A 144,179-nucleotide genomic window follows, 5' to 3' on the forward strand; every position below is an offset into this window, starting at 1 on the left:
TCTTCTCGTCAGATATTCTGCTCTACCCCTTGTATAACTAGAATAGCTTGCATTGATACGAAAAGGTCTACTCCTACTCCTTGATACAATATTTCTTGGCAACATCTCCATCATTGGATCTTCATTTTTATAAGGACTTTCATCATTAAGAGGAACGTTATCCACACTATGATCTGCTCTGATTTTTAAATTTTGACTGAGAGGATACCCTTCATCTTCCCCTTCTTCAGTGCTACTATCATAGTCCTTAGAATTCAGACTAAATGGAAAATCTGACTCGATGTTTAATGGATATTCTTCCTCATGTACATTATCAGTCCTGCTCTCATAGTCCATAGAATTGGGACTATGTTGAAAATGTGGCTGTTTACTTATTGAAGATGCTACATCCTGTCCTTTGTCACTACTACCTTTATACTGATTAGAATTAGGACAAACTGCATCATCCTGTTCTTCATCACTGTTGCTCTCATAGTCCTTAGAATCAGGACTAAGAGGACATTGTGATACTCCAATGTTTTGAGAATCATCATCCTGCGCTTCATCACCGCTGCTCTCATAGTCCTTAGAATCAGGACTAAGAGGACATTGTGATACTCCAATCTTTTGAAAATCATCATCCCGTGCTTCATCACCGCTGCTCTCATAGTCCTTAGAATTAGGACTAAGAGGACATTGTGATAATCCAATCTTTTGAAAATCATCATCCCGTGCTTCATCACCGCTGCTCTCATAGTCCTTAGAATTAGGACTAAGAGGACATTGTGATACTCCAATCTTTTGAAAATCATCATCCCGCGCTTCATCACCACTGCTCTCATAGTCCTTAGAATTAGGAGTAAGAGGACATTGTGATACTCCAATCTTTTGAAAATCATCATCACCGCTGCTCTCATAGTCCATAGAATTAGGACTAAGAGGACATTGTGATACTCCAATCTTTTGAAAATTATCATCCCGTGCTTCATCACCGCTGCTCTCATAGTCCTTAGAATTAGGAGTAAGAGGACATTGTGATACTCCAATCTTTTGAAAATCATCATCCCGCGCTTCATCACCGCTGCTCTCATAGTCCATAGAATTAGGACTAAGAGGACATTGTGATACTCCAATCTTTTGAAAATTATCATCCCGCGCTTCATCACCGCTGCTCTCATAGTCCTTAGAATCAGGACTAACTGGACACTGTGACAATCCATACTTTTGAAATTCATCATCATGCTCATCATCACTGTTGCTCTCATAGTCCTTAGAATTAGGACTAAGTGGACACTTTGACACTCCATTATTTTGAAAATTTCCATCATGCACCTCAAAACTGCTACTCTCATAGTCTTCAGAATTAGGACTAAGTGGACATCGTGACCCTCCATTCTTTTGAACTTCACCATCACATTCTTCAAAACTGCTACTCTCATAGTCCTCAGAATTAGGACTAAGTGGACATTGTGACACCCCATTCTTTTGAACTTCACCATCATGCTCCTCATCACCGCTGCTTTCATAGTCCTTAGAATTTGGACTAAGTGGAATCTGTGACTCTTTAAATTCTCCATCCCCTCTTTCATCAGTGTTGCTCTCGTAGTCCTTAGAATCAGGACTAAGTGGAAGAATTGACTTTCTATTCATAGTGGAAGGATTCCCACTATATTCATCAATATGAATAGAGTTGTTACGCGATGAAGATGTTGATGGTGTATAAACCGAAACTTCACCATCATAGAAATCCATCACTTTCAAATAGAAAATGTTGAATGACACAAATGGAGTCTCCTGAGCGTATTATATAGCTTAAAGAATGAAATATTCCCTCCAAAAATTTTCGCGAAAATATTTCCCTCCAAAAATTTTCGCGAAAATATTTCCCTCCAAAAGTTTGTTAGATTTATTTACCTCTATTATTTTATTCTACAATTGATTGAAAAACATAAACTAATTTATTTTTATGAAATAAATCACTAAAATTCAAATTGTAAATCACAACTTGTACATTAATTATTCTAATAGTTAAAGTATATCATATTTACTTAACAATTTCTTTTTTTTCTAATTTTTATAATATATTCCCAAACATATTAATCCCACATTCAATCTGTTGTAAAACAACTCTACAATATTCTCTCTATACTAATGTAAAACAAATTATCCCACATTAATCGTATGGAAAAACATCTTCGTAATTTCACTTATATAATAAATTTCGCTATCACTATTACTCGCCTCACATCTAGGTTTTCTGAAATTCCTTGAAAGACTCGTGAATTTGTGGAGCAGCGATATTGCTATCAACAATATATACAACGAAGAATTGTCGCAATTGAAAGGCAAGTACAATTATTTTTTCGAAATTTTCATATTAAATTACGCTAATGAAAAATATATTTTTTTTTAAATTAAAAAATTTTCCAAGCCAAATTTTTTTTTTATACCACATGGTGAATCGGTAACTGTGAATCGGGCTGGGTGGGGCGGGCGGGCCGGGTGGGCTAGGTGGGCCGGGCGGGCGGGCCGGGTGGGCTGGGTTGGGCGGGGCGGGCGGGCGGGCCGGGTGGGCTGGGCGAGGCGGGCGGGCGGGCCGGGTGGGCGGGGCGGGCGGGCGGGCCGGGTGGGCTGGGCGGGGCGGGCCGGGTGGGCTGGGTGGGATGGGCGGGGCTGGGCGGGCGGACGGGTGGGCTGGACGGGGCGGGCGGGTGGGATGGGCGGGGCGGGCGGGGTGGGCGGGTCGGCGGGGCGGGGTGGGCGGGCCGGCGGGGCGGGGCGGGCGGGTGGGATGGGCGGGGTGGGCGGGTGGGCTGGGCGGGGCGGGCGGGGTGGTCACCACCCCGCCCGCCCCGCCCAGCCCACCCGCCGACCCCGCCCATCCCACCCGCCCGCCCCGCCCAGCCCACCCGCCCACCCCGCCCATCCCACCCGCCCGCCCCGCCCCGCCCACCCGCCCGCCACCCCGCCCACCCCGCCCAGCCCACCCGCCCACCCCGCCCATCCCACCCGCCCGCCCCGCCCCGCCCACCCGCCCACCCCCGTCCACCCCGCCCATCCCCCCCGCCCGCCCACCCGGCCCATCCCCCCCGCCCATTCCCCCCGCCCGCCCACCCGCCCGCCCCCCCAGCCCATCCCGCCCGCCCATCCCACCCGGCCCGCCCACCCCGCCCATCCCACCCGGCCCGCCCGCCCACCCCACCCGCCCGCCCACCCCGCCCGCCCACCCGCCCATCCCACCCGGCCCGCTCGCCCACCCCGGCCCGCCTGCCCACCCCGCCCATCCCACCCGCCCGCCCGCCCACCCCGCCCACCCCGCCCGCCCGCCCATCCCGCCCGCCCCACCCGGCCCGCCCACCCCGCCCGCCCCACCCGGCCCGCCCGCCCCGCCCGCCCCGCCCGCCCCACCCGGCCCGCCCACCCCGCCCGCCCCACCCGGCCCGCCCGCCCCGCCCGCCCCACCCGGCCCGCCCACCCCGCCCACCCCGCCCGCCCCACCCGGCCCGCCCCCCCAGCTCACCCCACCGGGCCCGCCCGACCCGCCCACCCTCCCCGCCTAGCCCAGCCCGCCCGCCCGCCCCGCCCGCCCATCGCACCCGCCCCACCCGGCCCGCCCGCCCGCCCCACCCGGCCCGCCCACCCGCCCCGCCCAGCCCACCCGGCCCGCCCGCCCCGCCCAGCCCACCCGGCCCGCCCGCCCCGCCCAGCCCACCCGGCCCACCCCGCCCGCCCGCCTCGCCCAGCCCACCTGGCCCGCCCCGCCCAGCCCACCCGGCCCGCCCGCCCCACCCGGCCCACCCCGCCCAGCCAACTCGCCTAGCCACCTCGCCCGCCCGGCCCGCCCCGCCCAGCCCACCCCGCCCGCCCGCCCACCCCGCCCCGCCCAGCCCACCCCGCCCAGCCCCGCCTAGCAATTTTTTTTTTTACTAATTTATTTGTTTTTTTTTTAGGAAAATGGCATCAAGAAAAATTTCTGTGAATCTTTCTGGAGCAAGGAGTCTTAAAGGTGTATCTTCAAAAAGCGTTGGTGAACGAACTCCACCTGAGCTCATACCTACAAAAAACGTTGGTGAACGAACTCCACCTGAGCTCATACCTACAAATATGTCAACTGTTTTAAGTGATAAGAAGCTAATCTCAGATTGGAAAAGTTCAAAAGAGGTGAAATTTCCATCAAGAGCCTGGTATGTGAAAGAAAGAGAGAGCACAACTGTGAATATATATCTATACATTGATACACGCAATAATACTGAAAATTTGGAGGTGATGGGAAAAGTCATAGGTATGTGTTCGGTACCAAACACTGAAGTTGTTTACGTACTTACAAAAACTGCCAAGTCACATGAAAGGATTAAATACCGACTATCATATTCATTATATGATAGGAGAGAGGTATCTACAAAGTTGTGTAAACAAATCGTAAATGATATGACACAAAACACGGTAAGTATTGTTATTTGTATTTTTATTTTGCGTTTTGAAAATGTCTCGCTATATTTTTTAACTTTGATTATATTAACATATGATATTTTGTTTGGCAGAATTTTGTTGAAAGCTGTTCAATTATGGTGGGAGGCATTCATTTCATAGAGAATGATATCATGAACGTTGTCAGCCATTTTTACTCAGTGTCAGAGGAAGATATGCAAAACATGGAAAATGTAGTAATTGATGATGCTACAAAACTACATCCAAAGAATCAGAAAAAAAGGCCTCTGGTGGATAAATCTAGCAAGGGTAAACAAGTTACTTTTGAAGACGATGAAGTTGACAATGAAGCATATGTTGCCATTACTGAAGATGACATTGAAATTGTGGAAGGTCGTAAAAGACCAAAAGTAACAATGGCCAAGAATAGATCTCTTCAGAATGTTAAGACGAAAAAAAGTAGAGTTGAAGATCTTGAAGTAGTCATTACCAGCAGTCAAGAACCTAGTGAAACTTCAAAAGAAAGCAGAGAAATCATTACACCAGGAGCTGATTTAGGTGATGGCATTATCAAAACAAAACAAAATGCCATTCGACAGAATTTGACAAAGAGAAACCTAGTTGATGGTGGTCGTACATTTCAGTTAAATGTGACACAAACCTATAAGGCAAGTGAAGGACAATGCCAATATCAAGTCAGAAAGCCGCACCATCTGCATGTTCACAACTTGAAGACATTGATGAGGTACAATCCATATGCTCATGTGGTTAGTTATGTGCTTCTTGTTGATCCACTTCAAGTTCCCAACAAAGAAGCATTTGATAAGTCAAAATGTTTTGAATACAATTATTATGTGCTTGGGGGGAACCATTCTGTTGAAGCTCAAAGACAATTGATGGAGGAATATCCTAATAACCCACGTTTTGAAACGATGAAATGTATCATTTATGCTGGTTTAAATGAAACAGAAGCAAAGCTAGTGGCATGGGATCATAATTCAGATAATGAATATAGGATGTCTATGACTTTGGTCCAAAAGGTTAGATTTATTCATAGTGAATTCCTAGAAAAATGTGGTGGGGATAAGATCAATATTACTACAGATTTCCGAAAGGAATGTTGTATGGAAATAGGCTATCAAATTGAAGATAAAGGCAATTCAAAAAATGGAAAAGACAACAGATCAATCGATTTATTCAGAGGTGTTGATAACATTTTCCAATTGGCATTTAGAACTGGAGATATTTGGAATTTGATTGATGACATTTTTAGCATGTGGGAAGACATTGGCATTAAGAACCAGAAGGTCAGAAAGTCTAAGCCATTGATATGTAGCAACAATAAATCAGCGCTTGAACTGAAGCAACTTCCAGACGATATGACCATCACGCCTTGGAGGGCGATGCAAGGAGTGAAAGATGAAAAAATTGTCAAAACAATATTATCTCGTGTGAAGTCGGGGGAATTATCATTGGAAGAAATGTCTGAAGAATTTCAAAAGTAAGTTTGCTGAATTATTTTTACTTATTTCCAGGATTATAGTTATCTTTTAACTAAAACATGTTGTTATTGGTAGTATTTGTTATACATATCAGTATATTAACTTTTTCTTACTTTATCTATGCAGTCACAAAGTTTACATGAAAATTCAGGAACAAATGGTTAAATTGTTGAATGAAGATAGTTGGGATGATGTTGTACGCAACTATCCAGATTCAAGTTCTACATCAACATTGAAAGCTTTTTATCTTGCATTTAAAAAGGTAACTTGATTTATACATTCAGTTTTAATCATCTGTGTACTATTTTTAATTTAAATTAAAACTTACACATACATTTGTTTGTTTGGTAAAAGATGAAGAAAGAAGATAATGGAGCACCAGACAGTTTCAAGACTTTTATTGAAAAAATAAAGATTGAAAGACTGAGAAAGCAACGTATTAAGAATGTTGAACTTGATCCAACTCTTAATCATTTCATTTGGAATGGGCTAGACACTATTCAATATCAAGTAATACAAGGCGACTGTGAAGACATTGCGAAACTCATACCAAAAAGGGATTATGCCCTCGTTATTGCAGATATTCCCCATGGTTTCAATATTCCAAACATTTGCTATGATAATGACCCTTATACTTATCAAGCTTTTAATAAAGTGGTGGCGGGATTTAAGGAAGTGACGTCATCACCATTATGGAGATTTGTGACATTTCATTCAGACACACAGTTGGCAATGTTATTGTCAAGCTTCAAGGGGAAAACAAATTCAAGGATGCAGCTTACATGGTAAGATGTTTAAAGGTATATTTGATTAATGTTGAAAAATTAATTTATGTACAAGTTAATTGAAATTTTACTATTTTATGTTACAGGCAAAAGTCAAATCTTCTTGACAATGAAGATCAACAATTTATAAATGACTGTGAGTTCATTCATATTGATAGTTGGGCAAAAGATGATAGCCATATGTCTATGATTTTTAATCGGGTGGACAAAAAGAGTCATAGCCAAATACTGTCTTATGATGCTGTTGTGAGAAAACTAACATATGAAGACAAAGAAATGAAAGGAGAGATAGTTAACATTTATCAGAAACCACAATTATTGATTAACTATCTTATAGACATATGTTCAAATGAAGGAGATTGGGTTCTGGATTTATTTTCTGGCTCAGGTACGTTTTGCCACATGGAATTGAATTTCAATATGTTCTTTTTTTTAATTAATATGTCATTGTACTAATTTACTTCATTATTTTTTTGTGTTTGATAATTAGGTACAACACTAGCATGCTGCCTTCAAAAAGGAAGAAATTGCATTGCAATTGAGAAAGATCCATTACAATGCAATTTCATTCAGCAAAGAATTAATGCTCTCCAATTTCTTCCAGATGCAATGCAAGAAATTGGGTTGAAGAAAGGGGACTTTAGTGAATCACGTGTGGCAAAAAAGGCAAAGGAACCCCAACCACCATTACATGGAATGTATGGAAAGACACATATTGGGGGATTTGCAGACATGAAAGACCCATTAGAAGAGGAAAATGAGCAAAATGAGCAAAATGAAACATAAAATATTGTGGAAGAGGACAATGATGAACCTCTAGAGGACGAAGAGTTTGGATTACGTGACATTCTTGATTAAATTTAAGTTATGCTTGTAACTCAAGCTTTGCAATGTTTTGACTTTGACATTTTATGAGAAGAATAAACACTCAATTAGGGTTGTTATACGTTCAATATTGGTAATATGTGATTTTTGCATTGATTTTTAGGTTAATCATTTTTTTTTGAAAAAAAAGTAGTTATTATTATCCTTTTGACATGAAATTCATAAAAAAAACTATTATTTGACCATTTTTAGTTAATATTTTTGTATAAAATTTGTGATTTTGACATGTTAATTCTAGCAAAAAATTATCAAAACGTTTAGTTTTTTTGTTATATTTATGTTAAAAATGGTTATTTTTTATGTCCATTGTTAAAAAATGTTGTTTTTTAGAAACAATTATTTCATGTCGATTGAAAAATTAATTAAGGGGGTTGAAAAGATGTCTAAATATGTAGATTATCTAAAATTCAAACTATCGACTTTATAATTTAAAAACGCAAAACAATAACAAGCCCACTAAAAAAAAAAAAAATTAAGATAGAGAACAAGAAAATATGAATACAATGACGACTTCAAAAACTATCAAATTTAGAAAATAATTTTTTACATTTCACACACTAGAAAATTTAAAGTCAAAAAATAGGTCTTTTAAAAAAAGGGTGTGATGCAGAATACACATTTTTTAAAATCAGGATGAAAATCACTACCATTCACCGAGCCTCACCCACTTAATGCACATGAAAAAAATTAAAGTTCCAAAAAGCATGTTCTTAAAAAAACATGTGTATTCTGCATCAACACTTTTGAAAATCGGGTCATTTTTTTGCCACCTCTACAAAACGGGTAACAGTATCAGTTCCCGTTTCAAAGTTTACATTGTTGAACAGGGAAGCTTCATAAATGATTTATAAATCCTCTTGTAGTCTTCAAACCTCACTTCCATCATTTCTAGACCTGTATCACATCCCAGGTATCATTCTTCTTCCTGCCGAAGAAAAAGCACAGGAAAAACAGTTTTTAGAAAAAGAAAAAAAAAACAAAAAAATAAGAAAGGGAACAACACCATTCACCTCACCTAAAGCCTACCCTTTACCTCTCCATCTCTATCTGCATTTTTGGCATCATCCTCACAGCTCCAAGCACAGAAAAAGCTAAAATTTCAAAGGGAGAAGCAGCTATAGGAGCTCCTGTAGGAATTCCTGTAGCAGCTGATCCCATTAAAATCTAGCATCAACAGCATGAGGGTGCAAATCTGAAGGTTGAAGCAGACACTTGAAGATCAGATCCAGCCAAAAAGGAACCTGCACATAGTATAGCCATATCTTAGGAAGCAGACAAGCATGCATCAAAAGAAATAATGGCATGCAGTAGAAGGAAAGGCCATAGCACCTCACAACAAACGTGTTCGGATCTCAGGTAAGTAACTAACCTGCTCCTCTACTTGCATTGGTATAATTAGAGAGCATGCAATAGAAACTAGGTGGTTAAGGCTGGTTGGGGTTAAGGTAACTAGTTAACGTGGCCACCTTCATCCAGTTGACTTCACTCATCTGAAGATGTCACCACACGTGCGCTTAGTCAAACTCAAGACATATGTCATGGAAAGCTAGTGGAGGCGGTGGGAACTATGATGCAATCATGAGGGATGAATACGAGGAAAGGGAAATTATGACAAGGTAGGTGGGGACCAATGGTCCGAATGGGGCCAACATACACTTGGCCAGCTCACCCTCCATCACCGAAAATATCCATAAGAAGCCATAAGTACTCCTCGCCGAAGCACTCTCACCAGCTTTCTCCTTCATTCTCTCCTCGAAACTCCACTCTTGATACCTTCTCATGCCCCCACAAGCCTCGTACCCATTTTTCTCCACTCATCTCTTCTGTATCCCTACTCTTGGCATTCTACAGGAGCACTTACATGTTCTACAGGAGAACCTACAGGAATCCTACAACAGGGCTGGCAGTGTTCTACAGGAGGGCCAATACGTTGTTTTGGTGAGGGAAAACATGGGTTTTAGCACAATTCCCAGGATGAAGAGGTAGTTTCTTGGCATACCTCCATTGAATATCAAAATGTGCAAGCAGTGGTTTAATTTTGAGGAGAAAATATAACTTTTTGGTGGAGGAAATTGATAAAAAGAATTGCTGCTTATTTCTTAAAAAAAAACACAGTCTCTCTGTTTTCTTCAAAAAATTCTTCTCTCCATTTCCATAGTTGGTTTTCTAAGGAAGCATACGCAAAATCACAGGAGGTTTTATGAGGAAGGAGCCCACCAACTCCTCCAGGCTCCATGCACACCCCCAAGTAGTGGCCATATTCACAAGAGCAAATTGGAGGAGGTTTTTTGAGAAATTCCGAGGGTTTGATGAGGAAATTGCTGAAGAATTTGCCCACTATTTGGTCCGTCACTCCATAACACATGCCACTATCACTTTTAGAGTCCTTTCCATGGAGATAACCCCTGAATTTATCAGCAGGGTCACTACCCTTCCTCTTGGGTTGCCTTGGAGTAAGAATGAAAAACCAATTGGCTAGGTGCGAAGAGAAACTTATTTCAAAACAATGAAACCCCTGTAGAAGATAAGAATGGCATAAGAAGGGCTAGGATACCATACTATTTCGATGAGGTTAGCTATAAAATAATCAAGTATATTTCCTGTGAGGGGAGGTATAGCATTGTCTATGGTTACCACTTTAGAATCATGCATGAATTAAGATATGGCATGGACACTCCATCCCCTCAGAAGCTCAGCATCCCTTACTTCCTCCTGTAGTCCCTCATTGACTCCAGTACTAAAGTAAAAGTAGGAAATCCAAACCAGCTAGCTCACGATGGGTTAATCAAAATTTTAGTGGAAGAATCCCTCCATACATTTACAATCCCCATAGCATGAGAAATTTTTCGAAACATGACTGCTGAAGATGACATAAAGTCCCTGACCTATGATACTAGCCCTATTGGTAGTGAGGAGGAAGAGTACCAAGGGGGAGAAGGTGAAGAAACTAGTGATTTAGAGGGACATGAAGGGAAGAAGGAAGAAGCCAAAAGAGAGGAGGAAAAAGTTGAAGAAATAGAGCAGGGAGAAACAGAGCAAACAGAGACAGAGAAAAAGACAGAAGGATGAGAAAATGGGGAAGAAAAGATAGAAGTGTCCCCTGAGACCCTAGAAAGAGAGGCAACAACTGCTTTCACTACCCTCAGCACACCCATTAAACCAAAATAAAAGAGGAAAACGAAGACCTCAATGTATTTCAGGTCTAGGAAGAGCACAAGGATCAAAACAGGGAAACCCCAACCTTCTTCTAAAGTACCAATTATTTTTGAATATTCACCCTCTACCCAAGGAAAATAATCCCCTTCCAAGGCACCTATCACTTATGAAAGGGGGAATCCCAGGTCTCCCACATGGAAAGAGAAAGTAGAACTATAGGACTCAAAAATAGTTCTATAGGAGGCACAAACTGTTCTACAGGAGACCTTGTCAAAACTACAGGAGATCGGGAAACTTGAAAAAAGGGTAGATGTATAGCCACCGGGAAATGAGGAAGCAACATAGGCACTGGAACCTGACCCCCAGCCTAGTCTTGTCTCCTAATACAATCTTCTTGAGGGGGGGAGAATAATTCCACAAAAAATTGCAATTCCATTATTCTTTGAATTGGAGAGAGAAAGAATAAGTACCCATAGGTGGATGTAAATAGCAAAATCCAAGGGAGTTAAGGATATTGGCCATATGGAGAACAAAATCAGAGAAATAGGCAGAGATTTAAGTGTTGCCAGACATAGAGAAGCAATCACAAGAAGTCACCTGGAAACTAAAAATGAATTGCTAGGAAGACAGTTGCAAGAGAAAGAGACCCAACTAGCATGCATGGCTAGCTAGTCCATGGAGGCATTACAATGTAGGAAACCGGCAAAATCCTATGGCCTGTATCTCAATTACCAATTGATGAAATTTCAGATCAAGTCTTTGGGACAAAGATGCACAATGCCTTTCGAAGATTACGGACAGTTTATGGACCTTTGTGACTAGAGCACATCAGAAGATAAGTCAAAGATGGCAGAATTCTATCTGCATAACATGGCCCTCATAGACATGAATGTACGACACCCCTATTCTAGGCTAGGGGATCTACAACTAATGGCCATGGCCTCATGGATGAACCATGAAGAGTTAAGGGTAGCATAAATAAGAAATTTGATGATAAAGGAGCATAATGAGCCCTTAATTATTAGAGCCAAGCCATTAGACCCCATGGCAGTCATCAACACACATAACCTGCTTGCACATAATCCTTAGATTTCCCCTAGATACATCAGTGATCGGGTACAAGCCATTGCACATTTTGAGGATATGGAAGGATTACTCGGGGATGACTGTTTGCATGCTTGTATGAGGAGATGGAAAACCTTACCACATAGTCTACAGATTAGGGAGTATGATTCCCCAATGAGGATGAAAGAGACATTAAATAGAGTTCCAATGTACAAGCGCTCCATACAGATGCTGAAGGTCAATTAGATTGGCCTCCAATTGAGTCCCCCACTACTGCTAGGAATGCTAGAAGGCAGAAAAGAAGAAGAAGGACAACAAAAGTGGGAAGAGGTGGACATAAAGGCAAGATTCTATGACAAGGAAGAGGAGACCACATTAGCATCATGGATGCTAGGGAGGCTACCAGGGCCTTAAAAGATGAGGAGATGGACTAAGTTTCTCAATGGATGAGCAACAATTTCAGTAGGGGTGATGATGAGCCTCATAAATGGGTAATTATATGGGCTCATTTTACCTCCTAACCTAGTCAAATCAACCATTCACTTAGCTTATTGTATGATTTTTTGATTATATTTATGCTTATAGAGTGAGTTGAGTTAGTTATGATGCCATGTGGTCTAATATGTGTTTAATGCAAATTATTGATGATTTTTGTGGTCAAATTCAAGGATACAGTGGAAAAGTGACAAAAGTAAGTTGAAGTGGACAAAGGAAAGGACTTATAGGAGGGAATCCCCCTCATTTATTACTCCTCACTTGGAATTCCCCTTCATTCATCTCAGAGTACAAGCAGCCGAGTCATGCATTAGTAGGCAGCCGAGCATGTGGAGGATAACTGATGTTTATCTCGCGTTTTGGGAGCCAAGCCTCCTTGATTTTGAGGAAGTTGTTGGTAGCTTCATTTCTACAAGTAGAGAGGCCAAGGGCCTCACTAGGGTCATATTTTGTGGAATTTTTTGTCAAATTTTTGTTGGATTTTTGCTGCAATATTTCTTATGTAAACTCTGCTCAACTTCGAGCTTATTATCTTGACAGTTCATGTAATATTGTTATTGTTTTGAGAATAAATATGGAATCCTTTTTGAGTTAACATTGAGTTACCTCAGACGGCTAAAGCTCTTGGGTTAGGACCCAATCCAAGCAGCCAGGTTCCTATTTACTTGTATTTGTATGTTTCATTTCAGTTTGTAGAATAGGTTGTTGTTCGATGCATTTCTTTTATGGTTAAGAATAGGTTGCTTTTGATGATTCAGTAGGTTTCTTCCATTTGTGTTTTCTATAACAAGTTAAGCAGTGATAAAGAAAAGATCCAAAAGGCTAGAAATAGTGCCTTGGCCTCTCTTCCTCCCTTTGGGACAATGATTTGAGGGAAAGGCTCTCTTGCTACCCCAAAAACACAAATTTTCCTCATTTATAGGACTTCTAGTGTTTGCAGCTTTCTAGTTGGTTCATAATCTAGTTTTCTTTGTTTCAGAACTCCTTCATCATGCTCATTTCCTTATTTATAGTAGTCTTCTATCATGCTTTTCTTTCATGCAATGGTTATCAGCATTTCTTTTCATAGATCATAGTTTATTTTGATGCAAAAAATCTGTTTTTTAGATGCACTTATTTCCTTGCTTGCTTAATCTCATTGGTTGAATGTCAGTTTTTTATGCAGAAAATATCTTCTAGTAGTAGGCCATCCTATCAGCCATTCCACCCTCCAACTAATCCATGCCCTACAGGTCACCCAAGTCTCCCCTCAATTCTGCCATAGTTTCCTACATTTTCCATAGACTTTCCTCCCTCTCCTTGAGCAAATCCAATCATCTTTCTCTCTCCTAATGATTCTTGGTAGACCCTAGGTGCCCTCACACTTCATCCCAACCTTCATCTACCTTCTCCACCTACTCTCCCACCTTCAAAACAGTGAAAACTTCTCTTGGCCTCCTCCTGTAGGCCTCTTGTAGAACACTATTTTTCCTCCTGTAGATTTCCTATGTCCTCCTATATATTTTATTGTAGGTTTTCTTTTGAAGGCCTAATATGAGAAAATCCTCCAAACTTTCACCTGTGACCTACTAGGACCCATCCACACCATCATACATCCTCTCAAGTCCTAAAACTTCCCTCCATTGCTACCTATTCACTGCCACATTCACAAACAAATAAATTCATGACAAATTCACATAATAATACATAAAAACCCAAAAACATGTTTTTTTCTCATTTACTTCCAGAAATAGCTTAGGTAGATTTTTTACTTCCTTGAGTAGGTAATGGCAATTTTTTCATGATTTTCATAGTGCTTTATGCAAAATTATGATTAGTGGTTAACTAGGATCTCCTTGGTTTGCTTTACATTTCAGTCTTCCTCTCTACAAGTAGAATAGCATCAGTAGAGTAATCTCTCTTTTCCCTTTCATCACATGTAGAGCTTCTTCTGGAATCCATAGAAGTTGGATTGAGTTCCTAGTGATCTTGCGATGGCTGACCAAGTGACAACCTGTAGTAAGAACTAGTACTTTCGCATACAGCACCGTCGCTTCCAAGTCTGTTACGAACTACTAGGTTGATAAAATTAAAGTAGGAAGCGCAGGAGTTGCAGCATTATTGTTGCAATAATGGAGCTCACCACAAAGGCAAAATGGTTGTGAAGATTCCATGAACCCACCCATAGACATGGCTCAACCAAATCTCTCTTCAGCTAGCCACCCCTATGCCATATTCCAAGAATGAGTGGGAGATCTTATAAAACACATCAATCGAAACTGTTTAGGGCTTCGAGGTGCCAAACTACCTCAACCCATCAAAGAATGATTCCACCTCACGTTCGGACATCAAAAACTATCACCAGATTGGTCTCTCCCAAGCCTTCCGGCTTGAAAGTGTTTGTTCCAATCAAGGCTTTGAAGACTAGTAATGCAACCCATAGATGTTGTTGGTCTTCTAGATCATTTGTCCAAGCATTACTTCCAAGTATAGTAAATCAACCCACCAAGGGACTCTAGAGAATTTTTCCAACCAAGGCTTCTAGGACTAGTAACTCAACCCATGTTGTTACGGGGCATCTAGGAACTATTAACTGAACCCAAGCTAAAGGAAACATGAGCACCAAATAGAAAAACAAATAAATGAACCCAAAACACCATGGCTATCTAGGAAATGACAAGTCTAGGCAATTCCATTGTTAATCCAGACAATCTTTCATGCCAATGATAAATAGAGAGAGAGCTCCAAAACTTAACCGACAAAAGTCTCTGTAATGATCCTCATAAGCCTTTTTTTTAATGAGCCCTCTATTTTCTTCATTTTCATTATTTCCCTTCATTTTCCTCCTCGCATGCAACATGTGACCTTTCACCTCCCTTTTCTCATAATTTCCATTATTTTCATAAATAAATGTGCCAAAATTACATTTTACCTTTCCAAATCCTTTGCCATTGCCTTTGCCAATTTCTTTAGCCATTAATTAACCACAAGTGATCCACAACACTATTATTTTCCAACATTCAACTTGGAATAAGTGTCCCATTAACCATATTTTTTATTTTTTATTTATTAACTATTTTTACATGGCGTTTTAACCAGACCTATTAAATTTTTGACATGATTCTTGATGCTTTATAGATATGCTTTGGTCTATAGACTGATTGAACTCATTGTAATAAAAAATTTAGGGTTTTGACTTCATAACTATAGATTTTCCTTGATAAAAATACTATATGGGCATAGTAACTTTCAGTGATTAATGTTGGCATTTATTTTGTATTGGCTTCATTGGCATTATCACATTGGTTGAAGTTTAAGTAATTGTGATTCATTATGCAGTAATCTTACAATGAATGGATGGAACTTATATGAATTTTCTCTGAAGTATGCTTTCATTTTTAGCGATATAAATACTTCATGTTATGATCATAAGGATGGATTGACAAAGTTTGAATTGATAGTGCTTGGTAAATAAAATGTTGTTGTAAATTAGTATTTGGATGTGAACACTACCTAAAACTTGACCCGAACACTTTTTCATAGGGATATTGGTAGAAAATTTGATGATTCTGATATTATTTTTTGATATGGCATCTATAGCTTAATAAGATGACTTGGTGATTTGATTGCACAATAATGATTTTTGTAAAGGCTAAGTATATTGGCTTTGTCAAGTGTTATGTTTTCATAAATTATTATATGAATAAATCTCCTCGAGACAGTTATCTGGTGAGGTTAGGAATATGTGTCGACCCAATCCTCTACGTCGAAAGTGGTCCAAGGTATAACTTTGATTTTGGTTTTATATACTAATGGTATATTCTCAATAGGTAATGAGCCTATGATTATCAAAGTAGGAGGGATATGGAATCATGCATAATGGCCTCTAAAGTTCAAAATGAAGAATCATGGCATGATAAATAACATTTGGAAGTTGGGAAAATATATATATATATCGTGAAGCTATGAAAATACTTGGACACTCTAATTAATTTCAACAAGTTATGAAGAGGTATTGTTGAACTAGACTTGGAAACTGATATTTGATTGAAGCATTGATGTTTTGTGTGAACACATGTACGTATATATATATGTTTTGTTTAAAACTGGATTGAGTCACTTCACACACATTGAGTTACCACCAAGCACCCTTCAAGATATTTGCATGTGATTTTTTGTCTTGAGATATTCTTCCTATGATATATGACTACATGGATGTACTAATGTTGTTTGGGATTGTTATTAATGATATGAGCACATTTGGGTGCCATCTTAGTATGAGACCTACCATGACATTTTTGGATGAGAAGTTTATAGCTTTAAGCATGATCGAGGTTTAGTATGATGTTGTTGGCATGACTAGCTATGAGGTAGTTTGAAGATCTATTTGAGCAGGTTCTAGATATGATGGGGATACATTGCGATAATACTTAGTGGGACTCGATTGAAAGAGAATATCATATATAGGTGGGATGAAGGTATCCTTAGTTGGTGTTGCTTTACAGGGCAAGCTTAGGCTTTCTTTTGCTTCCTTCGTGAGAGGGAGGATGAATAAGATATCCTTTTGTGATATATATATATATATATATATATATATATATATATATATATATATATATATATATATATATATATATATATATATATATATATATATATATATATTCGCCCACGGGGTTTTGGATTGACGGTGAATGGGTGCATTGTTAAGGCACTCCTTGCGATAGGTCACCGGTTCAAATCCCCCGTGGGTACTTAGGTTAGTCTTAACTTAGAAAAAAAAAAAAAAAAAAAAAAAAAAATATATATATATATATATATATATTATAATATAATATTTTGATTTTATGTTCTATATGAAGGGGAGACTGCTGCTATTGGGACATGACGCTTGAACTCTTCAGTTATTTGTTCAAGCTGATACCAAATATGAGCATGATCATATGTTTCTTATCTAGAGAGAGCAAGAATGATTGAGAACATTGAGCTATCTAATCCCCTCCATCTATGATCCCATGGTAAAAAATTGATATTGAAGGCTCCTAGGGTTAAGGGATCTCTGGACAATAGGGTCATAGATGTTTCTCCCCTATTTGTCACATATAGGGTGTATGTGATCCTTGTCCTTTTCTAGAAGTCGAGTATGACCCCTATATTGGCATATGCATATTCTACCCCACTTGGAATCATACCCACAAGTTGGTCTTCTTGGGAAGACTACTCCCTGTCTAGCCAATGGGTTTAGAGACTACTTCGGAGTGTCATCCTTACCTTTGGTAACTCAGGTTTCTCACCCAAGTTGACTATGGTGCAAGTGTTTTATCACATGACTATTGAGTTTGATTTTTGACAAGATGAGTGGGAAATAGTGATATAGGGATTAATGTATGGATGGTTGTGGATGAAATACCCTCTCAAGGATTCTCAAGACCCAAGCCAGTCTGTTTAAGACTAGGTGTAATTTTCACAAAAAAACACACATATATTCATATTAATCCATGATTGACAAAGAAAAATGAGAGAGATTACCTTGGCCTTTGGTTTAGTCCTTCTCAAGAACTTAGTGTAGCATAGTGGAAGACCTCCTTGCCAGGTCTTAGGTCAGAACCTGCACATAAATGAGACAAAGCATAATATCTACAACATATAAACCTTTATAATCAAAACATCAATATATAAAAGAATATAAGATAACATGCATCTAAGCTACTTATTAATCACGTAATCGATCCAACATGTAAATGAATACCATATTGACACCCTCAAGTAAACAATATAGAAATAGATCTATATTATTAGATAGAAGATGAATGATTACAACCATCTTGGCTGGATCAAGCCTCCTCTATTCCTTCAGCTCCATTCTCTCTCTCTCTCTCTGAATTTCTTGGAATCATAACAATACTTAAGCTCTTGAAAACTTTAAAAAACCATTCAACCTTTGTTAGAATGACCAAGAATCCAATTTAAATATGGAGAGAGGCTCATCCTTGCAAATTATTTCATGAGTTCCAATGAGGAAAAATCTTGGGTGTTGCCTCACTTTATTTCTCTTTTCCTTATTGTGAGACTATGTTAGGAATAAAAATGTCCTTAATATGGACTAAGACATATGTTTTTTAGTTTTATAACTAAGATTTGAGTGAAGAGTGTAGTGCCAGTCAGTAAACTCATGCTTTGACCTCCAAAATCTCATAAATATCTAGTAACACAACCCTTTAGGCAAAACAAAGTGTTAACCAAGGGATCAATTTTTGCTAGGATATGGAAAGAAATATAACTCTCCATCTTTATTTCTTGGGTGTGTTACCCTAGAAAATAGGCTTGTGACATAGGTATTTTATCCAACCAATGTTTCTTTCTCCTCTGATCTGATGAGGAGGCCATTTGGTTGTATAAAAGATGCCCTCGAAAGTGTGAGGTTAGAGATGAATACGATGGCCAAAATAATTTATAATTATTGTAGTAGAAAAGAGAGTGGATTGGAGCTTTGGGCTTGCGGGAGACTTGAAACAAGCCACATATGTCAAAAACAGAAGATCATGTCCTAAGTCAGGCATTCCCATGCTTAGTAGCTATGTCAGAGTGATTTCTCAAAAAAAGGTATGACTATCATGTCCATTGATAGACATAATGTGGAAGTTGTGTCATGATATGATCAATCTGACGAGTTGTATCCAAAAACAATATATGCAGCTTGGGAGAGGAAACAAGGATGAGTGATGTAAGCCTCTACCCAAGGTCTTGGTCACCGCATATTTGAACAACATATTTTTGTACATGTGAATAAATGAGTTGAATTTGAACATGTGAGAAATAGTCTCATTACCTGTTAATGATGAAGATTGTTAAAAAATGCAAGGATGACCACCAATAAGGATGATGGTCTCTAAGATGTGCACAAAACATAGTGAGTGTGAGAAGGATTTTGTCGTCAAACACTCATAGAGTCACTTAACTGGGAGCCAATGATGAAATCCCCCAATCAAATGCAAGGTAACCTACCACTGAGGACTACAAGTTCCAAGGTACTAATCTGCTTCTGGATCTTCTTCCTAGATAGAGTGTTAAAGTCGATTGGAAGATATAGGTCAAAAGGCACGCAATAAGGTGTCCTACATGAGCTAATAGGAAACATGACAAAAAATACTATTTTGGAGGTAAATTTGGAGCAATGGATCAAACAGATGGAGTGACATTTCAAGGTATATGATGGATGGTCAATATAGGAATTAGAGGGTAAATAAATCTCTTGAACAATAGAAGGCATGAACCCAAGGCTACCAGGAAGATTAAACTCATCAACACCAAAGAGTGTTAGGATACAGGGATTCAGAAGCATCATAATGTGAACGCTAAACTCTTAGGATGGTAAGGTTTAGTGAGACATTAAGAAAAAAGGTTTTTTGAGGGAGTTCCATGTTCAAGGGATAGAATGCTACCAAAATATCCTTTAGAATATAGATATTGAGTCACTATGTTATCTAATTTTCCATTGGAAACTAGGGACAAACTTCATGTGGGTCATCTTATTCATGGCTGATAATATTTTTATTAGATTCCTATCGTCGAGAGGTGTAGGATTAATCTAAATATCATCTGATTCCGATAAGTATTTATGGAAATATGAATTTATTTTGATTATGGAATTATTATCAAGCTGACCTACAACTCATGTAGGCTCAGAAGCCCAACAGTCGCATCTATTCAAACATCAACAGTTGTGTATAAATATAGGAGAACTTTTCCTCATTTTCACTTACTCATCTCATCACATCTCTCTCTCTCTCTCTCTACTGCATAGAAAAGAGACTCTCTCTCACACATGTGGAAGGAAGATGCTGAACCTGAAGCTGGAACAGCAGATCAAAACTTTGACCAGCGTTGACCATCAAACCTCCTCTTCTAAACTGTGGTGTAGGTCCATCTAGACCTCTTCTAAAGGACACATTTTTTGGTGGTGGACTCAAACTGATTCGACGGTCGATTTGCGAGATATCGACTGCCCTAGTTTTGATGATGAAGCCAGTAAAAAGATGTTCCTAATCTAGGGTTTGCTACTGCTGATATAAATTAGATTTATTGTACTATTTCTCTCTGCTAAATTATTGTCAGATAAAAGAAGATTTGATCAAAGGGTTTCCCCACACATTGTGGGGTTTGTCCCTGGCTAGCCGCCACATCTTGTGTCTCTTGTCTTGGCTTGTTTTTTGTTGAACGTTTAATGTTCTATCTGCACTTTACTTATGCACATATGATTGCTAATCTATGAATAATAATAAGGAAGAAAAGTAAATTTCTCTAAGCATAGAACATACCATAATTCAACATGGTATCAGAGCTAAGGTGAAGACAAAGCCCAAGCAAGAGCAAGAGAAATCACCAAAAAGAATATTGGCAAGGCTATCCTAAAAGAAATATGGGGTCCTCATCGCTCTTTCCTACCAAGGACAAGCTCCATGAGAAATCTAACTATCACGGATGGAAGATGTCTATCGATCTAACCCTAGAAGGTCAAGGAGTGTTGGACCATGTGAGAGGCAATATTGTTGAGCCTTCATCAAGTGCATCCCCTGCTGCTAGGAACAAATGGAAAACAGGTGAACTCAAAGCAAAGAAGATCATCCCAGACTCGATTCACAAGCACTTGGTGGCCTACATTTCTGACCTGAAAACCTCCAAGGAAATCTGTGATAGACTGGTGAGTTAATTTAAAGTTAATGATTCAAATCAAGTTTTGTTTCTTAGAAATAAGATGAAGGAAATTAAGAAGGGTAAAGATGAGAGTATGCAAGCATACTTCCTAAGAATCACCAAGATTAGGAATGATCTCCTATCTATTGGGGAGACTATTACTGATAGGGAAATGGCACTCATGACTCTTGGAGGATTAGCATCTGAATGGTACATGTTTAGGACTAATCTTCTGAACAATACTGTAATTCATGGTTTCGAGGAATTAATGGCTAGATGCATCCAAGAAGAGACAAGGGTAGAAGATAAAGAAATGCCCATGCCTAAAGGTCCTCCTGCTTCCTTCTATTCTCATGCTAAGAAAGAAACACCTCCGGGACTAAATGAAAAGGAAAGGCTGCACCTAAGGGTGGAAGAAAAGGACGATGTTACATTTGCGATAAAGCAAGTTGTTATCACTTAGAAATTTCTCAAGGCTGAAGAAAGAAATCACCGAGGTAACTAAAAACCTACTTTAGAAGCTGGGATCTAGCCCTTCCAGCTTCAGAGAGGGCTCTCTCTTTCATATTTAACTCTGTTTGGAAACTTTTTAGGCTAGCTATGTGGGACTGATTGGTTTTAATTGATTTTGGTTTGGTGGGGAGATTACTGCTTCAGATGGACAGATGCAGATCTATTTACCATTGGGATATGGAGTAAAAAGTGAAGCAACAGAGCAGAATCATGTTTTTAAAGGAAATGTTACAGGGCAAATAACTGAGCCATTTCCGATCTTTAGTTTAAATGATGAAAAATCGGAATCAAGGAGAAATTAGGAATTCCTCAATCTAGGTCATGGAAGAAATGGAAGGGAGATCAATCAGGATCAGAGGGCAATTAAGAATCCTCTAAAAAGGATTACAGATGAATCAATCAAAACTAGGTAGCATTTAAGAAATCCCTAATCTGGAAATCAGAGGAAAACATAAAAATGGAAAACAATTTAAGACAGAGTGCTTTTAGACATGTTCTAAAATATGATTCTTGTTATACCATTAAGATTTAGAAAACATATGATAGTTGTCATCCGGAAAACTAGTGTCTATGTAGAGCTACTAGTCCCACTAAGGCTGGTAACTACCTTAGAAACAAACAAACTAAAAACTACTTTCGTTTTCCTTTATGAGAAACAGATGAGAGAAGAATAAGGAGACCAACCTTTGTCTTGCACTTGGTTCCTTGCTTGTTTCCTCTCCCTTGTGCTAGGTCTTTGCCACTCACTTCCTTGTCTACCCAGCTTCAAAGAGTACCTGTAGAATCAAAGCAGCATAACACTATCCAAGAACATAGATATATTATCATAAACAATATAGGACCAGATGTACATTGACCACACAAATGCATAAATCATCAATCATACGAGAATGTGGAGGAAAACTTGAATAGCTTTATTGATAATCAAGAAAGAGCAAAGAGGCTTACAACCAATTATTCTGACCTAGCTTCATCCTCTCAGCAAGAAAGCCCTTCTTCACCTCATGAAAAGCTTAGATCACCCAACACTATGATATTGCACCAAGAAACCAACATCACTTCCTTACAAGATACAAAATTCCAGCCTCTGGATCTTTGGGATGAGGGATCGATATATAGATTTCTGCAAGGGAGGTGAGTCAGCTTTTGAGATTTGATTAGTGTCTTCTCTCTGATAGTTCTTGATTCCACTTAGAGATTGATGATCTCTTACCCATCCCTGGTCGAATGCAGAGAGGCAAGTGTCACAGGAGAAGTTTCTAGAAGATTCCATGCACCTCCACCTTGCTACTTGACCCTTCCATTTGTCCACTCTCGCCCATCATACCCCATAGAAGGGCTTTTCAACATGCATCGCACCTATTGTGTGTATTCAGGTGGGATGCAACGCACTTTGATTATGGAGCAGGTGAAATGGTCCAGTTTTGACCAGTTCTAAGTAATTTTTCATGGAGAACTTCTAGGAGATGTTGTAATAAGTTGACCTTTTTCTTTTAGGGGTTGGAACAACACCTTTAGGGACTTAGGAGCCCTTGGTTTATGGAAATTTATGCTTGGGGTTGCAGTGGTCAAAAATGTCTATAACAGTTTCCCCCTAAAGCATGAGGTCGTTAATATTTTGATGTCGGGTGAAATGCTTTATCATGAGGATCCGAAGTATTTTTGAGCTGGAAGGCGACCTGTAATAAGATACAATACAATACATTATCTTCATAATATTTTCGTGATCTAGCTGAGGTGGGCATTCCCATGCTCAACTTTATAATTTTCATGTACATAGGACAGACAATCGTCTGAGTGTAGACTGATGATTCTGGTAGAGCCATCACCCCTTAGATTGGATGATTATCTATGAAGCAATGATGTACATTTGATGTCTTCAGTTTCCTGAATATATATCGCAGCCCAGATGGATGAAACTAGATCCAGGGTCTTCAATCTCTTTCGATCTTCACTCAAAGTACAAGTCGATCCATGTGAGAAATGTTCTGGAGTCGAACATGGAAATACATCGCCTGATTACCAGCGAATGATGTAAGTTGTTAACAGTCGTGAGAGGAATCACCGATAATGATGATGACCCTCAAGATACTGCAGTACAATTCACGTGGTGTGAATAAGGGACTTGGCTTCGAACACCACGAAAAATCTTTCGGTCGAAGGCCATTGACGTAAACCTGTCTCCGGAAGTGAGAAACTTGCCATTGAGGCATGCAAGCTTCAAAGAACTGAAAGGGTTGTTCCTAGATCCACTTCTTGGATGATGAGATGATGTCGATAAGAAGTGATCCGTCATAGGAGGGCCTTAGTGAATCCCACATCAATGACACGGAATGGAGCAAATGATTTTAATGGTGGTGAAAACAATCTGGTGATATAAGGTTCAAGGTGGCGGTCATGAAAGAATGGAGCGAAAATGTATTATAGTGGGTGAGACACAGGTGAATTCCCTGAGCGACTTCTCTTGAACATATCGGCGACACTGACATGATGGATTAGTAGCATTAACCCCAAATGGGGATGGTGTAATAGAACCATGGTGATGTGACCAATGAATGGAACAACCCAACCCGACTCGGATGCGGAGTGAAAGTGTCATGTTCAAGAGCGACTTGCTACCAACAAAGTTTCTTCAAGTTTTCTTCCCAATTTTTCCCCAGTCATTGCTGACCAGTACCTCTTTATTTTTGTCAAGCTTGAGGAGGATAACATATGCTTGTTCTATAATTTTTGCTTTGGGCAAACCCATCGCTATGTTTTAACGAGCCTAGCGATAACGAAACTAGTTCTTCTCTATTATGGACATGTTTGTCGCTATTAGGTTTTAACGAGTTTAATGACAAAGATAACTTGATCCTTTTCAATTTTAGAGAGTTTGAAAAGGGACGTAAAGGAAACTCTAAAAATCCTTTTTTGCCATCTAATCCCTTAAGTCCAAAAAGGTATAAAATAATACAAAAGGGATGAATTTTCGATAATTTTAACGAGCCGAACAAAACAAGAACTCGATCTTTTTGTGTAATAATCCCTCAGGTCCAAAAAGATTAAAATCTCAAGGAGGGATAGCACTTCCGATCACTTTAATGAGCTGGAGAGGCCAATGGCTCGACAATCTTTTCATATTTTACGAGTCAGATGAAAAGATCTTAAAGGAGACTGATTTTTGGGGAACGAGTGATAGATTCGGGTAGCAGCTGATTCCAGGTAAGGTTTGGAATTTTCCAATCACGGCAATGTCACAAGGATGGCTAACAAGATCACTCTTCGCAGCTGTTCCTCAAAAGGGGTAAAAAATCAAGTGTAGGTGAATGATCGGCCAATACAGAGTGGAGGTGATGATGAGAACACGACAAAGGCTTCAAAGGCTGAAGTAATACATTCACGATAGTTATTAACCAGAAATTGGTTCATTTTTAAAGAGCTTAAATGCTGGGGGAAACACTTGCTTATTGCTTATGTTTATTTTTTAACGAGCTTGAATTCCGCGTTAAAATTGCTCGATAATCCAGTCGTATAATAAGGATGTCTCATATATAAAAACGACATTATTTGAAAGCTTTTCCATACATCCTTTCTTTATTCAAGTTAGGAAACGACCAATCCTCGTGTTTAAAGGGTTAGAGGACCTATAAATTTTAAAAAATAAATGGTCGCTCTTCTCTTGCATGCCAAAAGGTTTGCATGCCCCCAGGTATAGCGAAGTAGAGTTTCCAGGTTACCCCTCAATTTGCAGAGAAAAAATTTGTTTTATCGGGAAAAGCCTACCTTTTCAGGTTACCCCTCAATTTGCAAACAAAACGTTTGTTCTATCGGGAAAGGCCTACCTTAACAGAGGTATCTTATTCCGGTCTAATCCCATTTTCCAAAATGGACGGGTGTGTTAGGCTAGTCATACACTCTCCACTGAAACCTACCCTATACCCAAGGTTTTCCTGTCGAAACAGGCCAGGGTGCATGCCCCATAGGTTTTAGTCATATCCTCCGAAACACTCGCGCTCATCAGGAGGATGGACTAGGGATTGATGAGACATTTCTTGCGTGAAAAGACCATTTAGGGTTGGTATATGACTATTTGCTATGTGTGAACTGGGAAATGAAAGCTGGTCTACGAGCTTGAAAACTCTTCGTGCAGAAAACACATTACTCTAAAGAGTGAGGAGACGACGGCTCCCATGCAATAAATATAGCCTCGTCCAAGGAGTAGATTATAATCCATGGGTCCTTGGACTACCATTACGTTCATGTGAACGGTTTTCCTTCTCAATCTTATCGGCACATCGGGAAGGATCCCTAATGGTCGACTGGTTCCTTTGTCAAAGCCTATTATATTTCTCATCTCACGCAAAAGCGATGGTGAACCAAGCGATTTCCAAGAAGTTGAGGAAAGGATACTCATAGAAGCCCCTTCATCTATGATGGTACTGGCCATGACCATTCTATATATTTGAGCAATTATTCAAAATGGTACACTGGCTGGTAGACAGGGTCTACCTAGTAGATTCCAATCGAAGGAAACAACCAGGTTGCTTTGAGGTGCGACCGAATAGACGGCCGGATACGACTCTGACGAACTTCCTTCCCGCGGAAAAGGAATGGGTAGATTGCCCCCATGTTCATCGGAGTCTGTGATTACGAAGAGAACTTGAACGGTGTTGTTCTTGTTCTCTTCGGTGACTGTATCATCTAAAGATGGAACTTCTGAAGGCAATATCGGGTCAACTTCTACCTTGACCTTTTGACTTTCGTTTGGTATGGATTCAGATCGTTTATCTTCAATGATAGATGCTTCGGCCGACCACAAGGGCGTGTTAGCCGGATTTTCAACTAGTGACAGACTCGGAAAGAGTTTTTTGTATCCAGGAGGAAGCCATAACGGTGAAACCGGATGGTCATCCAAAACTCTTTTAGCTTCATCTAAGAAGGGACAACGGTGGACGGCATGATTGCCTTCACACAATTTACAAGGAAACTTATATTTTCCTTTTTGTCCAGGGGCTTCACTTTCACTAGTTGACAGTGTATGCTCAACATGATCGTCAGAGGTTGATGACACTGGATTGTGCAAACGAGGATACCAGTCCCTTAAGATCTGACGGATGCAAGGACAATCTTGATGATAGTGGTCTCCTTTGCAAATGACACATGGCGATTTAGGCAGTGTGTGGATTTTCACTAGACGATGCTTGGTTGCCCTTTTTCGCCTTTGGCTCCTTCTTCTTCTTCTCTTTCTTCTTCTTTTCCTTCTTCTTCTCAGTTACTTGATTTTGGGCTTTACCAACTTCATCAAGCAAAGATGAAGGAGGAGAGGAAGAATTGGATGAAGTGGAGGGTTGGGAGGTAACTTTGGTATCGTTTAGTTGCTGACTTGACTATTCAGAAATCACTGTGTTCTGAATGACAGAAGTTGAGAAGAGCCATACGGGCAAGCCGATTGTCAATCCTAGAAGAGACAATGTGGCCATATGGGGTGCACCAACATCTCCCGAAGAGGAGAAGGGACTAGGATTTCCTCCAAGGGGAACTCCTTGGTTGGTGGACTCCATTTTTCTCAACTTAAGATCAACATAGGGAAGGTGATGATTATTCCATTTAAAATAAATTTTATATGCTTTGACACAACTTGTTTTTCAATTTTTAAGAGTCAAGAAAAAACAAAATATGACTTTACTCACCTTCGATTTTTAATGAGCCTTAAGTGACAAGTGCTCAGATGGACCTTTTCCGTTAAGGAGTATGAAAAGGAACGAAAGGGACTGCTCTAGAAATCTAGACAGAGGGATTACCAAACCAATCACAAAACTGCAGAATACTTTTTATGGTATGGCAGTCAATCTTCCCGAATGCTGTGTTTAGTGCATTGCGATCGATAGGGCGGCAGACACGGCTTCCTATGGATAAAGGATTAAGCCTATTGTTGTCTCCAAAAATATACTCGACAGTACGTGGGAGCACAAATCCGTACTGGCACTTATCGTCTCAAAGTGGAGGAATCACCCAACCAACAGTGAAAATAACAATTACCAGGCTTTACGATGCCATAATACGTCTCTAGCCTAGACTTCTAGATGTTGTGCATTAGGTTCCAAAGCATTTTTAGATTCAATAAATTTATTTTATAGTTGATCTTGCTTAATAAATTTTCCTTTCAGGTTCACCGCATGATGTAGATGTACAATTCCTAAAATGCAATCTTAGATGATAAACAGTCATTTAATCTTCTTTTTGCAAGGAAAATCCTAGCTACTAAGGAAAGATAGATGGCGTTCTTTCAACAAAGAGCAGAGAGCACACACTATATGCACTGTCCCAAATCAAACCAACAAACAGTCTAAATGCAAATACACATGCATGTATTTGTTTTCATCCTTCTTAATGTGTGAATGAAAAAAAGAAAGCTAAGCGCAAACCTAAGTTATTTTTCAAAGTGACAATTACTAACAAGCTTCTTTTCAAAACAAAACAAGGACAATGACGACACTTTGTTATTTTGAATTGAAAACTTGCTTTTGACACTTGAAAAAATACTAATTCAAATCAAATACAAGAGTAACAATGTAATCAACTATCAAGAATAATCAGATTCTCTTCTATGATAGAAAATGACACTTGCGACACTTTCAAATCAAGAAACGACAATATAATTACACTACTTTGTAAAGGAGAACTAAAAATGACTCAAAAATACATAAAAATTTTTTTACAGTTTTTTTCATAATGGAGGCGGAATAACAACAAGAAAAGGGGTTTCAATAGAGGTGTTCTGACTACAGGCAGCAAAACTCTTGAATAGAGTTGAAAAGAGTGAACATAGAAACCAAAATTTAGGAACAAGGCCTTGTCTGATCAGCGCACCTGTAACAAAGTGAATTGAAATGCAATGAACCTACTACACTCGGGAAGTGCGATGCATTTGAATTTCACAGAATAGACAGTGTACTGGACCAGGGACGAGACTTTGATTGGATTCTGGGTCACAGTTTGCAGTTCAGTTTAGGGATTTAGGCTGAGCAAGTGGTAATCAGTAAATCAATCACAGGGGTAGATCTAAGGCAGTTACTAGAGCCACCACGAGGGAAATTAGAGAGCTTGCAAATCAATCATTTAATTCATAAACAAAACCCAGAGATAGACTGAAGCAACATTGATCTACTTTTCACTTGCATAGCAAATGCAGTTCGAAGGCTAGTTGGCTTGACTTCAGCCTCCGTCTATAAGTTTATAATGTAAACAAATGTAGATGAAAAAACAATCTATTCGCTCCCCACCGGAGTCGCCATTTTTTTATCGAGAAAACTAGTGTCTATGTAGAGCTGCTAGTCCCACTAAGGCTGGTAGCTACCTTAGAAACAAATAAACTAAAAAATACTTTCATTTTCCTTTATGAGAAATAAATGAGAGAATAATAAGGAGACCAACCTTTGTCTTGCACTTGGTTCCTTGCTCGTTTCCTCTCTCTTCTAATAGGTCTTTGCCACTTGCTTCCTTGTCTACCCAGCTTCAAAGAGTACCTGCAGAATCAAAGCAACATAACACTATCCAAGAACATAGATCTATTATCGTAAACAATATAGGACCAGATGTACATTGACCACACAAGTGCATAAATCATCAATCACACAAGAATGTGGAGGAAAACTTGAATAGCTTTTTTTTTATAATCAAGAAAGAAAAAAGAGGATTACAACAAATTTTTCTCACCCAACATCATCCTCTCAGCAAAAAATCCCTTCTTCACCTCATGAAAAGCTTAGATCACCCAACACTATGATATTGCACCAAGAAACCAACAACACTTCCTTACAAGATACAAAATTCCAGCCTCTAGATCTCTGGGATGAGGGATCCATATATAGATGTCTGCAAGGGAGGTGAGTCAGCTTTTGAGATTTAATTAGTGTCTTCTCTCTGATAGTTCTTGATTCCACTTGGAGATTGATGATCTCTTACTCATCCCTGGTCGAATGTAGAGAGGCAGGTGTCACAGGAGAAGTTTCTAGAAGATTCCATGCTCCTCCACCTTGCTACTTGACCCTGCCATTTGTCCACTCTCTCCCATTGCACCCCATAGAAGGGGTTTTCAACATGCATCGTACCTATTGTGTGTATTCAGGTGGGATGCAATGCACTTTGACTATGGAGCAGGTGAAATGGTCCAATTTTGACCAGTTCTGAGTAGTTTTTCATGGATAAATTCTGGGAGATGCTGTAATCAGTTGACCTTGTTATTTTAGGGGTTGTAACAACACCTTTAGGGACTTAGGTGCCCTTGGTTTATGGACATTTATGTTTGGGGTTGCAGTGCCCAAAAATGTCTATAACAATAGTGAAAACTTTAGAAAATAACTGGACATTGGAAATACTTTACTGGAGTAGCTCAACACAGGAATCCTATAATATGATGCTTTATTGCTCAATCAAATCTGTTAGCTTGAAATTGGTACAATCACCCTCAGGTTCTAGAAAATTACAAATATCAAACTATTTAGAAAATCATCCCCCTGAATACTTCCAAATGTGAAGCATTTATATAAAACAATATAAACTATTTACATAAATGTTGTCTATAGACAAGACATTTTTAGACTATAGCTAAACTAAAAACTCTAATTGCTGCAAAATTATAGACTTGGTGAAGTGCTGTGCAAATGTTGTTGCTGTAGAAGTAGGAAAATTTAGGATGTGGACCCAAATTTCTGGCTGTGCTATCAAATAAATTAACAGATGCAGATGTATCTCTCTTTTTCTAATAACGGTCTCCAAATTGATTGTTGATCCTCTGGCTAAAACTATGAGATTTTCCCCACTGATGGCTGGCTGATCTTGTGACTGCGCTTCGTATGTTTTATGTCCATTAGAGTCACAAAATATTTTGGAGAATATATATATATATATATATATATATATATATATATATATATATATATATATATATATATATGCTATCTCTGAAATATTTTAAATGAAATCCATAACTTAATTAACAAAAAACCATGTGTTGTTTACAAAATCAAGGCTTGTTTGTTCTTTACCTTCCCTTGTAAATTCCTTTTTACATGCACCTGTAAATTCTTTTTACCTGCACCTATAAATTCCTTCTTTCCTTGTAAAATACATGGATGGTTTTACAAAACCATGTGTTGTTTGTTCTTTACCTTCCTTTGTAAATTTCTTTTTAACCGCACCTGTAGATTCTTTTTCCCTTGTAAAATACCTGAAACATGATTTTATACGTGCCTGTAACTGTAAAAACATTTTACAGCTGAATTCCATTTCACAAACTTAGCCTTATATCCTTGTATTATTTTCTCTCAAGTATGGTTTTTCCTATAGCAATGTAATTTCACTTAATTAACCCTAATTCCCGTAACATACATTTGCTAATTTTTCCGTCCACCATACCTTAGGATATAAAATATATAATGGAGAAACTTTAGGACAGGTCAAAATCGCAAGGAAATTTAGGGTGAGTGAACTCTAGTGGTAAGTGTTTTATCGGGTTGGGTGGTTAGGTGGTTTCCCAATCCATCCATCGCACAACTTTTGGGTAGGAGGTGGTATTGGGAGAGGTATGCCTGATGCCATTTATCAAGTGACACATAGCAGCAGGGTGAACATTAAAACCACTCACATCGGGCGTGTAAATGTTGGGCATAGAGTGAACCCGATATGGAATTTTAACTGTTCATTTATATTTACGAATCTGAGAGAAATAAAAATATGGAGGGGGTTTAATTCTTAGTGCGGGGTGGGCCATTGGTTGACTTTGCAGGGGGAAGAGAAATTAATATAAAGTTCAAAACTTTATACTAATAAGTTTTTTGTGAAGGGGTAAAAAGAGAGAATATATATATATATATATATATATATATATATATATATATATAGATAGATAGATAGATAGATAGATAGATAGATAGATATTTGTCTCAGATTAACAAGGGAGTGTTCTTCATTAATCGCAAGGATACCCACTAGTGCTTGGTGTTAGGTGTGCTATGTTTGGGTATTGTGCATGGAGATGGAGAGAGAGCTAAGCTTTCACGCTTATATTTTATGAAAATTTCAATAAAATCCAAGGCTTTAAAACCAGAAGCTCTACAATATATCACTTCTTTTTTTTTGTCACACAAACCTATTCTTAATGATTTGTAAGCAAGTATTCGGCTTGTGTTGGGGTAATATTCAGATGAATTAACAAGGAAAGAAAGGTGATAAAGTAGGAAGCTAAGTAAAGGATGATGCAAAATGTAGAGGAAGCGGGGCGAGTCAGCAAGCTAAAAGCTTCATCATGAGAGCAACAAATAATATCTGAATCATCATATTTCCTATAATTATAGGACCCTAACATCGGCTCCAACTTGGGGATGGCCGTCTCCTTGGAGGTGCCAAGAACCACAGGTCTCTGAGTTTATAGATCAGTGCCTTCTCCATTGGGTTGTTCCCAATCTACAACCTGTTTTACCAACTCTCAAACTGAAATCAATTCCATTCTGCAAACTAAAATATAAAACACAATAAACTGATACTCGTATTGCTAACCAAACCAAAACTAAAAATATGCTCAAAATCCTAAACTTCTTTGCACACTGCTACCTACCCTATACTACTGAAAGTCTTGCTGAATTAGGTAATACAATAGTGCCAATGAAGCCAATCGAATAGTTGTAGAAAGAAATAGTCTGCTTGACTTCTTGTCAATAAACTCAAAAGTATAATTTGATCATGTGTCCACACAATCAAAGCTATCATATGTAATGCAAAATGTTGATATATTTGGTCCTTATAAAAAATACATGGCTGAGCTCTTGAGCTAACAAAATTTTCCATGTAATTAGCTACAAGATCAATAAAAGTATGATGTATGATATATTTGTCTAGGCCTTCAATGCCTAATTGATTAATTGCATCTTAAAAATTAAAACTTGCATCCACATCTTCAGTCTTATACTCAAAAACATTACCATTCTCAATCTGCAATCAGCAGGTAGTACAATTTCCTCTTGCTTTAGAGAAGGAATATTTTCCAAAAATTTTTTAGGATCTTGGAAACTATATGACTGAATCTGAATATCCAAAAGTTCAATATCCTTCCCAAATCTTTCAAAAACTAACTCAAGAAAACAAATTTTACTTTCAGAAGGATATTTTCTCGATTTCAAACAATGAAACAAGAGCATTAAAAAATCTTCATCAATTTGAAATTCTGCTAACTCATTCCTGATTCCTTTTAAAACTTCACAAGGTAGAAGATTTTCCACATACCCTGTCATCTTGTTTAGAGATAAATCTTATCAACGTGTAGTGGAGTTTCCATGAATGCTCTAAAATCTGGATTCTTTGACAATGGAGTCACCCTGAAAACTTTGAAGCTCTGGATACTTCAAACATGGAGTCGCTAGGTGAATAATTCATCCTTCTTGTATCTGATCATTGTTCACCATCAGCAATCATATTTGGAACTTGATGCACTTTTCAGAGGAAGATAAAATGTTCGTCGTCAGTTTAGTTGCCACTATGTTATCACTCAGAAATTTCTCAAGGCTGAAGAAAGAAATCACCGAGGTAACTAAAAACCTACTTTGGAAGCTGAGATCTAGCCCTTCCAGATTCAGAGAGAGCTCTATCTTTCAGATTTAACATTGTTTGGAAAAGTTTTAGGCTAGCTATGTGGGACTGATTGGTTTTGATTGATTTTGGTTTGGTGGGGAGATTACTGTTTCAGATGGACAGATCCAGATCTGTTTACCATTTCGATATGGAGTCAAAAGTGAAGCAATAGAGAAGAATCAAGCTTCTAAGGGAAATGCTTATAGGGCAAATAACTAAGCCATTTCAGATCTTTAGTTTGAATGATGAAAAATCAGGATCAAGGAGCAATTAGAATCCTCTAAACCAAATTACAGATGAATCAATCGAAACTAGGGAGCAACTAAGAATTCCCTAATCTGGAAATTAGAGGAAAACATAAAAATGGAAAACAGTTGAAGACAGAGTGCTTTTAGACATGTTCTCAAATATGATTCTTGTCATACCATTAAGATTTAGAAAACATATGATAGTGAAAACTTGAGAAAATAAATGGACATTGGAAATAACTTACTGGAGTAGCTCAACACAGGAATCCTGTAATATGATGCTTTATTTTTCAATCAAATATGCTAGCTTGAAACTGGTACAATCACCCTTAGGTTCCATAAAATTAAAAATATCAAACTATTTAGAAAATCATCCCATTTGAAGTATTTATATAAAACAATATAAATTGTTTACATAAATGTTGTCTCTAATAGAAAGGACATTTTTAGACTATAGCTAAACTAAAAACTCTATATGCTCCAAAATTATAGACTTCATGAAGTGCTGTGCAAATGTTGTTGTTGTAGAAGTGGGAACATTTAGGATGTGGACCGAAATTTGTGTTTGTGCTATCAAATAAATTAATAGATGCAGATGTATCTCTCTTTTTCTAATCACTGACTCGAAATTGTTTGTTGATCCAACTCTGAGATTTCCCCCACTGTTGGCTGGCTGATCCTGTGACTCGAAATTGTTTGTTGATCCTCTAGCTAAAACTCTGAGATTTCCCCCACTGCTGGCTGGCTGATCCTGTGCCTGCGCTTCCTCTGTTTCATGTCCATTAGTGTCACAAAAAATTTTGGAAAATATATAATATATATGTTTAAATGCTATCTATAAAATATTTTAAAATGAAATCCATAATTTAATTAACAAAAAACCATGTGTTGTTTACAAAACCATGGCTTGTTTGTTCTTTACCTTCCCCTGTAAATTCATTTTAACTACACCTGTAATTTTTTTTTACTTGCACCTATAAATTCCTTTTTACCTGCACTTGTAAATTCCTTTTTACCTGCACCTGTAAAAACCATGTGTTGTTTGTTCTTTACCTTCCTCTGAAATTCCTTTTCCCTTGTAATGAAACATGATTTTATACGTGCCTGTAAATGTTAAAAAAATTTACATTTGAATTCCATTTCACAAACTTAGCCTTATATCCCTATATTATTTTCTCTCACATATGGTTTTTCGTGTAGAAATGTAATTTCACTTAATTAACCCTAATTCCCGTAACATACATTTGATAACTTTCCTATCCACCATGCCTTAGGATATAAAATATATAATGGAGAACATTTAGGATAGATGAAAATTGCAAGGAAATTTAGGGTGGGTGAACTGGAGTGGTAAGTGGTTTATCGGATTGGGCGGGGAGGTGGTTTCCCAATCCATCGCACTAATTTTGGGGAGGATGTGATATTAGGAGAGGTATGCCCGATGCCATTTATTGAGTGACACATAGCAGCGAGGTGAACAGTAAAACCGCTGACGTCAGGTGGTAAAGGTTGGGCATAGGGTGAACACGATATGGAGTGAACAGTAAAACTGCTCACATCAGGTGGTAAAGGTTGGGCATATAGTGAACACGATATGGAATTTTAATCGTTCATTTATGTTTACAAATCTCCAGAGAAATAAAAATGGAGTGGGTTTTAATTCTTAGTGCGGGGTGGGCCATTGCTTGACTTTGCAAGGGAAAGGGAAATTAATATAAAGTCCAAAACTTTATATTTTTTTGTGAAGTAAGGGGTAATAAGAGGGATTATGTATATATATATATATATATATATATATATATATATATATATATATAGATATTTGTCTGGGATTAACAAGGGAAAATTCTTCATGATGCTTTATATAAGCCCATAGTTACAAAAATAATCCGAAGGCTACCCACTTGGGCTTGGTGTTAGGTGTGTTAGGTTTAGGTATTGTGAATGTAGGTCGCATGGAGATGGAGAGGGATCTAAGCTTTCAGGCTTATTTTTTATGAAATTTCAATAAAATCCAAGGCTTTAAAAGTAGAAGCTCTGCAATATATAACCTTTTTTTTGTCACACAAACCTATTCTTAATTATTTGAAAGGAAGTATTCGGCTTGTGCTAGGGTAATATTCAAATGAATTAACAAAGAAATGAGGTGATAAAGTAGGAATTAGAGTAAAGGATGATAAAAAATGGAGAGGAAGCGGGGTGAGTCAGCAAGCCAAAAGCTTCATCATGAGAGAAACAAATAATATCTAAATCATCATATTTCCTATAATTATAGGACCCTAACACAGGTCACTATGCAAGGGAGTGCCCTGATAGAAAGGACTCACACTGGGACGATGATCAAGATCCCTCTCATGACTATCAATGGAATGAAAAATCTAATACCAGAGGTAAAAGGAGTGCTGGAAGTCAAGGAAGACGACAATCATTCAAGAAGGCTAGAAATTCTAGGTATGAATCTAACATTGTTGAAAATAAGCAAGATGAATATTATCTACTAGCTGCTCTATCTACCTCTGTTCCTTCAGACTCAATGGGAATTTGGCTCATTAATAGTGATGCCTCAAGGCACTTCGCTGGTTACAAAGAAGTTCTCCATAACCTGATAGAGAAAGAAAATAACCTGGAAATTGTCCTTGGAGATAATATGAAATATCCCGCGAAAGGTGTAGGAAATGTCCCTCTTAAATTGAATCAAGGTAATACGATCCACTTACAGGATTTATTATATGTACCTAACCTCAAAAAGAACCTGGTGTCCATTTCAGCAATGGAAGACAAAGCCTTCAAGGTGGCTTTCATCAATGGCAAGTTACATGCATGGAAAAATAATATTAAATATGCATTCTCTCTTAGGTTTCAAGTTGATTCATTATATTAGGTCGGAGGAAGTCCGTTAGGTGTCATGTCTAGCGACACATCTCTAGCCTTGATCGAGAGTCAAACCGAAAAGAAGATCAAGATCTTACGGACTGATAATGGAATTGAATATGAATCTAATGAGTTTCATGACTTACAAGTTTCCATTAAGTGGGAGACTAGTACACCATATACTCCTGAACATAATGATGTGGCGGAAAGGAAGAAACATACGATTGTCGAAGTTGTCTGTGCTATGCTCCATGATCAAAGACATTCGAAGTTTCTATGGTATGAACCTACAAACACTGTTGTATATGTACAAAACCGATGCCCTCATCAATCATTTGGTTCCAAGACTCCTCAAGAAATGTTCACCGTAAGGAGCTCTCTAGAAGCTAACACCAGGGAATCGAAAGAAAAAGAGTATCATGAAATATTTGGGGCTTCACAAGGATGGAAACTACATCAGATGGATGTTAAGACCATTTTCTTGCATGTTTCCATCAAAGAAGAGGTCTACGTGGAGCAACCCCAAGGATTTGAGATTTATGATCGAAAATCTCATGTTTGCGGGTTGAAGAAAGCTCTCTGTGGGTTGAAGCAAGCACCCTGAGCATCATATGAGAGGATCGATAGCTACTTGATGAAGGTGGGATTCACTAGGAGTGAAGCCGATCTTAACCTTTACTTTAAGGTTGAAGATGAAAAACCTCTCATACTGGTGTTGTATGTGGATGACCACTTTCTAACAAGTGCAAACCCTCTCATTCACAAATGTAGGAGGGAGTTGGCCTCTAAATTTGAAGAGAAGGACCTAGGATTGATGCACTATTTCCTAGGACTTGAAGTGTGGCAGAAGCGAGGGAAATTTTCCTATCTCAAGGAAAATATGTGGTGAATATATTGGAAAGATTTGGTATGGTGAATTGAAAGCCTGTGACTACCCCGATGGAGCTTTACTTCAAGAAGTTAAGCGATAGTGCTGCTGGACCTGTTTCATGAAATGCCACCGAGTATCGAAAACTCATCAGAGCATCAATGTTCTTAGTGAACTCCCGTCCAGATATATGCTTCGCAGTCAACACATTGAGTCAACATATGGTTGAACCTAACCACATGCATTGGATTGGTGCCAAGAATATGTTGAGATATCTTCATGCCACAATTTCGTATGGGTTAATATACACTGCCAGAGATGTGAGACTACTTGGATACACTGATGCTGATTGGGCAGGAAATGTGGAGGACCGTAAGAGCACTTTCAGGTGCTGTTTCTCCTTGGGATATGTTTTGATATCCTGGATGAGAAGGAAGAAAAATTTGGTGGCTTTGAGCATTGCCAAAGCAGAGTATATTGTTGCTCGCATGGCCCCTTGTGAGGTATTTTGGTTGCGGAAGCTATTCAATGAGCTTTTTGGATTTACATTAGATACAATCGTGATCCTATGTGAAAAATAGAGCGGGGTTCATCTGTCAGAGAATCCTGTATTTCATGATCGCTCCAAGAATATTGATATCAGGTACCACTATATTCGAGATATGGTGCAGTACAGATCTATCAGGCTCCAACATATTGGTACAGATGAAGAGGTCGTCGACGTTCTGATAAAGCCCCTAGGGAAAGTAAAATTCCTTACTTTCCCAGAATAACTTGGTGTTGTTCAAAGACCCTCTAATGAGGGTCTTGTATGATGCATTGAGCTCTGGGAGCTCAGGGCGGGAGTGGGGTACTTCTTGGAGTGACATATGACCACAGGATGATTCACCATCCCCTGGTCATATGCATGTACACCATGTGGCGACCATGTAGCAGGATGATTTGTTCTCCTGTGAGGTTTGGATGGTGTGTTCGCCATGACGAATATGTAGCACGATGATTGGTTCTCCTGTGAGGTTTGGATGATGTATTCTCCATGACGACTATGTAACAGGATGATTGGTTCTCTTGTGAGGTCTAGATGATGTGTTCTCCATGATGATTATGTAGCAGGATGATTAGTTTTACTGTGAGGCTTGGATGATGTGTTCTCCATGGCAATTGTGTAGCAGGATGATTAGTTCTCCTATGAGGACGAGATTGATTAAGTTCTCCTATCAAGGCATCCTACCCATGTAGTCAAGGACTCATGGGAGGTACCTCTCCTTTGATCAATGAGCAGGGAAATGATGTTAGGGACCATAGTAGTACCGATGGACGGATCATTGTATCTACCATACTCCTTATGCTAGGATAACCTTCATTAATATGGGATCAACGATACTAGTCTGGGACTAGTGGTAGGAGTTGTACCCACTATGACATTGACTTCAGGTCGGTTGAGACTGGTCTAGGACCAGTGGTATATACTCTGAGGCTGGCCTCGGGTTAGTGCAGTACTAGCCTGGGACCAATGAGAGTGGTACATACTGTGACGCTCACTTCTGGTTGGTTGAGACTAGTCTAGGACCAGTGGTACACTCTCTAAGACTGTAATACTAGTCTGGGACTAGTGGTAGGAGTGGTACCTACTATGACACTAACTTCAGGTCGGTTGAGACTGGTCTGGGACCAGTGGTACACACTCTGAGAGTGACTTTGAGTCAATGGAGGATGATACTAGTCTGGGACTAGTGGTAGGAGTTGTACTCACTATGACGCTAACTTCGGGTTGGTTGAGACTGGTCTGGGAACAGTGGTACATACCCTGAGACTGAATTTGATTCAATATGATACATCCTCGACCACTTCTTCTTCTTCATAATTCGGACAAAAGCAGAGCAAAACAGAACAAAGCATAGTAGAGCAGAACAGAGCAGAGAAGTACAAATTAGTATAGGGCAGAAGAAGACAAAGAAGAACAGGAAGAATAAAGTAGAGCAGGGTAAGGGCTAGGCTATATAGGGTAGTGCATTTGATGGATGAATAGTAGCGACCGACAGACAGATTGCGACTGACAGAGAGATTGCAGATGAGGTTCTCCCTAGTTGAGAGGGAGTGTTAAAATTGGAAACTAGGACCAAAATTCATCTGGGTCATATTATTTATGGCTGATAATATTTTTATTATATTCCTCTCGTTGAGATCTATATGATTGATCTAAAGATCATCCAATTCCGATAAGTATTTATGGAGATATGAATTTATTTTGATTATGGAATTATTATCAAGCCGACCTACAACTCATGTAGGCTCAAAAGCGCAACAGTCGCATCTATTGAAACATCAACACTTGTCTATAAATATAGGAGGATTTTTCCTCATTTTCACTCACTCATCTCATCACATCTCTCTCTCTCCCCTGCGCAGAAAGGAGGCTCTTCTCTACTACACATAAAAGAGACTTTCTCTCACACATGTGGAAGGAAGCTACTGAGCCTGAAGCTACAACTACAGATCAAAACATTTACCATCAAACCTCCTCTTCTGAACTGCATTGTAGGTCCATCTAGACCTCCTCTGAAGGCCACAATTTTTGCTGGTGGAATCAAGCCGATCTGACGGTCAGTTTGCGAGATATTGATTGCCCTAGTTTTGATGATGAAGCCGCTAATGCTGATATAAATCAGATTTATTGTACTATTTCTCTCTAATGAATTATTGAAGATAAAAGAAGATTTGATCAAAGGGTTTCCCCACACATTGTGGGGTTTGTCCCTAGCTAGCTGCCACATCTTGTGTCTTTTGTCTTGGCTTGTTTTCTATTTATCGTTTAATGTTCTATCTGCACTTTACTTATGAACATGTGAATGCTAATATATGAATAATAATAAGAAATAAAAGTAAATTTCTCTAGGCATAGGACATATCATAATTCAAAAAGATTGTTAACAGGCACGAGGATGGACACCAATAAGGATGATGGTCTCCAAGATGTGCATAAAATATAGCTAGTGTGAGAAGGTTTTTGTTGTCAAACACTCATAGAGTCACTTAATTGGGAGCCAATGATGAAAACCTCCAATCCAATGCAAGCTAACCTACCACTGAGGACTACAAGTTCCAAGGTACTAATATGCTTCTGGATCTTATTCTGAGATAGAGTGTTGAAGTGGATTAGAAGATATAGGTCAAAAGGAACGTAGTGAGGTGTCCTACATTACCTGACAGGAAACAAAACAAAAATATATTGTTTTGGAGATAAATTTTGAGCAATGGGCCAAACAGATGGAGGGACATTTTAAGGTATATGATGGATGGTCAATATAGGATTAGAGGGTAAATAAATCCCTTCAACAATAGAAGGCATGAACCCAAGGCTATCAATAAGATTAAACTCATGAACACCAAAGAGTGTTAGGATACAATGATGCATAAGCATTAGAATGTGAACGCTAAACTCTTTAATGGTAAGGTTCAGTGAAACGTTGCGAAAAGCGGTTTGCTAAGGGAGTGCCATGTTAAAGGCATAGACTGCTACCAAAATATCCTTTAGAATATAAATATTGAGTCACTGTGTTCTCCAATTTTCCCCATTTGATTAACTTTAATGAGTCCAGATAGGTGAACTTAGTGGTGTTTTCATATTTAGAGAGTCTAAAAATATCATAAAGAATAAATCCAAGGGGGTACCTTTGTCATGGTTGATGATCAGGTGCGACAAGGTTTTAATAGTATATCTCATAGAGTTCCTTTTTCGTAATTTAGTCCATTGATTCTGGATAAAGTGATAAACCTATGCTCAATAGACATCTCCCTCATTTTATTATGAGTACGAGGAGACAAAGTGAACTCGATATCACTCATGAAATCATAACGAGTTAGATGAAGAAAAACTCGATAGATCTTCGTAAAATTTTAACGAGTCAGATAAATAAAAATCAATATATCTTTTATCAGTTTGAATAACTATGGTGAAAAATTCCTTGAGTTATAAATCATCCAATTCTCATCCTCATTCCAATTGGAGATCTCAACCAATGTAATTTCCTTTGAACACAAAAATATTCTTGCAGGGGAAGGAATTCAACAAATTTCTCAGGAGGCCTTTGGTGCATAGTTTTAGCAATCAATATGTTAATATTGTTATCATTTGGTGCATTGCAATACAACCCTAAGAAGATTACTGGGGATTATGCAACAAATAATTTCAAGATAGAGAATAATATTTTCATTATTTGGATGGATTCTGCGCATCAAGGTCTTTCTCCTTGAACACATTTTTCCTTCAATATTTGTTTACACCATACCTCGTCTTGTGGGAAACTTATCCAAACTTGTTTTTCTCCCACTATCTTATTCGTTAGAAGTAGATATCCATTCCCAAACTACCAAGATTTTTAGGGGTCATCACTAAAGCCCATTTGAGAAATTGAAAAATCGTGGAGCTTTCCCTACCACATTCTTGTAAGAATTTATGATCATATTATCTTATGCCATCAAACTCACTTCAAGGAAAATTTCCTTATAAATTTTACTAATACGCCTTTGCATGCATGAGACAAATTTGATTTTAGGTAGATTGGAATTCCAATATGTTTGAATCCCTTCCATGACTAAACTCTTTGAAAACACAAAATTTTTCCAATTTATATTTTCTTTGGAGGAAATATTGATCACTCATTTTTTATCTTCTATACCAAGAGTACTAAGGGTCTTTCTTTCTTCATCATATATTTATCTTCCTCCATCCATTTTGGTGACCGAAATCCTCTACAATTCCAAGAGGTAACCCTCATTACCTACCTGTTGTATGAGTAGTCCCTTATTGAGGGGTTCAATTGCCTCCTTTTTTTGTTTTTTTATATCCTTTTAGTTTTGGATATAATATTGCATGGGATTCAAGGGATCTCCCTGGAATAAAGTCCCAACTAGACCTCACACCATTTGGTGTAGGATTCACATCTGGTATGATGGCTTAGTTTCCATTCTCAAAGGGATTTGCCTTAGCTCTTATAGTTCAGCACATTAGAGTTTTATTCGTGTAACTTCAAGAAAGCGAGTCAAGTGTGCCTAGTGAGTGCGTAATGTAACTTTTTGTCGAGGTTCTCTTATTTTCAAAGAGGTAGGGGGGAGGGGGTGGTGGTGGTAAAGTGACCCTCTTGATGAGAGGGAATATTCCCAACCTAAGAAGAAACACAGATGAAAAAAAGAACAAGGTTCTGCCAGGCATCTAGCGAAATAATCCACAACATACACGGCAGTAATGAAAACCAAAGCCCAAGTGAAAACACGTACATTGTCTAGCGAAATATTCCACACAGGGGTGATGGTCGCTAACACCAAGAAACACACAAAGATTTTTTGTCTAATGTATGGTGGATTAGTCCACATAGACAGGACAACAGTGATAAAAAATACAACCCATCTTCAACAATATGTGTAACAAAATAACTGAAGTAGTTCAACTATCTCAGTACAGGTTAAGCAAACATGCATTACAAATGTTTAAAGAATAGTCTTACAAATGGACACAAAACATGTGTGAAAATGTGTTGGCCTGAGACGCTTCTTAATTAAGCAAAAGATTCAAGACACATTTGTACACCATACATCACTAGTCCCAGTAGCGGGTCATTAGAGCCAGTCCTCACTCCTCAAAGAAAAAATTACACACTCTCAAGGCTATGTGGGAGGAATGAAGGTGAAAATCCCTTTGCTCATATGATGAGGGGGTATATATATCCAAGGGGGTATAACTAATCCTTGTGACTCTTCGACTTCCCTCATTGTTTTTTAACTTCCGATGAATTTTCAACTTTACATGACTCTTAGATTTCATATGTGGGTCTCTTGGACTTCCACCTTACATTACATTGATTACAACAAGTATGGATCATAGTAATGATGTGGTTGAGATGACTTATGACAGAACTCGACATGACACTGCCGACATGTATTAGCTGACTTTGCTGTCCATGTCGAGGTGATATATTGTTGAGTGATGACATGCTATTAGTGTAACATGTCTACACCACTACATGGAAAGGTGTGCCGGGTCTTCAATGGTCCTGTTCTTTTCTTGATGGTGCATGTGCATGTGTCCCTTTCACTCCCTTCCTATTTTTCTTCATGTGTTTGTTTGACCATGAGAAAGTCTTCTAGCATGCACCTCTTTTCCATCTCGTTCATCATCCCATGATGTTTCATTGGTGTACCTATTCCTGCAATCACTAATGATGAGATGTCATCAAATACAAAAATCCCTTAGTTTACCATGATGCATTGTTTTCCATTTTGGTGCAGGTGACCAGGAGAGGGACAAGGCACTAAGAATCTCGAAGCATAACACAGGCCAGGATGTGGGGCTCTAGAGCATTGTTGGGGGAAACTGCGTAGGTTTCACTTGGAGACATATTTTCACAATATGAGACAAGAGTGATAGTTGCATGGCAAATCCCAGCTAGGAGGCAGAACTACGCAATTTCCTGGATGAAGGCAACAGAGGGTGTCGGGGAGTTGTTGGGCCAATCTGCACAATTTTTCAAGGAAGCACTGAGTAGGTCACCCAGTTGGGATCTATGAAATTTATCTGGGGGGGATAGTGAAGAAAAATATGTTGTGTTTTCCAAATGAGAACAAAGTTGGGTTGCAGGAACTTCTAGTAAAAAAAAAAAGAATCCTGAGATACATTCTGAGCTTGGATAGTTCTATACAGTTTCTAAAATTATTGTAGAGTAGAGAAGAAGGGTTGGACAGGGAATCTCTATGCAATTCCTGAGTTGTTTACAGAGCGAGTAAGAAGGGCTGGCAGGGTAGGACAACTCTACCCAATTCCTGGGCCGACTATAAAGTGGGAAAGAAGGGCTGGTATGACAGCTTTTTGGAGTTTTTGAGTTTTTTGCAGAGTAGGCAAGATAGGTAGGATAAGAAAATATACACAATTCTGGAGCTCAGTTCAGCCCAGGGTCACAACTCAAGTTCTTTCTCTAGTTGACTAGCATGAGGATTGATGGGATATCTTGCGAGAAGCACAAAGTGGATCGGATTATGGGAGAAATTTTGGGCAAATCTAATATTGAGTCAACTAGATGATTTCCATAATTGCATAAAGTAGGCTTCCTGAAGGAAATACTCAAGCTCTGCGTTGTTATCAGGAGCAGTGCAAGATAACTAAGATCAGGTTTGGTTGACAAAGGGCTATCTGGTCTATATATTTTTAGGAAAATGGGAAAAGTGTGAAAGCAACTATACTCGTACATACATGAAAATGTGATCACACACTCAACATGACTCAATGTGAGGACACCTCAAATAACCAAGACAACATATGCTCAGTGAGACTGACTCAAAGGTTGAAAGCGATAAGTACGACAGTCGAAATATGTCTTCAAATGATCGTGATGACAGTTTTGGGATAGTGTTTACAACTTAGTGTGTGAGTGTGAACAATGTCGACAAAGCGAAAACAACTAATACATAGAAAAGAAAACCTTCCAAATGCTAGAACAAAATGCAAGCACAACATAGAGATCAACATGCCAAAAGATGGCTAGTGATCGATCAGGTGAAGGGGGTGTGAAAACTTAAGAAGAGCTCATGGGATGAGCTCGAGTGTTTGTGACCATCAATCTCAAGCCAAGGAATGCTTTGAAATTTTGATGTAGGCCAAAAATTTGGAGGGTGTTGCAGCCACCACAACACTTGCCGATGCATTGGGTAAATACCAGCTTCTGTATTTCGGTTCATTTGTAGCACATGGAATTGGTCTCCATGAAGTATTGATTCGTTGTGCAAGTTACCTTGGCTTCCCCACTTACCCTGTGCACAGACATGGCTCACCTTGTACCAACTCAGTAAAAAATAACAAAGTTTTTAACTAGATCACAACGTTTCAAAATCGGGAAGGATAGTTTCGTTCGTGAGCTTAAGATTCTGAAAGTATAAGTTTTCATATTTGGTTTTTCTCCTCTTCCAGTAGGCCTGGATATTACCCCAGCTGAGTCACATAGGAACACAAGCATTGCTCCACTGCCAACAAGCCTGGCCAGTACCCTGGTGGAGTTTCCTACTTCACCTCTCTATGCAGGAAACCTTTCTCTTCTTTCACCTTGGAAATTTTGAAAAGAGGACTTATCATAGGAACTTATTTATCTTTGGGGCTGAAGAGGGATCTCGACTTATTGAGAGTAGAAGAGGTTGTGCCTTCAATAAAGCATATAATATCTTTAATTTAGGTTTTCTCATTTATATTTTTCCCCTTCTTTGTTTCTACTGGCTGGATTAAGCTTGAATACATAGAGAAGAGGACTAAGTATACGCATGGGGTTTCCCAGTTTGGACATAGGTTCACGGTTTTACCAGAGCTTCCCTTACAGATGGCTCATATTTTCCATCCAGGCTTCATCGACCAAAAGTTGCAACAAAGCACAAGAAAGAGGGACATAGGACTAGTTAAGTGTTGCAGCATCACAAGACTCTTTAAACTCAGTAACATACTTATTCAAAATCCAAAACAGTATAGGACAACACTTATTTACAAAATAAAATGACAAGGCAACCAAAACAAAGAAAATAAAACAAAGGAAAAATAGGAAATTAAAGTAGCAAACAAAAACATAAAAGTAATAGAGAAACAGTAAGCATGCTATGTACATGGGTGAGGCACGACCCTAGATCACTGAAAATAACATTTCAAATCTTGGCCATTGACAGGAAGGTTTTTCAATCCTCCCGTCAAGTGACTGCAACCAATATGTGTGTTGGCCAACTTTTTCATGAACTGTGTATGGACCAATCTAAAAAGATTGAAAATTCGTGGGTTTGCCTTTGCCTTCATGGGGTTTATCCCATTTCAAGACTAAGTCACCCATAACGAAGCTAGAATTCCCTACAGACTTACGATTGAACAATTTCTTGATACAGTTATGGTGAAGTGTAAATTTTTCTTTTTATTTCATCTATTCTTCCTGTAACTTGTACAATATGTACATGCTATGCTAAATCATTAGACATGACATGCGTCAGGAGTCTTGGGATAATTGAAGTGTAGGTAAGTAGATATTAGGTGGTAGGATGGATTCTTCAGCATATACAAGTAAGTATGGACATGTGGTCAGAGAGGGCTTGGGTGTAACTCAATCAGTCGAGAGTGCATTCACTAGGGTAGAATGCCAGTTTCGCTGCTCAGAGAAAAATTTATTTTGGATGATGTGAATGGTATTCTTATTTATTGATTCAACATGACCATTCCCATGAGGCTAGTAGTTAGATGAGTGTTTAAGCAAAATACCATATTGCAATGAAAAATCATACAATTTCAATGAAGAGAAGTAAGTTGCATTGTCAAAAACAAGTGATACAGGAACTCCACACCTCAAGATGATGTTATGCTAGAGGAAGTTGACGACTTCCTGGTTGTTCACTTGTTTGAGAAGAACTGCTTCTATCTACCACATCAAATAATATATATAAGTTAGAACGTAGCAATGATGCCTTGATGAATGGCGGATATTTCCCCAATAATGTCGAAGCCCCACTGTTGGAATGGTTCATTCACCACAACAGTCTCTACCAGGGCTGTTGACCTCCGTGTTCTACCAGCACATCACTGACAGACTCAACACTTGCAGGCATAAGCATGTGAATCCTTAAACAATGTTGGAAAGTAGAAACTGAATCTCATGACTTTATACACAGCTGTGTTGCCCAAAAAATGACCTCTAGCTGGTCCGTCATACATGTCATCTAGTACTCTCTCTGAATCTTGTGCCTCCAGACACCTGATAAAAATCCGTATATTGTTCTTTCTATCTAGCACTTCGTGCACCAACTGGTAAGATAAGGCTTTGAGGTGAAGTGCCCTCTTCTATCGCATGGAAAAGTGAGAGGGAAAGGTTCCATGCTAGAGGTGCCAGTGCACTTCTTTATACCAAGAGTTTTGGTGCGAAGTGGGTGGTGCTTGCTCTATATTATACATCTCAATTTCTTGCTCCTAACCAATGAGTTGTTCTTCTTCCTCTTCGACATGTACCTCTTCTTCTGCTAGTACGTAGAGACCATCACCCTTAATAGTGTGATTTGTATTCATATTGAGATCACACTCTTAAAGTTCTATCATCCAATCCGCATGTCTTTCACCCAAATCTTTTTGAACAAGCAGCGCTCTGACTGCTGGGTGTAGCACAAAGACTATGAAATGAATTTTCAGTATGTAGGGCCTAAAGCATTTAACCACCTTGTATATAGCATATGCATGTTTATCCACTACGGGATAGTTAATCTCAGGTCCCTTGATTCTCGCACTCATGAAGGAGATGGGACGTTCGTTGTTCAACTCATGCTTCTGTGTGACCACTGCAATGAGTGAATTTTCAGAAGCGAATGTATATAGAAATAAATATTTGCTAAAATTTGGGTTGTACAACATAGGTGAATTTTACACTACCTACTTGATACAGGAAAACACATGTTTTTCCTTCTTTCCCCAGCTATAGACGGCATCCTTCTTTGTCATATCTTGGATAGTTTTGACAATCTGTGCATAATTCGAGATGAACTTCCAGAGGAATTTTATCTTTCCCAAGAACGCATGCATAGCTTTCTTATTGACTGGGTGAGGAGTCTACATGATTGTCTGAACTCAGTCTCGATCAACATTGATCCCAATATTAGCAATAATATCCCCAAGGAGGTTCCCCTCAGACACTACAACTATGCTCTTCTTAGGATTCAAGGATATACTGTACTTTCAACATCACTCGAATATCTTCTTAAGATGGCATAGGTGGTCAGACTGTTTTCTTAAAAATATTTTCATGACATTAACGTAGACCACCATGACTTGTCTCATGAGCCCAGAGAAGGTGATCTACATAGCACGTTGAAAGGTTGTGCCTGCATTCACAAGCCCAAATGACATTCTTCTATAAGAGAAACTACCCCACTTTGTACAAAAAATAGATTTGAGACTGTCAGGTTTTACTACCAGAACCTAGTTATACCCAAAACATTAGCCAAGGAGAGAAAACATTTTTTATTCAGATACTGTCTTCAAGATATACTCCATAGACAGCATAGGTTAGTTTCCTTTGTCCAAGGCCCTATAAAGATTTCAAAAATAAACACACGGTTAGATCGCATTGGACTTATTTCTTTCAAGAACTAGACTTGAAACCCATGTAGAATGATGAAATTTGTATAAGACCAGATCATCCAACAACTTAGTGAATTCTTTCTGTATGAGGGGTTCAAGTGACAGATGGACTTTTTTGAGTTTATGCTAAAAAATTGTGACCCCTTCTTTGATTGGAATGACATGTTGGGATGTTCACATGTCATATGTTTTCAAATCATTGTATGTCCACACAAATACATCCCGATATTGTTTGAATGGGTGGAAAAATGCTTGACGCTCCTCTGATGTGAACTGTGCCGATATTTATGAACTTCATATCCTTTTCTCTTCCTAGATTGCTCTGTTCGTGCATCAATGTGGAATTGTGGGTTTTGCTGTTCCTGGGCCCTTTGAAGTGGTTCTGCAAGTCATAGAGCTTTCCAAGTGACATCACACCCTTAGGAATGGGGTTTCCTTTGCTCCGATCAGGTGTGTCTTGTAGAGACAGCTTGAGCATGTCTTCACTTATGGATGCATCTTTGAAAACGTCATCATTTCCCATAAAGTGAAGGATCTATTCATCATCATCATCAAAAACATGCAAATTAGTTATTTTGTCACCGATATATCACTTATAAAAAATATCAATAGTAAACCTATCCCTAAGAGGTGTCATTCTAGTAGCTTCATTTGCTAGAGAATTTGTAGTTGAATTGCATATTCTTGGTACAAATATGATATTAAAAGCTTCAAAATTAGAAATAATCCACCAGACCTCTTGTTGGTAACTTGTAATACCAGGCGAGAGAAATTGTTTGGTGTTACCTACCTACCGTTCCACAATCTTTGAACCACCTACCACTTTAAGCATAGTGACATTGAGGCTGAGGGTTTTGTGCAAACCCGAGATTATTTCTTCATATTCAACAGTTTTGTTTGTACATTCGAACTCCAAGCGTCTTGAGACTAAATGCTTTCCTTTTCTTGGGTCAATATACAAGGTCCACAAATCATATATAAAAGGATCACTTTCCACACTAGTACAACTAACACTACTACTACTACTATTACAAAGTATGGTACAAGCTTCATTTTCACTAGTTGGGCAAGGAAGGAGACCCAACTGTGTATCTAGTGGGGTGGGGATCAGTTGTGTAAGATACCACATGAGTTGCATTTCCATAAAGAAATTGCCGAAAAAACGTTCTGTGAAAGAAAATAGTTCATTCTGATCATTGAAGGGAGTAATGTTGTGCTTCATATACCTCTTTGAAAACAATTGGTTCTAATTGCTTCTGTCCTGATACGAAAGCCATAAATGTGACCAGTCTGTAGCAAAATATCCTTGCAACTTGTTGGACGAGTCTCTACTGAGCAGTAAGCCATATGCTTCAGGTATGTACACTATCACATTGTTGATGCATTGGTGAAGTAGTCTCTCAAACGATAACCAGATGATCACATATTTGATTTCACTAATCATTGGCACACATGTTCGATCAAGCTAGATGATCTCTATGATTGTACTGCTCCATTGTGCATTGATCCTTTTAGAAATGGAGAGTGGAATGAAATTGACTAATGCACCAGAGTCAACCAAACAATTGTGGACATTGAAGTTAAAAGTTTTCAAATATAACAAAAATGGTGGGAAAAGAAAGTTCATTTCTTCGCTGCGAAGCGCATTGAGTATAGATCTGAGTGATCTAGGAGACTTACTTGATCCCTTGCTGGAAGAGGAAACATTGTATGTGGAGGTTTTTCCCATTGCGCACAACAAAATATCCCGCTAACTAATGGGTTTGGTGAGTTTGTACACGTAGATGTTTACATGAATCTTCTTCATGTCTTCAACAATGCTGTAGTCCAAAGTGGGAAGACTAACCGAGATGTTTGGAGGAATACTTGTGTTTTTGTTGTCCGATGGAGTGTTCTGAAGTGAGCTACTCATGGACATATATTTCGTTGGTGCTATCTTCCTGGACTTGTTTTTTTTTTTTGTCTTGAGGGTACTAGTGGTCCAACTTTTCTGAACAATTGCAACAATTTCTCTTTTGGTACATCAATTAGACTACAAGCCCCTTGACTTCTTAAGTTATATCGTTCGCTCTATTTTGGGGCCCCCTTCTCGATGGTTGTTTTCTTCTTGGAAACGTTTATACACTAATGCATGTCAACCACATGCCTAGAACTTGGGGCTTCATTAGATAAAACATCCTCTCCATCATCTTCATCTTTTGGTTGAACCTTCTCACTGGATTAAAATGATTGGTCATTCTTGAATCTAGTTCCAAGAATATGTACAAGTCTTTTCTGAGTCTTGTGCTTGGTGGAAATCACAAAAGTTATCCTTAGCAAGTTGTTCTTCTTGGAACACAACATTTAAACTCTACGTAGATTTAGTAGGGTGACTACTACTCCTAACTGATGCCCCACTCTTTCTATGCATAAAACTAGAAGGTCTGCTACTCACTACTGTCTCATTTGTCAATTGCTTAAGTTCTTCCACTCTAGTTGTCAAGGACTTAAGGAGACGAGTAAGGGTCTCAATTTCACTTGTTTCTCTTCCTTCACCTTACTAATAGTAGCTTTGGAGTTCCTACCTACGTATTTGGAGTCCTTCATTGGTTCATCATCCATAATGAGTCCAATCATGTGCAAGTCTTTCTCCACATCAATTTCCTCCTAGAAATTGTGAGATAGCGTTGGTTTTTTAGCTCGCTTGACAAACTACACAATACTGGTTGATAGTGGGGATGTGAAGTAGTTGACTATGACGGAGTCATGATGTTTAGTATCTATAGCAAAATTGTTCATGATACGATTAAACCTTTGGTTGAAGTCTTTCACTTTATCTATTAGCTCCATCTTAAGACTACCCAATTATTTCAATAACATGGTGGGGTTTTTGTCATCAGCAAAGTTTTCAAGGAAAATTCTTTTGAACATCCCTCAGTTATGAATGGAGTTGACAGGAAGGTTTTGGTACCATATAGTTACTATGTCATCCAAGGTACATGGAAACAATCTACATGCAACATCGTCATAACATACCTCGAGTGTCTGCATATGTAGGTAGAATGTGTCTAGATGATCTTCCACACTCACTCCTCTATCAGGGTCATATTTTGTTAACAACATATCTAGGTTTCTTGGCACCTTGTGCAAGGCACCATAGAGTGTCAGTGGGCCCTAGGTCATCCATTCCAAATTTTGATTAGCCATGTCTTCTTCTTCTTCGTGCTCCTCCTCTTCTTCTGAATCAGATGGTTCAGCATCTGAATATGTTAGTTCATCTATGCCTCCACCTCCTATGTTTTCTTCCACTCCACTACTTCCTTTGGAACTTGAGCACAAGAGTGTGTTCATAACTTCTTCTCCTTCTAGGAAAATAGAAGATTCCTCTTCGTTCTCAAGAACTTCAGCCAACTCTTCAAGAGTGGTGAGCATTAGTTCCTCAGCAGATGAGACTACCACTCTAATGGGTGTAGAATTTTTCTTCATCTAGAAAGAGGGAATGTTATGTACTCCTCGGATCATTCCAACATATTTGGAAGAATGACAAGTGAAGGGATGGACTGAGAAAATGTGATGATATGAGATATCTTGTTCGGGTCTTGGAGTTGAGGAATAACCAACCTCAGAGTTGCGCATGGGAGAGAGAGAGTTCCTGTTACTACCTTGACCAGATGATAGATACATGGGGTTGAGAGGACATTCGGCCATTAAAAACTGGCAGCCCTCCTTCTCATGTTAGAGATGTTGATGGTGATGGAGCTGCCAACATTCAGGGGATCTCCCTGGTATGAAGTACCAACTAGACCTCACACCATTAGGTGTATGAGTCTCATCCATTTCGATGGCTTGATTCCTAGTTTATTAGAGATTCTCTTATTGCACAAAATATGAAAGTTTTATGCTTGTAACCTCAAGAAAGCGAGGTGAGTGTGCCTAGTGAGTGCATAATGGAACTCTTTCTCTACGTTCTCTTACTGTCGAAGGGGGGGGGGGGGTAAATTGAGCCTCTTGATGAGAGGGAATAGTCCCAAACTAGGAAGAAACACAAGCAAACTACAGTAAGGGTCTGTCCGGCATGCAGGGGAATAGTCCAAAATGGATGAGGCAGTCATGAAAACCGGAGCTCAAGGGAAAACATGTACACTATCCAATAGAATAGTCCACACAAGCGTGATGGTCGTTAAAACAAAAAAATTCACAAAGATGGTCTATCCAATGTCCAATGGAGTAGTCCCCACATATGGGACAAAAATGATAAAAAATACAACACATCTTCAAGAATATGAGTACTAAAATAACCAAAGTAGTTCAACTATGTTAGTACAGATTAAGCAAACATGCATTACAAACGTTAGAACAATAGTCTTACAGACATATACAAAACATCACTAAAAACATGTTGGCCTGAGACAAGCTTTTGAATTAAGCAAAAGATCTAAGACACATATGTACACCATAGATCACTAGTCCTAGTAGTGGGACATTGATGGCACTCCTCACTCCTCATAGAATAAATTACAGACTCTCAAGGGTATGTGGGAGGAGCCAAGGTGAAAATCCATTTTCTCATATAATGATGGGGTATATATAGCCAAGGGGGTATAACTGACCCTTGTGACTATTCGATTTTTGTCATGGATGTATGAATTCTTATGAATTTTCGACTTTACATGACTCTTTAATTTCATATATCGGTCTCTTGGACTTCCACTTTACATTACATTGTTTTCAACAAGTATGGCCCATAGTAGTGATGTGGTGGAGATGACTCTTGACACTGCCAACATGTACTGGTTGATCGTGGTGTCCGTGTTGAGCTGTTGTTATGCCGAGTGATGATATGCTCTTGGAAAAGTGTGCAAAGTCTCCGATGGTCTTGGTATTTTCTTGATGGTGCATGCGCATGTGTCCCTTCTGCTCACTTGGTCGATGTGCTTCATGTGTTCAATTCACCACGAGAAAGTCTTCTAGAATGCACCTCTTTTCCATCGCATTCATCGTTGCACCATCTTTCATCGATGTACCTTTTCCTGCAATCACTCATGATTACATGACATCAAATCCAAAAATCCCCTAGTCTACCATGATGCGTTGACCAGGAGAGGGACAAGGCACTGAGACTATGTGAACATAACACAAGTCAGGATGCCGGGCGCTGAAGCACTGTCGAGAGAAACTACACAAATGTGACTTGGAGACACATTTTCATAATCCAGATAACAGTGTGAGCTTTAGGGACAGACCTAGCTCGGAGGAAGGGCTATGAAGGTTTCGAGAGGAAGGCAAGGCGGGGTGTCGGGGAGATGTTGGGATAATCTTCACAATTTTCCAAGGGAGCACTAGGCAGGTCACCAAGATGGGATCTGCACAATTTCTCCTAGGAGAAAATTATGGGTAACAAGAGGCACTAGGAGAAAAATCTGCACAGTTTTCTAGGGGAGCACACAGTCGGGCTATGGGAATTGCTAGTCAAAACTACACAATCCTGAGAGGTAGTCTGAGTTTGAACAGTTCTGTGCAATTTCTAAGCTGATTACAGAGCAGGGAAGAATGGCTGGATAGGGCAGCTCTATGGAATTCTTGGGCTTTTCACAGAGTGATCAAGAAGGGATGGCAAGGAAAGACAACTATTCAAAATTCCTGGAATGGTTGCAAAGCAGGCAAGAAGGGCGAGTGGGACATATCTTTGCAGTTTCTGAGATGGTTGAAGAGTGGGTAGGATGGGCAAGATAAGACAACTCTATGCAATTCTGGACCTCAGTTCCTCGCAGAGTCATAGCTCAAGTTCTTTCTTTGATTGACCAACACCAGGATTGATGGAAGATCTTTCGGGAGGAACAAAATGGATCGACTTCTGGGACAACTTTTGTATAGTTCTTTGTAATGAACCTCCTTAGCCTACCTAGGAAAATAGCCTCTAGGGCCCATAAATTTAAATTTTTTGTCTTGATCACAATTAAGATTTCACATTCATCACAAGTCCAGTCAACCAAGAATCATAACCACTGGGAAATATCAGGGTAGAAAATCATACACCCAAGGCGTAATATCACATGCTTCCCTCACATAAAATCATTATAACTACTTTAATATCTTCATGAAACATTAATAGAACATATCCCTACATCTATTTGTGATAGCATGAGCATGCATCTTACTTCAGGCATAATCAAAGCTACTACATGCATGGAAAAATAATATTAAATATGCATTCTCTCTTGGGTTTCAAGTTGATTCATTATATTAGGTCGGAGGAAGTCCGTTAGGTGTCATGTCTAGCGACACATCTCTAGCCTTGATCGAGAGTCAAACCGAAAAGAAGATCAAGATCTTAAGAACTGATAATGGAATTGAATATGAATCTAATGAGTTTCATGACTTGCAAGTTTCCATTAAGTGGGAGACTAGTACACCATATACTCCTGAACATAATGATGTGGCGGAAAGGAAGAAACATACGATTGTCGAAGTTGTCTGTGCTATGCTCCATGATCAAAGACATTCGAAGTTTCTATGGTATGAACCTACAAACACTGTTGTATATGTACAAAACCGATGCACTCATCAATCATTGGGTTCCAAGATTCCTCAAGAAATGTTCACCGTAAGGAGCTCTCTAGAAGCTAACACCAGGGAATCGAAAGAAAAAGAGTATCATGAAATATTTGGGGCTTCACAAGGATGGAAACTACATCAGATGGATGTTAAGACCATTTTCTTGCATGTTTCCATCAAAGAAGAGGTCTACGTGGAGCAACCCCAAGGATTTGAGATTTATGATCGAAAATCTCATGTATGCGGGTTGAAGAAAGCTCTTTGTGGGTTGAAGCAAGCACCCTGAGCATCGTATGAGAGGATCGATAGCTACTTGATGAAGGTGGGATTCACTAGGAGTGAAGCCGATCTTAACCTTTACTTTAAGGTTGAAGATGAAAAACCTCTCATACTGGTGTTGTATGTGGATGACCACTTTCTAACAGGTGAAAACCCTCTCATTCACAAATGTAGGAGGGAGTTGGCCTCTAAATTTGAAGAGAAGGACCTAGGATTGATGCACTATTTCCTAGGACTTGAAGTGTGGCAGAAGCGAGGGAAATTTTCCTATCTCAAGGAAAATATGTGGTGAATATATTGGAAAGATTTGGTATGGTGAATTGAAAGCCTGTGACTACCCCGATGGAGCTTTACTTCAAGAAGTTAAGCGATAGTGCTGCTGGACCTGTTTCATGAAATGCCACCGAGTATCGAAAACTCATCAGAGCATCAATGTTCTTAGTGAACTCCCGTCCAGATATATGCTTCGCAGTCAACACATTGAGTCAACATATGGTTGAACCTAACCACATGCATTGGATTGGTGCGAAGAATCTGTTGAGATATCTCCATGCCACAATTACGTATGGGTTAATATACACTGCCGGAGATGTGAGACTACTTGGATACATTGATGCTGATTGGGCAGGAAATGTGGAGGACCGTAAGAGCACTTTCAGGTGTTGTTTCTCCTTGGGATATGTTTTGATATCCTGGATGAGAAGGAAGAAAAATTTGGTGGCTTTGAGCATTGCCAAAGCAGAGTATATTGTTGCTCGCATGGCCTCTTGTGAGGTAGTTTGATTGCGGAAGCTCTTCAATGAGCTTTTTGGATTTACATTAGATACCATCGTGATCCTATGTGAAAAACAGAGCGGGGTTCATCTGTTAGAGAATCCTGTATTTCATGATCGCTCCAAGAATATTGATATCAGGTACCACTATATTCAAGATATGGTGCAGTACGGATCTATCAGGCTCCAACATATTGGTATAGATGAAGAGGTCGTCGACGTTCTGATAAAGCCCCTAGGGAAAGTAAAATTCCTTACTTTCCCAGAATAACTTGGTGTTGTTCAAAGACCCTCTAATGAGGGTCTTGTATGATGCATTGAGCTCTGGGAGCTCAGGGTGGGTGTGGGGTACTTCTTGGAAAGACATATGACCACAGGATGATTCACCATCCCCTGGTCATATACATGTACACCCTGTGGCAACCATGTAGCAGGATGATTTGTTCTCCTATGAGGTTTGGATGGTGTGTTCGCCATGACGTCTATGTAGCACGATGATTGGTTCTCCTGTGAGGTTTGGATGATGTATTCTCCATGACGACTATGTAGCAGGATGATTGGTTCTCTTGTGAGGTCTAGATGATGTGTTCTCCATGATGATTATGTAGCAGGATGATTAGTTTTACTGTGAGGCTTGGATGATGTGTTCTCCATGGCAATTGTGTAGCAGGATGATTAGTTCTCCTATGAGGACGAGATTGATTAAGTTCTCCTATCAAGGCATCCTACCCATGTAGTCAAGGACTCATGGGAGGTACCTCTCCTTTGATCAATGAGCAGGGAAATGATGCTAGGGACCATAGTAGTACCGATGGACGGATCGTTGTATCTACCATACTCGTTATGCTAGGATAACCTTCATTGATATGGGATCAACGATACTAGTCTGGGACTAGTGGTAGGAGTTGTACCCACTATGACACTGACTTCAGGTCGGTTGAGACTGGTCTAGGACCAGTGGTATATACTCTGAGGCTGGCCTCGGGTTAGTGCAGTACTAGCCTGGGACCAATGAGAGTGGTACATACTATGATGCTGACTTCTGGTTGGTTGAGACTAGTCTAGGACCAGTGGTACACTCTCTAAGACTGTAATACTGGTCTGGGACTAGTGGTAGGAGTGGTACCTACTATGACACTAACTTCAGGTCGGTTGAGACTGGTCTGGGACCAGTGGTACACACTCAGAGAGTGACATTGAGTCAATGGAGGATGATACTAGTATGGGACTAGTGGTAGGAGTTGTACTCACTATGACGCTAACTTCGGGTTGGTTGAGACTGGTCTGGGATCAGTGGTACATACCCTGAGACTGAATTTGATTCCATATGATACATCCTCGACCACTTCTTCTTCTTCATAATTCGGACAAAAGCAGAGCAGAACAGAACAAAGCAGAGTAGAGCAGAATAGAGCAGAGAAGTACAGATTAGTACAGGGCAGAACAAGAGAAAGAAGAACAGGAAGAATAAAGTAGAGCAGGGCAAGGGTTAGGCTATATAGGGTAGTGTATTTGATGGATGAATAGTAGCGACCGACGGACAGATTGCGACTGACAGAGAGATTGCAGATGAGGTTCTCCCTAGTTGAGAGGGAGTGTTAAAATTGGAAACTAGGACCAAAATTCATCTGGGTCATATTATTTATGGCTGATAATATTTTTATTATATTCCTCTCGTTGAGATCTATAGGATTGATCTAAAGATCATCCAATTCCGATAAGTATTTATGGAGATATGAATTTATTTTGATTATGGAATTATTATCAAGCCGACCTACAACTCATGTAGGCTCAAAAGTGCAACAGTCGCATCTATTGAAACATCAACAATTGTCTATAAATATAGGAGGATTTTTCCTCATTTTCACTCACTCATCTCATCACATCTCTCTCTCTCCCCTGCGCAGAAAGGAGGCTCTTCTCTACTACACATAAAAGAGACTTTCTCTCACACATGTGGAAGGAAGCTACTGAGCTTGAAGCTACAACTACAGATAAAAACATTTACCATCAAACCTCCTCTTCTGAACTGCATTGTAGGTCCATCTAGACCTCCTCTGAAGGCCACAATTTTTGCTGGTGGAATCAAGCCGATCTGACGGTCAGTTTGCGAGATATTGATTGCCCTAGTTTTGATGATGAAGCCGCTAATGCTGATGCTACTGATCTAGGGTTTCCTACTGCTGATATAAATCAGATTTATTGTACTATTTCTCTCTAATGAATTATTGAAGATAAAAGAAGATTTGATCAAAGGGTTTCCCCACACATTGTGGGGTTTGTCCCTAGCTAGCTGCCACATCTTGTGTCTTTTGTCTTGGCTTGTTTTCTATTTATCGTTTAATGTTCTATCTGCACTTTACTTATGAACATGTGAATGCTAATATATGAATAATAATAAGAAATAAAAGTAAATTTCTCTAGGCATAGGACATATCATATTCAACAAGATTGTTAACAGGCACGAGGATGGACACCAATAAGGATGATGGTCTCCAAGATGTGCATAAAATATAGCTAGTGTGAGAAGGTTTTTGTTGTCAAACACTCATAGAGTCACTTAACTGGGAGCCAATGATGAAAACCTCCAATCCAATGCAAGCTAACCTACCACTGAGGACTACAAGTTCCAAGGTACTAATATGCTTCTGGATCTTATTCTGAGATAGAGTGTTGAAGTGGATTAGAAGATATAGGTCAAAAGGAACGTAGTGAGGTGTCCTACATTAGCTGACAGGAAACAAAAAAAAAATATATTGTTTTGGAGATAAATTTTGAGCAATGGGCCAAACAGATGGAGGGACATTTTAAGGTATATGATGGATGGTCAATATAGGATTAGAGGGTAAATAAATCCCTTCAACAATAGAAGGCATGAACCCAAGGCTATCAATAAGATTAAACTCATGAACACCAAAGAGTGTTAGAATACAATGATGCATAAGCATTAGAATGTGAACGCTAAACTCTTTAATGGTAAGGTTCAGTGAAACGTTGCGAAAAGCGGTTTGCTAAGGGAGTGCCATGTTAAAGGCATAGACTGCTACCAAAATATCCTTTAGAATATAAATATTGAGTCACTGTGTTCTCCAATTTTCCCCATTTGATTAACTTTAATGAGTCCAGATAGGTGAACTTAGTGGTGTTTTCATATTTAGAGAGTCTAAAAATATCATAAAGAATAAATCCAAGGGGGTACCTTTGTCATGGTTGATGATCAGGTGCGACAAGGTTTTAATAGTATATCTCATAGAGTTCCTTTTTCGTAATTTAGTCCATTGATTCTGGATAAAGTGATAAACCTATGCTCAATAGACATCTCCCTCATTTTATTATGAGTACGAGGAGACAAAGTGAACTCGATATCACTCATGAAATCATAACGAGTTAGATGAAGAAAAACTCGATAGATCTTCGTAAAATTTTAACGAGTCAGATAAATAAAAATCAATATGTCTTTTATCAGTTTGAATAACTATGGTGAAAAATTCCTTGAGTTATAAATCATCCAATTCTCATCCTCATCCCAATTGGAGATCTCAACCAATGTAATTTCCTTTGAACACAAAAATATTCTTGCAGGGGAAGGAATTCAAGAAATTTCTCAGGAGGCCTTTGGTGCATAGTATTAGCAATCAATATGTTAATATTGTTATCATTTGTTGCATTGCAATACAACCCTAAGAAGATGACTGGGGATTATGAAACAAATAATTTCAAGATAGAGAAAAATATTTTCATTATCTGGATGGATTCTGCGCATCAAGGTCTTTCTCCTTGAACACATTTTTCCTTCAATATTTCTTTACACCATACCTCCTCTTGTGGGAAACTTATCCAAACTTGTTTTTCTCCCACTATCTTATTCGTTAGAAGTAGATATCCATTCCCAAACTACCAAGATTTTTAGGGGTCATCACTAAAGCCCATTTGAGAAAATGAAAAATCGTGGAGCTTTCCCTACCACATTCTTGTAAGAATTTATGATCATATTATCTTATGCCATCAAACTCACTTCAAGGAAAATTTCCTTATAAATTTTACTAATACGCCTTCGCATGCATGAGACAAATTTGATTTTAGGTAGATTGGAATTCCAATATGTTTGAATCCCTTCCATGACTAAACTCTTTGAAAACACAAAATTTTTCCAATTTATATTTTCTTTGGAGGAACTATTGATCACTCATTTTTTATCTTCTATACCAAGAGTACTAAGGGTCTTTCTTTCTTCATCATATATTTATCTTCCTCCATCCATTTTGGTGACCGAAATCCTCTACAATTCCAAGAGGTAACCCTCATTACCTACCTGTTGTATGAGTAGTCCCTTATTGAGGGGCTCAATTGCCTCCTTTTTTTGTTTTTTTATATCCTTTTAGTTTTGGATATAATATTGCATGGGATTCAAGGGATCTCCCTGGTATGAAGTCCTAACTAGACCTCACACCATTTGGTGTAGGATTCACATCTGGTATGATGGCTTAGTTTCCATTCTCATAGGGATTTGCCTTAGCTCTTACTGTTCAGCACATTAGAGTGTTATTCTTGTAACTTCAAGAAAGCGAGTCAAGTGTGCCTAGTGAGTGCGTAATGTAACTTTTTGTCGAGGTTCTCTTATTTTCAAAGAGGTAGGGGGGGAGGGGGTGGTGGTGGTAAAGTGACCCTCTTGATGAGAGGGAATATTCCCAACCTAAGAAGAAACACACATGAAGAAAAGAACAAGGGTCTGCCAGGCATCTAGCGGAATAATCCACAACATACATGGCAGTAATGAAAACCAAAGCCCAAGGGAAAACACGTACATTGTCTAGCGAAATATTCCACACAGGGGTGATGGTCGCTAACACCAAGAAACACACAAAGATTTTTTGTCTAATGTATGGTGGATTAGTCCACACAGACAGGACAACAGTGATAAAAAATACAACCCATCTTCAACAATATGAGTAACAAAATAACTGAAGTAGTTCAACTATCTCAGTACAGGTTAAGCAAACATGCATTACAAACGTTTAAAGAATAGTCTTACAAATGGACACAAAACATGTGTGAAAATGTGTTGGCCTGAGACGCTTCTTAATTAAGCAAAAGATTCAAGACACATTTGTACACCATACATCACTAGTCCCAGTAGCGGGCCATTAGAGCCAGTCCTCACTCCTCAAAGAAAAAATTACACACTCTCAAGGCTATGTGGGAGGAATGAAGGTGAAAATCCCTTTGCTCATATGATGAGGGGGTATATATATCCAAGGGGGTATAACTAATCCTTGTGACTCTTCAACTTCCCTCATTGTTTTTTAACTTCCGATGAATTTTCAACTTTACATGACTCTTAGATTTCATATGTGGGTCTCTTGGACTTCCACCTTACATTACATTGATTACAACAAGTATGGACCATAGTAATGATGTGGTTGAGATGACTTATGACAGAACTCGACATGACACTGCCGACATGTATTAGTTGACTTTGCTGTCCATGTCGAGGTGATATATTGTTGAGTGATGACATGCTATTAGTGTAACATGTCTACACCACTACATGGAAAGGTGTGCGGGGTCTTCGATGGTCCTGTTCTTTTCTTGATGGTGCATGTGCATGTGTCCCTTTCACTCCCTTCCTATTTTTCTTCATGTGTTTGTTTGACCATGAGAAAGTCTTCTAGCATGCGCCTCTTTTCCATCTCGTTCATCATCCCATGATGCTTCATTGGTGTACCTATTCCTGCAATCACTAATGATGAGATGGCATCAAATACAAAAATCCCTTAGTTTACCATGATGCATTGTTTTCCATTTTGGTGCAGGTGACCAGGAGAGGGACAAGGCACTAAGAATCTCGGAGCATAACACAGGCCAGGATGTGGGGCTCTAGAGCACTGTTGGGGGAAACTGCGTAGGTTTCACTTGGAGACATATTTTCACAATATGAGACAAGAGTGATAGTTGCATGGAAAATCCCAGCTAGGAGGAAGAACTACGCAATTTCCTGGATGAAGGCAACAGAGGGTGTCGGGGAGTTGTTGGGCCAATTTGCACAATTTTTCAAGGAAGCACTGGGTAGGTCACCCAGTTGGGATCTATGAAATTTATCTAGGGGGGATAGTGCATGTACAAAGAGGCACTGGAAGAAAAATATGTTTTGTTTTCCAAATGAGAACAAAGTTGGGTTGCAGGAACTTCTAGTAAAAAAAAAGAATCCTGAGATACATTCTGAGCTTGGATAGTTCTATACAGTTTCTAAAATTATTGTAGAGTAGAGAAGAAGGGTTCGACAGGGAATCTCTATGCAATTCCTGAGTTATTTACAGAGCGAGCAAGAAGGGCTGGCAGGGTAGGACAACTCTACCCAATTCCTGGGCCGACAATAAAGTGGGAAAGAAGGGCTGGTATGACAGCTTTTTGGAGTTTTTGAGTTTTTTGCAGAGTAGGCAGGATAGGTAGGATAGGAAAATATACACAATTCTGGAGCTCAATTCAGCCCAGGGTCACAACTCAAGTTGTTTCTCTAGTTGACTAGCATGAGGATTGATGGGATATCTTGCGAGAAGCACAAAGTGGATCGGATTATGGGAGAAATTTTGGGCAAATCTAATATTGAGTCAACTAGTTGATTTCCATAATTGCATAAAGTAGGCTTCCCGAAGGAAATACTCAAGCTCTGCGTTGTTATCGGGAGCAGCGCAAGATAACTAAGATCGGGTTTGGTTGACAAAGGGCTATCTGGTCGATATATATTTAGGAAAATGGGAAAAGTGTGAAAGCAACTATACTCGTACAGACATGAAAATGTGATCACACACTCAACATGACTCAATGTGAAGACACCTCAAATAACCAAGACAACATATGCTCAGTGAGACTGACTCAAAGGTTGAAAGGGATAAGTGCGACAGTAGAAATATGTCTTCAAATGATCGTGATGACAATTTTGGGATAGTGTTTACAACTTAGTGTGTGAGTGTGAACAATGTCGACAAAGCGAAAACAACTAATACATAGAAAAGAAAACCTTCCAAATGCTAGAACAAAATGCAAGCACAACATAGAGATCAACATGCCAAAAGATGGCTAGTGATCGATCAGGTGAAGGGGGTGTGAAAACTTAAGAAGAGCTCATGAGATGAGCTCGAGTGTTTGTGACCATCAAGCTCAAGCCAAGGAATGCTTTGAAATTTTGATGTAGGCCAAAAATTTGGAGGGTGTTGCAGCCACCACAACACTTTCCGATGCATTGGGTAAATACCAGCTTCTGTATTTCGGTTCATTTGTAGCACATGGACTTGGTCTCCATGAAGTATTGATTCGTTGTGCAAGTTACCTTGGCTTCCCCACTTACCCTGTGCACAGACATGGCTCACCTTGTACCAACTCAGTAAAAAATAACAAAGTTTTTAACTAGATCACAACGTTTCAAAATCGGGAAGGATAGTTTCGTTCGTGAGCTTAAGATTCTGAAAGTATAAGTTTTCATCTTTGGTTTTTCTCCTCTTCCAGTAGGCCTGGATATTACCCCAGCTGAGTAACATAGGAACACAAGCATTGCTCCACTGCCAACAAGCCTGGTCAGTACCCTGGTGGAGTTTCCTGCTTCACCTCTCTATGCAGGAAACCTTTCTCTTCTTTCACCTTGGAAATTTTGAAAAGAGGACTTATCATAGGAACTTATTTATCTTTGGGGCTGAAGAGGGATCTCGACTTATTGAGAGTAGAAGAGGTTGTGCCTTCAATAAAGCATATAATATCTTTAATTTAGGTTTTCTCATTTATATTTTTCCCCTTCTTTGTTTCTACTGGCTGGATTAAGCTTGAATACATAGAGAAGAGGACTAAGTATACGCATGGGGTTTCCCAGTTTGGACATAGGTTCACGGTTTTACCAGAGCTTCCCTTACAGATGGCTCATATTTTCCATCCAGGCTTCATCGACCAAAAGTTGCAACAAAGCACAAGAAAGAGGGACATAGGACTAGTTAAGTCTTGCAGCATCATAAGACTCTTTAAACTCAGTAACATACTTATTCAAAATCCAAGACAGTATAGGACAACACTTATTTACAAAATAAAATGACAAGGCAACCAAAACAAAGAAAATAAAACAAAGGAAAAATAGGAAATTAAAGTAGCAAACAAAAACATAAAAGTAATAGAGCAACAGTAAGCATGCTATGTACATGGGTGAGGCACGACCCTAGATCACTGAAAATAACATTTCAAATCTTGGCCATTGACAGGAAGGTTTTTCAATCCTCCCGTCAAGTGACTGCAACCAATATGTGTGTTGGCCAATTTTTTCATGAACTGTGTATGGACCAATCTTAAAAGATTGAAAATTCGTGGGTTTGCCTTTGTCTTCATGGGGTTTATCCCATTTCAAGACTAAGTCACCCATAACGAAGCTAGAATTCCCTACAGACTTACGATTGAACAATTTCTTGATACAGTTATGGTGAAGTGTAAATTTTTCTTTTTATTTCATCTATTCTTCCTGTAACTTGTACAATATGTACATCCTATGCTAAATCATTAGACATGACATGCGTCAAGAGTCTTGGGATAATTGAAGTGTAGGTAAGTAGATATTAGGTGGTAGCATGGATTCTTCACCATATACAAGGAAGTATGGACATGTGGTCAGAGAGGGCTTGGGTGTAACTCAGTCAGTCGAGAATGCATTCACTAGGGTAGAATGCCAGTTTCGCTGCTCAGAGAAAAATTTATTTTGGATGATGTGAATGGTATTCTTATTTATTGATTCAACATGACCATTCCCATGAGGCTAGTAGTTAGATGAGTGTTTAAGCAAAATACCATATTGCAATGAAAAATCATACAATTTCAATGAAGATAAGTAAGTTGCATTGTCAAAAACAAGTGATACAGGAACTCCACACCTCAAGATGATGTTCTGCTAGAGGAAGTTGACGACTTCCTGGTCGTTCACTTGTTTGAGAAGAACTGCTTCCATCTACCACATGAAATAATATATATAAGTTAGAATGTAGCAATGATGCCTTGATGAATGGCGGATATTTCCCCAATAATGTCGAAGCCCCACTGTTGGAATGGTTCATTCACCACAACAGTCTCTACCAGGGCTGTTGACCTCCGTGTTCTACCAGCACATCACTAACAGACTCAACACTTGCAGGCATAAGCATGTGAATCCTTAAACAATGTTGGAAAGTAGAAACTGAATCTCATGACTTTATACACAGCTGTGTTGCCCAAAAAATGACCTCTAGCTGGTCCGTCATACATGTCATCTAGTACTCTCTCTGAATCTTGTGCCTCCAGACACCTGAGAAAAATCCGTATATTGTTCTTTCTATCTAGCACTTCGTGCACCAACTGGTAAGATAAGGCTTTGAGGTGAAGTGCCCTCTTCTATCGCATGGAAAAGTGAGAGGGAAAGGTTCCATGCTAGAGGTGCCAGTGCACTTCTTTATACCAAGAGTTTTGGTGCGAAGTGGGTGGTGCTTGCTCTATATTATACATCTCAATTTCTTGCTCCTAACCAATGAGTTGTTCTTCTTCCTCTTCGACATGTACCTCTTCTTCTGCTAGTACGTAGAGACCATCACCCTTAATAGTGTGATTTGTATTGATATTGAGATCACACTCTTGAAGTTCTATCATCCAATCCGCATGTCTTTCACCCAAATCTTTTTGAACAAGCAGCGCTCTGACTGCTGGGTGTAGCACAAAGACTATGAAATGAATTTTCAGTATGTAGGGCCTAAAGCATTTAACCACCTTGTATATAGCATATGCATTTTTATCTACTACGGGATAATTAATCTCAGGTCCCTTGATTCTCGCACTCATGAAGGAGATGGGACGTTCGTTGTTCAACTCATGCTTCTGTGTGACCACTGCAATGAGTGAATTTTCAGAAGCGAATGTATATAGAAATAAATATTTGCTAAAATTTGGGTTGTACAACATAGGTGAATTTTACACTACCTAATTGATACAGGAAAACACATGCTTTTCCTTCTTTCCCCAGCTATAGACTGCATCCTTCTTTGTCATATCTTGGATAGTTTTGACAATCTTTGCATATTTCGAGATGAACTTCCGGAGGAATTTTATCTTTCCCAAGAACGCATGCATAGCTTTCTTATTGACTGGGTGAGGAGTCTGCATGATTGTCTGAACTTAGTCTCGATCAACATTGATCCCAATATTAGCAATAATATCCCCAAGGAGGTTCCCCTCAGATACTACAACTATGCTCTTCTTAGGATTCAAGGATATACTGTACTTTCAACATCACTCGAATATCTTCTTAAGATGGCACAGGTGGTCAGACCGTTTTCTTAAAAATATTTTCATGACATTAAGGTAGACCACCATGACTTGTCTCATGAGCCCAGAGAAGGTGATCTACAAAGCATGTTGAAAGGTTGTGCCTGCATTCACAAGCCCAAATGACATTCTTCTGTAAGAGAAACTACCCCACTTTGTACAAAAATTAGATTTGAGACTGTCAGGTTATACTACCAGAACCTAGTTATACCCAAAACATTAGCCAAGGAGAGAAAACATTTTGGATTCAGATACTGTCTTCAAGATATACTCCAGAGACAGCATAGGTTAGTTTCCTTTGTCCAAGGCCTTGTAAAGATTTCAAAAATAAACACACGGTTAGATCGCATTGGACTTATTTCTTTCAAGAACTAGACTTGAAACCCATGTAGAATGATGAAATTTGTATAAGACCAGATCATCCAACAACTTAGTGAATTCTTTCTTTATGAGGGGTTCAAGTGACAGATGGACTTTTTTGAGTTTATGCTAAAAAATTGTGACCCCTTCTTTGATTGGAATGGCATGTTGGGATGTTCACATGTCATATGTTTTCAAATCATTGTATGTCCACACAAATACATCCCGATATTGTTTGAATAGGTGGAAAAATGCTTGACGCTCCTCTGGTGTGAACTGTGTCGATATTTATGAACTTCATATCCTTTTCTCTTCCTAGATTGCTCTGTTCGTGCATCAATGTGGAATTGTGGGTTTTGATGTTCTTGGGCCCTTTGAAGTGGTTCTGCAAGTCATAGAGCTTTCCAAGTGACATCACACCCTTAGGAATGGGGTTTCCTTTGTTCCGATCAGGTGTGTCTTGTAGAGACAGCTTGAGCATGTCTTCACTTATGGATGCATCTTTGAAAACGTCATCATTTCCCATAAAGTGAAGTATCTATTCATCATCATCATCAAAAACATGCAAATTAGTTATTTTGTCACCGATATATCACTTATGAAAGATATCAATAGTAAACCTATCCCTAAGAGGTGTCATCCTAGTAGCTTCATTTGCTAGAGAATTTGTAGTTGAATTGCATATTCTTGGTACAAATATGATATTAAAAGCTTCAAAATTAGAAATAATCCACCAGACCTCTTGTTGGTAACTTGTAAGACCAGGCGAGAGAAATTGTTTGGTGTTACCTACCTACCGTTCCACAATCTTTGAACCACCTACCACTTTAAGCATACTGACATTGAGGCTGAGGGTTTTGTGCAAACCCGAGATTATTTCTTCATATTCAGCAGTGTTGTTTGTACATTCGAACTCCGAGCGTCTTGAGACTAAATGCTTTCCTTCTCTTGGGTCAATATACAAGGTCCACAAATCATATATAAAAGGATCACTTTCCACACTAGTACAACTAACACTACTACTACTACTATTACAAAGTATGGTACAAGCTTCATTTTCACTAGTTGGGCAAGGAAGGAGACCCAACTGTGTATCTAGTGGGGTGGGGATCGGTTGTGTAAGATACCACATGATTTGCATTTCCATAAAGAAATTGCCGAACAAAAGTTTTGTGAAAGAAAATAGTTCATTCTGATCATTGAAGGGAGTAATGTTGTGCTTCATATACCTCTTTGAAAACACTTGGTTCTGATTGCTTCTGTCCTAATACGGAAGCCATAAATGTGACCAGTCTGTAGCAAAATATCCTTGCAACTTGTTGGACGAGTCTCTACTGAGCAGTAAGCCATATGCTTCAGGTATGTACACTATCACATTGTTGATGCATTGGTGAAGTAGTCTCTCAAACGATAACCAGATGATCACATATTTGATTTCACTAATCATTGGCACACATGTTCGATCAAGCTGGATGATCTCTATGATTGTACTGCTCCATTGTGCATTGATCCTTTTAGAAATGGAGAGTGGAATGAAATTGACTAATGCACCAGAGTCAACCAAACAATTGTGGACATTGAAGTTAAAAGTTTTCAAATATAACAAAAATGGTGGGAAAAGAAAGTTCATTTCTTCACTGCGAAGCGCATTGAGTATAAATCTGAGTGATCTAGGAGACTTACTTGATCCCTTGCTGGAAGAGGAAACATTGTATGTGGAGGTTTTTCCCATTGCGCGCAACAAAATATCCCGCTAACTAATGAGTTTGGTGAGTTTGTACACGTAGATGTTTACATGAGTCTTCTTCATGTCTTCAACAATGCTGTAGTCCAAAGTGGGAAGACTAACCGAGATGTTTGGAGGAATACTTGTGTTTGTGTTGTCCGATGGAGTGTTCTGAAGTGAGCTACTCATGGACATATATTTCGTTGGTGCTATCTTCCTGGACTTGTTTTTTTTTTTGTCTTGAGGGTACTAGTGGTCCAACTTTTCTGAACAATTGCAACAATTTCTCTTTTGGTACATCAATTAGACTACAAGCCCCTTGACTTCTTAATTTATATCGTTCGCTCTATTTTGAGGCCCCCTTCTCGATGGTTGTTTTCTTCTTGGAAACATTTATACACTAATGCATGTCAACCACATGCCTAGAACTTGGGGCTTCATTAGATAAAACATCCTCTCCATCATCTTCATCTTTTGGTTGAACCTTCTCACTGGATTAAAATGATTGTTCATTCTTGAATCTAGTTCCAAGAATATGTACAAGTCTTTTCTGAGTCTTGCGCTTGGTGGAAATCACAAATGTTATCCTTAGCAAGTTGTTCTTCTTGGAACACAACATTTAAACTCTACGTAGATTTAGTAGGGTGACTACTACTCGTAACTGATGCCCCGCTCTTTCTATGCATAAAACTAGAAGGTCTGCTACTCACTACTGTCTCATTTGTCAATTGCTTAAGTTCTTCTACTCTAGTTGTCAAGGACTTAAGGAGACGAGTAAGGGTCTCAATTTCACTTGTTTCTCTTCCTTCACCTTGCTAATAGTAGCTTTGGAGTTCCTACCTACGTATTTGGAGTCCTTCATTGGTTCATCATCCATAATGAGTCCAATCATGTGCAGGTCTTTCTCCACATCAATTTCCTCCTAGAAATTGTGAGATAGCGTTGGTTTTTTAGCTCGCTTGACAAACTACACAATATTGGTTGATAGTGGGGATGTGAAGTAGTTGACTATGACGGAGTCATGATGTTTAGTATCTATAGCAAAATTGTTCATGATACGATTAAACCTTTGGTTGAAGTCTTTCACTTTATCTATTAGCTCCATCTTAAGACTACCCAATTATTTCAATAACATGGTGGGGTTTTTGTCATCAGCAAAGTTTTCAAGGAAAATTCTGTTGAACATCCCTCAGTTATGAATGGAGTTGACAGGAAGGTTGTGGTACCATATAGTTACTATGTCGTCCAAGGTACATGGAAACAATCTACATGCAACATCGTCATAACGTACCTTGAGTGTCTACATATGTAGGTAGAATGTGTCTAGATGATCTTCCACACTCACTCCTCTACCAGGGTCATATTTTGTTAACAACATATCTAGGTTTCTTGGCACCTTGTGCAAGGCACCATAGAGTGTCAGTGGGCCCTAGGTCATCCATTCCAAATTTTGATTAGCCATGTCTTCTTCTTCTTCGTGCTCCTCCTCTTCTTCTGAATCAGATGGTTCAGCATCTGAATATGTTAGTTCATCTATGCCTCCACCTCCTTTGTTTTCTTCCACTCCACTACTTCCTTTAGAACTTGAGCACAAGAGTGTGTTCATAACTTCTTCTCCTTCTAGGAAAATAGGAGATTCCTCTTCGTTCTCAAGAACTTCAGCCAACTCTTCAAGAGTGTTGAGCATTAGTTCCTCAGCAGATGAGACTACCACTCTAATGGGTGTAGAATTTTTCTTCGTCTAGAAAGAGGGAATGTTATGTACTCCTCGGATCATTCGAACATATTTGGAAGAATGACAAGTGAAGGGATGGACTGAGAAAAGGTGATGATATGAGATATCTTGTTCGGGTCTTAGAGTTGAGGAATAACCAACCTCAGAGTTGCGCATGGGAGAGAGAGAGTTCGTGTTACTACCTTGACCAGATGATAGATACATGGGGTTGAGAGGACATTCGGCCATTAAAAAATGGCAGCCCTCCTTCTCATGTTAGAGATGTTGATGGTGATGGAGCTGCCAACATTCAGGGGATCTCCCTGGTATGAAGTACCAACTAGACCTCACACCATTAGGTGTATGAGTCTCATCCGTTTCGATGGCTTGATTCCTAGTTTATTAGAGATTCTCTTATTGCACAACATATGGAAGTGTTATGCTTGTAACCTCAAGAAAGCGAGGTGAGTGTGCCTAGTGAGTGCATAATGGAACTCTTTCTCTACGTTCTCTTACTGTCAAAAGCAGGGGGGTAAATTAAGCCTCTTGGTGAGAGGGAATAGTCCCAAACTAGGAAGAAACACAAGCAAACTACAGTAAGGGTCTGTCCGGCATCTTGAGGAATAGTCCAAAATGGATGAGGCAGTCATGAAAACCGGGGCTCAAGGGAAAACATGTACACTATCCAACAGAATAGTCCACACAAGGGTGATGGTCGTTAAAACAAAAAAATTCACAAAGATGGTCTATCCAATGTCCAATGGAGTAGTCCCCACATATGGGACAAAAATGATAAAAAATACAACACATCTTCAAGAATATGAGTACTAAAATAACCAAAGTAGGTCAACTATGTTAGTACATATTAAGCAAACATGCATTACAAACGTTAGAACAATAGTCTTACAGACATATACAAAACATCACTAAAAACATGTTGGCCTGAGACAAGCTTTTGAATTAAGCAAAAGATCTAAGACACATATGTACACCATAGATCACTAGTCCTAGTAGTGGGACATTGATGGCACTCGTCACTCCTCATAGAATAAATTACAGACTCTCAAGGGTATGTGGGAGGAGCCAAGGTGAAAATCCATTTTCTCGTATAATAATGGGGTATATATAGCCAAGGGGGTATAACTGACCCTTGTGACTCTTCGATTTTTGTCATGGATGTATGAATTCTTATGAATTTTCGACTTTACATGACTCTTTAATTTCATATATCGGTCTCTTGGACTTCCACTTTACATTACATTTTTTTCAACAAGTATGGCCCATAGTAGTGATGTGGTCGAGATGACTCTTGACACTGCCAACATGTACTGGCTGATCGTGGTGTCCGTGTTGAGCTGTTGTTATGCCGAGTGATGATATGCTCTTGGAAAAGTGTGCAAGGTCTCCGATGGTCTTGGTATTTTCTTGATGGTGCATGCGCATGTGTCCCTTCCGCTCACTTGGTCGATGTGCTTCATGTGTTCATTTCACCACGAGAAAGTCTTCTAGAATGCACCTCTTTTCCATCGCATTCATCGTTGCACCATCTTTCATCGATGTACCTTTTCCTGCAATCACTCATGATTACATGACATCAAATCCAAAAATCCCCTAGTCTACCATGATGCGTTGACTAGGAGCGGGACAAGGCACTGAGACTATGTGAACATAACACAAGTCAGGATGCGGGGCGCTGAAGCACTGTCGAGAGAAACTACACAAATGTGACTTGGAGACACATTTTCATAATCCAGACAACAGTGTGAGCTTTAGGGACAGACCTAGCTCGGAGGAAGGGCTATGAAGGTTTCGAGAGGAAGGCAAGGTGGGGTGTCGGGGAGATGTTGGGCTAATCATCACAATTTTCCAAGGGAGCACTAGGCAAGTCACCAAGATGGGATCTGCACAATTTCTCCTAGGAGAAAATTATGGGTAACAAGAGGCACTAGGAGGAAAATCTGCACAGTTTTCTAGGGGACCACACTGTCGGGCTATGGGAATTGCTAGTCAAAACTACACAATCCTGAGAGGTAGTCTGAGTTTGAACAGTTTTGTGCAATTTCTAAGCTGATTACAGAGCAGGGAAGAATGGCTGGATAGGGCAGCTCTATGGAATTCTTGGGCTTTGCACATAGTGATCAAGAAGGGATGGCAGGGAAAGACAACTATTCAAAATTCCTGGAATGGTTGCAAAGCAGGCAAGAAGGGCGAGTGGGACATATCTTTGCAGTTTCTGAGATGGTTGAAGAGTGGGTAGGATGGGCAAGATAAGACAACTCTATGCAATTCTGGATCTCAGTTCCTCGCAGAGTCATAGCTCAAGTTCTTTCTTTAATTGACCAACACTAGGATTGATGGAAGATCTTTCTGGAGGAACAAAATGGATCGACTTCTGGGACAACTTTTGTATAGTTCTTTGTAATGAACCTCCTTAGCCTACCTAGGAAAATAGCCTCTAGGGCCCATAAATTTAAATTTTTTGTCTTGATCACAATTAAGATTTCACATTCATCACAAGTCCAGTCAACGAAGAATCATAACCACTGGGAAATATTAGGGTAGAAAATCATACACCCAAGGCATAATATCACATGCTTCCCTCACATGAAATCATTATAACTACTTTAATATCTTCATGAAACATTAATAGAACATATCCCTACAACTATTTGTGATAGCATGGGCATGCATCTTACTTCAGGCATAATCAAGGCTACTACTGTCTTATCTATTATGCAGATGAAAGAATACCTACACCGCCCCTAACTGGTACGAGGATGAGTGCGTTTAGTTTGAGTTGTCAAAGTTTATGATTCAATCAACCACTTACATTTTCATCCACTTAATATGTTCTACTACTACATCATAATGTAATAAGAACATATGCATAATAGGAATCCTTGTTTTTCATCATAAATATTACAAATAAACAATAGGAAGACTAAAGATCGACCCTTATCGAATATACATACCATAGATCTTTTGACCATCATAGACTATTCCGTTAAAGACATTATGCCATCTGATCCATATGTAGTGACCACTATCTTCCATGTTAACTAGAGACTTTATATAGCATTATATACATACGTTAGTCCTTTAAAATGAATATTACCTTTAGATTCATTGGATATTACACACATCCACATGCATAAAATGAGATTAATTACAAGGATACAGATTGAAGCATCAATAGATATCTTATGCCATGCAAGTACAAAATTGGAATAGATCAAGGAAAGCAACTCAGCTTATAGTACCTTAATGCATGGATTACATAACATGGAGATCTGGCTTCACGATTACAGACTTAGAACCAAAATCATTTATCAGGTATAGTTCCATTCTCCAATAAAATGATCACATAAGTTAAGGGCATACAAATTCCTTCATTAAATTAAGGGAGCTAACTTGCTACTATATTCTTCAATTGAATGATCCAACCATTTCAATAGTAGGAGAATAAATTTATAGTTAAGATCCAACATACAACACAGTCCCGCATATGCAAATGACACCAACTAAATCACACTTGGAGGAAGGAGCACAAGCACCCAGCCATGAATCACCTTCGATTCCCCCTGAGATGAATATCTTTCCAAGGATCAACTATCCTGAATTGATCAATGCACTTGTTATTTAATACCCTCTTTCATGATTTAGTTACCATTACTGGCATCCCACTTTATGGATTTTTTCATTTTCGTAGATATTTTCCAAAAAATATTGTCTTTATCTCCCATGACACTTTTCCACATAAAATCTTTCCTTTATCTCCAAAAAAGCTTTTATGTCTGATGGATCTTTATCTCCCATTCATCTGATGGATCTGCAATCAATCCGAGCTTATCTAGAATCACATCTAGGAGCTTTATCATGAAAGATTCATCTCTATCCCATTCCTCGTGGTATTTGGCAAACATCTCCTCTCTCTTTGTGCTCCACCTTCCAAGTGATTTATTCTATTAATTTATTTAATAACACATTTTATTTTCATATTACATATCACCTAGCTTTCCTCAGCCTAGGTTTAAAATAGCTTAACCCACAAAGGAGGGTGTCAAACCTAGCTTTCCTCAGCTTACATTTACTATTTAACACACAAGGGAGGATATCATACCTAGCTTTAACTTAGCTTAGGTTTACAATATATAGTACACAAGGGAGGGGTGTTACATACTCCCCCCCTTAAATTTTACACTGTCCACGGTGTATCACTGCATCATGTCCTCGTTCATAGGTAGTTGGTTTTTGAATCAATAGCTCTGATGGATCTACCATCTAATGCAAATTTTCTGATGTACATCTATCACAAGGAGTGCTCCCAATGCCTCTCCTTCCATAGCTACATCAGTCTCAAGGAGTTCTCTCCTTTCATAGCTACCTGTAACACTTTTTTCAAACCATTTGTGAGAATTTATAGATGCAAAAGTTTGACTATGATAAATATCATGATCTATTACTTAATATTTATTGAAGAAGCTATCGCTTATCAGTTATTTTATCTGAAGAATGCATGGTCTCTTCTTGCATCCTTTCAAGCCTTTGTGTTCCTATCAAACACATGCTTCTTGCAGTCTCTCTATATACAATACATTAGTTAGCATATTTTCCACATTAATATGACTGCAAGGTCATAACAGATTAGTTCACATAACAATATATATTCATCGAAATTGTATGTATGCCAACTGTGATTAACCACAGTTACTTATACCAACTTACTTTCCTTCTTTTGGATACCCTCCAGGTTTGTTTACCTAGCTAGACATCTATCTAATGACTCTATGCATACCTGCACACAAGGTATGTTATACACACCAATACACATTTCATTTTTCAACCTTGTAGCATATGTAGTCATACGGTCCCATATGTACTGTTGTACATAGTCCATCTGTGGTATAGCCTATAATACCATCCTCATGGTATCACTTGCATGACATAAACTTTATCCACATATTTTTCCACCATGTTAGTATCATACCAACATTCCTTTATCTTTAACTGTGTTCAGTTTTCAAGGAATTTTTATGATCATGGTTCATCTATGTAATTAAGAAAGTTTTATGTCAAGTGTAAATCAATTCCAAATTTCATGTGGTTACAATATCAATCACATAGTATTGTATTCATGCATATTTTCATCTTAATCATACCTTCTGCTTAATGTTCATATATTTCGAAGTTTAATATTCATCAGATCATTAATTCACCTCATATGTTTTTCTTTTTCACTTTTTATGCCTCAAAAACCTGTTGACCATTTATAATTCAGTGTAGTTATGCGTGAATTTTTTTACACCTTTCAATCCTACACTCCTTGTAGTTGTATGTGTTTGTTATCTCAGGATATTTACATGTTATCTCATCCTTAAGATTAAATCACTCTTTACAAAAAGATGAGTTATCTATTTTATGAATTCTTGTTTGAATCACACAACATTTCCTTATGTTGTCCTGACACCTTATCAATGTAATCCGATAAGAGATCCTCTTGGTACAAACTATGATATAAATCTATTTAAATAGATTGTTATATATCATTTAATTGACCCAGTGGTCCATACCATTTGTGTTACTTATTAATTACCATGGTTTGTACTCAAGAATACTTATGAGTTCCATTATGCATATCCATCGAAGATGCATATGTCCTGGAAATTTGTTTAAGTTAAATTTCCCCTTAGCCATACTTTCTTACAACTGAAGAATGAATCACATTGTATGCAGATGCATTAATCAAAGCATTAATTGAAATGATAATTTTTTCAGGTTATATAGCCTTATACTATAACATCTTTGGTTATAAGATTTTTCCTGTCAGTAAGATTAATAACCTTCAATTTCTTTGTCCACCATGACTCCTAACATAGTCATGCATACTTTTCCTATTTAATACTGGCATATGAACACCCAAATATGTATGTTATCAATATATAACTCCAATATAGTTAAAGCAATTCAAATCCACTACATGTAGGAAGAATGCATATTTGCAAGCATTGATAACAACATAAGATTGAATGAACAAATCACAACTATGCCAAACATCTAAGCAACAAAACATACAGTCTATCACAACACAACAACAACTCCACACTACTTTACCAATATAGTCATTAGGTCAATCATGGTCTTTTCTTCTACAAAACATACTCCCCCTTACTAGTCATTGGTGTAACCAACATTCTATTATTGTTGAGCAATGACTTTTACTTTCTTTCATCAATACCAGGATTTATCAAGAAGTTCTTACATGGAAGATTCATATGACTCATTACTATGCATAGATATTAAGCATGATCCTTTTTAAAACATTTTTATCTGAATGACCACTCAGTGAGACTATGGTAACACATACAATTCATGACAATGCATGGGTATATGTATCATTACACAACAATACATCAATGATACAACCATGTTTTTCTTTATTATCAAATCTTCTTTTCTATGGTTAGGTGATTTTATTTAGCCATGCATCTATATTGCATTTGTACCAATCACCATTTAAATCCCTTACCTATTGGAACATTCAATTCCAATATAGTTTCCCACATAGTTCATCAACCAGTTTATGTCATGGTTTGGGATGTTGATCCAATGGTAAAAATTGTGTTAGAGGTTTTAAGAAAAAATTTCTAATTTCTGTTCGTCATTAGTAATACCAATTTTGCGCAAGTTTCCTTTTATGTACACCTAGTTGATATCATGCATATCTATGTATCTTACCTTCACTTTCGATTCCACAATCTCCACATGCTCAAGAATTACTATTTTGGAGATTTACATGAAAGTCAACCCTCTAAAATATACTAGAATTCTAGGTAGAAAATTTTCGTTTACGGAAATCCTTATATAGAAGGATTTAATTCTTGTATGCAAATATGGATAAGAAATTATTTTCTCATACATAAACATAGTGATGATTAATCTACAATCATCATACAACCAGGTTTACCTATTATTCAACCATGTAGAAGCAACTAATCTTCTATTCATCAATAAGTTTTTTTTTGAAGCTTCACAATGAAAGATACCTGTAACATGGTATCAATTTGTATTCATTATTCAACAATCAATTGCTTTTCTCCTAGTTCATTTGCTGATTGTATTCTGAAACCTACTTAAACATGGAGGACCACATTAAGTGAAATTCCAATTCAGGCTATTTCACTGTTAGCCTGAAAATTTCAACTTTTTCACTTAATATAAAAAAAACAAACTTAGTTTTGTTTCCAAAAATAGCAGCTTGCAATATTTCACTTATCAACCATGGAAATTTACTAAAATTCATCTTGTTGCATATTCAGTTGTTTTGTTTTCTTTTATCTTTAACACAAACAAACAAATTTTAGTTTGTTATATGTTGCAGTCCTTTGCATGCCCACACTCTTTCTCTCGTGACCTGTGATGATATTTTTCATGCTTGACATAACTAGGTGGTTGCAGAAATTTTAAACAATGAAACTTCGTAGCTACTGATATGGTTGTGGTGGAAATATGTATTAGAGCAAACGTTGAGCTGTTTGAAGATCATCTCGCCATGGAGAAAGACGGTATTAAATTCAATGGAAAAATGCAGCAAGCATTAGTAACAAGTTGGATCGGAATTGTAACCAATTTTGAATACATTTTTAATTCAAAAAAACTTAAATATCATTATTATGATAAATCTTTCAACAGAAATATCAATGTATACCAATGTATACCAATGTATACCAACGCAAACGACGTCCTCCAGGAAAAACAACATAGAAAAGAAAAATATATATAAAATGTCGACCTTGAAATTGCAAAGAGAATTTAAATGAGAAATTTCTAAATCGTGTTCAATCAATCTGAAAGGATTTAAGTGCATCTGAATCTATTGTAGTATAATAAAATTTAATTTTATGTCGCAGAAACCTTTATATTGTCACTCGACAGTGACACCGAATCCAATTAAAATCACAGTCTACTCGGTCATCAACAAGACATATTTCAAAAGGTATTAAATTGAAGACCTGCTAATAGAATGCTAAGATTATAACCCTTCTCTCTTTCAGAACATGAACATAATCTATTCCCAGATGCCTCAGACCTCCCAGTATAAAAAAAGCATAAAAAATGACTCCAGGCATGCTAAGATCACTCTTAAGACAACAAAAATGGGTATATAAAACAAGCTTTCAAATTTAAAATCTCTTATTCCATCTATCTAAATCTGGCCTTCACAGATTAGGTGACTTGATTCACAGTTCTGGAAGAGGAATAATGTTAATAAGATCACCTGCTTCGTGTTTGTACATTCAAATTCTAACCTTCATTGAAGTCTAAGGCAACTCATCCTTGTTCCTTGCAAGGATCATAGAGGATGCCAGCACATGTTTTCACCCAACACAATATACATATATTACCTTCCACACTTATTATTTGTCACATCGATTCTTGGGACATGTGTAGCACTTACCTGTTGAAGGATAAGCACACCATAAAGATAAGCATTATCCTGAAAAATAAAACAGTATGTTGATCACATGGATACATTTGAGCGTCAATAAATCTTATTGAATATACATACTATAGATCTTTTGACCATCATAGACTATTCCATTAAAGACATTATGCCATCTAATCTGCATGCAACCACCGCTATCTGTCATGTTAACTAGAGAATTTATACAACATTATATACATACGTCGGTCCTTTAAAATGGTGATTACCTTTCGATTAATTGGATATTACACACATCCACATGCATAAAATGAGATTAATTACCAGGATCCAAATATAGGAATTAATAGATATCTTATGCCATGCAAGTACAGAAGTGGAATACATCAAGGAAAACAACTCAGCTTATACTACCTTAATGCATGGATTACATAACTTGGAGATCTGGCTTCACGATTATAGAATTAGAACCAAAATAATTTATCAGGTATAGTTCCATTCTTGTATACAATTATCACATAAGTTAAAGGCATACGAATCCTTCATTAAATTAAGGGAGCTAACTTCCTACTATGCTCTTGAATTGGATGATTTAACGATTTCAACAGTAGGAAAATAAATTTAGAGTTAACAGCCAGCATACAACAAAATCCTGTATATGCAAATGACACCAACTAAATCTCACTTGGAGGGAGAAGCACCACCACCCAGCCATGAATCACCTCTGGTTCCGCCTGAGCCGAAGATCTTGCAGAGGATAAATTGTCCTCAATTGATCGATGCATGGTCGTCTTTCATGATTTAGTTACCATTAGCGGCATCCTTCTTTATGGAATTTTCCATTTCCCTACGTCTTTTCTAGAAAAGCTCGTCTTTGTCCGCCATGACGACTTTCCACATAAAAGCTTTCCTTTACCTCCCACAAAGATTTTATGTCTAATGGATCTTTATCTCCCATCCATCTAATGGATCTACAATCCATCAAAGCTTATCGAGAATCACATCTAGAAGCTTTATCATAAAAGATTCATCTCTATCCTATTCCTCATGGGATTTGGCAAGCATCTCCTCTCTCTTCATGCTCCAGCTTCCAAATGATTTATTTTGTTAATTTATTTAGTAACACATTTGATTTTCATATTACATATCACCTAGCTTTCCTCAGGTTAGGTTTAAAATATTTTAACCCACAAAGGAGGGTGTCAAACCTAGCTTTCCTCAGCGTAGGTTTACAAATATTTAACACACAAGGGAGGATATCATACCTAGATTTAACTTAGCTTAGGTTTACAATAATTTAATACACAAGGGAGGGGTGTTACATTCTGGGAGTGAGTTAGTTGGCTCAGTTCTAGAATTGCGTAGAGCAGGATGCCTAAAGGACAGCCTCAAGCTTTGCGCAATTCTCAACAGTAGTGTAAGATCACTAAGATTGGGTTTGGTTGACAAAGGGTTTTCCTGTTGACAGATTTCAAAGAAAATTGGCTAAGTGTGAAAGCAAGTGTACTCGTGCAGACACAAAAATGTGATCACACACTCAGCATGACTCAACGATAAGACACCTCAAATCAGCAAGACATCATATGCTTAGTGCGACTGAGTCGAAGGATGAAAGACACAAGTGAGACAGTTGAAATATGTCTTCGAACAATAGTGATGACACTTGTCCAACAACGCTTACAACTTAGTGTATGAGTGCGAACGATGTCGATAGAGCAAAAATAACTCATACACAGAAAGAAAAACCTTCGAAATGTCAAAACAAACTTGCAAGCATGACATAGCGATCAACATGCCGAAAGATGATTGGTGATCGATCAAGAAAAGAGGGTGTGAAAACTAAACAAGAGCTCATGGGATGAGCTTGAGTGTTTGTGACCATCAAGTTAAAACCAAGAAAGGCTCCGAAATTTGGATGCAGGCGAGAATTTTAAAGGGTGTTGCATCCACTACAACAACTCCCATTCCTTAACCTTCTCTATGGTTTTGTGCTTAACCTTTCAATTAGTCTACTAACTAGGCTTCCATTGGAGCCTTTCTAATTCTTATGTCTTCTCATGTTTTGAATTCTAATGATTTAAGCTAAAAAGGGAGGATACAATTTGTAACCTTTTTGGGAGAAGAGTTCTTCCTCTCCTGAGGATGATTCTAGTGTTTGTTATTCGAGTATTGGATCATCTTCTAATTGTCACATTAACGCATTATTTTTCTCTAGTTCACACCTTGGTCCTAAATTTAGCACATGTTCTTTCACATGCTTAGAATGTTCCCCTTTTCTAGTCACAATATTGAGAACCTCAAAGCTATTTTTTTCCTCATTTTGTCCTTTATTATATCCTTCCCCTCCCCCTTGAGTGGATGACTTAGGGGAAACTACGCCTTTCCCTTTGTTCGCATTATGATATGGCTACCTTAGCAAATTGTTCTGTTGTTTATCTAAGCCTTCTCTCCTCTTTTATTATTGCGGTTAGTTTCCTTCGTTCACTTGATTTTGCTACTCACCTTGATTTTTTTTGCATCTTCTTGAAAACTTGTCATATTCATGGAAAATTTTGCATTGAAAAGGATTTTGATTATAGTCAACCTCGTTAATATGCTTCCAATCATCCAGATTTAGTGTTATTGCTGCTTAGAGGCCCTTATCCAAACATACCCCCATAGATACTCTTGCACAAGAGAAGAAAACCTCTGGTGTCTTGGAGCGATCAATGTATTTCCCACGTGCATCATCGATGTTTTCAAAAGTAGAATCATTCCAATAGGGAAAAAAAGGGAACTTTACCCAAAGCGGGATGATATATTGGACGTCACTTTTAGGGTTACAATATGGGCTCCATGAATCCAAATATATCCATTGGGCCGTCATGAAATAAGGTCTCCCTCAAAATATTAGGTCCTGATCATCCTTGTTCTTGAAAAAGAAGGTAAAAAAACCTTTTATGCAGAAACAAAAACAAGAAAGGCACTTAATGATAGAATTCCAATATTTTTTAACCAAGAACCATAGAGAATGCATGGAACACCACATCACCATTAATTGACCTACCAAGCTACATTCATCCTGGTATTCCGTCGACTCTCAGCAGTATCAAGACGGGGCGATACCAAATGCATCTAATATATCTTCGCGCGTTCCTCACATGAAATAATATGACCCCTAATAATCCCTTCAAATGCCCACCCTTATTGTGATTCCTATCAGCGGGCCGAGTACGCCCCCGTTTTATAGCCCTCGGTATTTTGTTCTCCCTGACGTCATGGATGATGGCGGTTTCTCAGCCAGTTGAGAAACAAACAAAGGACGTCATTCGTTTCCGGACACTCACCGCAATTTCAAAATGTAACTACTTTTTCTTTTAAAGTATCAATTTTATTTTATTTAAATATTTTAAATTTTAAGAATACTTAAAATTTTAATTTGGAAAATAAAAGTAAGAGTTGAAATTTATTTTAAAAATCACTTTCTTTTTAATATATTGCCTTTACTTAATTAGACGGGAATGCCTTTACTTAATTAGACGGGAATATAGCATTATGAAGGGATATATTTTATTTTATATTGGTAATTTCTTTTTAATATTATCATGTTATTTAATTTGACAAGATTTTAATATTATAAATTATTAAATGAGAATTTAGCATTATGAAAGGGATATATTTTATTTTATATTAGTAATTTTTTTAATATTATCATGTTATTTAGTTTCACAAGATTTTAGTATTATAAATTTTTTGTTATTTAATTTGATAAGATTTTAGTATATAAATTGTATGTATTTTATTTTGTATGGGTAACTAATCAGATTTTAGTATTAAGATGTGATGTATTTTATTTATTTCTTTTTATTTGGGCAACTCGGTTGGATTTTAGTACTATGAATTAGATGTATTTCATTTTTTTGGGTAACTAGATTCCACTATATTTTAATATAATGAATTGGACTATTTCATTTTGTTTGGTCATCTGCATGGGACTTGATTTTATTATTATGATTTGGATGTATTTGATTTTGTTTGTTCAATTGCATTTGATTTTAGTATTTTCAATGGGATGTATTTCCTTTAGTTTGGGTAATTGGACTGGATTTTGCTATTATGAATTGGATGTATTTCATTTTTCTTGGTCAACGGTGTTGGAGTTTAGCGTGATGAAGTGGATGTATTTCATTTCGTTTTGTCAAGTGCACTAGATTTTAGTATTATGAATTGGAGTTTTTTCAATTTGATTAAGCAACTTCAATGGATTTTAATGTTATGAATTAGATGTGTTTCATTTTGCTTAAGAAACTCTATACATTTTAGTATTATACATTGGATGTATTTCATTTTTTTGGGCAAGTGAACTAGATTTTAGTATTAGCACAACCACATTAGTAAATCTAGTTGATATACCCCAAAGGCATGATTTTCTAGCTATTACAAACATACAAACTCTAGAATATTTTAAATATTTGATAAATATAAGAGAAATAAAGCATAACTAATTCAAAATCTTACATTTTTAATAGCTAAGTGAAATTATTAACTTCATCCATATTCATTGAATTTTAAAATCACCATTCTAATAAAATTAAAAATGACAATCTTAAAAAAAAACAAATGAATTATAAATAAAATCTAATTTATTAGCAATCAATATCATTTTAATATATGCATAATGTCATGAAATTATCATTTTCATATATAAACAAAATGAAACAATTTACATACTGGGGAAATTTTCTTTTCCATATCAAAAAATAATATGAATCTAAATTTATTTTATTTTCTAATTCTTCACATTAAAAAATCAAATTTCTAAACAAACAAATATCCCATAAACATAAAAGTTTTAAATTTTTTTTTAAAAACAAATATTTTATTTAAAATATTAGGAAAAAATACGCTAGGTATAAACATAAATTTATTTTACCTTTTATTTCATCACATTAAAAATCAAATTTCTAAACAAACAAATATCCCATAAACATAAAAGTTTTGAATTTTTTTTTAAAAACAAATATTTTATTTAAAATATTAGGAAAAAATACGCTAGGTATAAACATAAATTTATTTTACCTTTTATTTCATCACATTAAAAATCAAATTTCCTAATTTTATAAATTATAAGTATAAAATATTTAGAAAAATTACACTATATATATACAAATTTATTTTACCTTTTATTTCATCACATTAAAAATCAAATTTCCTAATTTTATGAAATATAAGTAAGTAGCATTTAGTTTATAGTGTATGAAACATTTCGAAAATTACACCTTCGCAGCAATCCTATAATCATGCTCGTTCTTAAATCCAAGTGAGTGATCAAAATATAAATATATCGGCATATAAGAAAGAATCCTCACATTAGAGTTATTTCATCATTAGTTTCTTGGTCTTACCACATAAATTACAATCTATGGGCGTAGAGAAAGAAAGACAACAAAAACCATAAACCCCAAGAATTGCCGCGCTGATATTTGAGCATTCAAATCGAAAAAGAAAATGAATCGTATTTTAGAACGTTGGCCGTTTTTGGCCGGGCTAATTAGAATACAAATGATCAGAAAATGGTTTATAATCTTTTGGTTGTTAATACATACTCGTTCAACTTAGATGGATCAATTCTACTCGCAATTGATGAAACATAAAAACAAATTCACAAAATTTGACTCTGTAAGTGCAACCTGTGATTGCCAACCATCTCGAAAGTCAAATATGGTCCATGATACGGTAATCGTCCGTTAGCTTAAGGATGATTGAAACGAAACGATTCCAATAGTTTAATGGATAACAAGTAAATTGGGGATTGAAACAGGACTGTTTTTTTTAATAAATTAAAGATAAGAGTAAATAAAGAAATTGAAAAACCATTAACATATTTCTTATATTATTTTTTCGATCATGTGTTATTCGATGGAATCCTCAGATTATCACATTTTAGCTTATATTATTTTTTCGATCATGTGTTATTCGATGGAATCCTCAGATTATCACATTTTAGCCCTTTAAAATTTATAAATTAGAAATTTTTTCAGCCCAATTCCAATATAAATCAAGTCTTCGCCATAGTTATGAATTGGATTTATTACATTTTGTTTGGACAATCGTTTTGGTGAGAAAAATAGATATATATATATATACACACACGAACATAACAAATCTCTTCCTATTTTTTTGGAGTGAGAAATTCAAAATTATGATAAGATCATTGGCTTATACCCATATGAAAGTAACATTTCAAAATAATTATTTCTTGTATCTTTATGAAATAAAGATACAAGAAATAATATGTATCGATCGTTGCCATCTCTATATCATTATTATGTATTTATTTATTTTGTTTAAATCCTTTATTTTCACTTCGCCTTTCCATGTTACAAAATAAATAAATACATAATAATCCTATAGAGATGGCAACGATACATATTATTTCTTGTATCTTTATTTCATAAAGGTACAAGAAATAATTATTTTGAAATGTTACTTTCATATGGGTATAAGCCATATGAAATAAAGATACAAGAAATAATATGTATCGTTGCCATATCATTATTATGTATTTATTTATTTTGTAAACAAAATAAATAAGCCAATCCTTTATTTTCACTTCGCCTTTCCATGTTACAAAATAAATAAATACATAATAATGATATAGAGATGGCAACGATACATATTATTTCTTGTATCTTTATTTCATAAAGATACAAGAAATAAATACAAGAAATAATATGTATCATTGCCATCTCTATATCATTATTATGTATTTATTTATTTTGTAACATGGAAAGGCGAAGAGAAAATAAAGGATTGGCTTATTTATTTTTTTTACAAAATAAATAAATACATAATAATGATATAGAGATGGCAACGATACATATTATTTCTTGTATCTTTATTTCATAAAGATACAAGAAATAATTATTTTGAAATGTTACTTTCATATGGGTATAAGCCAATGATCTTATCATAATTTTGAATTTCTCACTCCAAAAAAATAGGAAGAGATTTGTTGTGTTCGTGTGTATATATATATATATATATATATATATATATATGAAAGTAACATTTCAAATATATGAAAGTAACATTTCAAAATAATAATAATAATTATTTCTTTACAAGAATCAATTGAGACCCCCATAATATATTTGACATTGCCAAGTTTAAGAGAACATGAAAACTAACTAAGCTATAACTTAATTTTAACTTCTGACTATTATTTTAATTAGTTAAACATATATGCATTTTAAAAAACATGTAACTTTATTCTAAACTATCTAATTTACGCTTACTTTACCAAGGAAATTTTTGGCAGAAAATTGTAAGAGATAGAAGCCCTGAGATCAAACACAAGGGCCGACAAAGGGTCTATTGTAGTTTAGTGCAATGCCAACAATTTCACCTTACTCAGAATAAGTAAGGGGTTTCACCAGAGGTGTGCTAAGACTTGACTAGGAGTGTTATGACAATGAGTATCATCCACATGTATTCTAGGAACTCACATTACCATACATGCGACAAACACAAAGTATAACTCGCAACATACCGAAGTGGACACATAAACTTAACATGCATCCAGAAGAAATTTTTATAAGGGCGATACAAACCAACACATTCAAAAACATAAAAAAATCCCACAACATCTTCCATTAAACATAAAGTATCATTGTATCCTCACATTACATCCCTTTAGGTAGATTAAGAAGAATAATCATACAATTTGGGTCAGAAAGTGAAGAACTAAGAATATAACCAATTTCTATAGAACCAATGACAATATTCTAGCATATGATTTTCACCCCCCCCTTTTATCTTCTCCTTTGGCTTTTATAAACTTCACTCACCTAAAATTACAGACTTTCCCTCCGATACTATATGTTTTCCTCTTTGGTGAATTTTGTGACTCAGCTACGACTACTGCATATCTCCTTGACATCCTCTTTGAACACTGTTGCGCTTGCATTTTCCCATACTTTCTGCTTACCAACTTTAGTGTCTAGCAGATCTTGGTATATTTTCTCCCTTTTCCTAAGCGATTTCCTTTACAACTACCTTTTGGTCAGACTTGGTCAAAATGTGTCAAAATTCTGTCCCCCCAAACGAATGACCCAATGACCACAATTGATTGACTCCTCCCAAAGTCAAACCTTCACTAATGTTGCTGCTTCTTTTTGCTGTTATGGGGCTCCTACTTATGTTGCTTCTTCCTGAACTATTTCTTCGTGTGTTGCATGTTCTCTTTCAAACGAAAGACCTAACTCCATGATAGATTGGATGGCTTCAATATTGAATTGGGTATAGTCAATGATCACTGACTTCCATGAATCCAACAGTGTAGCAATTTTCTCAATAATTCGCATTGTAAGTTCAGCGGTTGGTTGGGCAGATCAGGTAGTCACAAGGGCAGTCCCCTGGGTCATTTCTTCAGTGCTAAGTTGTGAAAACCTCTAAAAATAGTTATGTATGGGGGGTTTTAGGTTGTGTAGCGAAGCCTTGGTGGCTTGAGAGTCATCCTCAATTTGTTGGATTTGTTTCTCTACCAAGTAAGTCTGGGAAAATAGGTCATTTTGCAAGTCAATATCAGGCATAAGTAAGGTTTGGTTGAGAAATTGATCATCCCTTTAATGCAGATTATAGTTTTGATGATTCCTTTTAGTGAGTAACCTAGGTCAGTCATGAATTTGTGTGAATATTTCTTATGCCTCCCCAGTAGCATGGTGAAGGGAGTCCTTAAGAGAAGCCACCTCTGTAATCTTTTGCTCAATTTCGATGGCATATTCAGTGTCTAAATTAGGGAGTACTTTTTAGTTGGATATGATAGTATTCGTAAGCTCCTAGTATGACAAAACAAGGTCAATACATACAGTTCTAATGTGGTCATAATAATTTGAAGGCGTGCAAGCTGAGAAATCTTTTGGTGCATTATGTAGTACCTCAAGGAGAGTAGGCCAAGTATCTAAAACTTAGCATTGATATCATCGACCTGCTACTGCAGTGCTTTTTTTTCTTACAGGAGTTGTTTGTGCTTAACCACTAAGGAGATAATTTGTTGTTGTTGTTGCTCATGTTCGACTATCAATGTATTATGCAATGCTTCTCCTTGTTGAGCAGCTAGTTGGATTTAGGTAAATAATTGATATAACGAATAGTTCTGAAGGTCATCAGTTGACATGGTAGTAGGGAGAGGGAATTGGGCCTACTGAGGTTGTCCACTAGCAACTGAACTTTTGGATTTGCCTTGCGGTGAGCTATAGGTCCTCTACAGTGTGGGTGCTAGAGTGGACATATAGAGAAAATGGTCGTGGAAAATTGGGAATAGGGGTAGATGTATGAGTTATAATGCTTATAACTTCCTAGCCTTGGGGAGTAGAGTGGATTTTTCGGTCATTTGTTGGTTTAGGGCCTCATTATGATATTAAGGATAGAAGAGGCATGGTAACTGTATCCATTCATGTAGTGTTTATAGTGAGGGCATCGTGGGTGGTGTCAGTGATTGCTTGGATGATAAAATTGAACTCTATTTTGGTCTCAACATTAAGGAGGTTGTTGTTCTGAGGAAGGCTTGGAATGATCATGAACGGGGAGGTTGTGTTGGGTGATACATTATGAGATATGGGGGAAGTGGTTGAGCTGGAATGCAAGATTTCTTTGATGGTCTGGGTTCTCGGGGTGGAGTGGGGTTCTTCATAGGTGAGGTCGACAACTTGGGGTAAAGTAACAGGAATGGTGTGTTAGGAAACTAGAGGAATTAGAGTAGAAAACAAATGGGTGTCCCACACTATGGGCTTAGTAAGAGAAGTAATACCCATCATGAGAAGGGAGAGGACCACCAATATGAGTGATGAAGCACTGACCAAACTAACACTTCGAATTTTAGAAAGGAGTGGTAGAGAAATTACTGATGACCCAAAAGCTTCAACAATGTTCCAGACTAAAAATTCAGTTGTTTGGAATCTCTTCAAGATGAGGAAGAGCGTTCCTTCTACTTCCGACTTTCGAGAGGTGGAGGGGCTCTCTCCCAATAGTGGTTATGGTAGTAATACCGCAAAAGAGTATATCTATTTATTTTCCTCGATATTTCCGTAGGCAGCCATAGGGATCCCTAATGCAGTTGGTCAATAAGGAACTTCGGGCACTACATAGCCGCACCTGAAGTGTCGAAGACTGGAAAATTTCTTAAATTCATCAACATGGAACTCTATAATCCTCGAAGGTTGTCTTCCAGCCTAGAATAATGAATATTGTATTTATTGGTCATATAATCTAAGAATATTTCCTGCTTGAGCATGAGGAAACGAAAGCAGTCTAATAAGTCATTTTTGACAAGTGAAGCCTTCTCACACTTTCCAAGAATACTTTCAAGTTCTGTAATTGTAGGGTCGGATAGACTAGCAGGGTCAGTAGCTTTAGATACTCATCTCATGACTGCAACTTGTCATCTATACACAATAGAAATAGGAGGCCAAAATTTGGACTAAGAAACAGGGCAATTCGACACTGAAGCCAGAGTGAGCAGCTCAACCACCAAATCTTTTACAATGGAGAATTTAAAATTTCCACGCAAAATATATACAAATAATTTACATGATGCTTGTGATTAGAAAATTTAATTGATAAATATAAAAACTTGCTATAATCGATTCAAATCATGGCATTAATAGTGACTATGACCTAGAAACGAGGTGGATGACTCAAAAACTCGAATGGCAAATGCTCACGATGGCCAATTATTATGAAACGATGACAAAACCAGAAAGATGATAAGAAAACCATGTCAAGGATATTACAGGAGAGATTTAAACCAAATTCAAAAAGATTTTGGAAATTATTACTGATTATGAAGGACAAGACAACTACCACATGTGTTCCCCAACCACAATCAGTTGTGAATGAGTGCACTCAAACAAACTAATAGACCTAGTGCAAGTATCCTTATTCACAACTGACATAACTAACTCAACTTCAAATTTACCTAATTGACTCGATCTTAAACCTAACTACAATCCCATTTTGGATATCAACCAAGTGATTAAGAAGTTTGTGGGACATGGAAGGGCTTCAAGTGTGCGTCATTCACCGAACTTAGAAACAAAATCCCATCTAGTTGTGCAAGATTAAGAGATTCAATCTCTCGTGCTTTCTTAACAATTAATGGCCCCAGCAAATGGATTTGGAGCTTCCTAGGACTCCTAAGAAACTTACTCTCATATAGTAGAACCTTGTTCCCAACTGCGAAGGTATTCCTCTTGATGTGTCGGTCATGCCATGCCTTTTGTTTTTCCTTCTCAACGGGTTGGTGAAAATTAGCTAGAAGTCTAGCTTCATCTAACTCCCATAGTTTTTTCAACCATTCAGTAATTGACTTGTCCTCTATCATCTAAGTGGCCTGCACTATAAAGAGGTTAGGAATGATAAATTTAGTAGCTACTACAACTTATCATACATAGAAAAGTTGGAACAATGTATGTTTCTGAAATCGTTTTACAGTGCTATAGTAGGCGCATAAGATAGATTGTACCCTCTTGGCCCAATAATCTCTGTTGGAAGAACAAATCTTGGTGAGGCCCTTCTCTAAGATATTGTTGAAATCTTGAATGATGCCTTTTCCTGCAGATGTTAGGGTCAAATTTTATAATGTTGGATCATGAAGTTATGCATCAATACATGGACAATTTGATGAATGAACTGGGTCCCATGGTCACTAGTGAGGCTTCGGGGACACCCAAATTGAGTGACGTTAATTTTGAAAATGAACAAACAAGTGGTGCCAATAGTAAAATATTAAACATGTGCAACTTTGGCCCAATGGGTGAGATAGTTTGTAGAAATAATAATGTATCGAGAATGTGAGTGATGCACCAGAGGATTAGTAGGCCCTCTAAAGTCCACAACCCACTTTTTGAAAGCCTTGAGCATGCTTATAGTTTGTAGAGGAAGTTCATCCCTATGTGATGGTCACCCCAGCCGTTGACAAACATAACATTTCTTGGCATACCATTTTGCATTCCTGTAGTACTTTTATCCCTGTAGTTTTCCCCATATGTACCCTCCAATAACTATAGAGTTGGACTCTGATATCACATCTTCCTCTTCATTGTTGAGGACACATCGATGTAGTATATGGTTGAGACCCATATTGTGGAATTGGCATATGATCAACTGGTAATATGTATCTCTAACCACCACATCGCTTCTCTGGATTTTTTTCTCTTCCAAACATTTTCCTGTGGCCAAGAATAATGTGATGTCTTCCAAATAGTTAGTGATGGATTCAACATAAAAAAAATCAATGTACAGTAGTTGATTATCTACTAACAGTCCTGCTTCACGTGACTACTATTTGGAGATATGCTGAGGCCCTACATTCATCCTTCTTATCTTCACGATGACTTCGATTCTAAACTCCTAAAACAAGAAGAGCTATATGAAAATCCTCCTTTCCAGTAGAATCTTATTTACTAGATACTTGAGTATAGAGTGGTTAGTGAAGAACTTAAAGGGACCACCCAAAAGATAGTGCCTTAATTTATGTAGTGAATACACCATCATAAGAGCATCACATTTAGTAGTAGTGTACTTCCTCTTTGCAATGGAAAGTTTTCTATTGGTGAAATAAATTGGGTGATCAAGATTAACTTCGCCAAGGTAGGCGAAAATAGCTCCCAAAGTGACCCATAATGCATTAATATTGACATGAAATTATTTATTCCAATCCACGTAAACCAATATTGACGCACTTTCTAACTTCTCCTTTAGCATTTTAAAGGTAACGTCAAATTCATCAGTCCAGGTGAACCCCTCAAATTTCTTTGGTAACTTTTCCAATAGTGTGATAATTAGGGAATAATTACAGATGAACATGTACTAGTACCTTATGTGGCTGAGAGTTGATCTTAACTTCTTGAAACTCGTTGGTGGGGTGATATTAAGAATTACTACAACCTTGGAAGGGTCAACGTGCACTCGTTGCTTGCAAGCTATATGCCCCAACGATGTGTGAAAGGGGATAGAAAAAATGCACTTCTTTAAGTTCAAATAAATCTATAGTTGTTTGAAATGATAAAAACATTACCCTGAGAAAGTTGGAGTGTCTCTTCAATAAACTGTATACTGTCTAATCATCCATATACACCTCTAGGAACTTGTGAATATAGTTGTGGAATGCAACAATCATGATCCTTGAAAAAATTGCAAGTGCATTCTTCAATCAAAACGACAATATATGGTATGCACAAGAGCCTTATTCAGCTGTGAAGATGATTTTCATCTTATCTTCTTCTACAATGTGAACTTGGTGATAGCTCAAGAATCAATACATGACATAATATGCCTCATTACTTGCAACATTATCGAGGACCTTGTCACTTAATGGAGTAGGGAAGTGATCATTGACGTAGGCATTATTCAAGATCCTGTAATCTACAAAGACCTGGATCTCTTCAGAATCCTTCTTATTCTAAATGATGATAAGAATAACCCACTCAACTTCATTAACTGAAAATTTGGGGCCAACTTCTAGCATATTTTTGATGTCTCTCTTCACCTTCACCTTGACCCTTGGGTTTAGTTGATATGATCGATATTTTGCTAGCTTCGCTTGTAGCTTTAGCATGATCTTCATTTCTACCAAATCCCCCTTAATTAGTTTGAGCTATGTAATGGATGAAGGGAAAAGATCATCATACTCCTTCAAAATATTGAATATCTCCTTGGTGGTATGTTTGTCAAAAATAGTCCCTGATGGAAGCCAATTTTGGTTTATCTTTGGTCATGATGTTAAGCTTCTATAGTTTCAAAGGTTGTAGCTATGGACCAATCATTATAGGACCATTTTCTATGTCTCATTCCCCCTTGGACTCTTTAAAGTTCAAGTTCCTTAATCCTTACAAATCATCTTCGTCAGGTTCAACATTTACCTTCCCACAAGCCACAACCTCATGAAATCCTAGGTCATAAGTATGATTGTTGACACCCCAGTTATAATTTTCCACAATAATCTTTCCCACTGGGAATAGGAACCCCTTGACTTCCTTCAAGAAAATTTTTATCCTTTCTTCTTCGTCAGCAAGGGAGAAATAACAAACGAATTACGTTGTCATGTGGTCCCCTTCACTAGTCTTCCTCTTTATCTCCTCTTTAAAATACCAAGCCTAGGGGGCTTTTCCTATGGTGTGGAGGAACCCTTGCTCCCACACACTCTGGGAAAGTCCCTCACTGGTCTACTTATCTTTACAGTTCTGGATATGGTAGTGAGGGTCGATTTATGCTTCATACATAAGGAGATTTATCGTGTAGCCTTTTTAATACCCAAACTAACATATCAATTTGGACTTGATTGTCTCCCATACTCAGAGGTGGTTGCAACAGGATCACCACCAAGTTACCAGTGTCACTTGAAGGGTGGCATCCGATAAGGGTATCTTGTGCAGCTCCCAAATGTTCAAATCAAATTCATCGATAAAAATAATATCAGCCTAGCACCTCTATACTAACCCAATGGATACGAGAGATAGTTGTGCATCACCTCTAATGGATCTCATGTCCTCCCTACCGCCAATCATCCCAAGGAACTTATGAATTGACTTCAGAGCTCTTAACACTCATCCAACAAATAAACCCATAATTTAGGTTCTTCTCTATCATTGATAGGTTGAGTGAACCTAGGGCCTTGATAAGGATCCAAGTGATGAGTCACCATCACTTTATCCATTTCAAAATTCATTGTTTCCCTTTTTAAGTCAATCATTACATAGTATTTGAGGGCCCAATCTATCCCCAACCATGTAGGATAAGGGATCTTGTCTCCCATGATGTCTATGATTTCAACGTGTGCATATGTATTTAGTCTTGCTATGTCTACTTCCAAATCTTCCAAGCTTCAAACTGGGAGTATGCAGTATTGATTATCCATACGCAGCTAAATCGGGGAGAATTTTAGCTTAGGTTTTCCCAAGGCTTCCTAGGCCTTCCTTGGTAATATGTTTATGTATGAACCCAAATCTAACATAATATTTTTCATCTAGAACCCTGCGATTTTGGCATTGACACAAAATTCCCTTCCTCTCCTTTTCTTGTTCCTCCATGCTAGTCTAGAGTGCATTTCAGGAAAATTCATAGAGATGTGCCCTTCCAAGAGCTCCCCATATTTGACATCATCCTTAAGCCTCTTTTGCAACTGTCATGGCATCTACACATTGCTTATTATTTTCAATAACAACTTGAACCATTCTACTACAGGCTGGGAAGTGTTGTGTGGTAGCCTTGGGATTCTGGACTTTGATAGTTCTTGTTTCTCCCCTTGGTTTCTGCCAGTCATACTTAGTTGTTTGAAGATCTATGTGGCATCTTTTTAGTACTTATTATTGGGTAGCAAAGGTCCCGCGTAACAGTTTTGGGTCTGATAGCCTAGAAATTAGGATAAAAATATTGTAAACCTCCAAAATATGCGGAGCATGAAAATGAAAAAGACCGAGTCAAAGGGTTGTCCGCTCGAAAAATAATATAAAATAATAGGAAGTAAGTCGGTCCACGGACCTTAGATAGGTATAAATAGAGTGCGGCTTTATGAGGGAAAGACAGTTCTTTTGGGTATGATCTTGGATCTAAAGTGGAATGGGTTATTGAGAAGGGCAGTCAGAATTGTCTGTTAGTCTAAGTTGAGGGTTTGGGGATAGTAGAGGCTCTGCAGTTTTGCACACAGAGGCTGGGAACAGTCCGTAGTTGTGTGCACAGACCCCTGTAGCTGTGTGCGCATGGTGGATCTGAATGTAGTAGAGATAAGTGGAAATAAAGATAAGTTCCTTCTAGGAATTCTGTGTCCGAACTGAATAATCACAAATCTGGCAATTTTTTTATTATTAATAAGACTATTTTGATCTATGCGCATATGTTTTTTTCTTGAATACTTGTGAATCTAGGTTTAATCTTAATATGCGAACTAGATAAATGTGATAAATGTTTGCTTAGAGACCACTCTAAAGTAGATAAGAGCTGTAATACCTCTTCCACTGGATTAGATCAGTAGATTACGTGAGGTATTCAGGATCCGTGCAAACATAATGCAGTACAAAACTGCAGAACGGAGCGCGAAACCTCCAAACCACATCTAAACATCCTAAGGGTGTGGAAACCTGGTTCTAGCACCCTCCCCTACTACCTTGGGTGAGACCTCAATCCGCGCTTCACGGGCTGTTGTTGAAAGGGCCAGTAGCTATGGGATTTGCTTGGCTAAATAATTCCTCCAAACCTAGGTCATGCCCATATAAGCCAAGAAATGGTTTCGTTGCCGAGACGGGGATCTGCCTAAGGGGTTTCTGGTGGGAAACATGGGGACTTTATAGAGAAGAACGTTGAAGGATTGAAGGGATCAGGAATAGTAGTAGATCAAGAGTAACTATGGCAAGCGTGATTCAGCTGCCAGTATTCAATGGAGCAGGAGGCGAAGACCTGGAACAATTCTAGTTTTTTCTAACATCAGTATGCAATGTGTACATAACCGCAAATGACAATATTAGAAAATCTACTTTAGTCAGCGCACTACAGGACCGAGCACCGACATTGTACATAAAATATTGAAGCAAGCACCCAATGGTGGGGACCGCAGAAATTCAAACCGAATTGAAGAAGGAGTTTAGCCAGCCGAGGTAAGAAACACAATTGATTATAGTGTTCAAAGAAATCGTGATGATGCCTAGAGAAACCTGGTGGGGTTTGGACCAAAGACTGAAAAGTACTATTCATGAGGCTAACATGACCTTGACGGATGCGCAACACTGCGCTTGGTTTATGGCATCCTTAACACCACATCTAAGGGCGGCTCTATCACAACAGAAGATCTCAACCCAGGTCAAAGTGCTAGAGATAGTGATGAGGTTACATGAAACTCCATTGCAAGACCCGAGGTTGGGAGTTCAACAAATCCAAGCGCAGATCTAAGATTTGTGTGTTGAAATGAAGAAGATAAAACAAGAACAGATACTGTGAGCAAAATTTCAGGAGGAAGTATGGTGTATAAAGTGCAGAAGCCAGGGACACGATAAAGATCACTGCCCAGTCGTTGTAAATTTTGTGGCAATGAGGGGACCAACGCTATTGTGACCAGAGGCATAGACAGGACTGAGCACCATAGCCTTGCTTTGGTGCGCAATCTGTTAGGTGAGAGAGAAGCACAACATTGATAACTGTCACCTATTACCAAAATACAACCAGACACCCACCAGCTATTTTACAACTTTTGCAAGTCAGTGGGCCGCGAGGAAAGAGACTATCGAAGCTACCAATTGTTAATGGACCAGTCACTTCCATACAGAACGCAGACTAAGGTGTGAGGTCAGGATCCAGCCACAGCGATCGCGGGTGGTGGGTTCCAAGGCCATGGTCGAGGACGGAGCGGAATGGGGCCAGGAAGGGGTTGCAGGTAGATAATCTACTACTACTGTGGAGGACCCGAACATTACGTGCAGGATTGTACCAACCCAACAAGAATTTCGTGCAGTTATTGTGAGCAGTTCGATCATGAGCTGATTGATTTTCGTACACTGATATCACAAATTCATGAAAGAACAACAGTGCAACCAACAATGACCTAGAATGTGTAGATGATGAGGTCCCAACCCCATGAGGAAGATCCCAACGTCAACATGGTTCTAAGGAGTGGCATGGCCATAGAAGCGGATGGATAGAACTCAAGGGGCAATAAGGAGACATATCGGGAAGCTTGGGAGAGCTTTGCGGAGGTCTCTACCCCAGGTAATAGGGATCAGCCCAGGTTAGACAAGGATCCCTCGATGATAACTACCTTTTTAGAGACATGTATAAAATTGCTTTGTGACAATAGGGTGGTTAAAAGCCTACAAGAATTGGAAAATAGATGCGTAGGATGGAGTGAACCTTGTGTTGTTCGAAAGTTGGGAAGACATGCATCACAAACCGGAGGGGAAATGTGGTTAACGGCATAGATTGGTGATTATGAGATGGAGCAGGTCATTTTGGACCTGAGATCAGATGCCAACATACCATAGAAATAGACTTGGGAGTGCATGGGTAAGCCTACACTACAATGGTCCCCTATGCAATTACAGATGGCAAATTAGCAAAAGGTGCCGCCCATTGGAAGGCTACGAGGACTTACAGTAGACCTTGACGGCGCAAGTACCTGAATTGACATTGAAGTTATTGAGCTCATGGATGAAAGTACACCCTGTCCTGCGTTGTTAGGAATAGATTAGGCCACCCACATGAATGGGATGATTAATGTAAAGAAGAAAACAATGATATTTGAAAAAAAGTCACTCTGCGTAGTCATTCCACTAGATTCGGTTGAAGGACCACGATACATTGAACCTGTGCATGATAGAAAATGCGACAACGACGTAGCTTGTAGCTACAGAATGTCTGCCTAAGAGCGAGGATGGGTCAAGACAAAGAAGGATGGAAGAATATCACAAGGTAATGGAGAATCTTACACTTCTGATTTAGATCAGGAAGACGAGCGATGACATAACAGGTTGAGTGGAGTATGTTATCACTGAAAATTCCAATGCCAAAATTTCAAAACCGCTCACATTATTTTGATGCGCATAAAGCCTTTTTATAGTTTCGCAGCGCAACATGTTTAGGTGGTTTCGTAGCGCATAATTCATATTTTGCACTGGCTGCGCTACGAAATTGGGGAAGTGAGTTCATTGCCTGATGTTGAGAGGCAAGCTATATTCAGGGAAGCAAAAGAACACAACCATAGCCCATCCATATCACCTCTGTCTCCTATGGGTTCTGTGGGAATATCTGACTCGACATGTCACAGTGCTGGATCTTATCATCAATATACAAATAATACTGCTGTGTTTCGTTCTCAAGGTTTTTCCTTTAATCCCGCTACATTGGCAAGATAATGTTCATACAGGGAGCTCTTCCAAACAGCTATTAATTCAATATGCAACTGCAATATCTGAAGGTGGATGCAGAATAGACAGATTCGCGGTTTTGTTTCAAAATAATTTCACCATCAGAACATCATAGGGACTGTGGAGGCAGAGCGGATTTCTGTTGATCATGTTGCACACTTAAAACCCTCAGATGAAGATATAAAGATGGCAGTATGACTTCTGGGAAGAACGGGCTTTTGCCACCTTTTCTTGTTTATAATTTGCAAAAAAGTCTGGAAGAACAGAAAGATATCCTAAGGAGCTTGTTCTTGCTGTTGACATAGAACATTTAAATCTGTTTGCTGGCCTTGCTGATGGTGTTTAGTGTTTGGTGCAAGTTTAGTCAATATTATCAGAGGATGCTAAAATTGGGATATTACTTGAATATCTCGAGATTAGTTTTAATGAGATGCTGTAGGTGATGTTTTTTTACATGCATATTTCTCTGATTTAAGTAGTCAACTTCCAGGAGGTATTTAGAGCAGCTGAAAGAATATTTTCAAAAATTGAAAGAGGTTTTTATTCCTAACATACTGAAATAGAATAACCTCTTTCAGTTTCTTCAAATTGATTATGAGCTGGGAGAAACGAGTGACTAAATGTTGCGCTACGAAACTGCTGTAGGTGCAGTTTTTAATTTCCTGTTTTACACATCTTCTTCAAGGATTGATTCTGGGCAGCTGGAGTCGTTTTTCAAAAAAAAAAAAGAGGTTTTTTGTTCAGCATGGATTGTTTCACAAAAGCCTCCTTCATTTTTTCCAAATACGTTTTCTGCGAGAAGTTATAAGGTCTGTCCCAAGACCTATTTTTCAGCCAAAACAGAAGCTTATATTTCATGTCATCTTCACTTACCATTATATCAGCAATGCAAGAAAAAGAAGGTGAGATACATCAGAATGGTTAACAAGCAACTGAGAGCTGGGATTAGAAGCAAGAAGAAACAAATTGAAATCTTAAAGATACAGCTAAGTCAAATAGCTGCTAATTGATGTTGTTGTTCACTGAAAGGTGATGTTCTAAGTTTTGTTAAATTTTGGCTTAGTTTCATTATTTTGAGGACATATAGGTCTCTGCCACATGTAAAGGGGGTTAAAAGAATCAAAGGTCCAAGCGGAAAATTCCTCAAGGTAAATATACAATGTTTTGGCAAATTCAGCAGTTTCGTAGCGCGCTACGAAACTGCTGTAGGTGTTGTTTTTGAATGAAGACAAACAGTTTGATGGGAGAATCAAGAATTTGCCAAAGGAAACACCTAAGGAACATTAAGGAGACCACATGAAGCTAACATAAGCCATTCAAATGATGACAGGTGTGCCTCTTTTGTAAAGTGAAGTGTTTTTGTCTCGAGTTAAAATTTTCATCATAAAGGCACTTTATTTTTGGTTATTAGGGTTTGGAAAGAGGTACATACGAGGAGTATTGTTTTGGCTTGTACACCTGACAATAAATGAAGCCTCCAACACATCTAAAATATGGTGATGCTCATCAGTTTTGGGGTAATAAAGAGCTGGGGACATGCTACTACATTTTCGAAGAGTGGGGGAAGACAAGGACCGGAAAAACAGGGGTTTTATCCTAATGATTAATGAACCATCAACGCATTCAGTATCCAAAGCTAGCTTGTTCATTGCATCCTCTTCTCAGCTATCTCGGCCAAACTGAAAGGAGACAGGTGTCAAAAAGCAAAGAAGGATCATGATACGAGGAAGATAGAATTAGAGATTTAGTTTAATTAGGACTCTTTGTAATTCCAGTTCAGCACTCATTGTATTTAATGAGTCAGTTAATTAGTAGATAGGGGTAATTAGTAGCACTCATCGAGCTCCCCTCATGCTGGAGGAGGAAGCTCAAAGTAGTTAAGGATATGTTTCTATATATAGATCAAACTTGGATATAAGGGGGGTTGGATGTTTTTGAGAAACAGAGTTTATTTTGGCTTATGTAAGAACTTGTTTTCAGTAATACAAATGACTGCTTTTTCTTCTCAGGATTCATACATTGTTTCAGATGCTCAAGATATATGTGGTTTTGTTTTATCCTTTATGTTTTACAGCTTTATAGATACACAATCACTCAGAATTCACTCTGCTGCTCTGATTTCCTGTGTGTATTTGTAAGTTGAGGTTTATTTGAGAGGTGTCTTGAGTGTTTAAACATTACATGCCCTGACTTCTATGAATGAGTGGTTTTATAGTTTGCTGAAATGATGATTAACTCCATGAGCCCAATGGAAATCTTTGTAAGGTCTGTCCAGCCAATTTATATGTTAAATTTACTTTGCAAGAGTTAGCCATCTCATCAATATTTAAAATCAATAACCCTTTGAGAGAGCCCTCTCAGGCTAAGGAGGCTAAGCCTTAGTCAAAAGTCTGGTTTGAAATAGTTACACAGAGTCTGACTGATTAGCAGCCTTCAGTGCTTGATTTTGTGATAACATTTTGGTGCGTCTGCCGGGAGCCTGAAGTCTATTCATTCCCGAAATTAAGAGACTGAACTTCTGAAGGTAGCAGGAGCTCAGACATCTTTTTGAGGCTGCAAAACTACCTTGGCGACTCCACACATCGAATAAGAAATTGGAAGGTGACTCCACTGCTAGAAGATCAGTAGCTTGATGAAGTTTCAAAATGAATTCCACTGCAAGAATGAATGCCAGGTATGCTCCTATGAATCGGTCTCATATCCCTGGTTTTCCAAATCCTATGCCAAAGGTTGATTGGTTAGAGGATCTTCCAATATTCAAAGATGAAAAGAAGGATAATGCTGCTCTTCATTTGGTTAAATTCCATATGCATGTACGCAGTCTTAAGGTTCATTTCCCTGAAGATTGTCTCATGAAAATGTTTATGACCACTTTAGAAGGAAAAGCATGGTCTTGGTATAAAAGTTTGGAAAATGGTTCAATATATTCACTTGCTAGTTTTCATGATGAATTCTATGAGATGTATAAAGAAAATTATCCTTCCTTATTGCTGCTCAAAGACTGTTGTAGACATTCTTTAGCTCTTATTCAGTACTTGGAAGATTGTTATGATGATGATGAATTTATGGATGAAGAAATTTTAGAGGCTCTTCATAACAATGCATTCCAGCACCAAGGAGAAAGTATAACATCCCATGAAACGCAGCATGAAGATCAGCAGGGGTTTATTTGTGAAAACCATGTTTCATCCCTTGATATTGATGTAGAGATGCAGTAGATTTGTCAGGCTTCAGATCATCATGAGTATGAAATCGATTGCACACAGCAAGAAGAAGTGCTGGAAGACAGCTTCTATGACCCTCAGGCAGAGGAAAAGCTTGTTCAACTTTGTAATTCCTTACAGCAGCTTACTTCAAATAATAATCATAATACGAAGGAAAATTACATTGTTTGTGAGCATCATTCAGAAAAGCAGTTCGATAGCATATCAAAAGAACCTTGTGTGGTTGAGAATCAGCTGTCTAAAGATGTAGACCCTATAAGTGAATATAACCATGTATTCTTTGACCCTATAAGTGAATATATGGACAAGCTTTTCACTCCGGTCTTTCATTTTCATTTGCATTATGAAAATCAAGTATATTATGAGTTGATGTGGTCATCTCACTACCATGGTTATTCTGAGGTCAGATGCAGTCAAGAGCCTCCAATATCAGATAAGACAATTGATTGGCTGTTTTGGAAATATCATGTTGCCTGAACTACAAGTGGAGCTTGCAGCTGATAGGGTAGGTAGGTAGAAATGTACAAATAAGCTCAAGGTTGACTGGGCATTTTTTTTTAGTAGTGGTAGATTTCTTTTTCCCATAGGGATCATCAATTTTAAGCCCGAGGTGAAGGCCCAAGAAGCTTGAAGAAGATGTTTGTCAAATAAATTTTTGTTCATCAAAAATGGATAAGGCACTGGAATTGCAGGTTCTTAGTGTACCACAAGGGCACACTATCCCAAGTGGAGCCACTGTTATCACTGAAAATTCCAATGCCAAAATTTCAAAACTGCTCACACTAGTGTGATCCGCATAAAGCCTTTTTGTAGTTTCGCAGCGCAACATGTTTAGGTGGTTTCGTAGCGCATAATTCATATTTTGCACTGGCTGCACTACGAAATTGGGGAAATGAGTTCATTGCCTGATGTTGAGAGGCAAGCTATATTCAGGGAAGCAAAACAACACAACCATAGCCCATCCATATCACCTCTGTCTCCTATGGGTTCTGTGGGAATATCTGACTCGACATGTCACAGTGCTGGATCTTATCATCAATATACAAATAATACTGCTGTGTTTCGTTCTCAAGGTTTTTCCTTTAATCCCGCTACATTGGCAAGATAATGTTCATACAGGGAGCTCTTCCAAACAGCTATTAATTCAATATGCAACTACAATATCTGAAGGTGGATGCAGAATAGACAGATTCGCGGTTTTGTTTCAAAATAATTTCACCATCAGAACATCATAGGGACTGTGGAGGCAGAGCGGATTTCTGTTGATCATGTTGCACACTTAAAACCCTCAGATGAAGATATAAAGATGGCAGTATGACTTCTGGGAAGAACGGGCTTTTGCCACCTTTTCTTGTTTATAATTTGCAAAAAAGTCTTGAAGAACAGAAAGATATCCTAAGGAGCTTGTTCTTGCTGTTGACATAGAGCATTTAAATCTGTTTGCTGGCCTTGCTGATGGTGTTTAGTGTTTGGTGCAAGTTCAGTCAATATTATCAGAGGATGCTAAAATTGGGATATTACTTGAATATCTCGAGATTAGTTTTAATGAGATGCTGTAGGTGATGTTTTTTTACAGGCATATTTCTCTGATTTAAGTAGTCAACTTCCAGGAGGTATTTAGAGCAGCTGAAAGAATATTTTCGAAAATTGAAAGAGGTTTTTATTCCTAACATACTGAGCTAGAAAAACCTCTTTCAGTTTCTTCAAATTGATTATGAGCTGGGAGAAACGAGTGACTAAAAGTTGCAGTTTTTAATTTCCTGTTTTACACATCTTCTTCAAGGATTGATTCTGGGCAGCTGGAGTAGTTTTTCAAAGAACCAAAGGAGGTTTTTGTTTAGCATGGATTGTTTCACAAAAGCCTCCTTCATTTTTTCCAAATACGTTTTCTGCGAGAAGTTATAAGCTCTGTCCCAAGACCTATTTTTCAGCCAGAACAGAAGCTTATATTTCATGTCATCTTCACTTACCATTATATCAGCAATGCAAGAAAAAGAAGGTGAGATACATCAGAATGGTTAACAGGCAACTGAGAGCTGGGATTAGAAGCAAGAAGAAACAAATTGAAAGCTTAAAGATACAGCTAAGTCAAATAGCTGCTAATTGATGTTGTTGTTCACTGAAAGGTGATGTTCTAAGTTTTGTTAAATTTTGGCTTAGTTTCATTATTTTGAGGACATATAGGTCTCTGCCACATGTAAAGGGGGTTAAAAGAATCAAAGGTCCAAGCGGAAAATTCCTCAAGGTAAATATACACTATTTTGGCAAATTCAGCAGTTTCGTAGCGTGCTACGAAACTGCTGTAGGTGTTGTTTTTGAATGAAGACAAACAGTTTGATGGGAGAATCAAGAATTTGCCAAAGGAAACACCTAAGGAACATTAAGGAGACCACATGAAGCTAACATAAGCCATTCAAATGATGACAGGTGTGCCTCTTTTGTAAAGTGAAGTGTTTTTGTCTCGAGTTAAAGTTTTCATCATAAAGGCACTTTATTTTCGGTTATTAGGGTTTGGAAAGAGGTACATACGAGGAGTATTGTTTTGGCTTGTACACCTGCCCATAAACGAAGCCTCCAACACATCTAAAATATGGTGATGCTCATCAGTTTTGGGGTAATAAAGAGCTGGGGACATGCTACTACATTTTCGAAGAGTGGGGGAAGACAAATACCGGAAAAACAGGGGTTTTAGCCTAATGATTAATGAACCATCAACGCATTCAGTATCCAAAGCTAGCTTGTTCATTGCATCCTCTTCTCAGCTATCTCGGCCAAACTGAAAGGAGACAGGTGTCAAAAAGCAAAGAAGGATCATGATACGAGGAAGATAGAATTAGAGATTTAGTTTAATTAGGACTCTTTGTAATTCCAGTTCAGCACTTATTATATTTAATGAGTCAGTTAATTAGTAGATAGGGGTAATTAGTAGCACTCATCGAGCTCCCCTCATGCTGGAGGAGGAAGCTCAAAGTAGTTAAGGATATGTTTCTATATATAGATCAAACTTGGATATAAGGGGGGTTGGATGTTTTTGAGAAACAGAGTTTATTTTGGCTTATGTAAGAACTTGTTTTCAGTAATACAAATGACTGCTTTTTCTTCTCAGGATTCATACATTGTTTCAGATGCTCAAGATATATGTGGTTTTGTTTTATCCTTTATGTTTTACAGCTTTATAGATACACAATCACTCAGAATTCACTCTGCTGCTCTGATTTCCTGTGTGTATTTGTAAGTTAAGGTTTATTTGAGAGGTGTCTTGAGTGTTTAAACATTACATGCCCTGACTTCTATGAATGAGTGGTTTTATAGTTTGCTGAAATGATGATTAACTCCATGAGCCCAATGGAAATCTTTGTAAGGTCTGTCCAGCCAATTTATATGTTAAATTTGCTTTGCAAGAGTTAGCCATCTCATCAATATTTAAAATCAATAACCCTTTGAGAGAGCCCTCTCAGGCTAAGGAGGCTAAGCCTTAGTCAAAAGTCTGGTTTGAAATAGTTACACAGAGTCTGACTGATTAGCAGCCTTCAGTGCTTGATTTTGTGATAACAGAGTAAACATGCTACACTGCAACATGTTGACTAAATCGTTGTACTGTGTAAGGGCCCAAGATCGCAAATTGCCGAAGTATGATGGGTTGACAATAATATATGAATTCCTAACCAAATTTGAAATTGCAGTTCTAGAGCACCAAGGGTTTGTTGCGATGAGATGGGCGCTGTGTGCGATGCCTGCGTGATGGTGGGGCACACATGAAGGGATGTTCAAATATTGGCGCGCCTATAGGCACATGATGAAGATCAGATTTGGGAAGCCAAAACTATGCATAACGAAGAAATACGATGGATGTGATGATCCGCGCATGCACCTTACGAAATCGATCAAAGCCTATGGAGAGGAACCTCAGCTAGAATTGGTACACTTATTTTATCACACCATGGATGTCATTCCCAGAAACTGGTATATGGAAGCAAAGCTTCGGCATGACACAAGCGAATGGGATATCTTGCGCGCAGGGTTTTTATCGGCCTTCCTTTTTGAAGACCATTGGATGGATCCTGTGGAAGAAGCACTACAATTGGTAAAGGCTACCATATTCAAGACACCGATAGAACCAAAGGAAACTGTGTAGCCCAACTGGTCGTGGCAGCTGAGCCAGGCCCTCAAATGCTATAATATCCAAATAGAAGATGATGAGGATGATTTGCGAAGCATCAATATTCTGGAATCAGCGGGGAGCTGGGAGGTGCACAGAGCGGAAATAGAAGATCCAGATATCACGGTGCCATTGAAAGCCTACTCCTTCACGGATGGGTTCTCAAGATACCACCAGATCAAGATCACGCCAGAGGATAGGAGTAAGATAATGTTCGCCACCGAATGGGGTTGCTTTCAGTACATAGTAATGACCTTCAGACTAAAGAATGCGCCGGCAATATTTTCATGAATAGTAGTTGCGACATTCAAAAAATTTATCCATAAGTTCTTATAAGTCTATCTTGATGACTGGACTATGTTTGGATTGGTCAAGAAGCATGTAGTGAGCTGACGGTTGATGTTGGATACTTGCCGCTGACATCAGATTGCACTAAACTTGAAGAAGTGTACTTTGGATGTCCCATTAGGGAACCTATTGGGCCATGTGATCTGTAAGCAAGGCATGATGGTGGATCTGGGAAAGATCGCCATCATACTCAATCTGCAAGCACCGCGAAGTGTCAAGCAATTACATGCCACACTAGGACACACGGGGTACTATCTAAAGTTCATCAAAATCTACACTCAGATCACAGCTCCGATGGAACAGTTGCTGAAGAAGGACACTACTTATTGCTAGAATGAGGAATGTAACAAAAGTCTAGAGACACTTAAGGAAAAGATGGCCTCAGCCCCTATATTGCTCTTTCCAAAATGGGACATCGAATTTCATGTGCATGTCGACGCATCATGTATTGCATTGGGGGTGGGACTTTCTCAACCAGGAGCGGAGGGAATCGACCACTCGATTGCATTCGCAAGTTGCCGGTTGTCAAAAGTTGGGAAGAATTATTCCACTACTGAGCGTGAGGGATTAGCGATGGTATACATGCTTCAAAAATTCTGCACTATCTGCTTGGAGGTCACTTTAAGACGAATACCGATCACTCAGCGTTAAAATACCTAGTGAATAAGCCTATGTTGGGGAGGCATATCTGTAGAAGGTTGCTCTTGTTCTAGGAGTATGACTTTGAGGTCATCATCAAACTGGGATGTCTAAATGCAGGCCCAGATCACCTATCCTGAATTGAGACTGGCGAAGAACCCACAAATCTAGAGGACAGACTTCCGGATGCTCAGCTATATGAGATGCGCGTCACAGATGGTCACTTTGAAGATATAATCTATTTATTAACTACAGGAACCGCGTCACAGGGATACTCTATTCAGCAGAAGAAGGAATTGGTGATACACATAGCAAACTTCACGTGATTGCAGGCCACCTGTACAAAATGGGAAACGATGAGATATTGCGCCGATATGTCCCAGAGTTCGAACGAGGATAGATACTGGTCAAAGCACATGGGGGGGTTATTGGTGGACATTATGCAGGTCGCGCAATAACTCAGAAGATCCTTCACACAGGATTATGGTGGCCTACTCTACATCAGGATTCGAAAGCACATTGCCAAGCCTCCGACTTATGTCAATGGATGGGGAAACCATCGTGGAGAGATGAAATGCTGCTCCAGCCACAGATGATGCTACAACCCTTCAAGAAGTGAGCAATCAACTTTGTAGGACCTATCAAGCCGCGAGTGAAAATGGGCACACGCTATATCATCACCGCAACGAATTATTTTACCCGATGGGCCGAGGCATAACCAGTTAAGGATTTCATGGTTGCAACCACTGCGAAGCTTTTGTTTGAGAACGTACTGAGAAGGTTTGGATGTTAGAAAATTCTAATGAGCAATCAGGGAATGCATTTTTTGAATGAAACAATCAGCGCACTCACTGAGGAATTCTAGATATATCACCAGCACAGTACGCCATACCACCTGCAAGTGAATGGGACCGTTGAAGCATTCAACAAAACCTTTGAGACTACATTGACTAGGGTCTATAATATGCAATGAAATGACTAGGATTTGCACAACCCTACTGTGCTATGGGCAGATTGCAACACATGCAAGAATTTGACGAGCCAGAGACATTTTCGGTTAGTCTATGGCCAGGAGGTCATTATGCCGATGGAATATATTGTGCCTAGTCTGCGGATAGTGGCAATGACCGGTATGGCAGACTGTGGGGCTTCGGAGGAAAGGCTCATGCAGCTCGAAGAACTAGAAGAGGAACGATTTTTGGCTGGATTCGATCAGAAAGTATAGAAACATCATGAAAAAGCATGACAGGATCATCATATCAAGGTGCACACTTTCAAGGACAATGATTTAGTATTGCTATATGACAATAAATTCGAGAAATTCCATGAAAGACTCTGAATGCATTGGTTGGGACCCTATGTCATCAAAGAAGCTACCGACGGGGGCATGGTTCAGCTTGCCAAACTCAATTGGGACCCTTTCCTGGGGCGAGTAAATGGCAGTCGCCTAAAGCTCTATATGGGCGGGTTTGCTGCCTGACTAACCGTTTGAGGGACAGTCTCACCGCTCTGGCCAGTTGAAAGAGAGCGCGGAACGGTAAAGCAATGTGGGAAAATGGGGCACGAGTGCCAAGATACGCGTCGATCTGGATCATAATCAAGATCGTGGTCGCGCAGTCAAAAGTACACTGCTGTGTTGCTCCGAGCAGAGGTTACCATTTGTGTCACTATTCACAACAAGATATCTGCATTATGGTGAAAAGGAGCGGGCAGTGGGCAATTAAGAAGAGGAGTATGAGCCAGACATAGCATGAGCTGCCACAGACATTCCATGGAATGGGCATGAATCAAGGAATTTGAAATTCGAATCACTTATAGATCACTGAGGTGCATCCACCTTGTAAACTACACTTCCACAAAACCGTATGCTAAGTAATGATATGGAGCAGGTTAGTATCTTTGCACAAGGAATAAGCCCGAGAGTGGTGATATGGCCGATAGAGTAGCAGGACTATCTAAGGAGCATGGTGTTGATAGCTGTGGGCATTCCACAGCTTGCTACCTCAATAGTAAGGGATGTACCAGAAAAGGGGAGACACGAAGCAGAATTGGTCCAGATGTCGTCGCCCCGGCCACAATCATGTCGGCAAACCATAAAAATTCAGCAAAAGACTGGAAAACCAAAGACCATGGGAGGAACCGAAGTTACTAAGGTCTCTCTGAAAGACCTTAATGAGTGGGATCTCACAGACAACATCAACAGTCTTACAAAATTGCAACACAAGATGTAGCAAGTAGGACGAAGAGCGGATACAAAGGTTGGAAGTGGCTGCGGGGGTACAAGGAGGTTCCGTACACTGCTCCCCTGCTCGAGCTAAAATCCGACGAGGGGGTGTCCTGTGTTAACCGAGCAATCAGAATGAGTAGCATCGGTCACAATAAGTGGCAAAAACACTAAATTAGGAGCCAGACAAAGTGTTGTAAGGGACAACGAGGAAGCAGTAGGATTATGAGCGTCACTCAGAGGGAGGTGAACCACGAAGCCACGGTAGCGCATCTCGCCGCACCAACGAGTGACTCGGGACGAGTCACAATGATTGTGTTGGGAGACTATTGGGTAGCGGAGGTCCTGCGTAATAGTTTTGGGTCTCATAGCCTAAAAATTTGGATAAAAATATTGTGAACCTCCGAAATATGCGGAGCGTGAAAATGTAAAATACCGAGTCAAAGGGTTGTCTGCCTGAAAAATAATATAAATAATAGGAAGTAAGTCGGTCCGCGGATCATAGAGAGGTATAAATAGAGCGCGACTCTAGGAGGGAAAGGTAGTTCTTTTGGGTATGATCTTGGGTCTAAAGTGGAATGGGTTGTTGAGCAAGGCAGTGAGAAGCGTCTGTAAGTCTGAGTCAAGGGTTTGGGGATAGTAGAGGCTTTGTAGCTATGTGTTCAGAGGCCGGGAAGAGTCCGCAGCTGTGTGCACAGACCCCTACAGCTGTGTGCACGGACACCTGCAGCTGTGTGCATAGGGTGGATCTGAATGTCTTAGAGATAAGTAGAAATAAGGATAAGTTCCTTCTGAGAATTCTGTGTTCGAACTAAATTATCGCGAATCTGGCATTTTTTATGATTAATAAGACTATTTTGATCTATGCACATATGTTTGTTTCTTGAATATTTGTGAATATGGGTTTAATATTAATATGTGAACTGGATAAATGTGATAAATGTTTTCTTAAAGACCACTCTAAAGTATATCCGAGCTGCAATACCTCTTCCACTAGATTAGATCGGTAAACTGCAGAACAGAGTGCGAAACCTCCAAACCACATCTAGACATCCCAAGGGTGTGGAAACCTAGTTCCAACACCCTCCCTTGCTACCTCGGGTGAGACCTCAATCCACGCTTCGCAGGCTGTTGCCGAAATGGCCGGTAGCTGTGGGATTTGCTTGGCTAAATAATTCCTTCGAACCTATGTCAAGCCCATATAAGCCAACACTTATTCTACTAGTTAGAATCATAAGAGCACTTTGTCGAGGTAGGATTTATGACTCTCGGTTTCTCAGTTGCCCTTGAGTCAGCTTTAGTATTTTATCTTCTCAAAATGAATATGTCAATGTTTGACATCAAAGATGGTTAAGGTTCTCGAAGTTTTTTTATTAATGAAATTCACGCCCTTCTTCTGATTTCACTCCTCCCACCTAGCAATTAATTCTATGAAATTTATGTTGCATTCGTGTTGACCATACAATGGGAGCACCAATTTCTTCTGGGTAGTGGGAAGTATCTAGCAACATGCCCCTCATGGACACAATTGTAGCAATAGATCCAACCTCTGCCTCTCATTCTTCCCCCACTTATTCCTCCACCTCATTTCCCTTCAGGAGCTTCATTGATTGTAAAGGGGGAATGATCATCCGATAAGCTAGAGCGTCTAAGGCCCTACGCCAATTGGTGTGGTAAGTTGTTGAGCCGAAAAATTCATAGAAAACATTGTTAAGGACAATCAAATATTTTTGTAAGATAACATAGAGGCATGGAAGATTCCCATACGTTCATAATATTTCACAATATTCATTCAATGACGCACCCTAGTGGTTTGGAAAAGTATGAAACTGTGTGTAACCTATATATAAGCCTTTCGTACAAATTTCCACAACTACCATGGTGGGTAAGGATGTAGAGGGACCCTCTACCATGGAGGGATTGCTAAGACGCCTCAATATTGAGCACTCAATTGCGTGATTCCCTTAAATGTGGCAATTGGTACACCACATTGGAGCTCACACAAGTCACACTAGGTTCATGTCTATCATCTTCTCATTCATATCAATGATATATTACTACAACAGTATGAGAGTAGGATCATTAGAAACTGATCCCCCTTGGTGTTCATTAGGATATCCTACCATAGCCTCGATCTTGGTTGTTTCTTCAAGTGCATCTTGTAGGGTGTCAATCCTCTGCTAAGTCAGTAGTGTCCAAGTGAGTGGCAAAGATGCTTTGATGAAATAATTGGGATCAATGGGGTAAGTCAACTTGCTAAAGGCATCATTAAACCCATTGCATCATGTCTCACGCAGTTCTAGCCTCTCTCTTATTGATGTCCTAAATTTTTTATAAACCCTCTTGGTTAGTATGTGGAAGCTCTAATTCTTGTCGTCTATTCATGAGTGATTTTAGTAACAGGTACATTGATGAAAAATGTTGCCACAATGAACGAAATGAAGAAGGAGTGCATGCTAGAAGACTTGCTCGTAGTTTAATGAACATATGAATCACATCAACAGGAAAGTGAATCAATAAAAGACCAAGACCATTGAATTCCCCACACAATTTTCCATGTAGAGGTGAAGACATGATACACCAAGAGCACACTCATCACTCATAAACATAGCAACTCAAAAAAGACACCACAGTTAGCTAGTACATGTCAACAAGGTCTTGTGAAGTTGTGTCATGGGTTTTCTTGGCCATATCACTACTATGGGCCATACTTGTTGTAATCAAATGTAATGTAATGTAAATTTCCAGGAGATGCAAACATGAAGTTGAAGGGTCATGTAAGTTGAGAAGTCACAAGAAGTAAAACACTCATGAGGCAAGTCGAAGAGTCACAAGGGTTAGATATCCCCCGTAGCTATGTATAACCCCTCACTATATGAGAAAAGGACTTTTCACCATGGCTCTTCCCACATATCCTTGAGAGTCTTTAGTCTATTGTTTGAGGAGCAAGGTATGGCTCCAACGTCCCACTACTAGTGCTACTAATGTATGGTGTACAGATGTGTCTTGGACCCTTTTCATAATTCAAAAGCCTATCTTAGGCCAGCACATTTTCAGGAATATTTTGTATCTGTTTGTAAGACTATTCTTTAAATGTTTGTAATGCATGTTTTCTTAACATGTACTAAGATACTTTAACTAGTTCCATTATTTTAGTACTTATATTGTTGAAGATGTGTTGTATTTTTTATCACTGATGTCTCATTCATGTGGACTACTCCGTAGAAAATTAGACATGCAATTCTTATTTTCTTGGTTATAACAACAGTTACCCCCATTTGGACTACTCCTTTGGATGGTGTACCTTTTTTCCCTTTCACTTTGGTTTTAGTGAGTGCTGCATCCAACATGGACTATTTCATTGGATACTGAACAAACCCTTCTCGTTTTCGTGTGCACTCCCCCTGGGTGGTACTATTACCTCTCATCTAGAGGCTCTCTTTTACCCTCTCCCTTACAGTAAGATAAGCCGGAAAGAAAGTTACATTACGCACTCACCAGGCATACGCACTTCACTTTTAAAGATACATGCATAATGCTCTCATGTTTTGAAAAGAAAGAGCTAAGGAAAATCTCTAAGATAATGGAAATCGTGCCATCGTAACAGATGTGACTCCTACACCAAATGGTGTGAGGTTTAGTTGGGACTTTGTACTAGGGAGATCCACTTTGTTGGTGGGTCAAGCACCGTCAACATGTCTATAAAATTTGATAGGTTTATGTTTGAACAAGGTTATACTAGATGTCACTCTAACCACTTTGTTTATCATAAAAAAAAATCATGGAAGCTATATAATATTACTATTTATGTCTCAAAGTGAGTAGATAGAAAGTGTGTTGAAAAGAATTAATATGCATAATGCAAAACAAATTAATAAATCTTTGGCTAGCTATTTGAATCTAAGTATGCATATGTGTCCCAAGGCCCATGAAGAGATTGATTAAATGTCTAAAGTTCAATACACATCACCAGTTGGAAGCTTAATGTATGAAATGGTGTGCAGAAGGTTGGATATTGCACATGTAATGTGGGTTCTGAGAAGGTATATGAACAATACATGAAAGAAAGTAGGATGTCAGTGAAGTTGGTTCTTAGGTATTTGAGAGGTACCAATAATCAAGAATTATATTTTGGAGGCTCACATTCTTTTTATAGGAATATGTTGATGAAAATATCGCAGTTGATAGATAAAACGTGAGGAGACCCATAGGATATTTGTTTATTGTAGGTAGAATTTTTTTCAGTTGGGTTTCAAAATTGCAAAACATTGTTGCACTTTCAACACTAAAAGCGAAATATGTTATTGCTACAGACGTTAGTAAATATATGATTTGGTCAGAAAGGTTCATGCATGAATTGGGAAAGAAGCAGGAGATTGGTAGGTTATAGAGTGAAAACCAGAGTGCCATCCATATTGCAAAGAACTAAACATTTCATTCCAACAAAAAACATATACAACTCGTGCACCATTTCATATGGGAAGTTATAGAAGATGGAAAATTGAAGTTGGAATGACACACACTAGTTAGAATCTTGTAAATATGTTGAAAAAGGTGGTAACCAGGGAGAAACTATGTTTCTACTAAGTTTCAATTGGTCGCTAAGTATGATGGTCAATATGGGAAACAACCATGTCCAACTGGAAACATTTTCGAGCAAGTGAAACAATGATGGAGTTGATATAATTAGTCTCTCAGTGGGATATTGTTAGTTGTGGAGCTTGATTATCTTCCTGATTGCTTGAAGGTTGTTTTTTTCGATCATGGTTAGATCCCATTCTCTAATGGGGGGTAGTGGGGGGTGGATAATCCCCCCCCCCCCCCCCCACAACCACTATTACTGCCATGAAATTCCTAGGGGGTGGTTGCAATTCTTTGGAGCCCCCATGATGGGTGTTTAGGGGCACTGCCACTGAAGGGAAAATCAGATTATAATTTTCCTAATAAAATATTCTAATTTCACATTAATCCTGGGGGATTCATTAGGCAGAATATGTGATGGTATAAGTTATGTTAATTGAGGGTTTGTTTTCCTAGAAGGAAACCTTGAGTTTAGATGAGAGAATTGTATTACGACTATGTATTATTTGGTATGCGAATAAAGAAGGAGACACTATGTGAGAGAAAATAATAAATTATATGGATTTGTTGTAGCTTGTATCTCTTCATTTTGCTAGATAATATATATAGAAGGATTGGTTGTTTCTCCATGGAAGTAGCCCAAATTTGGTGAACCGCATATATCTTTGTCTCTCTTGCTTCATTATTTTATGTGTTTATTTTTATGAAATATTTTATATGTTCCATTTGTATGTTAATTAATTTATAACAATATTAAAGATTTGCATTGTTCCTGGAAATTGGAGATTTCTAGCATATAAATTATAGAAGGGCTTCCCAATAAATTTTGAGAAGAGGTTTCCATAAGAAACCCTTTTTAATTTTTTCCCCAAGAGGAACAAAGTTCCTGCAAAGAAAATGGTCATGTTTCCTCTATCCATACCATTTTCATATATACATATTCCAAAAAACTATGAGAGACAACTTGAACATGCTTCTTGCATATGAGCACCTTGAGAGGCCATGGATGTCTCTCTTTTTAAGATTCATCTCAATATTTAATTAACTGTAAGGAGCCAACTTAAGGAATTCACATTTTGATTAGAATTAGTCTTCCATATTTTTTGTTATATGTCAAGCTTCAGAGACACACTAGAAGAAAAGAGAAAATATGTATAACCTTTTATTTAGTAAACAATTGGAAACATGATATCAATTTGATCTTTATCCTCCTTTCTCCAATGAACAAAACCTATCATCCACTCATAGAGCTTGGAAGTAAGTGACTGGAGATATGGTGAAGCATTCCTTAAGTTATAATTCATCCAATTCTCATCCTCATCCCAATTGGAGATATGAGAGAATGTAATTTCTTTTGAACACAAAAATATTCTTGGAGGGGAAGGAATCGATGAAATTTATCAGGAGGCCTTCGTTCAATAATGTTATCAATCCATATATTAATATTGTTATCATTTCCTACATTGCAATACAACCTTGGGAAGATGAGTGAGGATTATGAAACAAATAATTTCAAGATAGAGAAAATTATTTTCATTATCTTGATGGATTCTAAGCATCAAGGTCTTTATCCTTGAACAATTTTTTCCTTCAAGATTGATTTCCACTGGTCCTCCTCTTGGAGGACAAATATCAAAACTTTTTTTTCTCCCACTGTGTTATTCATTAGAAATGGATATGTATTCCCAAACACCCATTATTTTTAGGGTCCTTCACCAAATCCAATTTAAGAAAATAATTTTTTTTGGAGCTTTCCCTACCACATTCTTGTAAGAATTTGGAACCCTCTTATTCTAAAACTGAAATGATGCTCCTCGGAGCTAAGAGAATGAATAATTGGTATAAAGGAAGAGTAGAGAGAACTACATTGAAGAGAACAACACACCAAACAAGGTTGAGCCATGAAAATCTTAGAATAAATTTCCTTTTACATATTGTTGGTACTCCTTCCCATGCATGAGATGAATGTGATTTTAGGTATATTGGAATTACAAGATGTTTGAATCCATTCTGTGACTTAACTATTTGAAAACAACAAATTCTTCCAATTTGTCTTTTCTTTGTTAATGATACATTTCATGTACAGATATGATATTTACCTGAGTTCATTTTTCCTCCAAGGCATTCAAGAAATGAATTTAATTTGTTTGAAATCTTTGTATCTATTATTATGGAGGCATCCCCAAGAAGATCGTGTCATCAACAAATTGGGAGTTTGATGCATTTCATATATATATAAAATATTATTATCCAAAGGCTTTGTCAAACACATACATGGAAACAAAAAAATATGAAAGATAAGCATGAGAGTACATATATTATTAACAAATGATATACATTTATAATACATGGGAGTGACTATTAGATTTCATATTCCAAGGTCTCTTGGACTCCCTTTGGATGTTAAGCTTCCACACCAACCCTTAGAGGATTAGGTGTCCAACATTCCCCCCCTTAATCTGAAGGGTTATTTATGAGTGCAAGAAGAGAGCTGTAATACAAAATGTGCAAAAATGCATGGCAGTACTAGGTTGAATGTGCTCTCTGAAATGTTGGTATCAAGGTAGGTGGTTCAAGGATGACCAGCAATGCCGGAATGTTTAGTGCAGTTCCCAGAGCTCTTCCATGTCTGGCAAGAAGTTGAGTTCTTCTGCTAAAGGAAGTGCTCCTGATGTTTTGAATAGAGAAACCTTCAACGATGAAAGTGAGGTCTCACCCTACATAAAAGGGAGAACCTCAACCTAAAAAAGGAGATCTCAACCTGTGATGGTTTAAGGATTACCACCAACTCTAGAATGCCTTATGCAATTCCTAGAACTCTTCCAAAACTAGCAAGACGCTGAAGTCTTCTGCTAGAGAAAGTGTCTCCAATTCTTTGAAGAGGCATCACCAACTGATGGCATGCTCAGGGGCATATTTGTCTCTGGATACAACTTTGAATTTGGTATGGCAGGTTGTGGCGGAAGCTTTCTTGATGTGGCTTTGAAGCTTGTAGATGACCATCACTTCCTCCCCTCTCAGATACAAGGTGAGATGATGGAGAAAACTCAACCACAAGATTGTTCAATACTCTAGAAAAGTTCTGACATATGATTGAAATATCTTCTTGGTTGTTGAAGCCACGTTGAAGTCCATTGTCAAGAAGCGATCCATCCAGGATGAATATTTGTTCTTGTAGAGGTGTTATTTTTGAAGCATATGTTTGAAGAATGACTAGTTTTATGACAGTTCTTACAGGGATGAAGATGAAAATAGTGATCTTTCATATGGCCAACTCAGCCACAGTGTTGCCATTTCACAATCTGTTGTTGTTGCAGTGGAAGAGGGTAGAATCTGGAACAACTGAAGGTGAATTTTCATGAAGGAATACAACACTCTAAAATTGGATGGGCTTTGAGTAATCTGGAATGTGAAAGGAAATCTCCTTATCATATCCAAGTCTGTTTTTGTGCTTGTTATGGACAAGCTCTTCCCAAGGTTTGACAATTGGCTTGGGAAGTGTAGGTTGGACTTCTAAATCTTCATTCACATCTACTCTTCAATTAGCCTCAACTTTACTGTCTTGATTAGTTTTTGCATGTTAATGGGAGTCAATTTCTGACTCAAAAGGAGAATTTTTCTGAACAGAAACAAGTTCAAAATCATGACTATACTTCTGTAACTCCTCTTGCTATAGTTGTGATTCAAGCTGCAAAAATTCAATCTGTTCTTTTGCATATTGTAGACATATCATAATTTTTTAGAAAGAGCCTTTCTTGATTTTTACCTTCCCATTAGCAGTGGAATGTATCAAAATATTTAATAAATCTAATAGCTCACTAATTAACGCCATTTTCACTTACAACAAAAGAATACTAAAGCATCTCTACCTTTCTTTTTTTAAAGCTAGAGAGAAATGGAAATTAATAGAGTGGCTTGTTTTCTTTACAAAATTAATCACTATGAGAAAAATTGCAGCACATCAAGAAATATGTTCGCTGTTTTTAATAATATAAATAACCCTACATCGAAAAACATAGATGTGCAAAAGATTAAGCTACTCCAGATTAACAATATGCTCCTAGAAATAACTAGAAAATAAAACTTTTGCAGCAAGCACCACTAATAGTTATAAACTTATTGATATTCATCTTCAAGATTGCAGAAAACAACCACCAAGGCTTCATATAATTTACTAAACTTGTGTAGCAGGGCAGGCTCTCCTTCTGCATGATCTTAAACTTTTGGGACACTAATTTGTAAATAAGGTCTCGTAAGCAGCCATCACTACCAGCTCCTCTTTCTACAACTTCATTAGCTAATTTATTGAAAGTGGATTCTGAGCCAGATAGTCTTCCGTCAGAATTTTTGCAGTCTCTAGAATTTTTTTATCAATTTCTACTAAAGCATCTTTGCCAACAAGTTGGACAGTTTCATTCAAATCATCCTCCCGCTGCTAGACTTCACGAGCTTTGGTCCTAATAAAAATAGAATCTCGGTTGAATTGCTTATAGAAAGATTCTAATGCCTTTGATGTTTTGAGTATGAAATAAGCCAATTGAGAGAGGAAAGGAGTATTACAGAAAGATATACGTCACGGGTGCCAAGTGCAACTGTAGTTGCTTTGGTTCCGTCATGGAAACCATTCTGCGTTTCTGTGTGAGTCGGAACCATTCTGGCCGAGATTCAAAGGGCGTATGAAATTGGAAAATAGTAAACAGTCTCACAACCCAATGCCCTTCCTCAAAATACAATGTCAAGATTTCCCCTACTCGTTTTATCATAAGGGAATCACCACCTCGAATTCTTTCACACTTTGTGACAAAATTTTCAGCATTCCATCAGATTCTTGTCCTTATGTGTATCAAGCCTATCCCAGTACCATATGTTCCAGCAAACGAACGATATCTTATTGGGCATGTTGGCCCCAACGAATTCGGTTTGTATAGAGGTATTATAATATATGGATACCATGATGCTTGAAAAGATAATGAATATTTTGAAGACCAACTTATCCGTAACCTTGGGGACTTTATCTGTTCAGAGCAAAGAAACTCTTATTTGATTAGTAAATCTTCAGAAGAAGAGGAGACGGTGGTCATGAGAACACCCATGCTCTCTACTTATGGTTGAGGATTGGCTCGATATCCTGAGATGAAGAATTCATTCGTGTAATTTTTCGCTTGTCCACAAAGAAATATCCAATGAGTGGTAGACCCCCTAAGAAGACTTCAAAAACACTCATGGTGTCATCACCGTCTCTGCACTCTCGGAGATCATGTTCATTGTCGCCTTCTCCTCTCGGGGCTTGTTTCTGTGGGTCTTTGAAGAGGCTTTTGAGAAGTTTGAGCTCGAAGAGATCCTCGGGTTCTACTAAAATGAAGAAATTTGAATCTCATATTGGCGAAGATGAACTCACGGCTGCTGTCATTTCTGAGAAGTCAAAAATGAGGGCTCAGAATAAGGACAGGTTTAGGGTGAAGGACGAGCTGGACTCGCTGTCTGACAATGAATTTCTGACGGATTTGACTACTTTTTCATTGAAAGGCCATAGGAAGCAGCTCAAGAAAGTTCTCAAGAACAGAAGGTGAGCCGAGATACCTTGATCAAGGCAGAGGGTGGATTATACCTAAGAAATCTATATTTCTATAATGGAAGGATGTGAATGGTAGAAGTCCAGGAATGGGTTGATTTTGCAGAGATTTGGCATGATGAACTGTAGAACCATAAACAACTTAACGCGAGAGCCATCGCACTTTTCTGAGGGTGGTATCCATATAAAATACCGCATAGGCTAAACTTACAGTGGCAAGAACAACTCGAAGAAAGAAGCGCTTAAAAGATTCTTTGAAATACCAGAAGGGAAAATTGTAAAGCAAGTTGTCTCCAGTCGAGGGTCGAATCCCATAGTGCTGAATGTGGAATAGAATTTAACAAAATCACATATATCATAAAAAGCCATATACCGAAGTGGACTGAGTATTAACCAGTGAGCAGACTATGTAGGAGAAAACCGGTCACTCCAACAGAGAACGAAGATAATTCAATAGACAGTCAATTTAAAACTTCAGCGCACATGATTTTTAGTTATTTTAACAAATAAATGTCATATCATTCGACCGAGCCATCATCCAACAATGTACCGTAGTTCATTCCTGCGTAGAGACACCAGCTCATAATCGTAAATCGGCAAAATTGAGGAGAGCGCTTAAAATAGAGAATCCGTAGTGTTGGTGGACACAAAAACATTAAATTAAGTAGATTTTAGACTACAAATAAACGTTGAAAATTGTTTAGTGTGGGAGGACTACATAAGGACAATTCTGACGGGTTGGAAATGGCAGACAACGGATATGTAAAATTAGGCTCAGAGTAATTATGCAGGGCAGGAATATACTTACAACTCTGATACCATGTCAAACATATACATGGAAGCAATAGAATATGAAAGATAAATGAGAGTAAATCTATTATTAACAAATGATATGCATTATTTATAATACATGGGAGTGACTATTGGATTGCATATTCCAAGGTCTCTTGGACTCCCTTTGGCTGTTTAGCTTCCACACGAACCCTTAGACGATTAGGTGTCTAACAAGGTTCCTCATCTCCTTTTGTATTTCTACATGTGTGTAAGAGAATCTTCCATGAAAATATAAAATAAGGAAGATAGAAAGAATCCTTAATGAATGGATAAAGAAGATAATGAGAAACCAACCACTCTTCCATTAACCGAAGGGGGAATTCATGGTGCTTCCACCGAGTAAATTTAGCATTAAAGCCAAATATTTCCATTACCTTGAAGAGGAATTCATCACTTACTTTGATAAATGAATTTTCCATATTTGTTTTGATGATCACCTTTTCCTTTCTAATTTTGGGTAGATTTGATTAACTCTTGAGCGAGGATGATATTATCAAATATCTATCTCTAATGCAAAATACTCCTTGATTTTTTGAGATAGTCTTAAGAAAAATAGTATTGGGCCTTTTGGTCAATATCTTTAAGATCACTTGATAAGAGATATTACAAAGTGATACTTGTTGGAACCATGAGGAAAATAAATATTTATATCCTTTGTGATCATGGATAAAAAGGAATAATTCATTCCTCCTCTCAAAAAATTATTCCTTAAAATATAACCCGCTATTGAGTAAAAATAAAATTTTATTACTTCCCAAAAATATCGGTAAAGATTAGTAAAGGCTCTAACTGGTGTCGGTGCTTTGAGTATATTGAAGGAAGAGGCATCTTGCATGATCTATTTTTTGATCAGTTCTTTTGTACGTAATTCATTGTCATGTTGTAAAATAAACTTGGAAATATCTTCTTGAATCTAATTTTCCACTTCAGGGCAGTTAGGGAATGTGGCATTATATAAATTTCTGAAGTGAAATATCGCCTTCTCTTTTTGTGATGAAAAATCTGAAATTTTTCAACCTCTTGCAACAACCGTTGTAATATTGTTTTCTAAAAATCAATTTTTTGCTTGCTTGTGAAAAAATTTCGTGTTCACATCTCTGACTCTTAACTAAATACTTTGGGATTCTAAACTCCAAATCTCTTGTTCCTCTTTGAGGGCTTTATGATATGATATACATTCTTCTCTTTCTTATTGTAGTTGATTATATGTTACTAATGGATTATTGTGTAGGGTCCTCCTAGGTGAAACATTTTGTTAGAGTTTTGTAAAGAACATGCATTTTGGGGAGTGCAAAGTAGTTTGTGTAGTGTTTTAGGAGTCATAAGGGATTTAGGGCGGGTCAAAACCCCTTATTTTGTAAATGGATGGGATTAATTTGTATGTTTTATGTTCCAACCATGGTATTGTAAGGGGAATATATATATAAAGGCTTATCTTAGTAAGTCAAAGGCATGTTATGATGAATATGTTTTGATTTTTTCTCTGTAATTGTCATTATCTTTATGTTCGAGCGAAGGGGAAGGCTCCTCCAGCTGTGTGCGGAGACCTTGGTAAGTCTATAGCTCTGTGCAGAGGCCCCTGCAACTGTGTGCAAAGGGTAATAAATATTGTAATTGTGAAAATCTGAAGTTAATAAAGACGATTTTGAAGTCATATCTATGTACTTACCTTTTTTAGTCTAGTTTATGTGATTACTGCATGCTTTTCTGTTGCACAATCAAATATATGATCGAAATTCATATTTGAATGTTGTCACAGTTAATTGCAATTAAGGTCGATTGATTTATGCATGGTAGGTAGAGTTGTAGATCTGCAAATTAGTCTTTCGTATGAATATATTGGTTTCGGTACAATACTAAGTAAGGTTGCGTAACACAAGAATAGATTTGTAGGTAACACTAAGTCAAGATCGACACTCCATATCCTTCTCGATGTGGAAACCTGGTTCCATCATCCCCCAATATCACCTTGGGTGAGACTGCAGTCTCCGTGAGCAAATCATTGCTGAAAGAGTCAGTGGTATAGGGATTTGTTTTTTAGTGCAACTAACTTTGAACCTGGGTATGGACCCTTAAAGCCAACATGAATGACCCATCTTACCCTCTGTAATTTCTAGCTTTCGTCATGTGCCTATATATTTCCCTATTTTTCTAATTGTTGGTCTTGAGCTCATTATTTTATAGAAAATTTCATGCACTTTATAGATTTATCCAATATCATAATTGGGCTTCCTAGTACCCACTCACTTCAACCCTTCTTCCCCAAATCACTGAAGTTTGGTGAGTTTTCCCAAATCAAAAAATAACAAAAGGATGGTATCTTGAAGTCAATATTTTATGAGATATCATTATCAATGGGCTTACTATCTATGTTAATCCAAAGGAGGATTTTGAAAATAACCAATCCTTTTTTTGATATGATTGAATCTTAAATTAAAAATTTGTCTAGCTAGGCAACAATATGGACCAGTGGAGTTTACTTGTTTCTCGAGGTGAATTTGTTAGTGGAAGGATTTATATGTGAAAATTTTAGTTTATCTATAAGGTATTCTAAATTTTCTTGGAATTTATATCAAATGTGATATCCACCCTTTTTCTCCCATTAATGCAGGGTTTGTATTGAAGACTAAAGTCACCACCCAAGATGCACTCCAATCCAAAGATATTGTCCCCAAGGGCCACTAAGGAATTCCAACAATCATGTTTTTATTTGAATTAAACAATAATGTAAATTTTGAGAGTGGAGCATACCTGATTAGAAGGAATATGTAGAAAATTGGTAGGTAATGAGTGAGATGATTAACAAGGTTATACCAATTTGAGTGATGATTGAGAACACATGGTGGATATCCTCCTTAAAGTACCTCCTTTGATCATGGAAAGAATCCCACTACCATTCCAAATCTTGTGCTAAGTTAGGAGGACATATTGATCACCCTTTTTATCACCTAGACCAAGAGTACTAAGGGTATTTCTTTCTTGATCATAGATCTCACTTCCTCCATCCATTTTGGTGACCCCAATGAGCTATAATTCTAGGAGGTAACCCTCATTACTTACATGTTGTATGAGTAGTCCCTTGCGGAGGGGATGAGTTGCCTCCATTTTTGGTTTTTTTATATCCTTTTAGTTTTGGAACACCATAGGCATAGTTATATAAAATAAAAACACCATAGGCATAGTTATATAAAATAATTGAAAAATATTATGGTTAGGATATTTTATTACTGTGTTGGTCACGTGTAATTACCTCTATGGTGAGCATGAAGTTGATAGATGGTGTATATGCACACATATATATAAAGAATGGGAATACTTGATAGATGGTGTATACACACACATATATATATAAAGAACGGGAACACATCCATTATAACCCTCAGTCTATCAGTACATTGAGGGATAAATTCTTTTGAATTTTAAGCCTTACATGGATCTACAACCTATTTTTATGTTTTGTACTTGAGATTTTTTTTTCCTTCGAGAGAGTTGAACTTGTTGCCACTATCATAGATTTAGGGCTAAGATTCATATAGACTTATGTGTAATCCAAAAATTCTATTGAAAGTAACTTTGGATAATAAAATGACTTTGCAACACCCCAAATGATGTAGATAATATTAGTTTCCAATAAATTCATTATTCATTTTAAATTAATAAAATATTTGATACTACACATGGGTGGTGATGTGTATGTAGATATAAAACTAGTATGACATATGATAAATATAAATAAATAACTCAATTTTTCACATGAAGAGTAACTCCATGAATAAATTGTGTTTTTTCATTAAGAAAAGACATGGTTATATACAAGGATAGGGAGATTATTGGGATTCATTTCCCAATATCTCTTCATCTTCCAATGCCCCTTATTTTTTATTTATAGTATTTATATGATTCTTTTTAATCCCAAAGATTAGGTGTCAACATTCTCCCCCTTAATCTGAAGGGACATTGATGAGTACAAGCATCATTCTGAATCTTTCAAACTTTTCTCTCCCAAGCACTTTGGTGAAGATGTCTACAATCTCCTCATTTGTGGAACAATATCATAGGTTGATTGTCTTGGTCCCAACATGATGTCGAATGAGATGATACTTTGTATTGATGTGCTTGGTTCGATCATGGGACTTTGGGTTCTTGGCCAACTTTATTGTAGAAGTGTTGTCAATCAAAAAAGAAGTTGAATGTACTTGTTTCTCCTTGCAAATCCTCCATAATTTTCTTGAGCCACATGATTTCCTTCATTGCTTCAACTCCTGCCACATATTCTTCTTGAGTTATGGAATCTGCTATAACTAATTGTTTGTATCCCCTCTAGAAGACAACTCGTGATCCAAGACCAATAACATAACCTGAAGTAGATATTCATCTTTCTTTGTCTCCAACAAAATATCAATCAAAGTATTGAATCAAGCTGAATTCATCCACCTATATATACTTGAGTCCAATGTCTTGAGTTCCTTTCAAGTACTTTAGAACTTGTTTTGCATTAGACAAATGACCCTCACAAGGATTTTTCATAAACCTACAATGGATTTTAACAAAAAATGAAATGTCTGGTCTCGTAGTAGTCAAGTAGTTGAGACTTCCTACGAGCTTTCTACATTTTGTTGCATTCTCAAATTCTTTTCCTTTAGTGGATGTGAGCTTTAAATTTTTTTTCCACTAGAGCAGTCAAAGGGTTGCACTCAACAATCCCAAACATGTTCAACAAATCTCCAATGTACTTTTTTTTAGAGAGGAATATAAACTTTAGATGTTGGGTTCCTTCAATACCAAGATAGTAGTGAACATAGCTCAAATCTCTCATTTCAAAACCTTTCCTCGGTTTGTTCTTGATGGATACAATGTAATTCTTATTATTGTCCTGCATCAGAAGATCATCTACATACATCACAAGCTATACAACTATTTTTCCAACTTTCTTGACAAATAAATTTCCAATATCAAGATCATAGTCTTTGAATTGAGTTTCAGAAGATGCTCAATCAATTTCTCATTGAAGACTCATGATGCTTTCTTGAGGCCATACAAAGATTCTACAAGCTTGCATACTTTGGGTCCTTGAACCTTTAGAACAAATCCTTCTAGTTGGGACATACAAACATTCTCCTTCAAATCTAAATTTAAGAAAATATCTTTTTACATCCATTTCACGGACTTTCCAACCATTCTCAGCTACCAAAGAAAAGGGAGTTATGATGGTAACCCATTTTTCTATGGGGGCAAAGGTCTCCTTATAATCTACCACTTCTTTCTATGAAAATAATTTTCCACAACCCTTGATTTATGTTTGTCAAGTGATCCATATGATTTGTACTTTTTCTTGAATACCCGCTTGCAGCCAATCGATTTGGTTCTCAATAGAGCATCAATGTGCTTTCATGTATCATTCTTTATCAAAGCATCATATTCTTTCTCCATCGCTTCTTTCCATTCATCATGAGAATCGACTTCTTTGAATTGGCCTATGAAGATACTTTCATCCTATTCCACGGCTCATGATCTTACTTAAGGTGCAAAAAACACTGCATTTGAAATTTCTTGTACCTTCTCGATAGAACGAGAAGGTTTTGACTTCTGGTACCATGACCCATTTGCGATCAATGAAGGTGAAGACTCACCATTTGGTCTTCTAGAAATTGTTGTATCCGCTAAAACTACCAGAGATTAGATGTAAAATAAATTGCTACATTGATGACATAACTAAAATATTTATTTGTTTAATCTAAGATGTATAATTGTGTTAATTTTTAAAAATATTTTAATGTTATCTAAAATAAAATATTTGAATGTCTATGCTAACACATACTACAATATCAATTTCATATATATTAATATATTTAAAGTTGATCATAAATAAAATATTTTGATACTCACTAAAATATTTCAATGAGACAACTATATAAATTAAATGGTGGTAAGCAGAGATGGACATCAACACATGATAAGCATCAAAAATCTTATTCTTTGACAAATCTGAAATTTCTGATATTAAAAAAAAATAAAAAATAAAATTTACAATGTTTTTTAAGTCATTGCTCTTATTAATTATACAAGAAATTAACATATAAGATAAATATATACACCTTTATAAAAGACATAACAATATTTTTAACCACTGTAATTCATCCACCACGCTTTCAAAATAAAAATTCTTAACTTGTAACTAATTAATTTTTTTTGCTTAAATAGAAAAAAACTATATTTATTTTATTTCCAAAATAATTGGGACCATACATTTTGCCTTCCTACTAAGCTCATTTAAAAAAATCACTACCAATCAATAATTTATTGTGAGTATATGAACCTCCCGCTCATCAAATATATTATATAACTCGGCCTTCCCACCTGAACAACATGAACATATGCTTTCATTTAAAGAAATGCAGCGCAGTAACAATATCCCATCATACCATGGGACTCACCACACTTCTGTTGCAATATATTCACAAGTCCAGGAATAAATCCATATTCCAGCGTTGACAGATTAACAACGCATCAAGCAACCATACCATTTACGCCCCATATACAGGTAGACCACGGCCAACATAACCATTGCACGTTTCGATGAAGTTCACGATCAAACACAGAGCAGCGTTCAACCTTTTGTATGCAGAGGTTTCAATGCATAGCAGGAATTAAGTCACTCTCACAGTCACTGTCTCAATGCATAGCAGGAATTAAGTCACTCTCACAGTCACTGTCTCAAGACACAAAACTTAAACATAACCATACTCAAAATTATGTTATGTTTGAATTTGATATTGATTAAACGCCAACAAAATCAATTTATTTATGTTCAACTTAGTTTTATGAGGTTGAATTTGATATTGATTAAACACCACCAAACTCAATTTATTTATGTTCAACTTTATGAGGTTTGAATTTGATATTGGTTAAACCCTATCTAATTCAATCTATCTAGATTTCTAAGCTATGGCAATTTTTTTTGTTAGAGTTATTTTGATAGAATGAAACAACAGCAATCACTTTATCTAAATGAAATAGGTTACTGCTGAATAGTTTGTTTATTTAGAAAAAACATATTGATATTATAAGTATAACAAAAATTATGAAAAACAAAAAGATAATATATTATTAATTTACCGGTAAAGAAAAAGCAATTTTAATATAGCAAAAAATGAAAAACCAAGAAAATAATATTTTACTAAATTAAATTTTTGGAAAAATTGTGAGGCTAATATTAGTAAGTGGGTTATTTTTATCATAATGTTTCCATCATATTCCCAAGAAAAAATCACCTATTCCTATTTTTCTTAAAATAAAATTGCCCTAATTTTATAATATAAAATTATTTTATCTCAAATATGATGGAAAATGTATAGAAACTATATATAAAATCATTAGAAATTTGAAAACTTTTAAAAAAATATGATCAAATATTTTACATTTTACTAGTAAAATTCTCCAAAACTTTTATACTCATAAATTTTCATCCTTAAAATTTTCCAATATCTACCCTACACAAAATTCTCTAAAAAAAATTAACACAAAAATTTAAAGATAATGAATTCTATTCCATTCAGCTATACTTTATTTTAAATTAAAAAACTATCCGAAGCCACACATTGTAATAGAACATGACTCACATATATTCATGAAAAAGAGGCACACAGCAGCACGCTATTGTTGAGAAATCTGAGATTCCTTAGGCTTTTATTTAAATTAAGATATTAGACGCATTCGGTACTGCTCCGTGTCGCTAACTTGGGTGACCCCTTGTCGCTCGTTTGCAGAAACTCATTGACTGTTCCATCCGTTGAGGAGATACCCATGCATCTAATAAATCTCGCTATTGCAAAGTTATTCCATCAGTGGTGGTATTCCATCGACTCCCAGCAGTATCAACAGGGGCCGATACCAAATGCCTCTAGCCGACTGCCCAAATACACTCCGTTTTATAACCCTCGGTATTTTGTCCTCCGTGACGTCATAGACGATGGCAGTTTTCCCAGTCAGTTGAGAAACAAACAAAGGCCGTCATTCGTTTCCAGACACTCACCGCAATTTCAAAATGTAGCTACTTTTTCTTTTAAAATATCAATTTTATTTTATTTAAATATTTTAAATTTTAGGAATATTTAGAGAAATTTAATTGGGAAAATAAAAGTAAGGGTTGAAATGTATTTCAATAATCATTTTTTTTGTTTTTTGTTTTTATAATATTTTGTCTTTACTTAATTAGACGGAATTTAGCATTATGAAAGCGATATATTTTATTTTATATTAGTCATTTTTTAAATATTATCAGGTTATTTAGTTTCATAAGATTTTAGTATTAAGATGTGATGTATTTCTTTTATTTTTTTTATTTGGGTAAATCATTATTAATTGCAGGCGATCTAAACTTGACCCTCAACTCTGCTGAATGTTGGGGTTGTTGCAGAAAACAGGACCGCATGGCCGATAAAATGCGTCGGGAGCTCCTTAACAGAAATCTAGTTGACATTATTCCTGAGGAAATGGTTCCTACTTGGGAAAATGGCAGGTCGGGTTCAGCCTTCATCGCTAAAAGATTGGATCGTTTTATTATCAATGCCAGCCTTATTGAAAGTTGGGGCATGCCTATGGCACGAACGGGTTCGGAGCCCTCCTCGGATCACAGGCCCATCATCTTGGAGTGGATGATCACCAATTACAAGCTTGGCTACCCGTTCAAATTTAACGGCTCCCTCCTTGGCGATAAATCTTTCGACGAGTTCATGGCTCGTTCCTGGCGGGACATCCATCTAACAGAGGAGGCTTTTTTATATACTTTCCGGGAGAAAATCCAAATGCTGAGGAAACTAGTTAAGGAATGGCAGATAAAGAAGCGGAAGGTGGATAAACAGGAGTTAATTGACATTAAAAAAGAATTGAGCTATCTGACGGATTCGGCCCTTTGCAATGGTCTGACATTCGAGCAGAAAATCCGCATCACGTCCCTGGGAAAAAAGAAACAGGAGTTGCTTCTTAAGGAGGAAGCATCATGGAGATTAAAGAGCAGAGCCACATGGCTCAGGGAGGGTGACCGTAATACCAAGTTTTTTCATAATTTCGCAAATGCACGCCGGGCAAAGAATTCCATATGGAAGATCGAGGATGGCGCGGGGGGTTTCTTCCACACACAACAGGACATTTCTGCAGAAGCATCTAGATTTTTTCAAAACCTTTATAAAAGATCGGACAGGGATGCTCTTGACTCTCTCTGGGCTGTGGAGCAGGTCCCTGAAATGTTTGATGAGGGTGCCAATGAACAATTCATAAAGCCAATTACGGAAGGCGAGCTTCTTGACACCATTAAAAAACTTAGCAGGGACAAAAGTCCGGGGCCAGATGGTCTGCCTATTGAGTTCTTCAGTCATTTCTATGACCTGTTCAAAGAGGGTCTTTTGGATATGGTGGATGCTACGCGCATGTCTGGGCACATCCACAGTTCTCTCTCCGCCACCTTTATCGCTCTTATTCCAAAGAAGGTCAAATCAGAATCTCTCTCAGATTTTCGGCCGATTGCTCTATGCAATACCCTATATAAAATCTCATCAAAGATCATAGCAGAAAGGCTGAAGGCGGTTTTAAATTCTTTCATATCAAAGGAGCAGCACGCCTTTCTAAAAGGCCGGCTCATTATGGATGCTGTTGCAATGGCACAAGAATGTCTTTTTTCAATCTCAACAAAAAACATAGATGCCACTGTCCTAAATATTGATCTCAAAAAGGCCTTCGACTGCGTAGATTGGGGCTTCCTCAGGATACTACTTGACAAAATCGGATTAAGAGCACAGGGTATCAAATGGATCATGGCGTGTGTTCAAAACGTTAATTACTCTGTTCTTATTAACGGCATTCCATCTACTTTCTTTCCAGCAGAAAGGGGCCTCCGCCAGGGATGCCCTCTTTCGCCTCTTGTTTTCATTCTCATAATGAACACTCTCAGTACCCAGATCAATCTCGCCGTTCAGGAAGGAAGGTGCAGGCCGATCAAGCTGTGTAAGGATATTTCTCTTTCACATAACTTTTTTGTAGATGATATTCTCCTCTTTGCCATGATTTGCAAGTCTTCTTGGTTATGCCTTCATGAGATTTTTCAGAAATTTCATTCGGCATCTGGCCTCTCTATCAACAAAGAAAAGTCCACTTTATACCACAATGATTCAAATCTGGAGGTGTCCCTATGGATCGCTGATCTTTTTGGTATTAATATCGCTCTAATAAAGGATGGGTTTAAGTACCTTGGTTTTCGCCTAAAGCCAAATGGTTACTGTGCACGGGACTGGCAGTGGCTGATCGAGCATTTTTTCAACAAAATCTCAAGCTGGGAGTTGCGCTTTTTGTCTTTGGCGGGCAGATACATTTTGGTTCAGTCCGTTCTTTCCCAGCTGGCGGTCTACTGGAGCCATCTCTTCCTTCTCCCTGCTTCCATCATAAGCAAAATGGCCTCTCTGGCAGCCATCTTTCTATGGAGTGGCAGATCATATCAATCGAAAATTCATCTGGTAAAGTGGGAGTCCATTGCCAGGCTGAAGCAGTTAGGTGGTTGGGGTCTTCTGCATATGCCCTCTTTTGGAAAAGCACTTCTATGTAAGTCCCTACTCAGAGGCATCTATGGTAACTGTCAATGGAGCACCATCATCAAACAAAGATATCTCAAGGGAAAAAGCATCGCTTTTTGGTTCAGACGACGCGCTTTGGGCATCAGATCGGGCTCTCCCATTTGGAAAAATTTCAGGAAGATTCAGTCTCTTTTCTTCGGGCACTTAAGATGGAATTTTGATACAGGATCCTGCATCTTTATTGGCATCGACTCCACTGTCTTCAATCTGGAATCATGGATCCCCCCCGCTCTCCTTTCTTTCCTTTACTCGAGAGGCCTGTTCACATGGAATAAATTGATTAAATCCTAGTCTTCTCAGACCCCAATATGGAAGGACGCGGTGGACTTAGCGTTGCCCATCCCTCTCCATCCTCTATGGTCGGCGGCCACCCACTGGTTTTCCAACAAAGGTTTCACTCAAGCGGCTTCAAAAGATGAACTCATTTGGTCTCCTCCGAATTCATCTCAGCCCATCCGCGTCAGAGATATATATGATACTGTCTTCTCAGACCTGCGGCCTCCTACCCCCATTTTTCCTCTCAAGTTTTGGAAAGCCACTTGTCCGCTCAAGTCGATTCTCTTCTCCTGGCTTCTCTTCACGGACAGAAACCTCACATGGGAGGTTCTTCAAAGGAAGGGTTGGCAGGGCCCGGGCAGATGCCAAATGTGCCTATCGGAAGGTGAAACAAACTCCCACATGTTCTTCGCCTGCGCCTCATCTTCTAAGATCTGGTATGAATTATCTCTGATTTATGGTTTTCTTCACCAAGTTTTTTCTTCTGTTCAGGATGCTTTCTCTTGGTGGTGCTCGAAGAATCCGAGCTGGTGTTTGCTGTTTATTTTCACTTGCTGGTCCCTATGGAAATGGCGCAATGCATGCATTTTCCAGAACTCCAGGATGCCCTTGCAATCCATTCTGGCCTCCATCACGGGCCTCCTACCTCGCTCAGCTTAACTTGCTGCTAATACAGCATCTGGCTCTCATTTTTGTCTATTCGATTTCTCCTTATCACACCAGTTCGGTCTGTTTTGTTTGGAAGCGCTTATGATACAGGCGGATGGATCCACTAGCCTGCTCTTACAGCTTTGTTTTTGGCTTATTATGGCGCATCAAGAACTCTATCTGTTTCTGTTTTAGTTACTATCAGTTTCCGTTTCAGTTGCATCTCCAGCTGAATCTTTCTCATCATGACATGTATCCAGTTTTTTATATCTCCGTAATATAATCTATGCTGGTTTTTTCTTTCTGAAAAAAAAAACTCAGTTGGATTTTAGTACTATGAATTAAAAGTATTTCATTTTTTTGGGTAATTAGATTCCATTAAATTTTAATATAAGAATTGGACTATTTCATTTTGTTTTGTCATCTGTATAGAACTTGATTTTATTATTATGAATTGGATATATTTAATTTTAGTATTTTCGATGGAATATATTTCCTCTAGTTTAGATAATTGAACTGGATTTTATTATTATAAATTAGATGTATTTCATTTTTCTTAATAAAATTGTTGAATGTATTTCATATTTCTAAGTCTCTCTACTACAATGAGATACCAATACAATTACATTGAAGAACATATAAAAATGGAAAATGAGCGTTCCGGTAAGGCCGACTGTAACCCCAACAATAACTTGTTCAGGTTGGTATTCGTGTCTCTGCACAGGATCCAGGGAAGCATTGTAACTGGCTATGACCTGGAGCTTCGCACTACACGGCTATTAAAGGACAGCTGTTAAACGTAACGAATTACATGGTATAGCATAGGCTTTGCAGCCGAAACGGTGACCAGGAGGAGAGAGAGGTGGGCCCAGAAGCCATGTAAACCATTATTGAGAATTTGCAATTGGGATAAGGGTTGCTGATACCACCCTGAGGATAGTAACATTAGAGGTAAAGTGAAGCCAAATGAGTTGATAGTTAGGGTAGTAACATCAACAGGAGAGGTAAAGTGAAGTGAGCTGATAATTAAGGGGTTTTAAATGAGATAATATTATTTTTAAAAATAGTAATATGAAGTTTTTTAATAGAAGATGGAGAAATTTTTTTAATTAAAAGGTAAATTAATTAAAAACTATAATTAATATAGAGATAAGTATTAATTTTTGATGTGTAAATATTAGTATGAATCATCCATCTTTTTCTATAAAGTTCGAATTCTAGATTCACATGAATTCTAGATTCACAAAACCAACTTGGGTTAAATTAACTATTCAAACTTACAATGAAAACAAGTTTCATCTTATAACTCTATAATACTTTCTTTATTTGTGACGAAGGAAATGATTGTAGAGACAGCAAAAAAAACAAAAAAATATTTTATTAAATCAGATATATTTTTGTTATACAATTTTTTTTTATAAAAGATAATAACAATAATTTGAAGATTATCATTCGTTAACTAAATAAATCAATATTATATTGAAAATTTACATTCACAACATAGAAACTATAACTCAAACCTACTACAAAATTCTAAAACATAACAAAGAAACCCTAACAGTCATTGAAAGTCAGATAATACAAATAAAATAGATGATTGGACAATAATTTATTTAATTATGAAGAAGAATTGATTCTAAAACCATAACAAAAATAAGAAAAAACAAATAACATTTTATTAAATCAAATATACTTTTGAAAATTATGATTAACTATTCAATTAACTAAATAACTCAATCTTACATGAAATCTATAACTCAAACTTATTACAATATAGGAACATTCTAAAACATAACATGGAGACCCTAACAGGCCCATTATCAAACGAGAAAGCGCTACAGTTTTATTTAAATATAGATACTAGACGCATTCGGGATCAACCTGTGCGGTAGACTAGTTGATACTAAAATAAGTGCGACTCGTAGCGGAGGAAACAGCGGTCAAACCAAGTATACTGAGCACCGATGGCATTGGGGCAATAATACTGGAGCGTTGCGGAGAGCGCGCCAATGCAGGCGCTGCACAGAACCTTTTCCTCTGAAGTGCAGGATGCTTGCCCGTAGATAGCACCACCTCCGGCAATTAAAAGCTCCACCTTGTAGTTGTCACGGAAGGACTCCACGCCATCTTGCAGTTGTAAGAACATGCTGAGGAAACCGGAGCTATATGGACTTCCGGCTGCGACTGTCTCCACGTTACATAAGTACGAATTCTGCGCGCCCACCCCTCCGAGTAGTAATATTAGAGGTAAAGCAAAGGCCATGATCGTCATGGTTACCTCGAATGAAATAATATCACCTCTAATGATAATAACAATCCTCAACTAATAATCCCTTTCACATGCCCAATGTTATTGATGTGGAGGACCCACCTGTTTTATAGCTCTCATTAGAAATCTAAATTTAGATTACTGTTATGATGATGATAAGATTGAGACTCTAACTTTAGATCTCAGATCCTACTATATATGGAGTGGTTGAAACCACTTTGATTCGATAAAAAGTTATATATAGTAGGTTGATGATTACAGATAGTGTATCGTATGTAGTGCTTGTATCTCACTTCTAGAATCATTTAATTAATCTAAATTCAGTTTTTATCATGGTATCAGAACTATAAGTGAGAGGCCTGTGTGTTGTGTGGCTGCTTCTGCTGTGAAAAGAGGTGTGCATCTGCTAATCTACGTGAGACTTGGTGCAAACAGCCCGAGGGAGGCCAAGATCGCAAGAGGCCAGACTTGCCCCCCGAATCTTAATTATCTGGTGCAAATGGCTGGGAACAACACTCCTTTCATTCCCAAGGTTTAAGGAGTAAATTGGGTGAATGGGAGGAACTTATGCAACAAGTTTCCAATTGGATTTAGCAAAATTTATTCGATTTCTCGTTGCAGGCAAAAACCTGCCAGACTCAGCGGTGGAGTATCAGAATATTCTGATTAAATTTGGAAGGGATCCTACCCATGGAATATAAGTCGATCTATATTCTCATTCAATCGTGGATGACCACAGAGATACAGATCTCCTGTTGAAAATGCCTTGTCTTAAACTATAAGCAGTCTTGGGGTTAACGAAGATTTAATGGATTTACAAGCATTTGAAATTGAGGGTGCTAAGGAGATCAATCAAGCCAGAGAAGAAAACCGGTGTCCTTCCAAATATTATACAACTTCACAATTAGATTCGAGCACTTAGAGCACGTTTGCTGCTGCGACGAATATCTGATACATAGCAGCAAGATAATGCTATTGACCTGCTGATTTTCTACTGATTATTTTGTGTTATGCCACAAGTGTTTCCTTCTCGAGATGTAAATGTGGAAGCCATCTAAGTATTCATGAGTTTGGCACATTCTCATGTCATTTCTTGAGATGTAAATGTGGAAGCCATCTAATTTTTCATGAGTTTGGCACATTCTCATGTTGTTGCAGCAATAACATCTCTAGTAAAGCAGATTCCTTGTGAAGTTGGTGGAGCGAGAAAGCTGCATGGAGGGCATTTTCCAGAGCTTCTTGTTCCAGTGTGTCATCTAGAAGATTTGTCCCGGAAATTTAATTGTTTGAGAAACTCAAGTTGCAGGTTGTGGAGATCCCCAAACCAATTGGGTAAATTTCCTTCTAAGTTATTATATGCCATAATGAAAATGTGAAAGTTGTTGCTGATTTGAACCCATCTTCAGAAATATGTGTTATCAGAAAATGCTAATTACATACATAACAACTAGATACTGATAACATTTCTAGCTTGTGAGAGGTCATTTTGTTGCTCCTCTCCAGAGCCTTGGGCACTAAGACCTGCGTGGCACAAAGAAGCCATAATCTACAAGGTTCTACAGTGGAAGAGCTGCCAAAGGGAGAAGTTTCCCACCTGCGTGGTAACGAGTTGTTGGAGCTCATTACACGACCATGTGGAGTCGAAAAGAAATCTCGAATAATCTCCTGGTATGTGCGGTGAAGTTGAATTATATGACATACATTGATAATCTCCTCGTATGTGTTCAAGTCTGTGTTGGCCCATCGTTTACGTGTAACTGGTCCAATAATACAAGTGTGTACATTTTTTGAAGAATGAGTACACTAAAATATCCATGGTATAAGAATCCTCTATAACTTCGGTTACCGAAGCATAATTCGATTCAGTAGAACCAGCTGAGGCCTCCAGTATCGTCATTTGAAAAGTTGAGGAGGACATCTATGTGAAATGCCTTTCTTTCGTTACGGCAATATACAACCTGTGGCAGACATGAAGAGGGTCATATTACCAGTCCCTTCATTTATGTGCATGGAGCTAAGCTCAAATGCAATTAGTACCTCTCTTCATGTGCTATTAAATGGGCGAGTTGCTCTGAACTAGTACCTAGAACAAGTTGTTGTTTATTTTCTCAGTGCTACTTGTAGAAATTTTGAATAATTTAACACATATTCAATGGAGATTATCCTGATCATGTACTATTGCGGAAACCATACACAATACATAAGCTCCTCTACGTTGATCAACAATATAACAGCATCAATAACAATAAAACATTAAGAGCATTCACACATTAACACAGTATGTATCCCGGGGAAAGCATCTTGCTAAAAACCCCAACTATCTGTATATTAATGATTGAGTCATGTAACATTACACAGCATAATACTTCTCACAAGTATCTCCACCTCTGTTACACACAATACAACTCAGATCTGATCTCCAAATCTCTTCCACTGCTTGCCTGCCTCCACTGCTCAATACCTGCTCAAGAACTGATGAGAATGGCTTACCAAACTCGTTTTTCACCTGCAAAATAGTCACTCACACTTTGTTGGACGTGAGCACAAGCTATAATGTGGGCAAATACGTGGGCAAACTCATTGGCATACTCAATCCCTTGATTGTGCAAGATCTGGTGCACAACTATAGTCACAACTAATAGCAATCTGATTCTCTACTACCTGTCCATGTTGAACTGAACATGCACTGACATGCAACTGAGTTAACTGATGTATTCATTAGTTGTATTATGAGTTAATAACTTGTGAATTAATTAATAACTAATTCACCCAACTCATCTCTAGTCTATTTGCCAGTTAGACTAAATACAACGAGTTTAACAAAGCTAAACTGAACACAACTCCATCAACTTCACAATCAACTCCACCAAACTCAACTGATTGAGTTCTAACTGAAGTCATGCATGCAACAACTCAACTGACTCATAAGAAAAGCGTATTTCCTTCTGACAGCTGCATGTGCCACCTCTGTAGCTCAAACTGAAGTGCTCCAAGAGAATAAGATCAAGTTTATAGTCCAAATATTATTATGAGATAATAATATTTGACTTTTCTATTTTTGACAGCCAGTCTAAAAATAGACTTTGATCACTCACACTGTGATCACTCACACTTTCATAAAAAATAGAAGTCCATCTATTTTTTCCCAACTTGATCAATCATCCATAAACAGCAACCTGCAATCCATAGACATGATCCATATGTCTAAAAATAGACATAGTCTAAAAATAGACTTGCGCCAAAAATAGCCTGCGGGCCCACTTAGTGAAGGCGACTCTTTTCACTAAGCTCCATCATCTTGTTGCAATCTCAACACTCCCTCTCGACAAGATATGGATTATCAGCAACCCCTATCCTGCCTCGGTGGTACTCAAATTTGCTCCTGGTGAGAGCCTTCGTCAGAATATCGGCATCTTGATCCTCCGGTGGAATGTACGAAAGTAACATGATCCTCCGCTGCACACAATCTCTGATATGATGGTACCTGATGTCAATATGTTTAGATCTATCATGAAATACAGGATTAGCCGAGGGTTTAATGCAACTCTAGTTATCACAGTAAATCACAGTAGGATCCAAATGAGAACTGAACAAACCAACCAGGATCTTCCTCATCCATATAGCCTCGCATGCAGCCAAACTTGCTGCCATATACTCGGCCTTCGCTGAACTGAGTGCCACGGATCTTTGCTTCCTGCTGTACCAAGAAACTGTTGTCGATCCAATACTGAAGACCCCTCCTGATGTGCTCTTTCTGTCTGTTGGGCTCCCTGCCCAATCTGCATCCGTGAAGCCACATAGCTTCACCTCATCCTCCTGTCTGTACCACAAACCATATCCTGATGTGCCTCTCAAGTAGCGCAGTACATGCTTGCCCGCCTTCCAGAAGAGCTTGGTAGGCTTAACCATAGCTTGTGAAAGCTGGTTAACTGCATAGCATATATCAGGTCGTGTATTGACCAAATACATCAGCGACCCCACCAACTGTTGATAAACAGTGGCATCCACTTCTTCTCCCGAAGTGGCATCCTCCTTCCTCCAACCTCCAGGAAGAGGAGTATCAACAGGCTTGCAGCCATGCATGTTGAACTTCTCTAGTATCTCCCAAGCATACTTGCCCTGAGAAACAAACAGTCCACCACTGCACTGCCATATTTCCAATCCCAGGAAATAGTGAAGGAGGCCCAAATCCTTCATCTCAAACTCTATAGCAAGATCCTTCTTGCATGACAGTATCAACAGCTCATCACCCGTTAGAATCAAATCATCAACATACAGTACAATGATAAGCAACTTACCCTCCACCACAATCTGGTATAGGTTCGGATCCGCCTCGCTCTTGAAGAATCCAAGTCCTGTGAAATAGCTGTCTATCCGTGTGTACCAAGCACGTGGTGCTTGCTTCAACCCATATAGCGCTCTCTTGAGCCTGCACACATGCGACTCGCTGCTGAAGACTTCAAAGCCTTCGGGTTGCTCAATGTACACCTCCTCCTCAATGACTCCGTTGAGGAACGCAGTCCTCACATCCATCTGATGAATGTGCCATCCCATCTGTGCTGAGAGAGCAAGAATCGTCTGTATGGAAGAATACCTTGCGACAGGTGCAAAGGTCTCCTCATAATCGATCCCCTCAATCTGTGAAAAGCCTCGGGCAACAAATCTTGCCTTGTACTTCTCCACGCTCCCGTCAGCTGCCTGCTTAACTTTGTAGATCCATCTCGAACCCACCCCTGATTTCCCTTCTGGTCTAGGAACAATCTCTTATGCACTGTTTCTGACAATAGAATCATACTCTTCCACCATGGCATCTACCCATGCGGGATCCTCCACAGCTTCCTCGAAAGAGGATGGCTCAATCACAACACACTAGCTCATAAGAGCCATGTATCCAGTGTACTGATCAGGTGACTGTCTCTGCCTACGTTGGGCTGTAGGTGGTCCTACAAATTTCTCTGCATCTTGAGCCAGTCGCTCAGCTTCTATCAAGCGCTTTTGCCCTCTGATGGTTGGCGCTGCATGAGTGGTCTCTTCCACTCCATGAACCTCGTCCTGTGGCTGATCCACGTCCTGAAGCTCATCCTTAGGAACTAATAGCTCCTCATCTGCATGCAAGTGTAGCTCCCTCTCAAGCGAATACTTCATGGCTTTCTCCTCCTGAAATTTTATATCCTGTCGCACAACAGTTTTACCACTGTCTGGCAAATACACACGATAGTTGTGGGGCGTATCAGTGTACCCCACAAATATCCCAACCTCTGCGGTCGGCTCCAACCTCTTCCTGGCATCCTTCGTCACATGCATGTAAACGTTAGCACCAAAAATCCTCAAATGAGAAAGATCAGGCTTCTTACCAGAATAAGCCTCCTCGGGTGTACTCATGCCAAGTATCCTATGAGGACAACAGTTCTGCACATAAACTGCTGTATTGCATGCTTCCGCCCACAAGTGAAGGGGTAGGCCCTGATCATGCAACATTGCCTGTGCAGCACCCACAATCGTTCTGTTCTTCCGCTCAGCTACCCCATTCTGCTGTGGGTTATGGGGAGCTATGAGCTCTCTACGAATCCCTTCTGTCTTGCAGAAATCCTTGAACTCGTCCGAGATGTATTCACCACCATTATCGCTCCTAAGATCCTTCACCTTCTTCCCCGAATCCTTCTCGACCAGTGCTTTGAATTCACATAACTTTGAATATGTCTCGCTCTTCTTCTGCATGAAGAAGATCCAACACTTACGAGAGAAATCATCAACAAAAATCACATAATACCTGTGTTTTGTTGTCGAAGAAACTGAGAAAGGTCCACACACGTCTGTGTGAATTATCTCAAGGATCATCGTGGCGCGACTATCCTTCTCGTGAAAGGTGGCTTTCACAAACTTCCCCAAAGTACACCCCTTGCACTGATCTGACTGCGCAAGTGTGCCTTTAGGAAGCCCTATAGTGATCTGCTGCAGTATCTTCAAGGCTCCATGGTGAAGGTGACCCAATCTCCTGTGCCACAACTCGCCATCATCCTGGCTCACCAATCCTTCTGCCTTGCCTGCCATTGCTGCGCATCCATCTACATGCAACTAATAAAGGTTCCTCACTCGAACCCCTATCTTCCGGGTATCACCAGTTGTCTTGCTGCGCAGGAAGGCTTTTCCCTCGCTGAAAACAACATCATACCCCTTGTCTTCTAACATCGCCACTGAGATGAGATTCTTCTTCAATCCTGGAACATGCATGACTTCCTTCAATACAAAGGGTTTACCAGACTCCCTCTCAAAGGAAATGGTACCGATACTGGTCGCACTGTATCTACCATCATTGCCCATCTCGATGTGCACTCCAAGATCCTTGTCCTCCAGATCAGAGAACAAATCTCTATCTCCCGTCATGTGAAAAGACGCACCACTGTCCAAGAACCACACTGATTCCATCACACTTGAAACCAGGCATGCGATCAATGAAAAATCAAGCTCAAACTGAGAAGCTAAGGCCTCTCCCCCTGCAGATCCAGCAGCTTGCTTGTTCTTCTTCTTCTGTGGACAATTTGTGGCATAGTGTCCGTGCTGGTGACAGTGAAAACACTTCACCTTGGACATGTCCTGCTTCTTGCCTTTCACATCGGAATGAGAAGCTTTCTCGTTCTTCCCCTTCTTTGCTTTGGCAGCCAAAGCGCAATTCTCTTCATCAGATACCTTTGATGAAGATCCATTCTCACCTTTATTGTTACTAAGTTTATCCTTGAGCGCCAGGTCGCTCTTGCTTTGGAATAACATTTGCAATCCGTTGAAAGACATTTCAAAACCACTGCCGCAAATTCGATTTCCACCAGCTCCAACTCAATTGCCTCGGATCTAAGATTCGTGAGAACACAATATTTCTCGTACAAAGATTGACTGTATGGGCATTCACCTGATATCTCACCTTCCAAAGGAAGGATGAATCCAGAGGCTACCTGGCCCGATTACAGACTCTGCCTGAAGAAATAGAATGTAAACACTTCCTGAATAGTAGATCTGATGATCAACAGCTCTGATACCATGTAGAAATTTTGAATAATTTAACACATATTCAATGGAGATTATCCTGATCATGTACTATTGCAAAAACCATACACAATACATAAGCTCCTCTACGTTGATCAACAATATAGCAGCATCAATAACAATAAAACATCAAGAGCATTCACACATTAACACAGTATGTATCCCGGGGAAAGCATCTCGCTAAAAACCCAAACTATCTGTATATTAATGATTGAGTCATGTAACATTACACAACATAATACTTCTCACAAGTATCTCCACCTCTGTTACACACAATACAGCTCAGATCTGATCTCCAAATCTCTTCCACTGCTTGCCTGCCTCCACTGCTCAATACCTGCTCAAGAACTGATGAGAATGGCTTACCAAACTCGTTTTTCACCTGCAAAATAGTCACTCACACTTTGCTGGACGTGAGCACAAGCTATAATGTGGGAAAATACATGGGAAAACTCATTTGCATACTCAATCCCTTGATTGTGCAAGATCTAGTGCACAACTATAGTCACAACTGATAGCAATCTGATTCTCTACCACCTGTCCCTGTTGAACTGAACATGCACTGACATGCAACTGAGTTAATTGATGTATTCATTAGTTGTATTATGAGTTAATAACTTGTGAATTAATTAATAACTAATTCACCCAACTCATCTCTAGTCTATTTGCCAGTTAGACTAAATACAACCAGTTTAACAAAGCTAAACTGAACACAACTCCATCAACTTCACAATCAACTCCACCAAACTCAACTGATTGAGTTCTAACTGAAGTCATGCATGCAACAACTCAACTGACTCATAAGAAAAGCGTATTTCCTTCTGACAGCTGCATGTGCCACCTCTGTAGCTCAAACTGAAGTGCTCCAAGAGAATAAGATCAAGTTTATAGTCCAAATATTATTATGAGATAATAATATTTGACTTTTCTATTTTTGACAGCCAGTCTAAAAATAGACTTTGATCACTCACACTGTGATCACTCACACTTTCATCAAAAATAGAAGTCCATCTATTTTTTCCCAACTTGATCAATCATCCATAAACAGCAACCTGCAATCCATAGACATGATCCATATGTCTAAAAATAGACATAGTCTAAAAATAGGCTTGCGCCAAAAATAGCCTGCGGACCCACTTAGTGAAGGCGACTCTTTTCACTAAGCTCCATCATCTTGTTGCAATCTCAACACTACTATGTATTTTCTGAGTTTGTATTTGAATATCAAATTTGAAGTTTATGGCTAAAATAAGTAGTCACTGTAATTTTCTTGCTAGAAGTCACTCCATTCTGTTGAAAATAGATTGTTGGAGCTGATTGGAGATTTATGTTTTATATGGCTACTAAATATACTAGGTTCTCTTGTTCCAAAAAAAAAAAAAGAATTTTAGTGACCAGGCTCCATACTGCTTAAAGGAACGAGTTCTGAAGGAGAATGTGAGGTTAGATCTCTGTGCATCTAGCAGAAACGAGTTTGATGTTTGCTGGCCCTTCATCTTCAGTCAAGGGGTCGATTTTGCCATGGTCAGAATCTGAAAGAGACTCCCCTTGATGGCCATGGGTTTATTCAACTAGAGGTGCGAGTTCTGGACTAAGAAACAACGTGTTTGTGTGATGGGTGTGGTTCCCTGAAGTCCAAGAAGAGAAGAGATGGGTTACCAGAGTTAGGTCCATACCCCAACAAGAGTAAAGTGTTTGTTTGAATATTTATCTCCTTTTTGTGTTCATTAGGAGGTAATCCCAAAGGTGCATGTTAAGACAAAAAAAAAGAAGCTATTTGAGATTCAAATGTTCTGATTCACTCAAGATCGGTCTCATAGAAGTTATGGGAACGAGTTTCTATACACTAGTGGCGCGATTTTTACCGTTCTGAGTTAAGTTTAGCAGAGTTGAGGAATGTGTTTATTAACTTGTTGTAGATGATACTGAGGTGCTCATATACATTGAAAAGGCTGCCAAAAATCTTCCAGTAACTTGCTCAAATCTAGTATCTCAACTGTTGAATGTTGAAGTGGACTATTGTTTTCTTTGAAGAAATTAGCAAGATTAGAGATTATTGTTTCGTACCCTAGTAAAAGTATTTATATGTGACCATTTAAGTCCTATCCATGACATGGTGATATAGTTTTGAAGTTTTAATAGCCATCATTTCTACTTTGAAAGTGAAGGAGTATTTGAAGGATCTAAGCAAGTTTGCAGTTGCTGCTACCCCAGTGGTGGCATTGTATTTAGAACTCATTATAGTTTTTTGTCTCTATATATATATATATTCATTGATTCCTTGTTACTTCTACTGCTGCGTAAGAGTTTTGTGGGCTGTATAAAGGCAATGATTGTTTTGACAAATAAGAGTAATCTTTCGAGGAGAAAAGTTTAGTCATTTTTATTGTCAGAACATAGTGCTAGTCATGAGTAAACTCTTATTTTTATGTAATGAATTGTAATTGGTTCTTGCTAGTTGCACACTAATCATTTGCTGCACATTTATAAAGAATATTGTTGGTTGTGATCAATTTTTAAGGTGTAATTCCAACATTGACGAAAAATGGCCAGAATCAATGAAGTATTAGAGTTCCTCAAAATTTTGATATTGTCTACTACTCATGATACATTAAAAATTAGAAAATTTTCTCTCACAGACATTCATGTCTGTCTACAAAATCCACAAGAGAAAATTGATTTTTTGCAGCTCGAATTTTAGCTACAACAAGAAGAATTAAAACAGAGGAGTCATTCTGAACATGTTTCTGCTCAAAACATTGAGACTGCAACCCATCAGAAGCAAGTCAATAATGTTACAGTTGGTTCAGATTTAATACCCAATAATGCAGCAAGGTTACATGTAGATGCAGAAGTTTAGCTTGCACTTCCCAAGCCCACCATCAGACCTTGGGAAGAGCTTGTCCACAACAAACACAAAACTAGTCTCGGATATGAGAAAGATTTGTCCTTTCATGTTTCAGACTACTCAAAGCCCATTCAGTTTCAGAGTGTTAGATTCCTTCATGACAGTTCACCTCTAGCTATTCCAGATTCTACTCCTCTTCCACAGCAACAACAACAGATTGTGAAATGCGAACACTGTGACCGAGTTGTCCATTTGAAAGATCACTGTTTTGATCTTCATCCATGTAAGCATTATCATAAAACCACCCATTCTTCACACAGATGCTTCAAAAACAAACGTCCTGCAAGAACAAAGATTCATCTAGGATGGATGGCTTCTTGGAAATGGGCATCAACAACAAAGAAGATATTTCAGTCACATGTTAGAACTTGTTTTATAGTATTGAATAGTCTTGTAGTTTAGTTTTCTCCATCATCTCACCTTGCATCTGACAGGGGGGAAATGATGGGCGTCTACAAGCTTCAAAGCCACATCAAGTGAGCCTAAGCCACAACCTGCCACACTAGTTTTAGAGTTGTAGCCCAAAACAAAGATGCCCCTAAGCATGCCTTCAGTTGGTAATCTAGGACACTTCCTCTAGCAGAAGACTTCAGCTTCTTACCAGTTTCGGAAGAATTCTAGGAACAAAATTGAGAACACTTCTTCTAATAGAAGACTTCATCTTCTCACCAGTTTTGGAAGAGTTCCATGAATTACATTAAGTATTCCAAAGTTTGTGGTAATCATTTAACCATCACAGGTTGAGACTTCCCTTTTCAGGTTGAAGTTCTCCCTTTTATGCGGGGTGAAACCTCCCTTGCATGGTTGAAGGTTTCCCTCTTCAAAAAAATAGGAGCACTTCCTCTAAGGGAAGACTTCAACTTCTTTCCGATTTTGTAAGAGTTCCAGGAACTGCACTAAGTGTTCCAGTGTTGGCGGTCATCCTTAAACCACCACCTTATACCAACATTTCAGAGAGCACATTCAGCCTAGTGCTGCCATGCATTTTTGCACTTTTTTCTTCTTGGACTCATACATAACCCTTTAGATTAAAGGGGGGAATGTCGAACACCTAATCCTCAATGTGCCAGTGTGGAAGCTGAATAGACAAAAGGAGTCCAAGAGACTTTGGGATGTGAAACCCAACGGTCAAACCATGTACTATAAATGTATATGATTTGTTAATAAAATTGTATTCTCATGTTTTATCTTTCAGATTATGTCACTACCATGTGTCTGTTTAACATAGTTATAATAGGGGGAGAGAGCTGCATTATTCTAGATGCATTAGTGATAGTCTCAAAAGCTTAAGTGGATCAAATCATCCACCATCACTCCATGTCTCTTGAAAGGAGACAATTCATCTAGCCATTGGAGAAGCCATGTTGCAATATTAGGATCAAAGGAATCGAACTGCAGCCATTGATGTTATGATCTGATTTCTACATGCTTGTAGCAGTAAGTTTATGAGAGGTTGAGCTCGTGTACATGTTCTAGATTTCATGTGCTTGTAGTAGCTTGTAATGTGCGTACAACAGTCTATCAATATCATTGTGGCTTATTTTCTTCATAAAGGAAGGGAGGATCTAGAGAAAGAGACCACTTTACTGGGTTCACCA

At 38.3% G+C, this 144,179-nt stretch overlaps 2 protein-coding genes across 2 annotated transcripts; one reads left to right on the top strand and one right to left on the bottom strand.

The window, feature by feature from the left end:
- The first annotated feature begins 6,144 nt into the window (after positions 1–6,144).
- LOC149170584 (uncharacterized) lies at positions 6,145–115,592 on the top strand. The gene is made up of 4 exons (XM_089425639.1): positions 6,145–6,694; positions 6,781–7,082; positions 115,368–115,442; positions 115,534–115,592. Exons 1-4 carry the CDS (start codon positions 6,264–6,266, stop codon positions 115,590–115,592), a joined length of 867 nt encoding a protein of 288 aa, XP_089281765.1. The 5' UTR covers positions 6,145–6,263.
- A 16,677-nt stretch (positions 115,593–132,269) lies between these two features.
- Positions 132,270–132,638, bottom strand: LOC149170585 (antifungal protein ginkbilobin-like protein 2). The gene has a single exon (XM_089425640.1). The coding sequence runs from the start codon at positions 132,636–132,638 to the stop codon at positions 132,270–132,272; it is 369 nt and encodes a 122-aa protein (XP_089281766.1).
- Between the last annotated feature and the right edge of the window lie 11,541 nt (positions 132,639–144,179).

This window comes from Pinus tabuliformis, chromosome 4_2 (assembly GCF_031772625.1).
Source record: "Pinus tabuliformis cultivar Carrire ecotype Pingquan chromosome 4_2, CPIR1, whole genome shotgun sequence".
In the NCBI taxonomy this organism is placed as follows: domain Eukaryota; kingdom Viridiplantae; phylum Streptophyta; class Pinopsida; order Pinales; family Pinaceae; genus Pinus; species Pinus tabuliformis.

What these genes read in the sequence shown, in the direction of transcription:
- LOC149170584 (XM_089425639.1), top strand. Translation starts at nt 6,264, where the DNA reads ATGAAGAAAGAAGATAATGGAGCACCAGACAGTTTCAAGACTTTTATT. An exon ending in TCAAGGATGCAGCTTACATG is followed by an intron (nt 6,695 to 6,780) that starts GTAAGATGTTTA and finishes TTTATGTTACAG; the next exon opens with GCAAAAGTCAAATCTTCTTG. An exon ending in CCTCCCCTCTCAGATACAAG is followed by an intron (nt 115,443 to 115,533) that starts GTGAGATGATGG and finishes TGGTTGTTGAAG; the next exon opens with CCACGTTGAAGTCCATTGTC.
- LOC149170585 (XM_089425640.1), bottom strand. Translation starts at nt 132,638, where the DNA reads ATGACGATCATGGCCTTTGCTTTACCTCTAATATTACTACTCGGAGGG.